This window comes from Momordica charantia (genome assembly GCF_013281855.1).
Source record: "Momordica charantia cultivar OHB3-1 chromosome 7 unlocalized genomic scaffold, Mcharantia_2.0 BLBB01000007.1, whole genome shotgun sequence".
NCBI lineage: Eukaryota > Viridiplantae > Streptophyta > Magnoliopsida > Cucurbitales > Cucurbitaceae > Momordica > Momordica charantia.
Window position 1 is genome coordinate 15,605,127 of NW_028275165.1, and position 120,746 is coordinate 15,725,872.

At 34.4% G+C, this 120,746-nt stretch overlaps 8 protein-coding genes across 22 annotated transcripts; 4 read left to right on the forward strand and 4 right to left on the reverse strand.

Annotated features, from left to right (window-relative positions):
• Positions 1-10,026: 10,026 nt before the first annotated feature.
• LOC111024347 (uncharacterized) lies at positions 10,027-12,783 on the reverse strand. Its single transcript, XM_022301998.2, is given in 3 exon segments — positions 10,027-10,844; positions 10,846-12,103; positions 12,184-12,783. Coding segments are annotated over 3 exon segments (2,532 nt in total). The 5' UTR covers positions 12,774-12,783; the 3' UTR covers positions 10,027-10,160.
• A 9,463-nt stretch (positions 12,784-22,246) lies between these two features.
• On the reverse strand, positions 22,247-36,614 carry LOC111024336 (uncharacterized). 9 transcript variants are annotated; one of them, XR_015792372.1, is made up of 6 exons: positions 36,418-36,599; positions 35,797-36,292; positions 35,597-35,661; positions 25,281-26,862; positions 23,171-25,168; positions 22,247-22,747 (listed from the first exon to the last, which is right to left on the reverse strand). XR_015792372.1 is itself a non-coding variant. In XM_088126782.1 (5 exons), the coding sequence occupies exon 3, from the start codon at positions 31,403-31,405 to the stop codon at positions 30,089-30,091; it is 1,317 nt and encodes a 438-aa protein (XP_087982908.1). In that variant the 5' UTR covers positions 31,406-35,661; positions 35,797-36,292; positions 36,418-36,614; the 3' UTR covers positions 22,247-22,747; positions 23,171-25,168; positions 25,281-30,088. The 9 variants fall into 9 exon arrangements, 7 of the variants coding, with proteins under 7 accessions (XP_087982908.1, XP_087982911.1, XP_087982912.1 ...); XR_015792371.1 differs by having other exon boundaries at positions 35,597-36,292; XM_088126782.1 differs by having other exon boundaries at positions 25,281-35,661; positions 36,418-36,614.
• Positions 36,615-38,591: 1,977 nt separating this feature from the next.
• Positions 38,592-40,470, forward strand: EDA8 (Putative membrane lipoprotein). Its single transcript, XM_022301997.2, has 3 exons — positions 38,592-38,972; positions 39,260-39,330; positions 39,590-40,470. Exons 1-3 carry the CDS (start codon positions 38,826-38,828, stop codon positions 40,236-40,238), a joined length of 867 nt encoding a protein of 288 aa, XP_022157689.1. The 5' UTR covers positions 38,592-38,825; the 3' UTR covers positions 40,239-40,470.
• A 12,773-nt stretch (positions 40,471-53,243) lies between these two features.
• On the forward strand, positions 53,244-60,173 carry LOC111024341 (transmembrane protein-like protein). Of its 3 annotated transcripts, XM_088126544.1 has the most exons (15): positions 53,244-53,645; positions 54,195-54,272; positions 54,469-54,527; positions 54,796-54,901; positions 55,294-55,403; positions 55,698-55,766; positions 55,913-56,527; positions 57,172-57,701; positions 57,803-57,867; positions 58,031-58,110; positions 58,196-58,300; positions 58,505-58,644; positions 58,733-58,861; positions 59,542-59,694; positions 59,771-60,173. In XM_088126544.1, exons 1-15 carry the CDS (start codon positions 53,483-53,485, stop codon positions 59,931-59,933), a joined length of 2,565 nt encoding a protein of 854 aa, XP_087982670.1. In that variant the 5' UTR covers positions 53,244-53,482; the 3' UTR covers positions 59,934-60,173. The 3 variants fall into 3 exon arrangements, with proteins under 3 accessions (XP_087982670.1, XP_087982671.1, XP_087982672.1); XM_088126545.1 differs by lacking the exon at positions 54,195-54,272; XM_088126546.1 differs by lacking the exons at positions 54,195-54,272; positions 54,469-54,527.
• A 64-nt stretch (positions 60,174-60,237) lies between these two features.
• On the reverse strand, positions 60,238-63,370 carry LOC111024342 (Pentatricopeptide repeat (PPR-like) superfamily protein). 4 transcript variants are annotated; one of them, XM_088126549.1, is made up of 3 exons: positions 62,936-63,051; positions 61,307-62,579; positions 60,238-60,603 (listed from the first exon to the last, which is right to left on the reverse strand). In XM_088126549.1, exons 1-2 carry the CDS (start codon positions 62,939-62,941, stop codon positions 61,380-61,382), a joined length of 1,206 nt encoding a protein of 401 aa, XP_087982675.1. In that variant the 5' UTR covers positions 62,942-63,051; the 3' UTR covers positions 60,238-60,603; positions 61,307-61,379. The 4 variants fall into 4 exon arrangements, with proteins under 4 accessions (XP_087982675.1, XP_087982674.1, XP_022157684.1 ...); XM_088126548.1 differs by having other exon boundaries at positions 62,804-62,941; XM_022301992.2 differs by having other exon boundaries at positions 61,307-63,369.
• A 1,102-nt stretch (positions 63,371-64,472) lies between these two features.
• LOC111024348 (MATE efflux family protein) lies at positions 64,473-68,898 on the forward strand. Its single transcript, XM_088126634.1, has 7 exons — positions 64,473-64,723; positions 64,809-65,434; positions 66,685-66,741; positions 66,813-67,051; positions 67,218-67,336; positions 67,991-68,077; positions 68,688-68,898. Exons 1-7 carry the CDS (start codon positions 64,619-64,621, stop codon positions 68,754-68,756), a joined length of 1,302 nt encoding a protein of 433 aa, XP_087982760.1. The 5' UTR covers positions 64,473-64,618; the 3' UTR covers positions 68,757-68,898.
• Positions 68,899-88,792: 19,894 nt separating this feature from the next.
• Positions 88,793-95,147, forward strand: LOC111024359 (ARID/BRIGHT AND ELM2 DNA-binding domain-containing protein). Of its 2 annotated transcripts, XM_022302013.2 has the most exons (3): positions 88,793-89,052; positions 89,586-90,590; positions 93,845-95,147. In XM_022302013.2, exons 2-3 carry the CDS (start codon positions 90,162-90,164, stop codon positions 94,598-94,600), a joined length of 1,185 nt encoding a protein of 394 aa, XP_022157705.1. In that variant the 5' UTR covers positions 88,793-89,052; positions 89,586-90,161; the 3' UTR covers positions 94,601-95,147. The 2 variants fall into 2 exon arrangements, with proteins under 2 accessions (XP_022157705.1, XP_022157706.1); XM_022302014.2 differs by lacking the exon at positions 88,793-89,052 and having other exon boundaries at positions 89,067-90,590.
• A 12,468-nt stretch (positions 95,148-107,615) lies between these two features.
• CYSC1 (cysteine synthase C1) lies at positions 107,616-113,276 on the reverse strand. Its single transcript, XM_022302003.2, has 10 exons — positions 112,929-113,276; positions 111,191-111,300; positions 110,945-111,002; positions 110,574-110,837; positions 109,790-109,927; positions 109,650-109,701; positions 109,133-109,212; positions 108,374-108,433; positions 108,156-108,236; positions 107,616-107,978 (listed from the first exon to the last, which is right to left on the reverse strand). The coding sequence occupies exons 1-10, from the start codon at positions 113,106-113,108 to the stop codon at positions 107,880-107,882; spliced, it is 1,122 nt and encodes a 373-aa protein (XP_022157695.1). The 5' UTR covers positions 113,109-113,276; the 3' UTR covers positions 107,616-107,879.
• Positions 113,277-120,746: the final 7,470 nt, after the last annotated feature.

The window sequence follows — 120,746 nt, forward strand, 5'->3', positions numbered from 1 at the left end:
CGGGAGAAATCATCCACTCCCGACGCTGTTTAGGAAAGCGTCGGGAAAAGTGGACTTCTTTCTGTGGTGTATTTATATGACATATTTGTGTGTTGTCATTGGGCTCTTCTCTGCCCTTCTTTTTTTCTCCTATGTGTCAATGAAATGGGAGAATAATAATATTATATTTTGACCATGATATGCATTCAAGAAAATGAATAGCTGCCTAATATTATATTTGGATCATGATCAAATGCACTCAAGAAAATGAACAGTTGCCTAATATAGTATTTTGGATGTATGATTTAAACACAGTGGTTATGCATTAAATGTTGGTGTAATTAAATGGACTCACATCTATTTTTTGTTATGCTAAAAGAACTTCGAAGTTGTATGCCGTGTATAGTCTATTATGGAATTCTATATACTTGTTAGGAAGTTGTCTTATAACCTACGTGTTATCGAGCTATCCATATATAATTCCGAAGTTGACTCTAAATTTAGTATGTTTACAATCCACCTACATGTATTGTGGGATTTTTTGTCCCTAAGTTGTGTGTGTATTGTAATTGTATAACATATTTGGTTGGAGTATTATTATGGCTTGAGTTGTGTGTTGTATTTACACAACATATTTGTGCCTTGTTGTTAAGGCTCATATTTGGTTCTTAGGTACTTTAGGGAAGGATTTTGAGGTGGGATTGGTGTGGGCATCTATCTTGGATGTGGAGGAGCAATTGAATCACTACAAGAAATTTGAGCTCTCACGATGCATAAAATCGTCGCAATAGATACATATATTTTGTCGGTAAAAGGTATTATCGACGATTTTTTTTCGTCGCAACGATCGTCGTCATAGCCTCGTCACAAAAGGTCAAAAAGACCTGTAGCGACGAAATCTAAATTTCATCGCCAAAGGTCTTTTGCAACTAAATCTGGTTTTCGTTGCCAAAAGTTTTTCGCGACGAAATTAAAATTTCATTGCCAAATGTTCAATTTTTTAAAAAATTATCTGCACATTGCATATATATATATATATATATATATATATATATATATATATTTTTTACAATCTTGTTACCTAAACATTTCTTCAAATTTAAATCGAGGTCCATAAACACACATTCAAAATTATCATATAAACTTAGATTTATATTAAACAAAAGATAATTTTACAATAGTCTACTACATAAATTCAAATACTATATAAGCTAAATTTGACTAAAACGTACCTCTAAACCTAATATAGAAATCCCCATCTTCGTTTGGCTTCATGAAACCTTCTACAATTCCCAAAGCTTCCGTGAGAAAAAGAAAAAGAACCTAAAAAAAACAAATGAAATATAAACCAATGTGAAGAAAGAGTTGTATGCTTAATTCATTTCCACTACATTGTTCAAGTACTGCTTAAACGCTAGATAGTTATACAAGCTAATAATTAAGCGTAAAATACGATACAAATACAACCAAACATGCAAAATACAATATGTTTCAATATAGTTTTATAATATTAAAAAAAAAAACTAGCGCACAAACCTACCTAAATCACTAGCTTCACTACCTTGAAGAATTGAAAACGATTCTAAAAGGACAAACCTACTAAGTAACTCCTAAATAATTTATCCAAACAAAAAACTAGGCACAAACAACAAATAATCAATTTCTTAACTCTCTACAATACTTCAACAATCAAATTCAGAAACTTCAAAAATCTACCATTAAAAAACAACAGTAATTTGATTTCAAGTTCGTAACATCATAGAGGTGAAGCCAAAAAAAAAAAAAAAAAAAAGAGTTTGAAATTATACCTACGAAGAACAGTAGGGAGATGCGGTGGAGAGAGGCCGCAGTGACCACGACAGCAACGAATGAGCATTGGCAGCCTGTAATTTCGAGATACTTAGATTGTATTACTTAGAAAAAATAACAACAAAACAATTAGAAATTGTTGAGGGTAAAATCCGAGTAGGACACGTGCCCACCCCTTAGTGGAAGCAGGACCACATGTGATTGCTGCCTGTCTTCCATTGCTGTCGAACAAGACACGTGTCTGGTTGAGCGAAGCGAAGGACCACATGCGGTTATGCCCCGCACATAACCATAGTAGGGGGAGATGCACATTGTCGGTACCAAAGGACACACCCTACAATCGTAAGGAAAGAGTCCTTGGGTCACAGGAGGCGTTACCACCCTGCGATTGTCGGAAGCCTGTCCCCATACGCTCCCCAGACAACACGTCACACCTCTGCCACCTCTAATCGTCGTCCTCCCGGTCAGCTACCCGAGGCTATAAAAGGAAGAATCCTCATTTTTCCCAAGTAAGTAAAAAATCTATCAAAGTGAAAAATCTGTCATTAATACTTAAGGTGTTTGTTTCTATCGTTTATATGGTGACTAACTTGATGATCAGAGCATTTTAGGGAGGACTGTTCGACGAGAAATTCAATGAAGAGAAAACTCGAGTTAATGAACTTGTAGTTGTATTTATGTATGGGGTAATTGACATAAATGGCCTCCCAAGAAAAATTTTTTGCTCAAATGACCCACCTCTAAAAAAATGTTTTTAATGGCCAATTAGTACTTTTTCTGACTCGTCTGTGGGAGTAAATGTACCCAACTACCCCTGAAAAAACGATTGAATTCTTGGGCGAGGTCGAAAATTTCACGGGCGAGAAATGTAGAGAATTTGTTAACCTACATTAATTTCACGTCCGTGAAATGCATCTGTCTTGACCGAAAATTGAAGTTTTTCAATTAAGAAAAACACCTAACTCGCATATTCAACAAAAATTCCCACGAAGGACTTTAATTTTCATCAGTTCATCTTGTACTAAGCTCTGAGAGAACAAAAAGAACTACGTACCTGCAAATTATCTCTGACTTTTCCATCTGAAAGTGATATTTTTGTACATCAACAAGGTAGGTGATATTTATTTTTTAGAATATGTTTGTTTTCACCTATGAACTTGCACATTTACACTTTTAGCTTTTGTATAATTTTTTTTTCATTTGTAATTTTAATTATGAACAAACTATTGCATCGATTTATAAAATTAATGTAGGTAAAAAAATACACCGGTTCGCCCATACTTTAATGACGAGTTTCTCCCTAAAAAATGGGATCCTCTCTTGAGTTAGAGTCGCGAGATTGGAACCCGTTACATTGTACTCAAAAAACTTAACACAGAAAATACCACAATCACCTGAACCAATCTGCTGTGGAGCCCCGGTTACTCGACGGATGCGCCATGGTATAGTGGGTATGGTAGGCCTCAAAACCCTAACTCCGGATCTACACATCAACACTGGGAGAATGACGCTCATCGGCTTCAACTCCTCCTCCAGAGTAGCCGGTGTTGTGATTGCCATCATAGAATCTCATACGATGATCTCACCCTCTTGCATGTCGATGCAAACCATGATCCAATGATTTCCACCGATGTTGTACGGCAAGTATACAGATTCGAGGTCCAGCCACCGTGTCCCATAGTCTGTGTGAGTGCCGTCGACATAGCTCATGATCGTTTTGTATCAACTCTCCCAGTCATATTCGGCCGACACTATTACTGGAACGGCATTGGGGGCGATCAATCTCTGGTATAAACCATCGGTCCAACGAAAGAAGTTCTACAGTTGACAATAGAACATGATTAGATCATGGTCAAAACCTATAATACCACGCAAAACTTATAATACTACATAAAAGCATACCGCAAGCAATATGTCACCAGTCGTGAACCTTCTAGAGCACAAGTCGGGACGCTGCTCCAGCTTGTTCCGTGTGAACATGACCAACGAATCGATTACCTGTGCGTACCGATATTGTTACGCACATGAAAACAACGCTATAAATTAATAGTATAATTTTGATTCCGTACCTCGCTGGTCAGCCACTTGTCCGACGTTAAAAGGTCACGAAACCACATCTTGTCCTTCTTACCATAGCACGATTTCCTCTTCGCATGCTTCGTGATAGGGCTACTCATCCAATTGTGGAACTTGGTGACCTACTCAGGAGGGATCAGTACTAGACCGAAAAATCTCCCAGTCGAGCACATGCCATGCAGTCGAATGGCCACACCTCCACCGGAGGATACGTGGCACTGCATTCTCGAAAACTTTATTTGCGACCCGGCTAGATAGGGAAGATATCACCTCGTACGCCCACACCTGTTTAAAAAAGAGAGTCACATTATAAACCATAACCGATGACAAACAATCCATAAATATTGGAAATGTATTTATGTCCATACCTGGAACACCCAGGGGAAACCATACAGGCTATATGATTTCTTCAACCCTCCATCCTTTGCCATCTTGGCTGGGCCACGACGAAGACTACCTATCGTCTTCTCGAACGATAGGGACGCCCAGTCGTAGTTGCAGCAGACCTCCCAGTCATCCACTATTCTTAATAGCGTCTGGTCAAACTTCACAGTTCTCTCCCTCCCTAGCAAGACCATTTCGACCATGTAAACAATGGATACCTTAAACAATAGGTCTTCTAAATCACTCAAGACAAGGTCAGACCTATCGTTAAAGTACAGAGCCCTAAGTCTATGAACATGAGTATCTTTCCTAACTAGACTCCCGTCATACTTAAGGCCACTAATAAGGTCAAACTCCCTCCGTCCGAACGACACCTTCCTCCCAAACAGGTTGAAACTAATACTGTCCGTCGTACATATCCTCAACCTCCCTAAGTAATATATTGTGAATGGCCCGTTAAAAACGAGGTCCACGTCCAGCAAATGACCGAATATGGTTTTCCTAAACATGGATAGCTGTCTAGGGGCCAATGTTCCCTTAATAGCAGTCACTGTCTTCGCTAGATGCGATAAACAGGACACGTTTGAAGATGCATAGATTGCAGGGTCAATTTTCGGTCTCAATTCCATACTTTAAACCTGAATATAAGTAAAAACACAATTCAATATCATAGCCATACAAAACATATGCAAATTTAAAATGACAAAGGAAAACAAAAAAAGGTCATGCAATGTTTTGTTAAAATTCTGAAAGAATTCTCGGTCGAGATCTCGCCCCGAGAAATTATATAGCTTCACAATTCTCTCGGGTGCTTTCTCATTGTACCTCGAGCGTAATTTATGTTCAATTTCTCGTGCCAATCCAGGGCGAGATACCACCGAGAAATAACATATCATACTTAGCGCGCGAGATAAAACGTGAAAGCAGTCGACAGAAATGTGAAGCTGTATAATATCTCGGGGCGATATCTCGCCCGAGAGAACCCCGAGAAATTTAACAGACGCAAACCACCCCAACCTTCATTTCTCGTGGTACCTCGAACGAGATGCCTCAGATGAATTTTTCTCGTTCGTATCTCGCCCGAGAGAACCCCGAGAAATTTAACAGACGCAAAGCACCCCAACCTTCATTTCTCGTGGTACCTCGAACGAGATTCTTCGAAGCTCTTTTTCTCATTGAATCTCGCCCGGGATACCCGGAGAAATTACACCAAGAAATTAACCCCAGATCCCCAATTTGCCCGTACTTTCCAACGAATTCTAAATACTTTCTAAAAACTTATCAATCTCCCCCAAAACCGCAGAAAGTCATAAACCCAATTCAAGAGGTTTTCAAAACACACGACAATTTCTACCTAATTCGCCTGAAAGACATAAATATTTCACATAATTGTTCAAACTAAAACCCTAAACCCACAACGTCAAAGAAGAACTCCACAGCGAAATTAAACATGACCCATGGCTATTAAGTGTAGGTTTAGTGAGATGAGATCCTAACCTTGGTTTCGCGGGCGAGGCGCAGGCGAAGGCGTTCAACGGGAACAACCCGCGAGACGTTGAAAAGCACGCACGGTAACAGAAAAATGGGCGAAATGAATAGGAAGAAATACACCAGAAAGATTAAGAGAGGAAGAAGGAAGAAGAAGTGACTTGAATAACTTCAGTGGTTCGAGTGAGAAAGATCAAGAGAGGAAGAAGGGGAAGAAGTTGAAACGCATGAGAAAGATGAAAAGAGGGAAATGAGCGTTCAACGGTTGTTTTTTAATTGAGGGTATAAACGTAATTCCAACATTTTTTAGATTCATTATTTTAATATGGTGGTCCATTGAAAACAATTTTTCGATTGTGGGCCATTTGAGCAAATAGTTTTTTTCAGTGGGCCATTTATGTCAATTTCCCTTATGTACGTGGGTGTTACAATCCCTAATATATAATCCTCTGATTAATTCTCTCAAATGTAAACTTTAATTCAAGGGCTCGTGAACTTGTTCTTGAATCAATGGTTGATGCCTTCAGCTTCTTGCTTGTCGAATGATCTTTGAAGTCTTCAGCTTTGAGCTTGTTGAAGACTTTAACTTGTTGATGAAGTTCTTTGGCTTGTAGCTTGATGAAGAGTTTGTGAAATTTTCGGCTTTAATGTTATTGGAGAATCTTTGAAATCTTCGGCTTTACGCTCGTGAAGTTCTTCGGTTTTGCAGCTTGTGAAGTGCTTCGGCTTTGCAGCTTGTTGAAGTTCTTCAGCTTTGCAGCTTGTGAAGTGCTTCCGCTTTGTCGCTTGTTGCAGTTCTTCGACTTCGACTTTGCAGCTTGGGAAGTGCTTTGGCTTTGTGGCGCGTTGAAGTTCTTCGGCTTTGCAGCTTGTGAAATTCTTCGGCTTTGCAGCTTGTTGAAGTGCTTCGGCTTTGTAGCTTATGAAGTGCTTCAGCTTTGCTTGGGAAGAGAAGATTCAATGTTCTTTGAAGTCTCGTACTCTTCAAGTCTCGAATGCTTCAAGTCTTGTTGGCTTTGGATGCTTTGCTTGACTGTAGACGATTCTGAGTGCCCTGTTTCTAGCTTCTTCTTCCCTTTTCAAAATGAGAGGTGACCCCTCTATTTATAGAGTTTCGGTGGGTCTTAAATGGGTCATGGGCTTAAGGGGCCATGGGCTTGGGCCCAGTCTCTTCATGAGTTTTGATCCAATTAGTGGATTTCATCGGACGACCATAAGAGAGACACATGACACAATTTGATTTGTTGATTTAAAAATTAATTTAGGACACGTGTAAATTTGTGATTGGTCATAAATATAATTTTAATTTTGTGATGCGGCATTTAGCGATTAGTCGAAATTTCTCTGTCAACAAGGACACTTGACTGGCGTCGAATAACTTCGGTTTCAGGTTCACTCATCCCCAAGTCGGACTGTTTGTTCGAGTGACACGTAACCTGTGACCGGAATTCGCCGCCAACTGAAATTTACCTCAAAGGAAGAAGAATGGCAACAGACGGACGAACACGACGGACCAATAAAATGAGGGGGAGAGGAGAAAGAGCATAGGTGGGGAGAAAGAGCGGAGGGAAGGGAGAGGGAGCAGTGAATGAAATAAGGGCCGGGAGAAAGTAAAAAAATGCAGAAATGGAAGGGAAAGGGAGAGAGTTGGGTTTAATGGTGACCGACAAAGTAAAATTTCGTCGTGAAACCACTAGTTTTGTCGCCTTAATTTTCATTAAACAATTTGGCGGTAAAATTCCCGCTCTTTTCTCAAAACTTTTGTCAACGAAAATTAAATTTCGTCACCAAAAGTACTAGCTTTCGTCGCGATAATTTTTGTTGTCTTAATTTTTTTTCTCGAAACCAAAATATCCTATGACAACGAAATCTGATTTCGTCACCATAAGTTTTGAAAAACATCCCATATTATGCCGAACTTTTTTGCGACAACTTTATTTTCACCGCTGTAGGGTACTTTTGGCGACGAAATGCAAATTTTCATCGTCAAAAGTACGAAACTTGTGGCGACGAATTGCAAATTCCTTGTTATAGGATACTTATGGCGAAGATCGTTACATTTTCTCCCCAAAAGTATCCCCTGACGACGAAAATAAAATCGTTGTCAAAAATTTCGTGGGTAAAAAGGAAAATTCTTGGGGTGAATGGTCGCTTCAATTGGGAGAGTTTTGACTTTTAAATTTAGTTTTGGTGAGTTATAGATCTATAAGTAACCAAAACTGGTAGGAAATACAAGTGGTTTGTTTTTGGTGTATTGGCTAGTTTAGGAGTGGGCTACTTGTTTTAAGTTCATGCATGTTCGGTACTCTATTTGATAATTTGAACATTTGTTTAATGTATAAATTTCATATTATTTGATAATTTGAACATATAAATTAGTTTGAATTGAAATTTCTCTAAATAAGTTTGGGATTCAAATTAGCATATGAATTATATTTAAGAAAAAAATACGGGCGAAATTTTAGAAAACAGTGTGAAGGAGCTTTTCAGCGACGTATAGAAATAGTCGGGTAAAAGGATTTATACCGACGAAAAGAGAAAAAATGCCAGGAGAAGCTTTTTTCTCGACGTTTTTCTTGACGAAAAATTTAGTCGGGATAATTCCCTCCCAACGTTTTTTGAAAAGTCTTAATCCTTGTAGTGTTACTGGTACTAATAAATAGGAAGAAAAATTATTTGTAAAATAAATAACAAAGAAACAGCAAAAGTGTAAAACAGTTAATTGAAAAAGTTACGAGTCTGGTTAGATAAGAGAGCTAAATGGTAAAAGTAATCACATATAAAGAATGTGAATATAATTATGAGATATTCAAAGAAATGGAATTAGCTTTCTAGAGACAGTGATCTCCAAAAATGTTAAAAAAACATTTTTAGTTCCTATACTTTCGCTAAATTGACAATTTAGTCCCTAAATTTTAGTTTGTAATGATTTTGTCCCTGTACTTTCAAATTGGTAACAATTTAGTTCTTCAATTTTAATATGTAACAATTTAGTCATTGTATTTTAAAGTTGGGGTAACGATTTAGTTATTTTCTGAAATTTTTTTTGTTAAGTTTCTTGCATGTATAGATTGATAAACTAAGGAGAGACCAAATATGTTTATGAATTAGAAATATTAAATTGTTATACCATAAAATTTGACACTTAATTTTAATAAAACTTTTTACGATAGGGACTAAATTATTACAAATTTTAAAGTTAAAGTTCATGGACCAAATGTGTTTTTTAACTTTCCCAAAAATTAGTAGAATGCCCAAGAACAGCTAAATTAAGCAATTTATGGCCCAAAGCACTCGCAAGTCTAAGATAGATCCTAAGATTTTTTTTTTTTGTCATTGTCATGCTTTATTAAATCTGTTAAAAGCCAAAACGAGCATACCTTAGTAATTGACATATTATATCTTATTGTCAAAAAAAAAATTTGTTGACATATATCTCCAATCTGTGAGTTTGATCCCCCATCCCGACATGTGTATTAAAAAAAGAGCTAGGTTAAAGAAAAGGAAGGAAAAAACATTAATAGATACGATGGTTTAATTCTAACCCTTGGAAAACTTATGAAAATGTTGAGCACATGTATAGATTTTTCTTTTTATTTGATAGCATGATTAATATTTTATCTTTTGAACTTCTTCAATTTGCACCACACTCATATAGGCCCTTAGAATGAATGGATTCTCATTTACTTTTATTTTAAATAACGATAATTCGAAACGACCTATTACGCTTCATTTAAGAGATAGCTTAGACAAATTTTCATTAACAATTTAGGAAGTTCGTATCATTTTATAAAAAAAAAAGAAATCAATAATATTAAAAGATTGGGGCGTGAAATTTGAACCTCTAATTTTTGGAGAGGTTTGGCTTTAAGTTGAGCTATTCCAATATTATTATTTGGTTTAAAAATTTTTAATTTTCCACATTATTTCATTTTCTATTATTATTTTCTTCGTTGAATTAGTCATAATGTTATAAACATAAAGAGACTCTAGGTTAACCAAGTATTTGATAATTATTCAATCATTCACATTGTGAAAATATTTTATTTACTATAATGATAAAGAAATATTTTATCATACTAAATATTATAATAGGAATAGTAGAATTAATCAAAATATATATGACAGTACAATGTTGGTTTCCTATTGCCTAGATCTTGAAGCATCTGTTAGGTTTTTTTTTTTTTAATAATTTGAGAATTATAACTAATTATTCATGAGAACATTAAATAGGTACTTTATTCGAGGTAAAAATTCTCTTTTGAAGGGGAAAAAAAAGAGGGTAGATGATAAGAGTAATTAATATTTTTGAATTTCATCAATGAGTAAAAATGGTTACAAATTGATGAACATGTTATGATCCTACATTAATGAAAGTAATGGGTGTGAATAAAATTGGGGAATATTATTAGAGATGGTGTCGTTTAGTATCCAGGGAACTGTGGTGGCGGCGGCGATGCGTACTGGAAGCCAATATTTGGTGGCAGGATCACGTCCTCGAATTCTGGTGTCTCCGGTGGTGGTGGAGAGCCTGGAGGAGGAGGAGAGGCGGTTGGAGGTGGCGGAGAGTGGACTGGAGGTGGTGGGGAGTGGACCGGTGGGGGTGGAGAGAAGACGGGTGGCGGTGGGGAATGTACCGGTGGTGGAGGGGAGTGAACCGGTGGTGGTGGGGAGTGAACCGGTGGTGGTGGAGAATAGATTGGTGGTGGTGGGGAGTGCACCGGTGGTGGAGGTGAATGGACCGGAGGTGGTGGGGAATGCACCGGTGGTGGAGGTGAATGGACCGGAGGTGGTGGGGAGTGCACCGGTGGTGGGGGAGAGTGGACCGGGGGAGGGGGTGAGTGGACCGGAGGTGGGGGTGAGTGGACCGGAGGTGGGGGAGAGTGGACCGGAGGTGGGGGAGAGTGGACCGGAGGTGGGGGAGAATGGACCGGGGGTGGGGGAGAGTGGACCGGTGGAGGGGGTGAATGGACCGGGGGTGGGGGAGAGTGGACGGGGGGTGGGGGAGAGTGGACCGGGGGGGGGGGCGACTGGACCGGGGGTGGGGGTGAGTGGACGGGGGGTGGTGGCGAGTGGACGGGGGGTGGTGGCGAGTGGACCGGGGGTGTGTGGCGAGTGGACCGGGGGTGGTGGGGAGTGGACGGGGGGTGGTGGCGAGTGGACCGGGGGTGGTGGCGAGTGGACGGGGGGTGGTGGCGAGTGGACTGGGGTCGGAGGTGGTGCCCTCGCATCGATAGTTTGCTCCGGTGGTGGTGTCCTCGCATCGATAGTTTGCTCCGGTGGTGGTGCCCTCGCATCGATAGTTTGCTCCGGTGGTGGTGCCCTCGCATCGATAGTTTGCTCCGGTGGTGGTGCCCTCGCATCGATAGTTTGCTCCGGTGGTGGTGCCCCCGCTTCGATAGTTTGCTCCGGTGGCGGTGCCCCCGCTTCGATAGTTTGCTCCGGTGGAGGTGCCCCCGCTTCGATAGTTTGCTCCGGTGGAGGTGCCCCAGTATCGATAGTTTGCTCCGGTGGAGGTGCCCCAGCATCGATAGTTTGCTCCGGTGGAGGTGCCCCAGCATCGATCGTTTGCTGCGGTGGCGGCGCCCCCGCATCTATCGTTTGTTCCGGCGGCGGCGCCCCAGCCTCGATCGTTTGCTCCGGCGGCGGCGCCCCAGCCTCGATCGTTTGCTCCGGTGGCGGCGCCCCAGCCTCGATCGTTTGCTCCGGTGGTGGTGCCCTCGTCCTTGGTGATGGAGACTGATCAAAAGAATCATCTTGAGTGGGTGGAGAACCAGACCCACAACTTCCACAATCCACTGTCTTCTTCACCACAGACGCACACTTCTCGGCATCCCTCTGGTCGGGCTGATTCGGTAAACAATTCTGATCATAATCAAAAATCTTGTTCACATTCTTATCCTCCATGCACGTCGGATCCGCCGAGTCAAAATAGTTGTACGAGAAAGTAAAATTGTCCAATTTCGGTAGCTTACAAATTCCTACCGGAACAGACCCTGTCAACTCGTTGTTGCTTACATCCAAGATCTCCAATTTCGTCGTCTCAGACAAACTTTCAGGCAATTTTCCGACAAACCCATTGTTGCTAACATCCAACACAGTGAGATTTGCTATGTTCCCCAACTCCAACGGGAAGCAGCCGCTCATATTGTTGCCGATGAACAACATCTCATTGACGTTCGGCATGTTCCCGACGGTGCTTGGAATACATCCGTGGAACTCATTGTACGCGAACGATACAACAGAGACAGTTGAATTTCCGATTGTGTCTGGGATGGTCGACGTGAACCGATTGTTGTTCAAGAAAATGGCGTCGAATTCCAGAGTGAACAGCTTCGGTGGAAGCTCCCCTTCAAAGTCATTGAACCTATAAAAAAAACAAGGGATTGAATGATTGAAATTCTTCCTTCAGACATTTCCATAGACATCAGCGTTTAAAATATCTACCTGAGATCGAGGTACTTCGCCTCGGGCCACTCAAGGACTACCTCCGGGAACTCTCCAACGAAGCGATTGTTACTGATATCAAACTCAAACATGAGAATAAGCTTGATGAAGCTGGTGGGGATGATCCCGCAAAAGCGATTGGAGTTGATATGGAAGAGAGCCAAATCAGTGAGCAGGCCTAGCTCCGGGGGGAGATACCCAGCAATGTCGTAGTGATTCAAGTCGATCCCAGCGACGACATTGATGTTGGCATCATCGAGCGCCGGGGCGCAAAAGACGCCGGTGTAAGAGCAAACGTCGGCACCCTGCCAGGTGGCGGTGATGTTTTCGGGGTCGGAATAAATAGCGACCTTCCAAGCCTGGAGGGCAACGTAGGCCTTCTTCAACCTCTCATTGGGGAAGGTATCGGGAATGTCGATCTCGAGCTTGAAATCGGCGGGGAGCTCGTCGTGTTCTTTGAGATGGAGGAGTTGGCGACGGCCGATGTAGGCGGTTTCGGTGTCGGTGAGGGAGAGGGATGGAGAGAGGAGGGAGAGGAAGAGGAGGAGAAAGCAAGCTATCAATGGTTGCTTTCTTAGAAGAGAGGCCATTGTTGATTGCTGGGTGAGGATGGAGGAGGGGGAGGGGGCTTTTAAAGGAGGGGGAAGTTTTTTGTTGCTGGTTTGGGATTGATTTTAGGCTTTTGTTACAATTCAATGGCTTTTTAAAGGTAACGTTGAAATGGTTCTGGGTTTTGATTTGTTGGGGCTCTTCGATTGGTCAAATGTGTTAAAATTAGGGAGAGAGAAAAGTTAATTGTGGTGTTAATTATGGTTTGTGTAAGTTTTTATTTTTCTTTTTAATAAGGTGTAAGTATTGTTTTGATATATATAAATATAGAGTTTAAAATTAATCTATATATATACATATATAGTACAAGATTTATCTAAATATTACTACTTACAAGTGCGATCGAGAAATTATTTAATATGGTAGACATTACGATGTAAACTGATGCTTTAACTACTTAGAAGTGTGGTCGAGAAATTATTTAATATGGTAGACATGATCACGATGTAAACTAATATTTTAACTTTTAATTTTTCAATAAAAAATGTACTCCAAATGGTTGTATTCAAAACATGAAAAAAAAATAGAGGAATTTTCATTATTAATTCTATTTTTAAAGTTATTTCAATAATTTGAGGTAATAACAATAGTACAACAGATTATATTATGTTGAAGTACCATTACATGACAATTTAATAATACGGAACTTTTTAATTTAAAGTATAAAATAGAGTGAAACTATATTTGCGCCTCAATTTTAAACTATTTTTAATTCTTCCTAAAGTGATAGTATTATTATTATATAAGTTTAAATTTTAAAATAAACAAAATTAAAAAAAAATGTCAAAAGAGGGAAAGATTAGAAAAGTGATGCTTTGGTTTGGTACCATAAAACTTGTTTTAGTACAACAACACAAGTTTTTTTTGTAGTACACCATGATCTGAACATAAAAGATCGGGATATATGTCTCAACCAGTTGAACTATGTTCAAATTTGTTGATAAGTGCTCTCTTATTCCGACTTCTCTAGAGCCTCCGATAGCATAGTCGAGACAACGACGTTTGATAGGAATTTGTTGAGAATTTAGAGAAAAACACTATTAGATTTGTTATTATTATTATTATTTATTTATTATTTTTTTTTTTTTTTGAAATTTTTTAGTTTTTGAATAGTTATTGGGCAAAACTTAATTTTCATTAAAACTAATGTTTTGGGAGATTTTTACCTTATGAGTTTTGGAGATTTTTACCTTAGCTTCTTTTGTTGAAATTAGTGGGTGAATTAGAAGCAAATTAGCGTAAGATAAATGTACTATTTGTTTAAGTCTAGGCCAATTTGATGAAATTGAAAGTTTATCGTGAAAATTGATAGATCTTACTAAGTTCAAGAATGGAAGTAAAAGTTAATTTTTTTCGATATATATAAAATTTATTTATTTGTTTATTATTTAGTGAACCTTTCCACAAATAAATAAAACAAAATAAAAAAAAAAAACTTCTCAAGAATATTACAATAAGGGATGGAAATGGTAATATCATGGAATTCTTGGTCTTTTGGATGTTGAAAAAGTCTCTCATTTAGATCCAAGAGTAATTATTTTCACTGATTCTTCCTTCTTTCTTTCCTTTTTTTTTTTAAGTTAAAAAATATTTTGATCCTTGTAATTTCACTAAAAGTAACAATTCAGTCTCTAAACTTTAGTTTATAACGATTTAATCCTTGTACTTTCAAACTGATAATAATTTAATCTTTGTAATTTAAGGTAGGTATCGATTTAGTTCTTATTGTAAAAAAAAAATTTTTGTTAAGTTTCTTATATATATAGATTGACAAACTGAAAAGGGACAAAATATGTTTATAAATTAGAAATATTAAATTGTTATATGATAAAATTTGATGTTTAATTTTAATAAAATTTCTGACCATAGGGACTAAAATGTTACCAACTTTAAACTACATGGACTAACTGTAAAAATCAGTATTTATTTTTCATACCAATATTAATTTGTTTACTGTTACCAAATAATTTTCCCGATAAAAAATTTGTTAAGAAAAATTGTTTGTAAATTAGTTTTCAAAACTAGTTTCTTCTTTTAGTTTCAAACATATATTTTATCCTCAAATTTTCATTTATCCTTATATAACAACCTCAACAATACAAAGTTTTTTATTTTATTTTGAATATTTTATTTTAGTCGGTGAATTTTTAAAATGTATATTTTCATCATTTAAACTTTTAATCCTATTTCATTTTTGTTCTCTAAACTTCTAAAATGTCTATTTTAGATTATAAATTTTCAATTAGTAATATTTTAGTATCAAAGCAAACATAAGTAAGCAGTAATTGACATATAAAAAATTAGTAATATTTTCATTCTCACCACTATCTTATCGTTAGTTGTTTAATAAATGGATTGTGCAACCAATAAAAAGGCAAATATATATATATATTTTTGTTAATAAAAATTTTCTAAAAACAAATTTGTCTCTCCAAATAAGTTTAATGACATTTTTTTTTATTTTTTTGGAGGAATATTTTTTTTATCTTTAAAAATGAAAAAGGCTTTCCAATATAACTCCTAACAAGTCTCATGCATTGTTTGTACTTTTTTAGTACAACATGAATCTCACATTTTTCTAATTGGAGATAGGTGTTTTATTTATTTATTATTATTTTTTTGGACTAAAGGAGATAGGTGCTTTAACCATAGTCAAGTGTATTTGTTACATCCAATCGTGATCGATGTTTTCAATAATATTTTAACCTTCTTGGATTATCCTTATAAATGGAAATAGTTTATCATGTTCAAAATAGAAATATATATATATTCGTTAAAATATTTGTCAAATTAAGGTTTTTATGGGTATTTGATTGTATTTTTTTAATTTGTTTTTAAAACTATTATTTTAATAACTTTTGTTTTTTTATTATAAAAATAAAACATATTTAAATCAAGTTATACTTCAAAAGATTAATCAATTTAACAACTTTGATAATTATTTTTCTGTTTTTATTTATTAAAAAAAAAAAGAGAGAAATGTACTTGGTGGCTACTTCTGACTTTTTGTTTTTTAGATTTTAAATTCTCAAAATACAAAAATGAACTTTACTTTTAAAACGAATCAAAAATAAAATATTCAGAAGTCTTATCCATTATTTTGTTAACATAGGACTTCTGTCAAGTACGAAAAAAAATGAAACAACAAAAATAATAAAGAACAAACATTTTTATTGTTTTTAAAAGTTGTATACAACTTTTGAAACATATATATTGTTTATGCAAGATTTGGTCGAGGTATGGAAAACGACTTCGGAGGTCGGCCGAATACACTTAGGCGATTTCTCGAGGTACCTGCAAAGATCTCAATAGGTAGGGCATCAGACAGATTTTTTCATAACTAGGCCATGAGGGAGTGGCGTATTTGTAGTGGTAGGTAACCAGATATACATTTCATTGGGATAATTCCCTATTCGGTGAGGGGCCTGACGAGTGATCGTTGGTCCCTAACAGTGACCAGTCCGATCCCTACTCTACCACATGCGATCGTACAGTTACCTCATTTGTTTGCCACCAAGACCGACCTGATAGGTCGTTCTTTCTGGTCTCGTCACACCCAAGTCGGCCGCGCACAGTCCCCAACATATATTTTTTTAAAATGAAAAAGGAGAAATTTAAAAACATTTAGATGTTTAATAAAAGCAAGAAATAAGACATCACTACATTATCAAACCACCGTACAAAATAAGAACCTTGATTCTGAATGCTTCCTTTTCGTTTTTTTTCTCTCTGTTTTTTTTTTAAATAATTTCTAGCTAATTGTTCTTTTTGTAACTAATTCTAACTTATTGTTCTTTAAAACTGTTTATGCAAAGGTTTGCACAACGATACTTTACGAACCAAGCTCGAACCCGGTCCCCGGCTCGACCTGAACACAAGAGTGGACCTGCATAAGAGGGTAAACATTCTGACGCTCAAGTCAGTATAGGTCGGACTCCGTATTTAGTTCGAGGTGAGATTCTCTACCTGAGCGTGAAATAAGGCCCTCTATTTATAGGTGGGGGACCCGACAGTACTCACGACCGGCGGTTACATGTTTTTTTTTTCATGTCGGACCTGTCGGGTTCCGTGTAGGTCGAACCTCCTTCAGATCGGACTTCGACATGTACACAGCCTTTTCCCCATGAGCGAACCCGACCTCTTCGGCAGGTCCGAGGTGGAGCTGGGATATTTTAATCCTTAGACACCAATAAGCGTCCTCCACGTGTCCAAGGTATTTTTACCCCCAAACATTGGCCCCCTCTTTGTCAGATTTGATCTCGACCTGGCAGAGAAGTTGATCCGAATCGATTTTGGACACGTGGCGACTTCTAATTTGTAGAGAGAATATAACCGTTGTGGAAGACGTTTCGATCTGCCAGGCTGTCGGATTACTCAAGTATTCCGTCATTACGGATCTCGAGATGATCCTAGCCGCTCGTTCATTACACGTGTACGGTGCAGAGATTTTTCTGATTAGCTATAAATAGTTCCGAGACTTCAGGTCAAACCTTACGTTCCCTGAATTCCTGCAGTTCGATCTGAAACCAGTTCAAACACTTTCGTAGGTCAGTCACTTTTCCTTGTTTTTACTCTTTCTTTCAAATATGGTGGTTTTCTTATCTTCCCCTTCCAGTAGCGATAGCCTAGGTAGCGCAGGTCGGACCATAAGTAGTTCTCCCCCTAAACCAAGTGATTCTGGGGAGGACTTAGCTCTTAGGTTAGAGTCTGAGCTGAAAGAGATAGAGAACTTTAGGTTTTCGGACGATGGGGAGGATAGCAACACTTCTACCTCGGGCCAGGGTTTGGAATACCCTTCTAAAATGCCCGAGCACTATCTTGGACCCCTCCGTAGGGGGTTTAAAATTTCAAACAACATCTTCCTTAGGATTCCGGAGGAAGGGGAAAGAGCTGACAATCCTCTAGAGGGATGGGTCACTCTTTACTTAAAAATGTTTGAGTACGGCCTCAGACTTCCTCTTCACCCCTTTGCCCAGGAGTTCCTAAATCGAACTGGTCTGGCCTCTGCTCAAGTGGCCCCCAATGGATGGGGTGTCATTTTTGCCTTTGCCATTCTTTTTTGGTTGCAAGCTCGGGATGAGGACGAAGCCGAGCTACTAAATGTTGACCAGCTTCTTGGGTGCTTTGAGGCCAAGAGGATAGCCAAGAAGCCAGGTCGGTATTATATGTGCGTAAGGAAAGGCGCAGGTGGTATAGTCAAGGGGCCGACCTCCATCAAAGGATGGGTAGGGAAGTGGTTCTTTGCCTCTGGGGAATGGCTGACAAAGGACGAATCAGGTCGTCCCATTTTTTACGTGCCTGTTAGGTTTGGGAGCCCAGGTATGAGGTCGTTATGTTTACTTCTTGCATCTTTAAATCTTTCCGTTCCAACTTTATCGTATATAACTTGAATTCTTCTCGGCCTTGTGCAGTATCAATCAAACCGATTCCTGAGCTCGCTCAAGCCACCTTCGACACCCTTAAGCACTATAAGGATCACTTCCCAAGGGGACGGAAAATTGGGACCTTGGTAACTGACAAACTGCTCCTTGAATCAGGGTTGTTAGACTATAACCCCTTGGTGCGTCCGGTTGAAGCTTCAATGCCAAATTCCGAACTCGGTAAGTCGAACTCGACCCTACCTCAATTTATTTTAATTTTCATTTTTGACTTTTTGTTTTACTTGCCTTGCAGCAATGCTGTGTGGATTCTCCAGCAGCGTAAAACGCAAATCCAAGGGTCGTGCGTACGCCCTCAAGGCTGTTCGGAGCACGGAGCCAACGACCCCCGTTGGGGCTCAGCCTGCGGCTCAAGACACTAATGGGCCATCTTCCGAAGTCCCAACTCTGGTGGTCGAGTTGGAGTCTGCTGGGGAGCATCCCAGAGAGAAGCGCCCAAGGGATGAGTTGGAGGCGCTGGACGTGTCTCATCTGAACGAGGTGAGGGGAGAGTCCCCTTTGAAGAAGAGAAAGAAAAGGAAGAAGACTACCTCCTCCTCGGAGACTAGACCTCGTGGGCCCCTGCCCGCAAGTCATGTCGAATTGGTGGACGACCCCGTAGCTCGGATGGGGGGGACGTCTGATGTAAAGATGCGGTTAAGAATTGAACCGTCAAGCTCCGGGGTGAAGGACCAGGTGTCCCGCATCTCGGCTGCATGCTTGGACCGCTGTCTCAGGAGAGCGTCCAAGTTTGTAAGCGATCCAGGGTCCGTGCTGCAAAGGACCATTGACCACGCCGTCGAGGTAAGACCTACTCCTACACTTTATTTTTCCCAACCCGTGGCATAGTCTAACTTTTGTTTGCTCTCTGTGTATTGCAGGCGTTCACCGCTTCCATCCATTCAGCGGTTATGATCAAGGCCGAACTAGATGGAAGAGAAGCTTTGGCAGCAAAGGAGAGGGAGAACTCCTCTGCTGCCTTAGAGGCTGCCACCATGCTGAAGGGCGAACTGCTGAAGGCTCGGAACGAGGTGGATATCTTGAAGGCTGAGGTGGAAGCCAAAGCCGAGCTACTGAAAAGAGAGGATGAGAGGCATAAGACCCACCTCCGAGCTGCCCACGCTATCACTAAAGGGCTGGAGAAGGAGAAGTTCCAACTCCTAAAGGAGAAGGACGAAATGCTTCAGGCCCTCGAGGCGAATGACGCTGTGATAGGGCGCCTCACTGCCGACCTCAAGGTGGAGAAAGAACGCCTCACCAACGGAGTTCTTCTGGAGGAAGCTTTCAGACAGCACCCTGACTTTGATGGGTTTGCCAAGCACTTCAGCGATGCAGGCTTCAAATTTCTGATAAAAGGCATTGCTACTGACATGCCCCACTCCAGATCGACCTCGACGATCTGAAAAAGAGGTATGCTGAGAAATGGGCCTCCGGTCCTGACAGTACTCCTGGCCCCCAATCGTTGGTGGAAAAGTACGCCAGGGAGTTGGACTCTGACTACTCCGACATGGAGGTTGAAGACGCTCCAAGTCAAGAGCCTGCTGATGTCGGGACCACACAAGAGGAAGTCCCCTCACAACAGGGCGGAACTCAGGAGATGAATCTTCTGGGCTCCCAGGGCGAGCTGTCCTCCCACCTTGGAAGTAGCTGAGGCTTCCTCTTCTCTTTTTTTTCTATTTTTTGTAAGTTTTTGGGCAGAGCTGCAAGATATACAAGCCTCGGCTTTGTCCTCCAATCAATGAAACCTTCATTCCTTCACCTTTGCGCATCAAACTCTGTCTATTACTTTTTCCTTACGTTTTTGAACCTGCTTTTGCAATTTTGAACTGGTACATGAATAATTTCATCTCGCACCTCTAACTCGTAGGTCTAAAGGATTGAGTGTGGGATGAACTCTTTTTACATCGCACCTTTTTCTTAAGGTTTGAATTTGAGAGTTTCTTTTACTGGTCTTTAATATTTCTCCTCGAACTCGGAAGTCTAATAGGCAATATTACACCAATTTGAACTTTCTACATCGCACCTTTAACTTAGACGTTCAAAGGATTGAATTTTAGTTCATAACTATCTTTGCCATCATACCTCGAACCCGTGGGTTACGAGGTTTGATTTTTAATCAATTTTCACACTTACCTTACCGATCTGCAAGTCTTATGGGAGTCCGTGGCCCCCATTTAATTTCTGATCAAACTCAGAGTCATGAAATTAAATAACTCTGTTTATTCACCATTCAGTTCCTTCCCTTGAAAAATTTTTTACAAGTCCATTCTAGGACCATTTTAACATTTCAAGGGTAATAGCGCTTTAGGTGCTCTGCAGTCCATGGATGTGCAAGCACATTTCCTTCCAGATCGGCCAGCATGTACGCTTCAGGTCGGATTATGGCTTTAACCTCGAACGGTCCTTCCCAACTTGGGTCAAGAGTGACCACATGACTCTGAATCTTCCTTAAGACCAGATGCCCAACTTGAAAGCTTCGAGGTCGAGCTCGGGTGTTGTAATGTCTGGTCATTCTGTTCTGATATTCTGCTAGGCGCAGCTGCGTCATTTCCCTTTTTTCTTCTAATAAATCAAGGTTAAGGAGTAGCTCGTCCTCATTCGTTGTTGGCTCGTACTGCTATACCCTGTTTGTTGGCATGCCGATCTCAACTGGAACAACAGCTTCAGAGCCGAAAGCCAGTGAGAACGGGGTTTCGCCAGTTGACTCTCTCGAGGTGGTCTGATACGACCACAATACTTCTGGTAACTCCTCGGCCCATCTTCCCTTTCTAAAGTCCAATCTCAGTTTGAGTCCACGTTTTATAATTTTGTTTATTGCCTCAACCTGCCCATTTTCTTTCGGATGTGCAGGGGACGAGCTGAGATGACTTATGCCTAGCTTCGTGCAGAAGTCCTTAAACTTTGCATTGTCAAATTGTTTTCCATTGTCTGTCACAATAGCATTTGGTGTACCGAAACGACATACAATGTTCGTCCATACGAACGATGTGACTCTAGGCTCTGTAATATGAGTGAGCGCATCGGCCTCGGCCCACTTGGTGAAGTAGTCCATAGTAACAACTGCGAACTTGGTTTGTCCCTTGCCCAGGGGAAAATGACCTATGATGTCAATTTTCCATTGTGCAAATGGCCATGGGGCCAAGATGGGGGTGAGCAGCTCGGGAAGCTGACGGATAATATTTGCAAAGCGCTGGCAATTGTCGCAGGTTTTCACAAACTGCTTTGCATCCTGCTCGATGGTGGGCCAATAATACCCCTGTCGAACCACTTTGGCCGATAACGACTGTTGGGATTTTCTCTACCTTTAAAAAGATTAGAGACTCGTGCAAGCGCACACGGTCACAAGTAATACTCGGAAGTAATCCAAGGTCGAATCCTCAGGGACTTGTTGCTTTTCAAAATCAAGTAATGCAGTGAAATAGTTCAAATATGCAATTGTGATTTAGGAAGAAAATAATGGTGAAATGTTGTTGTTTGGGGTTTTAACTATCAAGCCATTTAATGAAACTCAACCTCCTTGTCTCCTACCTTAGTTTTGATGCAAAACATGGAAAACACATTATGTTGGGAAAATGCACCAGGCGCAATTCCTGACTTTTCTTGGGATTTAAGTTCTACTCTTTCACTACCGCTTTTGGTTGCTGCAGAGGCTAGGGTAACCTACAATCATATTCCTATGTGTGATTACAATCCTAGAGAATATCTACCAACTCATTTGCATTATGGGTCAGAGGGCCTATTCATAGGACCATATTTTATGCGCTTATTCCTAAGTCACATCCCATATTTGTTTCCTATTATTTTACCTAACTCATCTTTCCCAAGGTTGGGCTTTAGTGTATAAATCAAGTTCCCACTGGCCAAATGGAAAAAAGATGTAAAGAGAAGTTTTTAGAAACCAACCCAAAAAAGTGTCAGCCGCAATCTGGCCAAAATCCCAAGCGTGTTGAAAATCAAATCATTTGACTAATGCATTCCACAAGGAGGTTGATAACTAATTTAGAACATAATTAAATGAAAGTAAATGCACGAAAACATAAAGAAAGTATTTTTCATTGAATTTAAATGAATAAACGAGCCGTACAAGGAGTTCTAGCTTAACCCTCTTCTCTCTCGAGCGTGAGGGGAGTTGAAACTCGCTAAAGAACTTTAAAATAACAGAATGAACAAAGAACGGAACTAAGAAACTGATTTAAAAGCACTACGAAAGGTAAAAGCGTGAAAAACAAATAAATGAACAACTAGAACATGAACATAAACCCTAAAAACGTGTTCTACAACTAGAGAGCATCTAGAAGAAGATGAAATGAAGCTTGGAAGGGATGATTTGCTGAGGGATGGATGGCTTCCTTTTATAGCACCATAGGTTGGTTGAAACTCCCCTCCATTTTAGGTGGAAAAGGCTTGAGATTCACCTAACCACCTCACTTGGACTTGAACTCACGGTTTTGAACATGTGAGAAATGTCCTACTTGCCCTTCATTAATCAAAATGTGCGTTTTGACAAATTGCCCTCCAAAAATGCGCCAGGCGCAATTCTGCAAAAAAACAGAATTCTGTTATTTTCTTCCAACTTTGACCGTATTTATCTCATATTTTTCCTAAAATACTATAGTTTGACTTTTATGTAGAAATAATCTATGTATGTTCTTTAAGAATATGTGGTCCTTTTTGGCAAATAATAATGGGAAATGGGTCAAAAACATGGTCAAACAGGGCTACCGACACATGTTTCTGCAGTAAAAAGTCAACAACACCTCCTAATCTCTTTTCACTAGAACCTTCTTTATTAACCCTAGCATCATGAGATTCCATATTGATTTTTTCAGAATTTGAACCAACAATGGATAGGTTTCTCCTAGGGTTCATTCTTATAGCTTCCTCATATTTTCTTATTTGTTCCCTAGGATCAAAAACTAACTTTTCATGATAAATCCTAGGAGGTTCAAGAGGAATCATACCCGGTTTGGTTGGTGGAGGCAACAACACTCTCTTCTTTTCCTTCTCTTTGTCATGTGGCTTGGAGGAAGATGAACCTTTCATGGTTCTTGATCGTGCTTAATGATCAACAAAGAAAAACCCCCCAATAAACCCTAAGTGTATTGAAAAAGAGAGAGATGAGAGATAATTTGAGATTCTTTGAGATTTCTTGAGAGAAGATTTGAAAACAAGTGAGAAAATCTTGGTGAAAAATCGTGAATGGGGTGTTTTCAAATTCTAGGGCTTTTTGTTTTATGTTTTAAAACATATTAAAAACATAATTGGGTTTAAAATTAGGCCTCCTTTTGATTGAAAAACAACCCAAAGCCCATTTAAACATAACCCACATAAAGCCCACGAAAGCCCTAATCCATAACTCAAAAACCGAATTTGTTTTCTTAAATTGCGCCAGGCGCAATTTTGACGAGGGTGGGATCTTGATCCTGCAAAATTCAAATGCAAAAACAAAAATTAGATTTGGAATCTACACAAAAAAGCCTTAAAGAAAGTGTAAAAATTTCGCAAGAAGAAGACAAAAAAATATTTTACACAAAAATGCCCTCAACCACGACCAATGGACTGTTTTCACTATTTTTTTATGATTAGGCATGCTTAACAAATAGACAGTAGTTTTAGCAGCAGCACACAAGGCATGAAGTATGATAAGGAGTCTGGGGTACATAAAATTTTAAAGCTTATATGACCCTAACTTGTAAGACTAAACATGATATATGTTATCTACGAAACATCTCAGCATGCTATCCAACTTATGCAAATATTTCTACCTAGAAAATATCATGACTGAGCACACATGAATAAAACAACATTATATCAGCAACAAAACAAGGGTTAGAAAACTCCCCCGATTCAGCTAATGAGAAAATAACAGCATGGCGTTTTTTCTTTCTAGGCATTCCATATTTAAATCTTGATTGTTCCTTCTTGTGGAATAATGCTCACTGCTCTTTGCCTTATGTCTTGCTTATTTTCTTGGGAACTCCAATCATGTACTAAAAAAATGAAATTATTAAAACGTTCAGGACATAATAAAAAAAACTGGAAAGTAAACAAACATGACACTAATGTACAAAACTTCCCTCCTGTTGATTTTACTTTCAAGAACGTTGGAGGCTTTCAACTTTCATTCATTTCCTCAAGCACATTTGATCTCTCTTCTGCTACTACCATGTCAAAGTTTCGCTCCTTCAGAGCACAATATGCTTTAAGGTCTAGCTCGAGGGGTAGGTGACTTACTTGTATGCATTGATTTTTGAAAATTGGAATTTGGGATGAAACTTTAACGTAAAACCCTTCATCTGAACCTATCACATCTTCTCCTAGTTCTCCATTTACTTGATCCTCGACAGGTTTGGTCAACTCTTCCTTCTGTATGTATTGGGTTATCTCTAAAGAGCATCGAGGGAAAGGGAAAAGCGGTCCAATATTTAGAGGTGATGGGTTTAGGTCCATTGTAAGCTCATGCTCCATTACCTCTATCGGTTTCTCGGGTTCAACTTCCTTATTCTTCCATACCTCATTTATCACTTCGGGGATTGGTGGATCATCATTGTCTATTGGGAGCTCAAGTTCGTCATCTTCAAGCTCGCTCCTTTCATTGAATGCCTCACCTTGCTCTTCCATATTGGTAGGCAATGCTTCTGATGGACTATTCCTCAACTCATCAACCATCAGCTCCACTTGGATTTGCAGCCTGCGTATTGATTCATCAGTTCTCGCCATAAAGTCTATCATAGTCTGTTCAAGGCTAAAAACTTCCAATAAGTGCGTTTGTTCTGGCATCCATGGTTGATTGTACTCTTGTTGAGGTTGTGACGGGAATTCTGGTGGGAATGCATGCTCATACGGGTGGAATATACTTTCAGGTTGAAGCTCTCCCCACAGGTAATTCGAATGATCCCTCCAATCTTGGTTGTATGGATTTGAATAAGGGTTGAATTCTTGTTGGTTCCCTTGTTGACCTGGATAATAAAAAGATGAAGGATTAGATGGACAATATTCCAATGAATGACAAATATCACCACAATATAAACAACATAATTGATTCACAGGAGCTATGGGAATGTTACTTACCATTGGAAGATTATACATAAATTGAGACTCCATTTCCAACACTCATGTTTGTTGTTGGTTCAATACAATTAAGATCTTCTTTATTTTTTTATTTCCTTCTCTTTTCTTTTTTTTTTTTAGTTTTTTTTTCTTAACCTCTATTCTCGCCTTAACCTCCTCAGGGACTCCTGCAAGAAAGCCTTTATGCAAAAAAAAATTGGCCCGCTAAGGTTAGATATAACAATTAATCTCAAGGAACAGAGGCATGCAACAATCACACTATGAAACAATTCACTTGAAAAAAAATATGATTTTGAAAAATAAGTCCCCGACAACGGCGCCAAAAACTTGTTGGGATTTTCTCTACCTTTAAAAAGATTAGAGACTCGTGCAAGCGCACACGGTCACAATTAATACTCGGAAGTAATCCAAGGTCGAATCCTCAGGGACTTGTTGCTTTTCAAAATCAAGTAATGCAGTGAAATGGCTCAAATATGCAATTGTGATTTAGGAAGAAAATAATGGTGAAATGTTGTTGTTTGGGGTTTTAACTATCAAATCATTTAATGAAACTCAACCTCCTTATCTCCTACCTTAGTTTTCATGCAAAACATGGAAAACACACTATGTTGGGAAAATGCACCAGGCGCAATTCCTGACTTTTCTTGGGATTTAAGTTCTACTCTTTCACTACCGCTTTTGGTTGCTGCAGAGGCTAGGGTAACCTACAATCATATTCCTATGTGTGATTACAATCCTAGAGAATATCTACCAACTCATTTGCATTATGGGTCAGAGGGCCTATTCCTAGGACCATATTTTATGCGCTTATTCCTAAGTCACATCCCATATTGGTTTCCTATTATTTTACCTAACTCACATTTCCCAAGGTTGGGCTTTAGTGTATAAATCAAGTTCCCACTGGCCAAATGGAAAAAAGATGTAAAGAGAAGTTTTTAGAAACCAACCCAAAAAAGTGCGAGGCGCAATCTGGCCAAAATCCCGAGCATGTTGAAAATCAAATCATTTGACTAAGGCATTCCACAAGGAGGTTGATAACTAATTTAGAACATAATTAAATGAAAGTAAATGCACAAAAACATAAAGAAAGTATTTTTCATTGAATTTAAATGAATAAACGAGTCGTACAAGGAGTTCTAGCTTAACCCTCTTCTCTCTAGAGCGTGAGGGGAGTTGAAACTCGCTAAAAAACTTTAAAATAACAGAATGAACAAAGAACGGAACTAAGAAACTGAATTAAAAGCACTACGAAAGGTAAAAGCGTGAAAAACAAATAAATGAACAACTAGAACATGAACATAAACCCTAAAAACGTGTTCTACAACTAGAGAGCATCTAGAAGAAGATGAAATGAAGCTTGGAAGGGATGATTTGCTGAGGGATGGATGGCTTCCTTTTATAGCACCATAGGTTGGTTGAAACTCCCCTCCATTTTAGGTGGAAAAGGGTTGAGATTCACCTAACCACCTCACTTGGACTTGGACTCACGGTTTTGAACATGTGGCAAATGTCCTACTTGCCCTTCATTAATCAAAACGTGCGTTTTGACAAATTGCCCTCCCAAAATGCGTCAGGCGCAATTCTGCAAAAAAACAGAATTCTGTTATTTTCTTCCAACTTTGACCGTATTTATCTCATATTTTTCCTAAAATACCATAGTTTGACTTTTATGCAGAAATAATCTATGTATGTTCTACTTGGAGAATATGTGGTCCTTTTTGGCAAATAATAATGGGAAATGGATCAAAAACGTGGTCAAACAGGGCTACCGACACATGTTTCTGCAGTAAAAAGTCAACCCTAACAACGACTTGGCGCCAGAGTGGTTCCACATACTCCTTCATGGATTTCCCTAAGGATGTAAAGACCTTCTTCAGGAGTTACACACTTAAGCAGAGGCAGAGAGAAGCCACGTCAGTACAATGCTCCACCTTGGAGTATGAACCGAGCTGCTTTTCGCGCCATCTTCTTCTGCTCCTTCGAGTCTTGCGACAGATTTCCTTTGATGACCTCCACGATTGGGTCCATCCATGAGGGTGCTGGAGTGTCAACCTCCATCACATCTGGCTCCAAGATTGAAGGATTGTTCAAGATCTCGACCGGGACTGATCTGGTCAGGTCGGTTTCATATGCTGATGCCACTTTAGCTAAAGCATCTGCATTGGAATTTTCTGATCTTGGAACTTGATTCACCTCGTAAGTCTCGAAATGGGCGAGGTGTGATCTGACTTTGCTTAGATATTTTTCCATTCGGGGGTCTTTTGTTTGATACTTCTCCTTAATCTGATTTACGACCAACTGGGAGTCACTAAAGACCTTGATGTCGATGGCTCCCAGTCCTTTAGCAACGCGTAGGCCTGCCAGAAGTGCTTCGTATTCAACCTCATTATTTGAAGTCCGAAAGTTGAACCGCAGAGCATACTTGAATCGCTCGCCTCCTGGTGCGAGCAAGAGGATTCATGCTCCGCACCCCCTCTCATTGGAAGATCCATCAACGTAGATCGTCCACGGGAGGTCGGACTCGGCCGACTGAGATGATGGGGTGAGCTCCGCGATGAAGTCTGCCACTGCTTGCCCTTTTAACGCAGTTCGGTGTTCGAATTGGATGTCGTATTCACTCAACTCCATTGCCTACTTCATCAGGCGTCCTAATGTTTCTGGCTTATGGAAGATGTTCTTCAGGGGCAAGTTGGTAAGTACTACGACGGTATGCGCTTGGAAGTACGGCCTAAGTCTCCGTGCCGCAGTGACTAAGGCGAGGGCCAGTTTTTCCATTTGGGGGTACCTAGTCTCTGCCTCGGTCATGGCTTTACTTGTATAATAAATGGGACATTGGCGTACCCCCTCCTGCTTGATTAGGGCCGAGCTGACGGCGTTGTCGGACACTGCCAGGTACAAGTGGAGCTTGTCTCCTGGCAATGGCTTGGCAAGTAGAGGTGCCGAGCAGAGATAGTTTTTCAATTGTTCCAATGCTTGCTCGCACTCTGTCGTCCATTCGAAAGGCCCCTTCTTTCTCAAGACTTTGAAGAAAGGAAGGCATTTATCTGTTGACCTTGAGACAAACCTGTTCAAAGCTGCAATCCTTCCATTGAGGCACTGAAGTTGTTTCAGAGTTTTGGGTGCTTCCATCTCTAGCACGGCCTTTATCTTCTCTGGGTTAGCTTCAATCCCATGGTTGTTTACCATAAAACCAAGGAAATTCCCCGAGGAGACCCCAAAGGCGCACTTGGTCGGATTAAGCTTCATTTGGTACTTTCGCAGCACTCCAAAAGCTTCGGTCAGATCGGAAAGATGCGACTTTGACTGCTTGCTCTTGACAAGCATATCGTCCACATATACTTCCATATTTCGACTGCTCTGCTTGGCGAACATTTTGTTCACCATCCTTTGGTAGGTCGCACCCGCATTCTTCAAGCCAAAAGGCATTACCTTGTAGCAGTACAGACCTTGTCTGTTATGAACGCGGTATGATCTTGGTCTGACACATGCATTTTGATTTGGTTGTATCCGAAGTAGGCATCCATGAAGGTGAGCAGCTCGTGCCCAACCGTTGCATCCACGAGCTGGTCGATCCTCGGCAGGGGGAAGCAGTCCTTTGGGCATGCCTTATTTAAGTTTGTAAAATCTACGCACATTCTCCACTTCCCGTTGGATTTTTTAACTAATACAACATTAGAGAGCCACTCGGGATACAGAATTTCTCTTATATATTCAGCTTTTAATAGTTTGTTAACTTCATCAACAATTACATCACTCATTTCCTTATTTGCAGGTCTTCTTTTATGTTTTACAGGTCGGAATGATGGGTCTATGTTGAGGCGATGCACCATGATCTTTGGGTCAATGCTGGGCATGTCCTCGTGAGACCACGCAAAGACGTCCGAGTTGGACCTGAGGAAGTTGATCAGCTCCTCCCTAGCAATGGCTCCCAGCTTGGTTCCTATGCTTACTCGTTTCTCAAGGCTAAGCAAAGGAACAAGCTCGAGTTCCTCTGTTGGTGATGCGAATTTCCTTTTACCTGGTTTCGGTAGGTCGGCCTCGAGCTTTAGCAACTTGTCCCAGTTGGCTTGTTTTTCCAGGGCGCATACTGATGACCCTTTGAGCGCGGAGGCATACCACTCCCTTGAAGTTTTCTGCTTTCCCCGGACCGTGCCTACTCCATTAGGAGTCAAGTATTTCAAGACTTGATGAAGCATTGAGGGAACGGCCCGGAATGAGTGGATGATGGGTCTCCCGAAGATGGCATTGTAGGCCGATCTGCCATCAATCACTACGAACTCGGCCATCTGAGTTACTTGTGTACTATCTTGCCCGATCGTAACCGGCAAGTCGATACACCCTTTTGGAGAGACCAATTCTCCAGAGAATCCAACCAAGGGTGTTGGGCTCTTCTTCAACTGAGACCTGGTCCATCCCAAGGCCAGATATGTCGGGATGGACAAGATGTTGGCAAACGCGCCTCCATCTACCAATACTCTTCTGACTAGGACATGATCGATAAGGGGGGCGACCAAAAGTGCATCGTTATAGGGCAGATGGACCCCCTCCAGATCGGCATCGTTGAAGGTAACGGAACAAGTTGGTTTCTGCTCCTTGATGATGCATACCTCGCGCTGGCTTCACGAGCTAGCTCTTTCCTTTTGTTTCCAGACTGACCCCCACTAGGGCCCCCGAAAATAGTATTGATGATCGCAGGTCGATCGTCTCGACGAGGTGGCGTCCTTGAACGCTTCCTCTCTTCTTTTTTCTCGGTTTTCCAACAAATTTTTTGAAGTAGCCATCTTGAATGAGGTCTTCAATTTGGCGCTTCAATTCCCAGCAATTTGATGTATTATGGCCGTGATCGCGATGAAAACGACAATATTTATCTTTATTGCGCTTTTTTGGGTCTCCTCGGAGCTTCTCAAGTCGCTTGAGGAGCTTTTCCATCCCACTTTCCTCGATGTTTGTAAGTATCTAAGAGATGGGGATGGTGGTTGGGGTATAACGCTTGTAAGGTCGGCTTCGACTGGGCCGATCTCCGACCTACGATACTCAGCTCGTCTGCCGGAAGAGGACGATCCCTTGTCCTTTGATTTGGAGTCAACCTTCCTCTTCTCTTGGTTTGGCTTCTTCTGGTCGATCTGCTTCTCAAGTCGACCAGTTTTGGTTCGGAGGAGCTCATGGCCATCAATGACCTTCTTCGCCTTTTGTAAGACTTCGGCGAAGGTTGCCGGTGCCTCCTCTCCGAGCTTCACGGTGACGGTCTCATCGGCCAGGCCGGTAAGGAAATAACACATGGCCGAGTCATCGGAGCAGTGCGCAACCTTCAACTGCTCCTCCTGGAACCTTGTGACATACTCTCTCAGCGTCTCACCTTCCTTCTGCCGGATGGTGGCGAGGTGAGTCGTTGTCTTTCTGTCATAATGTCGAGAAGAGAATTGACTGATAAATTCTTTCCTTAGCTGAGAGTAGGTCGAGATCGACCTAGCCGGCAGTCTTCGATACCACAAGCGCGCGCTGCCGGTGAGTGCGATCTGGAAGGCGCGACACTTGATTGCGTCTGTTGCCGCCTGAAAATCCATGAGGCCTTCGAAGACCTCAACGTAATCTTTCGGGTCTTTAGACTCATCATAAGGCTTCATGGTGGGAGTTTTGAACTTCGGAGGAATTGGGACCTCCAAGATGTCCGAGGTGAATGGCGATTCTCCCAGGTCGCCGTCATCGAACAGACTTTCCTTCTTTTCGCACCTAGCCTTCAAGGCTTCAACCTGAGCATTGAACTTGCTCTTCAGCTGGTCAAACTGCTCCCTTATGATCACTACCTCGGGAGTTATTGGATTGTAGGAGGACTCGACCTGCTGGTTGAAGCTCTTGTGCGAGCAGGACGGAGATCGTCCCTTTCGGAGGGACGAGCTTCTCTTTCTGTTGAGATGCTCACGGAGATCACCCCTCTGGTGAGTGTACTCTTCATCCTCACATCCTTCAGAGTGCTCCTCCTCGACTGGACCGAGGTGATGACCCCTTTGCTCGTGCATGTCATCGCGTGCCACCCGGTTTTTAGACCTAGACCCGGCGCCCGCAACTTGCACCATTTCGTTGTTCATCTCTTCCATGGTGCGCATCTGAGTGCGCATTGCCTCCATTTCTTTCTGGAGTGCCTCAAAATTCTCCCTTGTTGGAGCTGGGGCTGGTCCTCGAGGGTTCTCTTCGAAGCCCCACCTCGGCCACGATTGGCTCTGGATGGCTTTGGATGTGCTGGTGGCAGAATGGGCGTGGTGATGCGTGCCAACCTGCGGAGAGGCTCTGTCCCCAGGCCTCTGCCACCTCTACCCCGACCTCCCTCTGGTGGCCATCATTGGCCGCTAGAGCTCTTTGGTCGGCTGTGTTGGTTGAGTTTGCTAGCTGAACCATTTTTGCTCGCGCTTTTAAATCAGGATGACTTAGATCGTCCTTCCCCACAGACGGCACCAAATGTTTATGCAAGGATTAGCACAATGATACTTTACGAACCAAGTTCGAACCCGGTCCTCGGCCCAACCTGAACACAAGAGTGGACCTGCACAAGAGGGTAAACACTCTGATGCTCAAGTCAGTATAAGTCGGACTCCGTATTAGTTCGAGGTGAGATTCTCTACCTGAGCGTGAAATGAGGCCCTCTATTTATAGGTGGGGGACCCGACAGTACTCACGACTGGCGGTTACATGTTTTTTTTCATGTCGGACATGTCGGGTTCCGTGTAGGTCGAACCTCCTTCAGATCGGACTTCGACATGTACACAGCCTTTTCCCCATGAGCGAACCCTACCTCTTCGGCAGGTCCGAGGTGGAGCTGGGATATTTTAGTCCTTAGACACCAATAAGCGTCCTCCACGTGTCCAAGGTATTTTTACCCCCAAACAAAAACCTTAAATTAAAAACAATAAAAGTTCTACTTGGAAATATTTTTTATAAGATAAAGTATTCAAAATTATCACGATTTTTAAATTCTTATATTTATTATGCATTTTTATTCCTTCTTTATTAATAAAAAAAACACAAAATAACAAGAACCCCAACCTTTTCTTTTTCTCTATGATTCGTATACAATTAAAGCAATAATTTTTAAATTAAAAAGAATGTTGAATTACAAATTTGGAAAAGAATGTAATAAGTACTTAGGTTTCGTCTGATAATTTATTATTTCTAATTTTCAATTTTTGGAAAACATTCTTTTGGCAGCTATTCCTATTACTTGCATCTCTCATTTTTAGTAAACGTATCTAAAATTGGATAGAAATTTTGGAAATAGAGAAATTAAAGTTCGTTTGATAATCATTTTGTTTTTTAAAATTATTCTCGTAAGCACTACTTTCAATCATATATTTCTTTATTTTGTTATCTACTCTTTAAAAAAAAATCGAAATCTAAGTCAAATTTTAAAAATTAAGGACCCGTTTGATAACCATTTTAGTTTTTTCTTGTTTATAATTTTTGGTTTTCTGTTTTTAAAAAAACAAAAACCATATATGTTTGCTAACCATTTTTTGTTTTTTGTTTTTAAAAAGTTAGAAAATTGAAAATACATATTAGAGAGAGAAAATTTTATGTAGAGTAAAGATGACAACGACGTGGGTGCGAGAATGCTCTCCCCCATTCTCGTGTTGTGAAAATTTTTATTCTCTGTCTCCACCTCGTTCTTGGGTCCGAGAGATGTTCTCGAGAAACATTATCGGTTTTATAATTGTTTTTAATTATTTTTAGAATTTAAGTATAAAAAATTGTAATAAATATATATTAATTATTTAAAAAATCGGGGATGAGGACGGGGTCGGAACATGCATTTTCTATTTTTAGGACCCGACCCTGCGGAAATTTTTGTCTTCAAAATAAAGTTTAGATAGATGTAAATAAACTTTTACAAGATAAATTTTATAGAGATAGATAAAAAGATTTAGAAAAAATAATAGTGAAAGAAAAGTTAAAAGACAAAAAGAAAAAAATTGTAGAGAAAAAAAAAAACTCGAGAAGAAAAGATAGGTTAAAGAAAAAAAAAGAAATTTTAAAGAAAGAAGAAAAATTACAGTGGAAACAAATTTAAAGATAATAACAAGATTCAAAATATAATTTTTTGGGAAAATAAAAAAATACAAAGATAAATAAAAGTTATAAAAAATGAAATTTTAGAGAGAAAAAAGTTAGGAAAAATATTAAATTTTTAGAGACAGAAATGAAACTGTTTTGTTAGAAAAAAAATAAAAATACAGAAAAAATGGAGAGAAACAAAGAATAATAAATATTCGAAATATGAAAATTTGAGAGAGAGAAATAAAGTTTGTAGAGAGACATTTAAAAATAAAAAAATAAAAAAAAATTTAGGATGAGAAATAAATCTTTTAGAGATCAATGTGAGAGAAAAAAAAAAGTTAAAGATGAGAAGAAAAAATCAGATTTCGAAAAACAAAAATATGTTTTTGAAAACTACTTTTTTTTTCTTGTTTTTAAAAACTACATATAATTTCAAAATGGTTTTTGAAAAACTAAAAACAGAAAATTGAATTGATTATCAAACAACTTTGTTTTTGAAAAACTAAAAATCGAAAATCAAAAATCAAAAACGAAATAGTTATCAAACGGACCATAAAAAATAGTTTCCAAAAAATTTAATTCAAATGCAGTTTTTAAGATAAGTGAAAATATACCACAACCATCGTGTGCAAACAAGCATAATTTTCAAAAATAAAAAATTATAAACAAACTAACTTAAATTTTCAACTTTTTAGATGTTTAATGAGTTTTTTTTTAAGAAAAAAAGCGTACATTTGTTTAAAATTAAATTAAAATATTCTTTTGGTCCTTATACGTTCAAATTAGAGTTCATTTTGGTTCTCATGCTCTAAAAATATTCATTTTGGTCTCCCTTAATTTGTGAGGTGGCATTTGCCAATAAACTGGGTTGGGTCTGATTAAATGTCTAAGTAATGCTCGACATTTTCAGATGGCTTTCTCCCCTTGGGCTCGTATCCATCAAAATCGTCAGTGAAATATCCTCCACTCTGGGTATGGCCCAGACATTGATGGGAAATTGGAGAGATGAGACTGGGGAAATGAGGAAGAAGAAGAGGAGGAAGGTGTGGAAAAAATTGGAAATGTAACTTTGCGAGTTCATTCAAGAGCCATAATTTTCCTACAACAACAGAGAGTGGGTTTTTTGGTAAAAATTTGGGACGAATAGGATTTCAGCTTTGACCTATTAATTTCTGAAAGTAAAATTTATTAGAATAATAGAGAAGAAAAGATGATATTTGTAGCAGAGAAGGAGACTGATGCGAATGGAAGGCCGGGACTGTTTGTTTTTCGGAAATATAGATGACTGGCATCTATAGATGGCTGGAACTTCAGATGTCCGATATCTAGAATGTTCCAAAAATGCCCTTACGAATATTTATATAATTTATAAATTCATTTAATATAATAGATTTATTTGAAATTATTTATTTTTCATATGTTATTTTGTAGAACAAATTAATTCATATGTTATTAGTCCTTGAGTACATTAATTTATTTTAATTATAAATTTAAAATATTAAAATAAAGAAGGGTAAAATATTAAAATTAACAAAAATTATGAAAAAAAATATATGGAGAAAAAAAATGAAGGGCAAAAATGTAAAAAGTGGATGCCCTCAACACGGGAATCTTGGAAACCCGTGATACACATCCAAGGATATCCGGGCATCTCAAGATTCTCAGATATCTTACGTTACCGCAAAACAAATGTGGGAATCCAGATGTCCGTCCAATGGGAATCTCGAATTCTTACGAAACAAACAGTCCTTATTAACCATAGACTAACAACAAGGACCAAAATGCACTTTTTTTCGAAGTATAGAGATCAAAATAAACACCACATAAAAGTACAGGTACCAAAATAGTATTTTAATCTAAAATTTATAGGTTCTAGGTTTAGTAGGACTCTAGTCTATTAGACAAATAGAATGAAAGTATAAAAACCTATAAAGTCCCTTAAAAAGTTCCTTTACCTATAAGACAAAAAAATTGAAACTGTATGATATAGAATCTATTCACTTTAAAAGTTTAAATTGAAATGCGACAAAGCTAAAAACCTAATTAAATAATATCTAGTCATCGGCCTAGAAGTTCTCAGATTCAAATCTCTGAATCAGCTTAATAACAAAAAATAAAAAAATAAACTCTTGATATCTCTAACGTTCGAACTTTAAGTGGGCATGGGTGCCACTAGTTGTAAGAGCCAAAGAACTTCAACTTCGGGTAAAAAAAAAATTATTAAATATATATACTTCTTAAAAAGAAATGAAAATAAAACTTTTTCTAACTTTAATGTTATGTGACAGAGTCGGAAAAAAGCGCCTTGGAGAAGGATCAGTGATCAGTGATCAACCTGCAAAGTAAACCGTAATTCGCTAACTGCTTCACTCAGAAAACTTTTCAAAATTCTCAGAGCTAAAATCTCCTGAAAAAATTTCACCGGTGTGAAGTTCATAATTAAGAAAGCTGCTAAGAGGAGATTACTTACGATTTATGAATTAAATCCCTCCGGTGAAGTGATTGGGATCATGATGATCAAGAAATTGTGAGAGAGAGCGTATACAAAATGTTTAATGAAGGATTAGGAATTTAATGTTCTCGAAGATTAAACAAAAACAATCAATTACTTTCTCGATTCAAACCGGAGGATAAGGAAACTGAAATTTACCTGTCTGTGCTCGATTAGATCAGAAATTGAGTTCGCAAGTAAAACAGATAAGTGGAGAATGAACCTGAGTGCGATTTTCTCGGCAATCAAACAGGCAGAAGAAGTAGAAACAGTACAAAGCCCTCCCAAATTCCTCTCCACAAAATCAAAACAAGAATCGGTAATTTTTCCTCCTCGATTAGAAATCACAAGCGCGAATTCCTCGGATCAGAGCCGATCGTACCTCCACCTCCAGTCATCGACTACCAAAACAGAATTAGATCAAACGCAACTAAAGCTCAGATCAATCGGAAGAAAACGCTCCTCCAGTAATCGACTAACAAAACAAAATCAATTAACAGAACAGAATTAGATCAAACGCAACAAAAGCGTACATCAATCGGAAGAAAACGTTCAAGGACGAAATCGCGAATCGCGGATATTTCAAAACGCGATACCTACAATTTCGAATACGGCGGTGCGAGTAGCTTTTTCCAGATGCTCTTCCGGCCGGCTCCTACGGAGGAATACGGCGGCCGGCATCTTCCCGGTGGACAAAGAACATCGGTGCTCGATTGGCGATATCGAATATATATAGAGAGAGAGTAAAAAACTTTGGAATTTGCGCCTGAAATACGTGTCCAATTTGCAGGCGTTGCCTCCCTTTTGATAAAAAAAAAAAAAGAAAGAAAAAAAAAGAATGTATCTATTTTATATGGCCTTTTACAGTTTTACTATTTACTATACTAATACTATTACCTTTCCAACCTCATATTTGGAGGCATTTCAAAATATCTTAACTGATTTTGAAATTATTTTCAATTCTGGGAAAAAAAGTTATTTTCAAATTTCGTTTTTGGTCAAAATAACTTCCGTTTTAATTTGGATTTGGTAGGATTTTAAATTAAATCAGAATAAATTTAATTTTACCCTAAATAAAAAATAGATATTTTAATTTCTAAAATTTAGGCTTATCACCCTACTTACCTTACACTATATCACCTTAGCTCGTCTGTCATAATCATCCTTCCAAACAGATTATAGAGGTTGGTTATTTATGATCTTTTTTTTTTTATATATTCCTTCATTTTTACAAATAAAAAAATAGCATCGCACGATTCTAACCCTATAAATTTAAGGATCATCAAACAATGTTTATGTTTTACAACAAATTGGAAATAGAAACGAGAGACTAGAAATTTGTTTTGATTGTTTCCAAAATTTCTATACACTTTCGATAATGTTTCAAAAAAATGAGAAATAAGAAACATAATTAATTACAAATTGACGAGGGTTTTTAATAAAATTTGGAAACGAGAAACAAAAAACATGAACGTTATCACAAACAAACTCTTATTTTCTATTTTTGTATTTTTGAGTCCTAGAAAAGTAATATATCAAGCATATCATCATTTATATTAAATATATCAATAATATATCAAATCAATTATATATATTAGGTATATCACGTAAATATCATTGGTTGGGCTCCACGTATATTAACGATGTATCAGATTTTTACTTTCTTCTACATAGGGTAGACCTCAAGATTTTTTGCTATTTTTGCAATCGCTTTTTTAATTTAATAGATTAGTAGTACTATGTCTATTTCAACAAATAAAAAATATAGAATTCTCCCTATTGAAAGAAATAAAATTTATCCTGATATTACATCGTTACTTTGTCAATTAATTTCAATTTTTGGTAAGAATAAGAACTTGGAATCTTGAAAAGGTTTTTTTTCCCCCCTAAATTTGTGGATCATTTCATAGATTCACATTTATATGCCTGCATCTACCCTTCCACAGACGGCAACCAGCAAAGCCCCCGTCATAATATCTCTTAAATTTCGTTCCAACAATTATTTTAATTTCTAAAATATTTTTTCTCCTAATTAAATAAATTTAAAAATTTTAAACCACACTTTTAAAAAATTAAAAAAACTATCTATCATGCCACGTCACTCCCCAGCCGCTTCCAGAAACAGAAACCATGATCCCGATCCTGTGCCCTCTACCTCATGATTGGATCCCATCACAACCGTCAATTTTTGTTCGCTACCTCGTGGGACCCACCGTTCCTTGATCTGGGCCCTCTCCCGTTGTCCGCCACTTCCCCGTTGTTTACCACGCGCCTCGCCAACCCGTGTGTCCCACGCTCCCTTCGTTAGGTTTCACGAATTTAATTACTTCAAAAAAACAAAAACAAAACAAAACAAAATTCCTAAACTACCCCTCCGCTCCCGCTACTTATCTTCGAGTAATTATCCACTGCGGACCACTCGTACCGAATCTGCTGATCTGCGGTTAGGCAGAATTGGGACCGTTCTGATGGACGGGGGTGGAGTAGTATCCGGTGGGATCGGCCACACCGGATTATTCTCTCCAATGCAAGGGAGAAATAATAAGTTTTCTTGGACAACTATCATGACGTGTAATAGCGGCAGCTTTCTTCCCTTACTCCTCTAAGGACCAAAAAAGAAAAAAGAAAAAAAACGGAAATTAAAAATTAAAGATTAAAATTACCATTACCTCCTGTAAATAAAGAGAAAACGCAGGGGTAAAATCGTCCGGTTGAAAATTAACAGATCAAAACATATGAAGGGCCGAGAAAGCAACAGAAAGTTAAACCCTGACTATCGAGTTCTGTGTGAGATCTGCAAAAAAACAAGAGAGAGAAAAGAAGAAAAAAAAAAGCCCGAGAAAATGAGGGAAAATCGCTGAGAAAATTTTCAGACGGTGAGCACTTGATTTTTTTCTTGTTTTCCTCCGAAATTTTATCGTGTTTGGATGTTGTATAGCTGCGGTTTCTGGTGAAGCTGCGTAGATTCTTCGAAGGCTTTTCAATCGTAATTTTCGATTTTCTCCGCCATGAGGATCCGTAAAAACGCGAAGTTATCGCCGCTGTTGTTCTCGCCGTCCATGGCGTCCGTTCCTCAAGCTCTTCCGACGCACGTTTGCCAGCTGAACCAGTCGCCGTGGGATGTGATTCCGCTCCACCAAGACGCCGCGAACCAGGTTTGATAGCGAAAACAAAAAATCTCAAATCTCCAATCTCCAATCTCCAATCTCTAATCTTCGTCTCTAGTTTTTACTTTCTTCCTCATAGATCTACTATTGACCTAAGCTCTAGTTCTCTATTCTTTTCCCGTTCGCATTTCCCTCTCTCTCTAGGGTTCTTCGTTTTCCCCCTCCACTTTTAGGGTTCCTCCAAAAACCCTAAAAATTATCCTCGTTCTTCTCCCGATTAGGTCAATCGATCTCCCTCACCTGCTGCTCTATTTCTCGTTGTTTCGTTCTCGCAGCTCGAGGAGGCCGAAGATAGCTTCGCTGGAAATGCTAGCTTGGGCGATTATTCTATCGGAGCCGTCGAGAGGTGAGTTCGTTTAATTTTCTGTGATTTTGTTCGTTTCTGCTGATTTGTTGCGTTTAATTTGTGCGTTTATTTATTCTTTCCGCCTCGGAAATGGTCGCGGTTGAGTGAATGAGTAAAATGCCCATACGATAATCTGAAATTTTTTTTCGGGGAGGAGAAATGGAGCGCGGTTGTATAATTATTATTACTCTCGTGTCGTCTGTGGCTGTTTCTGGATTTGAAGATTAGTTTGAAATTTGTTTATATATACGAATCACAGCGTCGCGTCGATGATGGAGGAGTCGGCGAAATTATCGAATAATATAGTTATTATCGATGAGAATGAAGTAATGGCGGAGAAGGATGATGATTCCGGAGATGAAAATGGAGTCGGATTCGAGAAATTAGTCGCTGGAGACGACGATAGGAGTTGGAAATGTAAGAAGCAACCTAAAGAGGAAGATTATTCTTCTTCGTTTAGTTCCGACCACCGCCACCACCATCACCACCACCACCGCCGTTCCTTTCTTAGGTCTAGCGAAAACAATAATTACTCTACTCTCAATAATTACTCGATTACTAAGAAAGCTGCGGCCGGAACGCGGCGGACGCGGCCGGCCAGGGCTTCGAAGAAGGCGGCGGCGGCGGGAGGGTCGAATCCGTACGAGTTCTATTATTATTCTGGATTCGGACCGCTGTGGGGGAAGAAACGGCGGGAGAGAGGAGGGGAAGAAGGGGGGAGATCGGTGGAAAATACGGCCGGATTTCGGAGCAATGCGACGACGCCGTCGCCGTCGCCGTCTGAAATCGACGGCGACGAATGGGATTATGTGGACGACGAGGACGACGACGGAGACGGCGACGGCGACGGCGGGAAGAAGCGGATGAGGAAGCCGGTGAAAGCGCGGTCGTTGAAATCGCTGATGTGAAGAAGAAGAAGAAGAAGAAGAAGGGATTTGAATTTTGGATTTGGTTTTTGGTGGTGGGAAAAATTATCGGGAAATTAATTCGCGAGGGTTTTTTTTCCGTCTCTTCTTCGTTCTGCAACAAATTCTTTTTTTTAGGGTTGAAGGATTTTTCATTTCTTTTTCTTTTTCTTTTTTTTTTTAATTGTAACATATTATTATTATTATTTTACAATTTAAAATTTTAAAATTTTAATTTTAATTATTCTCTGCGTAATGCACGATGATGCTGTCTGTCTTGTGGCTTGCGTGGCGGGTGGGTGAGTTTAGCGTAGCTCTTGAACGTGGACAGCAGGAGATTTTATAGGGTGTGTTTTAGGGGGACCGAGACATTGCGTTTAGTCAAGATAAATGGTTACTAGTTATATATATTAGAAAAACAAACTTGATAATAACTCAATTGGTTAGTATAGATTAAAACGTGTGGATTTGAAGCTTCACTCATGTTGTTGTATTTAAAAAAAAAAAATTGAAAGTAGAAAAATATTTAAGACTCTTAAAATATTGTCAAATTTTTATTTGTGGTCTGGTCAATATAAAAATGAATGTTGATTTGTAAGGATTTAAGTAGTGTTATATATATTAGAATAATTTTTAACCGCTTGCTACTGGGTAGGTATTTTCCTATCACATTATAAAATTAAAGCTATTTATTTTTTGAAAAAAAAATCCTATTTTCTCTCTCTTGCTTTATTCATTAATCTCTGGTAGCAATTAGTTATGATTCTACATACTTGGTTAAAGTTCAAAAGAGCCTTCTTCTAATTAGTTATAATTTCTAATTTCTAATTTCTCCTTTTCGTTCGATTCTTTCACATTTCAGGTAGTGTAGTTGAAATTAAAATAAATAAATGGGTAGTTAGGTAATTTCAGAGGCTTCTTTTTCTTTTAATTTAATTTATTTTTTTATGAAGTTTGGCTTACTTTTTTTGGGGCTTGTAGTAGTAGATGACGTGGCAAGTGATGATTTTTCCATATATGAATATTAATAAAAGAATGGGCCTACATTTACTTGTTGGGTCCACTTCGACAGCAAAATCCACCTCTTATGATATATATATTTTTTTTTTTCAATTGTAGAGATTCAGGATTTTATTTCTATTAATATTATATATTTTAGAAAAATAAACTATTTTTGAAGATATTCTGAGAAACGTTGTAGTTTTGGATGAGGTAGCAGGTCAAAATAGAAGTTTGACCGCGAATTGTGAGTTGAAGACCTAATTTTAGGGCATTTTTCTTTGGGGAGTGATTTCATGATTTTTCTTTAAGACAAGTTAAAAGAACGTCATAGAATTAAAAATTGATTTTGTGTTTAATAGGTTCATAACCTCTTTAATATTTTAAAATAAATTTATTAAACATAAAATTAAATTTAATACCTTATAAAATTCTTAAAGTTTCAACTTTGCATCTAATAAGTTTACGGATTTTTTAAAAGGTTGAATAAGTCAAATAATTATAGACACAAAATTGAAAATTCATAATAGTAGGATTGTTAGACCCAAGCTTGTAATTCAACTTAAAAAATTTTAATTTGTGTAATAAATATTTTAAAATTTAATCTTAATTTTTTAGGGGAGAATTAAAAAGGCACATGTGTTGGAGGACACATATTTTCATGAACAGTTGCATGCGTCAAGTGAAAGAGATAGGTGGTTTGAGTATAATTAGTTGGCATTTGGCAACTCAACACATTGATTTGAAAAAAGGGATGCACTATTTTTGTTTTCTTATTTCTAACTACTTTTGTGAAAGAAACTAGTTTTCCACGACTCTTTCTTGGCCTACCGTGAAAACGAAAAAGGTTTAAATACTATTTTGGTCTGTTTATTCTTGATTTTGATTTAATTTGGTATATATATTTTCAAAATATTCATTTCTGTCCCTGTACTATCAATTTTTATTTATTATAGTCTATGTATTTCAAAATGTCTACTTTGGTCATTTAAAAGTGACAAATTCGGTCAATTCATTTTTATTGTTATCTCATTCTTTCGGTCATAATTTTAGCATTGTACTCTACCCACTAAATTTAATGAACTTAGCCATAAATTTTTATTAAAGATATCAAAGTAAGGAAATGAACTAAAGTTGAAAGTAGAGTGACTAAAATGAACATTTTGAAAGTATAAGGACTAAAATTAACAAAAGCTGAAAATACATGAATCAAAATGAACCTTTTGAAAGTAGAACCAAACTCAAAAAGTAGAAGAACTAATTAAATTGTATTAAACCAAATGAAAATTAAGTTTTTTTTTTTTAACTAAATGGAAATTAGGTTTTAGTTTGACATATAATTTGGTTTTCTTGTTTTTGTATTTTTTTCCCCAAAATAAATAGCTGGCGTTAGGTATAAGTTTTTACTTTCCATCCAAATCTTTTATTGGAAATTGTTTGATAAATTTTTTTTGTAGCTCTTGAATGTTGACACCAAGAGATTTATAGGGAATGATGATCTAGGGGCTTGAAGTTTTTCCTATTTCTCTTGTTTCCTAATATATGTATTTTATTTTTTAAGATATTAATGTGATTCCTATCTTTGCTATTCTTGGTTCATGAATTGGATAAACAATATTTAGAAATAACATAAATTTTTTAACTTATTTTATTTTTAAAATTTATTTTTCAATGGAGACTTCTATTTTGATTTAAGAAAAAAAAACCTAAGAATCGAGAAACAAGAATATGTATTAAATGTATTTATTTAATTTTAAAGTATATATAGAAAAGTGAGAATAAGAAATAAGAAATAACGGTTGAATAACATTTTTTTTACCTCTAAATCATGAAATCTAAATGTTGTAAATGATCCCAAACTTTTAAACCCTATAAAATTATGAAAAAAAGAACACAACTACAGACAAAGAAAAGCAACACTTTAAAATGGAAAAAAGTTTAAAAAAGAAAAACCCAAAAAAAAACAACAAAAATGGCTAAAAAATAGAGAGAAGTTGAAATTATAAAAGAATCATATCTTTAAAAAACTAGAATAAAAAATAGGCATCTACATAAATAGTATAAAATAAATATGTAATTTCAAATATAGTAGAAATTTTTAAGTTTTATCAACATAACATAAAAACTCATATGTGTGACTCAAATCCCATGACCCATATGACGTAATATTATTTATAAAAAAAATAAATAAGATTTTTGGAGATAGAGTTAAAAAAAAGTTTTTATAAATAAAAAGAAGAAAATATAATAAATTAAATAAATTTTAATCCTAACAATTACAACCTTTACAAAATTGTTAGTACCTAAAAAAATACATAAAATTCAAGAATAAAAAAATATTAATATCTCAATCAATATTTATATATCTACATGATTCTTATTTAAACTACAAAATAAATAAAAAAATCGCATCAACCATATTAAATTAAACTTTTTATAGCTAGCTATAAGGTTAAATCTCAAAAAATTCTTAAAATGTTACCCTTGTATTTTTCTTTTTTTAATGTTATCACTCTCGTACTCACTTTTTTTTTTATCTATAATTGAAAAAAAAAACTTACGTACTTTATATAATGACTAAATATATATAAAAGTTATCTATGAATAATAAAGTTATTTCTCTTCTTATAAATTTTTATTTAAAAGAAGTTATTAAAAATATGGTTTAAATCCTACTTTGAGTCGTCAACTTGAACATGACTTTACTGGTTATCATTTCTTTTCTCTTACAATTACAACATAATGCTGCATTCTATCAATATTTTAAAATATTGTTATGGTCTTGTATCAAAAGGTTTTTTATTTGTTGCATATAAAATTTGTGTTGAGATTTTACAAATAGAGACCAAAATGAACTCTTTAATTACAAAGATCAAAATAGGCATTTTGATAGTTCAATGGCCAAAATAGATAAAAGTAAAAAGTACAAGGGCCAAAATAAGAATTAAGTCTACAAGTAAAAATAATATAAATTTAATCAACTAAATAATTTTTTGGTTCATATACTTTCAACTTTAGTTAATTTTGGTCCAATTTATTTTAAATTTTTTTTCATTTTAGTCCTTGTAATTTCACAACGTTCATTTTGACTCTTGTACTTTTAAAAAAGTGACCATTGATCTCTTTATTTTCATTTTATCACATATATTTATCAAACTTTCAACATGAGACTCAATTCATTAACTTTCTTGAAATGCAAGCATAAATTTGTCTTCAAGGGTTTCCATTATGTAATAAAAATTGTGTAAAAATTTTACAAATAAGTATGTGTAGAACCATAAATTTTGGGTCAATCATAAATGGCCACGTCATTATTGACAAAACTATATTTTATTTGGGGATTATAAATTCTCCCTAAATTAAAATTAAATGACGAAAATGCCAAGTGTCTTTCATTGGGTCATTTGGATTGGTTTTAATTAGTCGAATTTGGCCATATAAAATTAGGCCCTGTTCGATTCAGTTCACAAATCCTTTGGATGGTATTTTGGCCCAAAACCTAGATTACAATAAGACCATTACTAGGTATGTTTGCCATATATCAGGAAGATGGTGGATTGATATTTAAAAAAGTTTAAATCCACTTAAAGAATTGGGCCGGATCCAAAATCACCAAAGCTCAAACTATGGGTTGGATCCAAAATCATCCAAGTCCATACCTTTTGAAGTTAAATTGGGCCCATGACCCAATTCATTGGTTTTGTACAAAATAACCCAAGCTCAATCTCATTAAGCCTATGGAAACCTCTATAAATAGAGGGGACCTCCTTAATTTTCAGGATTCAGAATTTCAGAATGGAGAGGATTCACACCAATTGAAGACTCTTTAAAACTTAAGATTCGAAGACCAACTTGAAAACTTTCAAAGAATCAACTTCACAAAATATAATTTCTAATGAAATTTAAGGAAATTTCGTGTGAAAACAGTACTAAAATGGTCACTTTTTAAAAGTACAATGATTAATTTAGTCATTTTGAAAGTACATTGACAAAAATAAATAAAAATTGAAATTACATAGATAAAAAATAAACCAAAGTCCGAAATTTCCAGACCAAAAAAAGTATTTAAACCTTATATTCTTATTTTATGTTAAGTTGGAGCTCTAGCCCGATTCATACCTTAAGGCTATGTTTGGTAACATTCATTTTTCTTGTTTCTAGTTTTCAATTTTATTTAAAATCAAAACATTTAACAACTATTTAGGTTGCTCGTTCCTCATTTTTCAGAAACATTCTCAAAATTGTATAGATATTTTGGAAACAACGAAAAACAAGTTTCGGGTTCCAATTTTCCAATTTGTTCCAACGTAAATAAAAATATTATTTTATCATTATTGAATCCATGAGTGTTGGATCATGCACTTCAATTTTTATTTATTAAAAAAAGAAACACAAACAAGAGAAAGAAACATTACCAAACGGACCTTAAGGTGTCCGAGTCTGATCTTTTTTTTTTTTGCCTAGGGGAGATTTAAAACAAAAAAAATGTTAGAAATTTTAATTTTTTTAAGATTATAGAGTACTCAAAATAAAAAATAAAAAAATAATTGTTAACGAACCCGCTCAACTTTAAATGATGACATATAATCCTTTTCAAAAAAACAAAAAAGGAAAAAAAATAAAAGTATTTTTCATATGTAGAAAAATACTTAGATACTTACCGATCGGATGATATTTTCATATCCATTGAATGAAGAAAAAAACTTAGGTGCTCACGGGTTAGATTCCATTTTTGGTGACCATTAATTTTTTTACAAGTAGGAGCGAAAAATGAAGAAAAAAAAATTATTCTTTCTATTTTTCAAAACTACCAAATTTTTCTTAGTAATCAATGATTAGAAAATAGGTGTTAATCGATAAACATTTAAAATTTGTTCCAAGTCAAACATTATAATATTAGAAGTAGATTTTTGTAGAAATTTTTTGAGTTTCGAGACATTTATATATTTAAAAGTAGATGTTGTGCATTAATATGTTTAATTTTTTGGGGCATGAAATTGATGAGATATTAAGGAAAAAAAAAATCTACCCTGATTTTTTGTTAAAATTAGGGAGAAATGCGAAAATTTCAACTAGAAGTAAAAATTACAATATTTATTTAAATTCAGAGTTTAAACTCATTTTATCAAGTTGAAAGGTAAAGTTTTTTTCATCAAATATTGATGTGAAATGTATAAATTTTTTAAAAGTTAAATAACTTTGAAAAAAATATAAACTTCAAACATTTTTTTTCTATGAACGCTAACGTTTTAAATATTTGTTATGAATTTTTTACTTTATACTTTTTAGAAATATCATCAATATTGGCATTTAATTGATATTTTAATCCATATATATTTCCATAAAATTGAGATTTCCACATTTCTATCGACATTAACAATTAAAATCTTGCCTCAAATTTATTTGAATTGAATCAAACCCCGAGCTTATAATAAATTTTGAAAAAAATATTTATTTTACTTATGATACAATTATATAGGTAGACATTTATTTTATTTTATTTTTTCATTCAATATTATATTTTGATTATTTGTTCTCTAACCTTTTTTTCTTTTTAGTTTTTGAAGTATAATTTATCATAACATAAATTTAAATTGAGTTATCAATTCTAATTCAAAGTTTGGAAATAAGTAAATAGGTGTCCAAGAGATTAATATTTTATCTTTTGAAAACAAAAATTTGAATAAGTGACCTGCATAATCCAACTAACACAATCTAAATATATTATAATTTGGTTGAGTTCATTATTCATTGAGGGTTATTTGAGTTGAGTATAATTGGAACATGAACCATTAGATTGGATCTGAAAGGTATCTCTCAACTCAACCCCACAAAACACCCTTATAAATAAATGAAAGAATTATCACTTAATCAAGGAGAGATTTGACTACTAAAATATAAGTATTGGTTTCTTTGTGATTCTTCCTATTGGGATTGGTTGAGTCAAATCGATGTTAGAGCAAGTCAGGGACTAGTCGAGATGGGTTGGGAGGAAGAAGGATAGAAAAAGGTAATTGGGCGCTGCTAGGGACAAGGCTGCGGCGCTGCAATGAAATTTCAGAAAAAAAACGGTGCGTGTTATGAATAACGCTGACATGTTCGCAGCGTTGAGACGCTATGTTGCGGGTAACATCTCAATAAAAGCGTTGCTTTACTTTTGCTTTAGGGTAGCCATGTGAACAAAACATTGCAGCGGACAGAGACATGTTTTGTGTGACAATTCAGAGACAACAGCTTGAGTATTGGTGGCATAGAAATGGTCAGATTCGAGATTGTCATCTTAGGGTAATTTAGATCTTGATTATTGTGTGAGTATTTTTCATTCATGTACCTAGGTATATTGTGTTTAAATACTTAGAAGCTAGGGAGCTTGTTTTGGAACTTCTAGACAGTGAATATAGGGATATAAATTATAGTGCTGGTATCCAATCTAATTTTAGTGGAACTCGAGCGGAAAACTCGACGTAGCCCACTGTTGTGGTGAACCAGTATAAATTTTTGTATCGTTTCTGCTCTCCCTTAACTTCTCATATATTGTTGTGTGATTGGCTTTGTATATCTGGATAACTGCGGAAAGGAAAATTGTCGGAGCGCCTTAATTTCCCTAACACTTGTTTTCTTCAAATGTAACAAACAGTGATAAAATTAGATAAATTTCCTAAATGCTTTTGATCCAGACATTTCTCACTGTCTCAACTATTCATGGAACATAGATAAGTAGATGAATAATATCCTCCACTTCCGAAAGAAATCAAAGAATTTCGTCTACCTGGCTCGAGCCAGGTTATCACCTCGATCAAAATCTTGCAGCAAATTGAATTGTTTTAGGGTTGTATAAAATTCTTTTAATCGTGTTTCTTCTATTTCATTTATTATAATATTGTCAAATATATATTGTTATATATATTTTTCAATTAATATATTTTTGATAATGAGTATGACTCCACTGATTAAGACAAATATTTCTAATTAAAAGATTCCATTTTTGTACCTCCAGCCCGCATATTATTTTTGTTGATGGGTGATTATGCTCTCTTGGTTCCTCCCGAGGTTCGCACCAAGCTTGATTATCAGAGACTCGAAAACCTGCAAAACCGAACAAGACTAGACCGATGTGACACTTGTCACACGGGATCTGATGCCTAAGTCAGCAAGGGGGAATAGTAGAGTCATAGAATTCAAGGGTCGAATTCGACTTACCTTAGGGTTAGGTGAGTCTAGATGCCTAAGGCATCGTAGGCAACAAAAGAGCGAGGATGTCAGGCTCGGCAATGGGCCGAGCTTGGGTTGGCTCGGCGGCTCGGGTCGACTCGACGGTTGGGCCCGACTCGATTTGGTCGGCCATCTCGTCGATTCTCTTTTGTTTCTTGATTGGTTTGTTTGTCATTTTCCTTCCTACAACAGTTTTAATTAAAAAAGAAATTCCTATGATACAAAATGAGTCTAAGTTAGCTCTCATTTCACAATCAACCAAGGCAATTGCTTACCTAACCCCCAAAATAATAATAATAATCAAAACAAAAGTCAAACTACCTTTAGTACATTTATGCCACTATTATTTTTAAGTATTTACTTCTAAATTTATCTGTTTTCAAAATAAAATTTTGCTTAATGAAAATGAATAGTAAATACAATTAAACAGTAAATTGTAATGAAGTAGATATTTATTAATTTTTGTTTTTAGTATTGGGTTTTTTGTATAGGTCCCATCATTTTTTCTTTTTTGGGATTTAACAATTTTTCGATTTTTCTTGTTTCAATGTTACTTAAAGTTTGATGTTTAAATCTTAAAATTTGATTTAAATCCTCTTGATCTTCAAACTTTTGAATATTATATCTTAATTATAAAAAAGTATATTAATTTTTATAACTTATTTTTTGGTATAGGGCGGCACTTTTTACTTGGTTTATTAGATAAGTACAAAAATATATATATATATATTCAAAAGATAAGTAAAATATTTGAATACTTCAAATTTTGAGTTTCCTAAGAAATTTAATTTTTGTTAAATAATTAATAAAAATTAATACCAAAATCTATTTAAATTTTATCTTTCTAATATTTTTATTTTTGTACATTTGTGTCAGTATAATATCACATCAAAATAAATATAAAAAAAAAAGTGTCTGTTTTTAAATGGGAATTGAATTAAAATTTTCCATCCATGATGATCATTTTATTTTTTAGAGGTGGTTATCAAAAATCTATTTTTATTTTTAAAATTTAGTTAAGATTTTAGAATATTTTTTTTAGTACATTTCAAAAATAATAATAGACACTAGAGATAATACTCTCATGGGAGGCGCCACCAAATTTTCTATCCACCACCAAATTTTTTATGCCTAATTTAAATTTTACGTCCAATTTTATCTATTATGCTTGAAATAGTGATGTCAACGTGGATATCTCAATTTACGGAAATATTGATGAAAATATCGGTAAAATATTCGTGTAAATGGATATTTCTATAAAGGTTATAAAAATATTTTTTTTACAATTTCTAAATAAGTTAAAAATGATTAATATTACTGTTATGTCTATATTATTGATATTTTGTTGGAATTTTCCATATTTTGTCGATCTTTTTGCAATATTATAGAAATGTCTATTTACCCATCATTTTAATGTCGAACCCATCAATATAGAGAAATGTTGTTGGATATGTCGACATGTTGACGAATATTTAATATAATGATGCCAAAATGCTTAGCAGTAATTGACATCTATTCTTTTATTTGAATTTGGAAGTTTGAACCTTCGTACCTCTAATTTATTATCTAAAAAAAATTTAATGGTAGGCAACATGAGTTTTATCCCATTGATATATACATACGTACGAGTAACAATTAATTTTTTTTTTTGCCAACTAATCAATAAAGGTGTGTTGGAAACATGATTTTATGATGCGGCTTTATAAATTATCTCTTGAATCATAAATTATTCGCTAATCTAAGTATAGTTAAACTAATTAAGACATGTATCATTGAATTACTCGCTAATCTAAATATACTTAAGCTAATTAAGACATCAAAGAAATGCTATTACTCTCATTTCTTGCTCTCTCCTAAGATTTGCTTCCTTTTTGTTTTTTTTTCCTCTTAGTTCGATATTTCATCGTTCTTTCACAAATTTTCTCTCACCACTTCTCACTCGTTCCTCACAATCCACCACACGGTTTTCTATTTTTATTTATTTATTTTTTTTCTTCCACTTACCATAACTTTTTCATCTTCTTCTTTTCTTTTTTATTTTTAATTTTTTTTATTTAAGACATGTATCAATAAAATACTGTGAGTTTCAATTACAGCCAACGTATTGTTTAACTAAAAAAAAACAATAAATTCAAGAGATAAATTTTATAAAGAAATTGAAAGAGACTACTTGATGTGAAAGGGTAAAAGCAAGCACCAACGAAAACTCTCTTTATCAAATAATTTCTTTTCAAAATGACTTTATCTTTCCTTAATCGCTTTCTCCAAACACTATTTTGATTCTTGTCAAAATAATAATTAATAATAATATTATTACTATTATTGTGAATATTTTATTTATCCCTTTGCAAAAAAAAAAACAAAAAAACAAAATAAGAATATTTTATTTATCATCAAAATATCTTTGGACTTTTCCATACATTTCCTTTTATTGATAATACTTTATTATGTCAATCTCTTAGATTTAAATCTATTTTTGCGTTGAAATAAAAAAAATAAGGAAAAGAAAAGAAAAGACTACTATTTTTTCCAACTGCAGCATAGTTTAACAAATTCAAATAGTATTAATTTTAGGACAAAATATATTTTTCATCTTTAAGATTTCCTGAGTATCTAAAATCAAAGTTTAAAAAGCATATTTTCAATTTTTGAAATTTGATAAATTTAAATGATCGCTAAATTTATAAGAAATTATACTAAATGACATAAAATAAATATGTACTCCCAAAAGTAATTTTTGATTGGTCTCTGTTATAAATTTGCAATTTATGCAATTTTGTAAAATTTTAAAACTAATACTATATATATGAATAAAAATACAATCCTATATATAAAAATACATATTCTTAGATACCAATTTCATTGAAATTGAGCTAAGATCATATTGACACAATTAAAATATTAATTTCGTGTGAACGCACAGCGAAATAACGGTTTCTATCTTTCTAACTATTCTTAAAAAGAATAATGTATGTTTATTTTATTTTAATAATATAGTACTTTCAGTAATATTTTAAGTTGACCATTTCACTTAAAAAGAAGAAAAAAATTGAATAATGTAGTAATATAAAAATGAACTAATCTAAAAATATTTGTTATTAATGATTTAAATAATATTTTTTAGAATTATTGTTAAAAAAATGAAGCGAGCATTTTAGGTCATTAATATTTTAACTACAAAACTATATTCAAACGGTTACTTTTAATAATCCTAAGATTCTCATAAAATTACAAAACCCAATTTCCAAACATTTGATTCTCCTCTAATTTGTCCATAAATAAAAAAGGGAAAAAAAACTTCAGCAGTTTGTTTGTGAATTTTTTATTTTTTATTTTGTAAAGATTGTACTTGCTTAATAGCCTTTTTTAATTTCACATTATACTGCAACCGAAATTTTAAAATAAAAAAAAATTCAAATACATTTTTGTAGACAAATATATATATATATATATATATATATATATATTATTTTTAACTTTGAAAGTTGACCGAGAATTTAAATATATTTTACAATAAAACACATATCCATGGTTATTAAGTTTTTTTTTTAATTTTGTTTTTATAATACAAGTATATATCTCTTTTATAGATTAGAGGTTCAAATATTTTCGATCATTATAATATAATAATATATAGTTTTTTACAAATTTAATTTTAAAAACATAAATATAGAAAATCTAAAGTTTAAATCTCTCATACATTCAATTTTCATTGAATTTTGTCACACCTTAATAATAAAATCTAAAAGTTTTAAATATTGATATCAATAGAAATGTTATTGTCTTGATTTTATGAAAATGTTAAGGAAATATTGATAAGATGGGGATGTCAATGGATATTTATGAAAAAAATTATATATAAAAAATTACAAATATTTAAATCAACAAATAAGCATTTCACGCTTTGAAATATATTACAAATTATTAATATTAACATTATGTCCACATGTATATATTTTTTGAGAAAACATTAGGTCCATATTAGTTATATTTTGTTGATGTTTTTATATTTATCGATTTCTTTGCAATACTATGGAAATATTGATTCACATAGATATTGAACCCAATGAACATATGAAAATGACAAGGAATATCGACATGATGGAAATTTAAAAAAATTCAAAAAATCTCCTCCCCTACAGGTTGGAGGTTGGATTCCCATATCCCCAAATTGTTGTACTAAAAAACGGTCTCCCACAAAATCTTGAAATTTTAGGTGGGTTTGATGGATAATCAGAAAACAAGATTATTTGTTTTTAATGTTTCGTATTTGACAGCAAATTTGAAAATTGAATCTCAATCTAAAATTTTGTTTATATATTCGTAAACAAGCAATTATCACTTATGAACTAAATATTTAGTGTAAAATAATATTATTAATTTATTAACATTTTTGTTAGAAGTTTTGTATAACTATTAGTGTAAAATTAATATTATTAATTTATTAACATTTTTGTTATAAGTTTTGTATAACTATTATTTTAAAATATTGTATATTTTTAGTACAATTTTAAAATATTGTATAATTTAGAATATATATTTTAACAAAATGAAATGGATTTATAGCATGACATAAAATAATTAAAATTTTTGTCTTTCTTTTAACCACGACAGCGAGTATTGACTGAATTCATTTGATACAGTAAAGGTGTTAATCAATTTATCGACAAGAAATGTAATTTAATATTAAAATTAGAGCGCGTGACCACCACGCATCCAGAGCGCGTGGGCTTCAACAAACTCGGTCGTGATCCCAGTCAACTTTAAACTTCGAAGTCTAAACGCCAAAAAGAAGAGGAAAAAAAAAAAAGAAAACCAGAGGCTCTCTCCTTAAGAAGAAGAAGAAGAAGAAGAAGAAGAAGAATTTTCAAAGCAGCAAAAAAAAAAGGAGGGAGCCATTGATCTTTCAGTGCTCCATGATGCGAATAACCCAAAATTTCCATCGTTTCATCTTTTAGAATCCTGCTCCCCCCTTTTCCCCCACAATCGCATAATCCTTCAGCAGCCGAATTATTCAAAGAAGAAGAAGAAGATTGATGGCTTCGAATTCGATTCTCTACACTCTTGTCTGTTTGATTCTATGTCTTTTCATTGGCCGCTCTCATTCGTTCCAATTCCATGATTTTTCTACTTTCACAGTCTCCAGCCTTACGTACCCTGATACCCAGTTGCAGCCATTTCAGCTTCGGTATTTTAGAGGTGCGTGTTTTTATTGTTTTGTAAGGATTTGATTGCGATTCTCTGCTGTTGATTGAGTGATTGGTTGCTTCGTGATGTCAACTTCTTAGACAAATTGTGGAGTTATTTGTTCTTTCTTTGTTTGTTTGCTTGTTGTTTGCCAGTGGAGTAGTTGCTTTGCTTCCGACTTTGGTGTTTTATTTGATCATTTTGTGTGTTTATGCTGTGAAGTGATTACTGGGTCGACGTCAGGTTTTTGAAATTGAGTTGGGGTTTTGTTGAATTCATTAATTACTTTGGAATTTTGTGGAATTTCGTTATCTCGTTTGCTGTTGTTTTCTGGGTACGTGTCGATTTCGTGATTTGGTGTTGAATTCTGCTGCGTTTTTAGTTTATGATTTGGTTTTCTTTGAATACACCACCATTGAGTTTTATGTTGTCCTGAATTTTGAGCTCTACTTGTTTGTGTTGCTGATTTCTGTCTGGAATAAACTATCGATCTTCAACAATATAAATGAAAAATTTGAGTTGATTAAACAATGGAGCTGATGTGCTCTAATAAAAAATCAGGTCTCTTTCTGCGGTTAACAGGGGAGACGAGGATAAAAGGGTCTTGGGAAAGCATTCTGCAAGCCATGTTTAACTGTGGTCTCTTGATTAGGAATTAGGGTTTTGTTTGTAGAAAGTTTTCATTTATTATTTTCCAACCTTTTTAGTTAGCAAATTGATGTTTTGTGCTTTTAGATCTTAGGTATCAAGGAGTTTGGTGTGTTGTTTGAGGTAAGTATACGAAATTTCTTCTTTTCAGCGTTTAATTTTGTTCTTTTTTTTTTCCCTGTTCCAGTTGAGTTGCCGCCATGGTTCTCATCATTGTCTATTTCATTGAACTCAGATGTAGATCTTGTAAGTACGCATACCAAGTTTGAGTTTGAAAATATAACTATTTAAACTCCGATATCTGACGATTGTCCTGTGACTTCAAGTGTCCCGTCTGATTTTTATTTTTTTCACTCTGAATTATTTTGACTCTGCTGCTGCAGTTGTAGTCCAGAATTGTTTTATACTAAAAAACTTTATGCTACATTTGCCCTGGAATGTGATTTAGCTGTTAATAAGCAATCTCTCTTAGTCTCTTGGTTTTCCTGTTTCTTACTGTGCAAATTGTTTTCAGGACATCGCGAGCGTAAGAAAGATACCAAAGCGTGCATTGCCTATAATTTGCTTCAGAGATGGCAGCCCCCCGCTGCCGGATGCTAACACTTCCTTAATAGATTCAGGTTGTTTGAGTTAGCTACAACTTAAAATAAGCTTCATGTAGTTCTAGTTTGTCTGGATTTATTCTTCTTAGCCTTTTGTTTTACGTTGAACATTTTATTTCCTGGATTTATTACTTTTTAAGGTTGTTATTTTTTTCCTTGGGAGGCTTAAAACACATTTTTCTCAAAATCAAATCTGGGACTGGGAAGATAGGTGCTAATCACTTCAAATTCTGCTAACAGTTCTAGGCTATGGGGGCTCTGTCCCCAGTTTTGACGTACATTACTTCCACAATTTGACTTTCAATTGTCTTTGATTTAATGGAAAACGTACATGTCACTTCTCTGATATGTAGACAGTCTTCAGAATGATTTTATTTCAAGTGGTTCTTGAAAGTTCTCTCCTGCAACAGGGTTAGCTCTTTTGACCAACATTTCGATTGAGGGAATACAAGGCCATCAAAATGCGGAGCAATGCTATCCAATGCAGCGATATATCGAAGTAAAGTTGACTAATGAGCAGGTATATCAATAATCTTTTTTTTTTTTTCCAATTAAAAGTGTAGAGTTCCTCTTTTGGAAATGAAAAGTTCAGAGTAAAATTCAAATATAAATTAATGTCTTGATGCCCTTGTTTGGGTTTCTCTGATAACATGTTTCTTCCATTCTCTATTTTGCTCTTTATGACAATGACTGCGACTTCTCTTGGTTATGGAAACTCCCCAGTTTGAGCTGTTGCTTTTTTTTTTTTTTTTTTTTTCCTCATTCTTTTGGTTGTTTGGCTGGTGAAAACTGATATCTTCTTTTAGTTGTTCAGATATCTCCAGGAGTCTGGTATTTTGGTCTCTTCAACGGCATCGGGTCTTCAAGAACACAATCGAAGATGGTATGCATGAGTTGCAATGAATAAAATTTTTTTGGATTGTTAGTTAGTTGAGTGTATGTGTTTTATTTGTTTCAACGAGCAAAATATCATTTTTTTATGGAACCAAAGGAAATGAAATGACAGAAACTAATCTCCTTGAATTGCAGATCATCCGAGGGCCATCATTTTCTTTCACTGCCAATGTTACAGTGGAAGGGTGTTCGCCCTCTACAATGTTCGGGCAATATTGCAATCAAACAGTTGATCCGCTCTCATGTTATTTATCCGAGGGTCATAATCTTGTCGAAAACGTTTCAGATGCTATGTCATACAACAGATCAGCCGAAAATTTGGTTTTATGCAGGAGTACATTTACAACATCTTGTCTTAGAGATGGTGAACAAAAAATGTACTCTTTGGAGTTGGAAGGTGTTGCAGAAGAGCTGACCATTTCAGCAACAAATGTGAGGCTCAACTTAACACAGTCCAATAACTCTAGTAATGTTAGTGGAATTAGTATGATGTGCTTCGTTCGTCATGGCGCAATTCCTTCGGAAGCCCTGCATGATTATTCTGGTAACTTAAACACAGGCCCTTTGGTTATCCGTTTTCCAAAAGTAGGCCACTGGTATATCTCCATCATGCCTCTGAATCTCTCAAAAGAACTTGGAAGGGTTCCGGTCAACAATTCGAGGGTTTGCTACTCCATGGAATCATACGTGCTTCAATGCCCATATGGAAAGACTGGACCTAATTGTACATGGAACCGATATGTCCTCCAGGTAAGACCATATATAGAAATATAGCCTTTCATGGTTTCATTAGTTTCACTTCCAATAGAGCATTAGTTTGGTTACATACTACTTTCTGAATTGATCTTTTATTTTATAGTTCGTAGTTTAAATGATTGAATTTTGATGTTAAATATTAGTTTGTCCAAAAAAGGATTCTCAGAAATATTTTTCAATATTTAGTAACACTAGTATGAAATAAATATTTCATCACAATATTGAGTATTTGAATTTTATATTAGAAATTGAAACTTCAATGTTGGTTAAACAAAGTATTAATGAAGTAAAGTTGTAAAAGCCACCATTGCTAAATTGCAAATTGAAGGAGAAAAATGGTTTAAAATCGAGATTCGGTATGGGATACATCGTGAAACAAGGAAAAACGAAACTGACTTCTACATTCATCTATGGGTTGTTATTGTAGTGATAAATAAACAGTTTCAGATCTAAGTTTGATGTTGTACCAGTGCAAGTAAACGACCATAATATGAATGTACAAGCCTGATTCATGTTGCTTATATACTTTTCCTGCTAGTATATGAGATCTAAATCCATTTCAATTTAGTGTCTTCCATTTTTCTAAATTCTTGAAGAAATTTTATGGATTCATTAACTGATTGACAAGCTGACTGCAGGCGATTGTCAGAAGAGGTTCATCACCATTCGAATCATATTATATGCCAATCAAAGAACAGTACTTTGAATCGGCGAACTTTGCTATTGAACCTCTTCTAAGCAACTCTTCAAATCATGGAGAGCAAAAGTTTGCTTGGACTTATTTTGTTCTTGATGTTCCTCGGGGCGCAGCCGGAGGAAATATTCACTTCCAATTATCAACTTCTATGACAATGGATTGTGAAGTCTATGCTAGATTTGGTGGATTACCATCTCTTGATAACTGGGATTATTGTTATAAAAACCAAACCAGTAACAGTGGTGGCTCAGCATTCCTTTCCCTCTACAATTCAAGCAATGTAAATATAGATTTCCATATTTTATATGCCAGTGAAGGAACTTGGGCTTTCGGGTTAAGGCATCGAGTCAACAGAAGTCTGGCTGAAGATCAAACTATTATGTCAGTCGTGCTTGAGCGTTGCCCAAACAGATGCTCGTCCCATGGAAGATGTGATTTTGCTTTTGATGCTAGTGGAGTCACATCATATAGGTGAGCTTCATTGACCCCCACGCTGTGTACTTTCATGCTCTCTTCTAGCTATTTAATTTCCCAGCTTGGTAAACTGAATGTCGTTATCGTTTTCCTTCCAGCTATTGCTCCTGCGACCGAAATCATGGAGGCTTTGATTGCAGCATTGAGATTGTCAACCATAAAGGTAAAAGTTACTTCAGCTTAATATTGGATTGCCAATGGCATTGGACAGAAATTCTGAAGTTCCAGAAAATTTTGATTGTGGAATTAGTAGGCTGATAGTATCAACTTATGTATAAACTGTATTCCCCTTCAAACCTGAACCTTTAGCTTGGAACCGATGCCAGGGCACGTGCAGCAATCAATAGCGCTAATTGCATCGAACGCTGCTGCTATTTTTCCCGCCTATTGGGCCCTTCGACAAAAGGTAAATCAAACTACGAGTTTCATTGTTCTTTCCTCTAAATTCCAAAAATATTTTCTTTACAAACCATGAAAGTTTGTTCTTGCAGGCTCTAGCAGAGTGGGTGCTGTTCACCTCAAGTGGGATTTCAAGTGGTTTATACCATGCTTGTGATGTGGGCACTTGGTGTCCATTATCATTCAATGTTTTACAGGTAATTTTTTCTTAATTGCTGATCAGCCATTGCCATTATATATATTTTTTTGGATTATCAGAACATTTTATACAACAATTTCGAACCACCATAGAAATCTAATTCGCTGTGCGATTTTCATGAAAAACCTTGACATGAATTTGACTGTTGTGTTTGTTTGCACGCATTCTGTTATAAAACTCTGATGACCTGATTATTTTTCAGTTTATGGACTTCTGGCTCTCTTTCATGGCCGTCGTTAGCACATTCGTGTACCTGGCAACAATTGACGAAGTTTATAAAAGGGCAATTCATACTGTTGTCGCGATCCTAACTGCTCTCATGGCTATAACCAAGGCGACGCGGTGACTAAAATTATAAACGTGGCCTTCCTTTTAGATGAAAAGAGTAATCGGTTATTGTGATTTGTGACCAAATATTGAACTTCTTCAGGTCTTCCAATATCGTTATTGTGTTGGCAATTGGTGCGCTTGGTCTTCTAGTCGGATGGCTGATCGAGTTATCGACGAAGTATCGATCATTCTCCCTTCCAATGGGAATTTCTTTGAATGTGCTTCAAAGGTGAACATCTTCTTTACATGAGTCATTCACTTATAAGTTATAATTATTAGTATTTTGTACCAGAAACAACTAAGACACTAGGTTAAAAAACACTTTTAGTCTCGATATTTTCATTAAAGTAATAATTTAGTCTCTAAACTTTAATTTGTAACAATTTAGTTCTTGTACTTTAAAATTGGTAACAATTTAATCTCTATAGTTTAAAATTTATAGCGATGTAGTCCCTATCGTAAAAAACCTCATCAAAATTAAGTGTCCATGTTTATTATATAACGATTTAGTCTTTGTAATTTATAAACACATTTGGTTCTTCGTCAGTTTATCGATCTACATATACAAGATTAAAAGTTCAAGAACATGGACCGAAGTGTTACAAACTAAAATCAGGAACTAAATCGTTACTTTAAGTGTCTATCTTTATTATATAACGATTTAGTTTTTGTAATTTATAAACACATTTGCTTTTTCGTTAGTTTATCGATCTATATATATAAGATTAAAAGTTCAAGAATATGGATTAAAGTGTTACAAGCTAAAATCAAGAACTAAATCGTTACTTTAATGATGGTGTATCAACCAAAAGTGTTATTTTAATTAATAGAGGCAATTTAAGGTCGCGTGAGTGAAATTATGGTGTTACCCTTTTGGCCTTCTGAAAGTAATTTATATGCTGAGCACAGATGGGAAGCTATTAAAGCATGGGCGCATAATCTCTTCAAGACTCTCTACAGAAGATACAGATGGGGCTTTATGCTTGCAGGTTTCACTGCATTGGCTATTGCTGCCATCAGCTGGAATTTGGAAACCACTGAAACTTACTGGATTTGGCATAGGTACCACATAACCCCTCTCTCTCTCTCGATCTCTCTCAATCTCTCTCTAAGTTTCGGCTTGTCGAATATTTTGCAGCATTTGGCACTTGACTATCTACACATCGTCATTCTTCTTCCTCTGTTCGAAAGCGAGTGTTTCGAATGGCGACAATTTGGTTGCTGCGAATGGGGAAAATGGAATAAGCTCGAACGTAAATTATGAATTGGCTAGGCAGGATTCGTTGCCTAGAAGAGTATAGGAAGAAGCAGAAAATAGAGGCGATGTTGTAAATTTCGGCCCCGATTGGAGACTTACAGGATATAGCTTTTGAATTATTGCTGTAAATTATTATTCTCTCACAGGTTTGATCTTTCCCTTTCATAATTCTTTCTTTCTTTTTTGGTAGGAAAAATAAGACATGAATTGTGAATATTCTTAACTTAGATTAGAGAGAATGATCCCTCTGATTTGGGGTAAATGAGAAGTAAATTTGATCTTAGAGTTTTATAGTCACCAAATTTGGGAAATGGATTTCCATCCAAATACTTCAACTGTTTCCAAAGTAAACTCAGGAATTTCATGTTATATCAGTACTACCAATGTGCAAATCCAAACTATAATTCATATTAATTCAGTGGCCATTGCTATAGTGTTACACTTTCACTCAACTTCAATTGGTTAGGGAAGTCTTCAGAGACTGGGAGTTGTTGAACACTCATTGATGTTTCAAATTGACCGAAACGTAAAGAAAAGCATCAGTTTGGTGCTTGTTTTAAATTAGGCAAGAATCCAGACTGTTTCAAGATTGTAGACATCAAATATTTCAACGTCTCTGGACCTTTTTCTGCATCTTTGCACCCAAATTGACTCATCCTCATTTTGGGGAAAATTTATCGTCGATGATACGAGCTTTTAGAGCTGTCCAATCACTGAAAATCAATGTGAACAATCAAGTTAATTTAAAAGAAGGTGTCTAACAGTAAATGCTACTTTAAATGGAAGAAATCAAATTGTACAAGTAGTTCTTGAGAACAGAAAGCCTGAAAAGTGAAAAGAAACCAGGGCTCCAAATGAGTATTTCTCAAAATTTCCCCAAATATCAATATAAATTTTCAAGCAATCTGAACTGAATAGGTGTATAAAAATGATACTTCAAATGGAATAATCAAATTGTATGGCTGGTTCTTTTAGAATAAAAAAACCCTAGATGTGAGATGAGCCCTACTTGTGCCCTAAATAGTATCATATTCATTTATATGGCCCATATGTTCCTAAACTATTCAGGAAGTTAACACTAAAAATAAACAATTCTACTATTCCCTTTCTTTCTTTTCCACCTATTTCAAGCCAATAACTAAATTTTTGGATATTCTACTTTAGTTATGAAACTTTGCATAAATAATTATTTTAGTCATAGTTACTATACTTTTTTTTTTTTTTTAAACAAAGTTACTAATTTTTTTATTTGATGATGAATTGCCTAGATGTACAGGAGTTGAAGTCAGATATAGTAGATCTGAGTGTTCAGATTTCATAACGTATTCCAATTTATATTAAATAATTCATGTAAAATCAGTCCACACAAAAATGATATTTTATGCAAACTTTAAAGACCAAAAGTGAATATCTAACCGTTAGTTTTGACGAATATCGAACAGGGATGTGCAATTCCAACAGAAACTTGAGATCAATTGAGCTTCGGCATTCATTCGGGAGCAAGATCGACCTTGGACGCTATCGAAATGTAATCTTTCTTTGTCGTGTTTAGTAACAATCCCACCATCACATAAAGATCTAAAGACTGCGGGTGAGATCTATCACTTGATACGAACAAATGGTTAAAACCAGCAATCTCTATCCAACTATAGCCTGGGGATTTCCGTTCACAACTATCCTTCATAAGTTTGCGCATTCTCGCCACGTCTGACCAGCTACCTTCAGAAGCATACATATTCGACATTAGAGAGTAATTCACAGGTTCTTTTGGCTCTGATGAAAATTCCATGGTCCATTTGGCTAACCTTGGGTTACCATGAGTTCTACATGCCCGAATGAATGCCCCGAAAGCATCTGATCCAGCTTCCTTTGGCACCGATTTCAAAAGATCAAAAGCCTCATCTAGAAGACCCGCTCTACCGATCAGGTCAATGAGGCATGTTAAATGCTCTGAATCGGGAACAATTTGGTACCCATTCGTCATTAAGTTGAAGTAGTGAAGCCCCATGTTTACTAATCCCCCATGACTACAGGCAGAGAGAACTCCAAGAAAGGCAATTCTATCTGGTCTAATGCCATAAGATAACATCTTCTCAAACAACTCAACCGCATCCCTTTCAAGGCCACAGAACGCAAGACCACATATTATCGATGTCCATGTTACCAAATCCGGCTCTGCAATTAAGCTAAAGCATCGTAACGCAGCAGCCACACTACCACACTTAGAGTATGCAGTTATCAAACCATTATTAATCGACAAAAATGCTTCGAAACCAAATTTTAGCAAGCAGGAATGAACTTGCTTCAGCTCACTAGCCCCAGATATAAAGCCACATGAACTCAGCACGCTAGCAAAAGTTAACTCATCCGGACAATAATCTTCCCGAAACATTCTCCCAAACAGTCGCACTGCCTCCTTCCCATCTTCTTGCTGCCCATACCCCACAATCATAGTGGTCCAAGACACAGAATTTTTAGTCGGCATTTCATCTAAAACCTTGCGGGCATTATGTAAACTATTGTTTTTAGCATACATATTTACAAGTGAGCTTGCCACAAGAATATCTAAATCAAATGACTGTTTTATAAGAAGACCATGAATCTGCTTACCCAATTCCCCTGATCCTATAAAATTGCATGAACTGAGCAGGCTGCTGAATGTAAAATCATCACCTCTAAAGCCTTCCAACTGCATCAAATAAAAGATTTCAATCGCCCCTCTCCCCAAATAATTGAAAACATAACAATACAACATCACATTCCACAAAACCAGATCTCTATACAGTATGCAGCCAAAAGCTAATCTTGCATCTTCATATAACCCACATTTTGCATAAAAGTCTACCACAGCACTCCCCACAAAACAATCCAAATCAAACCCAACTTTCATCACAAGACCATGCAATTGCCTACCACTTTCAACATCGTTCAACACAACACAAGACCGCAACAACCCATTAAACGTTACACCATCCGGGTCTACCCTCGCCAGCAACATCTCCTTGAAAAACGAAATATTCGGATGCTGCCTCGTTTTAAACTCACCTCCATACCCACAATCGACAAGCCCACAAATCACCGTGTTCCACGACACAACATTTCGCCTAGACATTTCATCGAACAGTTTCCGTGCATCTTTGAATTTCTTGCATCTGACATATAATCCCAAAACTTTGTTCTGGACAGAGAGTTGATTAACCAAACCCAACTTGATCACGAGGCTGTGAGAGGAACCCGCTGCGGCGGAGGCCTTCAGGGCGTTGAAGGAAAGGGAATGAAGCAGACGAGAACGGCCGAAGTGGGTAGACGGGCAAATCAGCATCGAGGGAAAAGATTCGAGAGATGGAGAGAAGTTCGTAGAGACGCCGGCGGGAAGAATAACGGCGGCGACATCCGGAGAGTACCGCGGTGCAGTTTGAGAGGGAATACAGTGAAAATGGAGGGAGGGGAAACGGTATTCATTAAAAACTAGATTAATACATTCAATTTTTATCGCTAGTCTATTATTATTATTTTTGAAACAAAATTCAATTTTTACCCAAAATGATTCACTGAATTTTTAATTAAATCAAATTAATCCTTTAAATAATGTCAATAGACATTTTAATTCATTTTAGTCTTAATACTCTCAACTTTTTCTATTTTAATTTCTGTATTTTTAAAATGTTTATTTTTATCAGTAAACTTTTAAAAGTAGAGCATCCATTTTTAAAAAATTCTAGCACAACTAGATAATCAACTTTGATCTGATTTTAGGTGTCTATACATACATTTTACAAAACAAAAAATGTCCAAGGTCAATTCCTGTAGGTGTATAATTTCTTCACAATAACTATATTGATAGTTATGATGCAGAAAATGTCAACTAAAAAAAAATAATGTTACTCCAAATATTCTCTGTTCCCGTTCCTCGTCCCCGTACTGTCTCACTTATATATATATACGTACATACATGGTTAAAAAACAATTTATTATTCTCTCTATACATACATACTAAACAAACCATATTCTTCTTTTAACCCTCTAATATATATATAGATGAAGATCAGACGTCTAAATAAAATTTTATTATTAGAAATTAAACAATTAATTAGAAATTTTCTTAAAAGCGGTAAACCCAATTCCAGGAATCCCCGTCGCAATCTCCACGAGATTTCATGGGGAATTTCACACGGATGGTGAACTAAACGCGTCCCGTCCCGAGAATATCCTTAGTAAATATACTTGCAACGAACCAATCTATCACCTTCTTTCAACACAGGTCATCCTAAATTCGTTGCACTAAAAAAAGTAATAATGTAAATCATAGGAACTTCCCAATCCCAACACACCTCCTTCGACCTGTCTCCCTCCCAATGGCCATCCTAAATCACAGGAAACAAATATAAACCACAACCCCAAAAAAAAAAGAAAAAAAGAAAAAAACGCTCCACTTTCCAACAAAGAAAAGAAATTACCGCAGAGAGAGAGAGGAAAAAAAAAAAGGGAAAAATCCGAGCAGAAAAAATAGGGACCAGCAAAGAAGAAAATGGGTGTCCTCCGGCGGCCGGGTTCGACGGCGTGTCGGCGGAGCTGCACGAGGCGCCGTCGGCCCTGATCGAGTCGAGCGAGGAAGATTACGAGGCGGTGAGGACATTGGAGGACGTGAAATACGTGTGCTTCGTGGAGTCGACGAAGCTATGGGGGATTGCGGGGCCCATCGCGTTCAATATTCTGTGTAATTACGGGATGAACTCTTTCACCAGTATCTTCGTCGGCCATATTGGGGATTTGGAGCTCTCCGCCATCGCCATTTCTCTCAATGTCATTGCCAATTTCTCCTTCGGCTTCTTGGTTGGTACTTTCGACCCCAACAACTCGAGAGGATGAATAGATATCATTTATTAATAAAAAAACAAAATACTTCTTTTTTTGGCAGCTGGGCATGGGGAGTGCACTAGAGACGCTATGCGGGCAGGCCTTCGGTGCCGGGCAAGTAAGCATGCTGGGAATTTACATGCAGCGGTCATGGATAATCTTATCAGGAACCTGCATCATCCTACTCCCACTCTACATCTTCGCCACTCCAATCCTCAAGCTCCTCGGACAAGAGCCCGAGATCGCAGACCTCGCCGGGAAATTCTCCGTCCAAATAATCCCGCAGATGTTCTCTCTCGCCATCAATTTCCCCACCCAGAAGTTCCTCCAGGCCCAGAGCCGGGTCGGGATCCTGGCCTGGATCGGGTTCGGGGCTCTGGTCTTCCACATCGGCCTTCTCTATCTCTTCATCAGAGTCTTCGACTGGGGGACCGCCGGCGCCGCGGCCGCGTACGACGTGTCGGCGTGGGGGATCTCCATAGCTCAGGTGGTGTATATTGTAGGATGGTGTACTGAGTGCTGGAAGGGGCTGTCTTGGCTGGCGTTTAAGGACTTGTGGGATTTTGTGAAGCTTTCCATTGCTTCGGCCGTTATGCTGTGCTTGGAGATCTGGTACTTTATGACCATTATTGTCCTTACTGGACATCTTGATGACCCCATCATTGCTGTGGGTTCCCTCTCCATATGGTAATTTCCATATTTGATTAATCTCTTTTCTGTCCTTCACTTTTAGGGTTATTTTTCAAAATCTTTAAGACTTTAAATAATCTATAAGGAACTAAATAGATTCATTATCAAAAGTTAGGGACCAAATAGTAATTTAAGTAATTTTAAATTATGTGTTTAATAAATTTATAAACTTTAAAGGTTAAATTATATATCTTTGAACTTTAAAAACTATCTAACAAGTAATTAAACTTTCAATTTTGTGTTTAACGGGTCCCTAAATTTTTAATTTTGTGTTAAATTTTCAATTTTGTATGATCTAATAGATGCATGACATAGTTGACATTTTATAAAATTCATAGATGTATTGGACACAAAATTGGAAGTTGAAGGTCCTATTAGACAAAAAATTTCAATTTTATGTCAAATAGATCAATTATTTTTAAAAAATATAGTGTCATGGACCTATTAGACACAAAATTGAAAGTTAAAAATATATATATTAGATATTTTTAAAGTTGAGGAATCTATTAAACACAAACTAGAAAATTTAGGAATTAAATTTATAATTTAACCAACTTTAAAAGGTGAGATCTTTAAATTCTTAATGTTATGTCTAATAAGTTCCTAAAACTTTGAAAAAATATTTAATATGTGTTCGAACTTCAATTTTGTGTTTGATAAATTCTTTCAACTTTAAAAAAATAAGTCAATGATCTTTTAAACACAAAATTGAGAGTTTCAAAACTTAATTAGATACAAAACTAAAAATTCATCGATCTATTATATATATTATATATTTTTTATAATTCAGAAATTTATTACACGTCATATTAGTTTTTTTGTTTGTTTGTTTTTTAATTTAATTTATTATTGTTTTTAGTAAGATAAAGAAAAAAAGGCATTTAATAATTATCTTTTTTTTTAATTTAAAATCATAAATGCATTTAATGTCTATTTCTTCTTTCTTGTTTACTCAATTTGAGGTTAAAAAAATTAAAATTTTGCATGAAAAATAATTCATTATGCAACAAGTGATAATTCAAAATCATAAAATAAGGTCTTCTATTTATGTTTGCTAAAAACATGGAGATGACATTTAACTTTGTTTTCCAAAATTTGTATGTAACTGCATCATTTTAGAATTATTTCCTTAGAAATAATAAACAATTAGCAAAGGCAATATACTTGTCAAAATTAAATTTTAAAAGGTAGAAATGAAAAATGCTACAAAAAAACTTTCTAACTTTGTGATATTTAAATCTTTTTAGCATGAATCTAAATGGATGGGAAGGCATGTTGTTTATAGGAATCAATGCAGCCATAAGGTTAGAACTTCAAAAACCCTAACAAAATTCTCCCTAGCCTTCTTGGATTTTTTTTCACTCTCTTTGTTCAGTGTTCGTGTGTCGAACGAACTTGGATTGGGGCATCCAAGAGCTGCAAAGTACTCCGTCATTATCACCATTGTCCAATCGCTATGCATTGGGCTTTTTTTCGGAGCAATTATCCTGGTGACAAAAAACTACTTTGCGGTCATCTTTACCGACAGCAAAGAAATGCAAGAGGCTGTTTCTCGCTTAGCTTTCCTGTTGTGTATAACAATGGTGCTCAACAGCGTTCAACCAGTGATATCAGGTAAGAATATAATATATGTGAAAGAGTGGAGAGGGAAATGCTAAGATATATATAAAACATTAAATTTGTCATAACCTATAAACTTAACACGATCTCATAGCTGGATGTCCTGTGTTGGTACCGTGTAATCTGTCCTAATTATTTTTTTGATGGCCAAAATTTTCAGGTGTGGCTGTTGGAGGAGGTTGGCAAGCTTTGGTGGCTTACATTAACTTGTTTTCTTATTATGTTGTTGGCCTTCCTTTTGGGTTTCTTCTTGGATACAAAACAAGTTTAAGAGTGGAGGTAAAGCCACCATTTCCTAGATCTCATAGATTAAATTTAATCGTTTTGGAGTGTTCGGGTCATGAATTACGCTTTTATAATCAAAGATTAAAAGAAGTCGAACCTATATTTAGTAGGTAGGTTTGCATATTCTAATCAACAATCTGTTAATCTCATGAACTACATGAAAACTCATGTTATAATATGAATTTAGGCTTATAAAGCCCACCTTTCGTATCAATTACCGCAAGGTCCATGTTTCTATAATTTATTCCTCCTACAATTCAACCATAGGTTATACAACATCACCCAAAATATTTTAAAATCACTAGGCAAACATTTCTTTTGAGTCTAGTGATGATTTAACATGATATAAGAACGAAAATTTAAATTCAAATTTAAATATCATTCTCTCCATTTCATATTATTAATGGTTTAATTACCGAACCCTAAATCGTCGTGAAAGTTGTAAATATATTGAATTGACCGTTTATTTGGAAAAAATAAAATTCAATTCCTAGTAAGAAAAAGAGGGGTAATTAGTTAAACATGTTTATATTTTCTCAAAAACCAAAAGCTTCATATAATAAAAGGTTATTCAATTGTAATTTTGTATTTTCCCCCATTTAATGATGTGATCATATTTGGACATTTTTTTCTTTTCTTTTCTTGCAGGGAATTTGGATTGGTATGATATGTGGGACATTCTTGCAGACAATGATTCTCTTGTTTATTGTTTATAAAACCAATTGGAACAAGGAGGTGAGTTTTGCTTTTATTTGTTGGGTAAAATAGTTACTAGCTAACCATTTTTTTAACGATCTCACGTTTGGAAAGATAAAAAATCTAACAAAAGTTTATAAATAAATTATTCATTTAATTGTAAATTGATTTTTGAGATGCACATAAATATCGATATAGTAACAGAATCCAAAAGCTCAAACGAGAATTTGGTCCAACAAAGAAATTGAAAAAAGTTTCATGAATGGTTTTGAAAAATTGTAATTGATGAGAAAATTTTCAAAATAGTTTGATTGACCTCATTATTTTTTTTAACGGAAATTGACATACACAACGCTTATCCTATGTGTACCATGTATATAATTTCTGAAAAAACTAGTTAGATATACAATTTACAACCAAAAGATCAAGTATTTCGAATTAGTTTTATAACATAAAAATATGATTTATAAGATAGGAAAAAAAAAGTTAATCATAATATACTAATTTGAACATAATTCTACTAATGGAGACATATATATCATATTTTTATGGTACAATAAAAAATCACTTTTCTTTTTTATTATTAGAATTTTTTGACATCTAAAGAAAAAAGATGATTGTAATGATTAAAATATATCTATTTTTTCAGGTAGAACAGACCTCAGAAAGAATGAAAAGGTGGATGGGGAAGGATGCACTACCATCTGATCCAACATGAAGATATTGGCTCTTTAACCTTTGGAAGAGCCAATTTAAATTCAGACATTTTTTTTAGTTTAATAATTATAGGAACGAGAGATTCGATCATTGATATTAATATCAGTAATAGATGTCTATTTAAACTAGGTTTCCAATTGAAATTCGACTTTATTTATTTATTTATTATCTTAAAATTGTAAACTTCTATATATTTATAATTTATATTTCTTTACCTTTTTTAAGATATGAAAAAGTTAGGCTCTTTTCATTTTTATTTTTTAAAATAAAAAAGTTAGTTCAAACATTGATTGAAAAATCGAACCATGTTACCCATTCTAATATTTAATTTTAACGATGTTATTAAAGATTTGTGAAACGACCTAATTATCCAAGATATTTAATGACTTGATGGATGATAACGATAAATGTCAAATTTACTTTTCTATTGTATAAATAAAAATTAATTTCACTTGTAAAAATACTAAAAATATGGAAAGCTAAAAAGGTAGATGAGCACACGACATTTTTAACGTGGTTCGGTTTCACAACCTACTCCACGAGGTCACGCCCAGATATTTAAAATAGATTATCAAAAGATTAGTACACAATACATATTATCTTACGCATAAATTTAAAAGAACTCCCTTCTTTATTTTTATGCCGCAATCCCTTGCTCCAATCCCTTTGACGATCTATGTTCATAAGCTCCCCTTGTGTCAGATTCAGTGTGTTCGACAACCGTTTGTGAGCTCGTCGTCTTCAATCAAAGTACGTTCTCAATGTATATAACTAAAAGAGAACAAATAATCTGTTTTCGGTTTTCACCAACAAAAGATCAAGCAAGAAAGACACAATTGGATCAATCGATAAGTAAGAAAAATACTGTTGTATCAATGCCTTTGTGGTAAACCATCTTTCAATATTTAAAGAATAAAACCACTCACCATATTATAGAAAATATTCAATTTATCAATCAGAATTAAGACTAGCCAAATCAAAGGCAATGAGATAAGGAAAACAATCAATCCATAAATCTCTCAAACAAATATATCATGAATTTCAAATAAATCTATTAGACAAAAATACCAAAAATGAATATTTAATACTTAAGGAGATTATGAAAGAAATCCAAAAATAATGCCAATAAATAAAACATTTTCAATTTGATTGAAAAGAATTTGAAAAATTAGATACGAAAGTGGAACTTTTAAAATATTAATAACAGAAAATAGTAATATTTTTTAAATATAAATGAGATAATAATTTCATTTTATATTAATTTGATTGACATATCAGTTTAGCCCATTTCAATTTTATACATGAATTCCTTCATAATAATAATAATAATAATAATAATAATAATAATAATAATTTATACATGAATTTAGTCGAAGTAATTTTTTAATCTAAATTATATATAACATGTCACAACATTCCAATATAAACTTAGTTCAACAGTGAAAACCTATAACAAAAAAACATTTAAGGTATTTTACTTCTTAATTCATTTCCCCTCTCCATGTAGTTAAAAAATGTCATAATTGAAATATCCTGCAATAGAGTTGAAGTTTTTTTTTTAACAATTAGTTGCATATAGCCATTTATGTTAATTAATAATTAATTAAAAATATACACTAATTTCATTCTAATCATTTTTAAATATAGAATTAAGAAGAGAAAAAGAGAGTTGACGGACAAAAGTAATTTAAATTAGAATAATAAGTGGAAAAGTCATGAAATTTCGTCAAAGCGAGTATAACTCAATAGTAATTTGAATATATCTCCATGAAGAGATTGTAAGTTCGATCTCTACCTCATATATTATACTAAAATAGAGATGCATGCAATTTCTTTTAATATTGTAAAAAGGTTTAATTATTTTCAAACCAATTTTTAAAATATTGTAGTTTTATTTTGAAGAGACGATTTTGCCCCAGCAACAAAAGGCTTTCTTCGACCTTGCCCAAATAGCAATATGTGAGATGACTTTAGCATATTGTACAATAAAGTCGTGTCTTTAAGAGACGATTTTGCCAACCAACCAAATCCCCCATTTACTTTACGAGACGAGAATGTGAATGAATCAATGATGTTTACTAAGGACTCGTTTGATAACCATTTTAGTTTTTGGTTTTTGATTTTTTTTTTGTTTTTAGTTTTTTGGTTTTTGGTTTTCTGTTTTTAAAAAACAAAAGCCATATATGTTTAATAACAATTTATTGTTTTTTTAAACCAAAACATGTTTGGTAAACATTTTTAGTTTTTAGTTTTTAAAAAGTTAGAAAATTTAAAATACATATTAGAGATAGAAAATTTAGAGTGCGAGTAAGGATGCTCTCCCCAACTCTCGTGCTTGTGAAAATTTTTAGTATCTGTCTCCACCTTGAGGTTCGGTGAGCCTAAGTCCAAATCAAGCCCGTGAAATACCCTATAAAGGGAGGGGTTCATTCACCATCTAATTCATCATGGAAAGGATTAAAATCCTGCATAGGATAAAATTCTCTCCATACATAGGATCAAAATATCTCTGCTCTCTAAAGATAAGGAAAAGCCAAAGAAGATCAAGATCAACAAGTCCAGAAGGCCGATCAAGATCAACAAGTCCCAAGGCCGATCAAGATAAACAAGAAGGCCGATCAAGATCTGTTAATCTCGCAGCGAAAACGACGAACGTGTTCTTGAATTTTTAGGATAAAAATACAGCACATTCAAGGAGAAAAATAAAAGGGATGAGAACTCACTTTTGAAGACCTAATTCTTTAATGAATCTCTAACAAACACCACCACCGAATCTTCCCGACTATCCTCACGGAATGAAGAACTTGCTTGTGTGAGCACTTGTTTGGAAACCAAGGGAATTTTCTTAAAACTTTTTGAGAGAACCACACCTAACGAACAATGCAGGGGAAGCCTAAAATTATAGAGCAGAGCAGTTCTGTAATTAACTAACGATGATGTAAGGGTTACCCCACGTCAAAAATAACTTCCCACCCCCTCCAATTTTGCAGAGGAGTTTTAATTAAATTAATATTAATATTAACAAAATTAATATTGATAATTAATAATAATTAATATATAATAATAATTAATTAATCTTATTAATCAAATAAATAATTAACAATTAATTATTTATTTTAAAAAATAGAATCATATTCTAAAGCACTTCTTTCATATACCTATAGTTGTAATGTACATCTTATGCACATTACTTTTAACCTATAGTTTTAATATGAATCATATTCATATTAATTTTTATTTGAATCTCATTCAAATAATTTTTCTCATAATATATAGTTTTAATTTAGAATTAACTACATATATATATATATATAATCCCTTGAGTAATTTAAACATTTCAAATTCTTCTAAGAAACTTGATCCTCGTTTTACCTGTTGTTAGCTAGTAAGGGGACTTAATGGACCTACAGATCAAAAGCTCCAATGATACGAGATTAATTGGTCAAACTCATTAACTGAGTTAATCAACATTCGTTAACTTTGGGTCACTCCACTAAAGACCCTCAACTGCACTCTTCTCACTACAGAATATTTCTGTGTCCATGGATATCGACTATTAACGGCAAGTCAATCCCTCATGAGTGCTTGTTGTGTCCACACAAAAATGTTGACAGCACGTGCAAGTATACACAAACTTTGTCGATTGTAGCACGAAACGAGGTCGAATCCACAGAGACTTTGGATTATATTTTAAACTATGCTCGCAAATACCAAAAATGTAAAAACAAGAAAATATCGATGGTTTGTATTGAAAGTAAAAGAAATATTATAGACAAACAGTAATGTTGGATTTTATGCCCTTAGCTCATGGTTTGTAAACATAAAACAAATATTCATTCAATAAAGTTGTTATTCATAGAATTGCATTAAGTCAAACCCAATAAACTAACATCTGAGGTTATGTCATGTAACTAGAACAATATATAACAGATATACAATATATATTTAATATTCAACGTATATATTTGATATACAGTGTATATATATATATATATATATATATATATATATATATTCGATATATAGGTGGATAATGTTCCAGTAGTAACCTAAAGGGTCTATAGTATATGGATAAGGTTGGGTACCTTATCTTGGTAACACTATGGATACTACCCACTTTGTAATAGCTACAAATGACTTGATCCAGGTCGTTTGTGTGGAGACATGAAAGTAGGGATATCCTATACAATGAGTTTGTATAAGACCGGGCCGCGAAATAATTAATCTTTAGCTGTAACACCGTTAGCTAATAGATTAATATTTCAATAGGATGATCACATAACTTGATCTCAATCCTGAATGAGTTATGGACTCCTGTCTGTTAGGGCTCGTCCTTTGATTTGTATGGGTGAGAGTGGCCCGAGTCGCCGACTCAATATTCCTACCATTTTGGGGACGAGACTGAATGGGGAGCTAGGAACATAACTACACAAGATGAAATTCACTCATTCCCGACTTTAAGATAAGTAAATGATTGTTCTCTTAAGTGCTAACTCCGGGACTTGAACAAGGGGCCTCACCCTCTCACTGGCCCAAGAGGGACTTCCGGTTATTGGTTGGACCATAACCAGGTTGTTCATTAGAGGATCAACGGTACTTAAAGTACAAAATGTAACATAGGGGTAAAATGATAATTTGACCCAGTTGTGGTTACGAACACTCGTGAAGGATTGACTTACCGTTAATGGTCAAAATCCATGGACGCAAAATATTCTACAGTGAGAAGAATGCAATTGTGTGTCTTTAGTGGAGTGACCGATAGTTAACGAATGTTGATTAATATGGTAAATGAGTTTAATCAATTAATCTTGTATCGTTGGAGCTTCCGATCTGTAAGTCCATTAGGTCTCATTGCTAGCGCGTAAAGGATAGTTAAGAACATTTAGTTTTGAAAAGAATTTGAATTGTACAAATTGGTTAAAGGGAATTAAGGTTAATTGTATGAGATGCAATTAATATTATGTATGTTGATACATTATAATATAAAGTTAATGTTTAATTGGATTCAATATTATGAGAGAGATAGATATTAGAATTTAATTCTAATATAGTTGATTAATTTAAGTTTAATTTAATTAAATATTATTTAATTAAATTAATGAGATATATTATTTGGTTCCACTTCCCACCATTAATGGTGGGAAGTGGGAAAGTGGTGAGTGTGACTTCCTCATCACTCTTCCTCCTTTATAAAAAGGAGGTTCTCCCCTTCCTTTCGTGTCGGTTCCACAGTTGAGTTTTCGAAACTCCAAATAAGAAATCTGTCTCTCGATCTCTCAATCTCCCTTTTAATTATAAAACGATTCCCACAAATCGAGTTCTTAAGATCTAGAGGATAACGAGGAAGACTTTATGGTAGCGTTGGTGTCTACATTGAAGAGGTGTCTTCAAAGGTATGTATCACTAACTTCTTTATTACTAATGCTTACATCTTTTCTTTATTGTAATTCTAAGACAAAATCGAAGCACACGAGACAAACACACTTAGAAATGTTGACAACCAGAAAGAGTTACAACACAGAATAGCAAAAATGGGAGTTAACATATATGGAAAAGCATGAGAGACATAACATGCTTTCACTAAATCCCAACCTACGCTCTAGCACGAAATCATTCATTAATGCTCAACTCGACATGGTTCCCTTCCGAGACACCCAAACATGGATACCCACAACTCCCGTTGTCCAATACCCAAGCAATATACACAAGTTTTAAGTATGATTAGGGGACCCCATTCCTGAGTGTCCACGAACTCATTAAAAAAAATAGCTAATCATAAATAGAGCAAGTCGGCTAACCGTAAGCCCTCACAGGTCATATAGACGCTAGCATACAAAACAGAGTACCCAACAATGTTCAGTAATGATTTAGAAATAAATACAACTTTATTTAATAACGAATAAAATCAGCTAGGGATTTGGTTGTTCATCAGCTACAGCACGTAAATCTCTTCAAAAATTGGATTTAGCTCATGGAGGAAGAAGAAAATACAATGGGTAAAGAGAGGATACAACCCATTTCAAGAAAGGAGAAGAAGATCGAGAATGGAGATGATAGCTTGAAGCAACAGCCGAATATCCTTCTCTATCGTCAGCTCTTCCCCGAAAATTGTGAGAGATTCTTCTTTTTTGTCTTTTCCAACACTCTAAAATGTGTCTCTCTTGGGATCTGTGTGTGTCGGCTATGGTTAAATGTCCCTTTTATATCGGGTCCCGTTTTTTGGGCACTCAGTTGAAGATTGTACGGGCATGGTAAATTCCTGTGTCTTGGCTGTTTACTGCACTGCAAATCCATGCCCTAGCGTTGCTTCACTCCAGCTTTTGCCTGCTCTACCTTGAACCTGCTTCATCTACTCTTCTCTAGGCTTAGCACTTTCTTCATGCTTTTCTTTTTTCCAAACCTGTGCATTTAAGCAAAAAATAAGAGCGTTTAAAGCAATTTTTAGCCAAAGCATTCAAGACCTGAGACTTTAGCTCGAAGTTCGGTTTATAAGATTTTTCATGATGTTTAAGAGCTAAAACCGACAAACTTATACATTTATTTGTATAAAATCACCCAAAAAACACTAGAATAACTCTATTTTGGAGAGTTACAGTGCTCGTAACTCAAGTTGAGTCGATTTACCGTTTTACCTCTAAGTTACATCTTACTCCTCAACCACTGTTTCTCTAATGAACAATCCGGTTATGGTCCGACCAATAACTGGAAGTTCCTCTATGGCTAGTGAATGGGTGGTGCCCCTTGTTCAAGTTCCGGAGTCAGTATTTAAGAGAAAACTCATTTACTACCCTAAAGTCGGGGAGGAGTGAATTTCATCTTGTGGAGTTAAGTTCCCAACTGCCTGCTCAGTCTCGTCCTCAAAATGGTAGGAATGTTGAGTCGGCAACTCGGGCCACTCTCACCCATACAGATCAAAAGACGAGCACTCACGGGCAGGAGTCCATAACTCACTCAAGATTGAGAATGAATTACCTGATCATCCTATGAAATAGTAATCTGTTAGTCAACGGCGTTACATCTAAAGATTGACTATTTCATGGTCTGATCTCATACAAACTCATTGTATAGAATACTCCAACTCATATGTCTCCACACGAACGACTTGGATCGGGTCATTTGTAACATTTACAAAGTCAGTCATATCCATAGTGTTGCCAAGATAAGGTACCCAACCTTATCTATATACTATAGACCCTTTAGGTTATTCTCGAGACATTATCAACTTGTATATCGAGGGAAAATCAAATATATACTCAATATATATACTGTCCCGGTTGCATGATAACAACCTTGGATGTTTAGTTTATTGGATTTGGACAACGCAATGATATAACTTCAACAACAAATTAATTGAATATGAAACCATAACTTTATTGAATATAAATTTATTTTTACATAATTACAAAGTACGAGTTTAGTGCAACACACCCAACAAACTCCCAGTTGAACTAAACTCTTGTGGGGTGTACAAAATCATAAAGCAAAGGAACAAATACAATAAACTAGGGCATACACTATACCATCCATTATATTTCTCCCACTTTTCCTAGACTAATTGTACAATGCTCGTAGACCTTGACATTCTAGATGATCCTCAAACACTTTAGCTGTGAGCGCCTTTGTAAAAGGATCAGCAATGTTGTGCTCCGAAGCGATCTTTGTGACGATCACATCTCCTCGTTGCACTATCTCCCGTATAAGGTGGTACTTCCTTTCGATGTGCTTGCCTCTCTTGTGGCTTCGAGGTTCTTTAGAATTTGTTACAGCATAACTGTTATCACAATAAAATATGATGGACAAGTTCATGTTTGAAATGACTTCCAAATCGGTTAAGAACTTCCTAAGCCAAACCGCTTCTTTTTCTGCTTCACAAGCTGCAATGTACTCAACCTCCATGGTGGAGTCTGCGAAGCATCCTTGTTTGATGTCTCGCCAAACTACTGTTCTTTTGTTAAGAGTGAATACTGATCTCAACGTGGATTTCCTTGAATCTTTGTCTGTTTGGAAGTTAGAGTCAGTGTATCTTGTATGGATCAAATCCTTAAGGCCATACACGAGCTTGTAGTCCCTCGTTCTCCTGAGATACTTGAGGATTCCCTTAACAGTAGTCCAATAATCATATCCTGGGTTGGATTGATACATACTGACCATCTCTACTACATAGCAAATGTCAGGCCTAGTACACAACATAGCGTACATCAGACTACCACTACTGAAGCATAAGGTAAGTGTATCATATCCTTAACTTCTTAAGGTGTCTTAGGACATTATTCCTTAGACATGTGAATTCCATGCCTGAAAGGCAATAAGCCTTTCTTGGAATTCTGCATCGAATATCGAACAAACATCTTGTCGATATAAGTTGCTTGAGACAGGGCTAGAGTTTTGTTCTTGTGATCCCTTAGAATTTTGTTGCCAATAACATACTGAGCTTCTCCCAAATCCTTCATTTGGAACTCAATAGCTAGCCACTTCTTTGTGTCAGTAACGTATTCTACATCATTCCCAATGAATAGGATATCATCCACATACAATACAAATAAGAATACAGTATCGTTGACGATCTTCTTGTATACACAAGACTCGTCAATGTTTTGGTCAAAACCATAAGATTTGATCGCAGTATCAAACCTTATGTTCCAAGATCGAGATGCTTGTTTCAATCCATATATAGACTGTTTAAGCTTGCAAACTTTTTGCTCTTGACTTTGTGCTATGAACCCTTCGAGTTGAGACATATAAATATTTCTTCAAGATTGTCATTCAGAAACGCAGTTTTGACGTCCATTTGCCAAACCTCATAGTAATAATATGTGGCAATATACAAAAGTATTCTTATGGACTTGAGCATAGGGGGAGAATGTTTCTTCATAGTCCACCTTTTCCATTTGTGTGTAGCCTTTCGCTACAAGTCTCGCCTTATAGGTCTGTACCTTTCCTTTGGAGTCTCGTTTTCTCTTATAGATTCATTTGCACCCTATGGGTTTTACCCCTTCGAGTTGATCCACAAGTTCCCAAACGGAATTGAAGTACATAGACTCCATTTCCAGGTCCATGTCTTTGTTGTCATTATCAGCATCTTCCACTGCCTGTTGGTAGGTCAATAGATCCTTGATGCCGTCATCGGGTATGACGACTTGGGTTTCAGTTTAACCCAAGTAGCGGTCAGGTTGTGACACAATCCTCCCACTACATCGAGGCACCCTCAAGTCTTGAGGTGGATGTGACCGACGTGATGTGCTGACTTCATCAACATCTCTTGTTGAAGTGATAGTTTGATAAACAACTCTTGTTGACGTGTTTGTAGCCTCTTCGGAAATCTCATTTATCATTAGCTTACTTCGTAGTTTATGATCTCGAATGTGGTCTTCTTCCAGGAAGGTGGCGTATGTCAACACAAACACTCTGTTTTCTTCAGGATCGAAGAAGAGACCACCTCTCATCTCTTTCGGGTAACCTACGAAAAGACATACTTTTGAATGAGGTTCTAGTTTCTTTGGGTTAGTCACGAGCACGTGCGCCAGACATCCCCCAATTGCGGAAGCGACGTAAACTAGCTTTACGATCTTTCCATAATTCAAATGGTGTTTTAGAAACACTCCTCGATGGAATTACGTTCAAAATATAAACCGCAGTCTTTACTGCGTAATCCCGAGTTAAGCAATTGAACTTAGCTCATCATTGATCGAACCATGCATGTCTAATAGGGTTCTGTTTCTCCTTTATGATATAGCGTTCTGTTGAGGTGAACCAGTGGCTGAGAGTTAGGACGTGATTCCATGTTCTATCATATAGTCCTGGAACCTCAAGTCCATATACTCTCCACGGTGATCAGATCGAAGTGTTTTAATGGTTTTACCTAATTGATTTTCAACTTCGGTCTTGTACTCTTTGAACTTTTCAAAGACTTCAGACTTGTGTTGCATCAGGTATAGATAACCATACCTCGAATAATCATCTATATAAAGGAAAGGAGATGAAGTATTCATACCCTCCTCGAGCTTTAACATTCATCGGACCACAAAGGTCTGAATGTATAAGTTCTAAGGGCTTTTTGGCTCTGTAACCTTTTCCAGTAAAAGGTGTTTTAGTCATCTTGCCTTCAAGACAAAATTCACATGGTGGTAAATAGTCGTCTCCTAACTCGCTTAGAAGGTCATTCTTAACCAACCTCTCAATCCTATTGAGATTAATGTGACCCAATCGTAAGTGCCAAAGATAGGTATATTTTTTGGGAGAAAAACTTTTTGCCTTTTTGTTTGAGTTTTAGCATTTTTAAATAACTCAGTATTTAAAATTGTTTTAGTTACGATTGATCTTAGCACATACAAGTTGTTTTCTAACTTGGAAGAACAAATGGTAACACCATTTCTAGAAATGAACACTTCATTTAATGAGAAAGAAACGTAGTACAATTGTTCTAATAGATAAGAGATTGAAATAAAGTTCCTCTTAATTTTAGGAACAACATATACATTATCTAATAAAATATATGATTTCTTGCCTAAAAACAACTTAAGCTCTCCTACTGCCACAACTGAGATGACTTCTCCTGTTCCGACCTTGAGAGTCATCTCTCCGGCTTCAAATTGCCTTCGAGATCCAATTCCCTGAAATGAAGAACACACATGATTAGTGGTTCATGAATCAAGTATTCAGGCACAGTAATCATTCTCCACTAAACAAGTTTCCAAAACAAGTAAATCATATTTACCTTTGTTGCTTTCTTCTTCTCGGCCAGGTATTTCGGGCAATTTCACTTCCACTGCCCGTCCACGTTGTAGTGGAAACATTTTCTTTTGTCTGCAATTTTGGTCTTGCCTTTCTTGGCAACGTCAATAACAGAGTTAGGTTGAACCTCTATGAAACCTTTTGAAGGTGGCAACATTTGCCTCTCCTTCCTGTCCCTTATTTTTCATAAGTGATTGGTAGGTCTGCAGTTCGTTTAAGAGTGCAGTAAGAGTGTACTCCAGCTTATTCATAATCGCATTGTTGCGGAATTGCAGGAAACTCTTCGGAAGAGATTCCAAAATGAAGATGACCTGACTTTACTCGTCTATGACGGCCTCGTTCAACTCCGTCACATTGAAGTGGACCATCAGGTTGAGAACGTGTTCTCGGACTGATGAGCCCTCCTTCATACAGGAATTGTAAATGAACTTAAGGGCTTCATGTCAAGCCTGCGAGGACGGTTGTCCAAACATGCTCTGCAACGAGTCCATGATCTTCTTGGCGATGACCGTGTCCTCGTGCTTCTGAGTAAGCACATAAGATATGCTCGCCAAGATGTAGTAGACGTTGGTCTTGTCATTGGCCTTAATCTACTTATCATAGGCGTTGCGCACTGCCATAGTGGCATTAGGCATAGGAGCTTGAGGACAATCCTCTTGCAAGACAAACCTAAGATCATCTATCTCAAGTATAGTGTTTAGGTTCGATTTCCATTGTTTATAATTCTCGTCGTTAAGTTTTTTCGCAGCTGAAAGAGCAATAATAGAAGTCGACATGCTGAAAATAAAAACAAACCTATATCAGTTTCATGCATTATTCTTTAAACCCAATCAAATTTTAGCAAAAGTAATTAAGCACCCCAACAAAATTGTTTTGCGACGACGCTTCAGTGATTTAGAACAACAGCCACCGTATGGCAGACAGCTACTCCTTCACTGAATTAAGACGTTCTCAACTAAATCTTACACCAGAATAACTCTTATTCCTATAATCCTTAGTCATCGTTTATTTGGTCAGACCTTAGTCTTACTAAGAGTTTGAAATGCTCTGTAGTCTCGTAGGGAAATTGCTAACTAGCTTAAGAATTCCCCATAGGTGTAACCCACAATTTCCAGACATCAGAGCTCCGCTCTAATAATCCCGCCGTAGAGAAGAAAAATATTGGAGCAAAACCTAAGAAGCTCTTATCTATTTCTGGAGTTTGCCTTGGTTTTGAATCCATACAATGGACCCTTCGTAGCGATGATCGCTCCAAGACAACACACAAGTCATGTATGAAATCTCACGATGCAAACTAATGATGGAGACCGTAGGATGTGTTGTCACACGTTCTTCTCCTACTTACTATGAATACTATCTCCATTTACCTCGATATTGAACCATGCAAACACCTTCCATAGGGAGGCCGCGCCCAGGACGACATGAAGCCGAGCATGGAACTCACAGTGTGAACATTGAGGAGAAACGTGTGAAGAAAAAGATATGTTATATATACCTTGTATATCAAAAATATACGTAATATATTACATATTCTCTTTTGCTTCCACTTAGTATTCTAAGACTATGGTATATTACTTAGGTAAATCCCGGCTATGTGAAATTAACTAAGTGAATTCTTAGTCGGCCTAATATTACTATTTATATTGGTAGTTATACATTAATGTTTTATTTTATCAAACATTTTAATAAACTAATGATATAATTACATGCATATAAAATATTTACTAATTCAATCCTAAGTCGGGGTTCCCAGGTATAGGTGTTCCCTTAAGCTTAAATACCTTAGACAGAACCTTCCTTAGACAGGGTTCCTTTATAAATAATATTTTATATTTAGTGTTTTATTATTTCAATTTAAAACTAGTTAAAACAAAAATAAAAGACTACCTCCTAATCATATTAGAAGATATAACCTAAGGTCTAATTAATTTTAAACCCCTTTAAAATTAATTAATTTAGACCTTAAGTTTGCACGCAACTCTTTATTATAGATTTTAATTTCTATCTACCAAAGCTTCATAAAATTTTAGAAATTAAACCGATAAACATGCATTGACGACATGCATTAATATAGCAATTATATTAACTAAAGTAATGTCATGCTCAATGCAACTTTATTTTCATCTAATTAATATAACTCTTATATTAATCCATTATGAAAATTAAAACAAGCACATATGATGCATGTATCCTAAGGTGGGATTTTAAAACTATATGACATACATTATGCAATATACATTTAATTAAAGTATATATTAAAAATGCATAAAATAATTAAATAGCAAAGTTGGATTGAATTTTAGCATCCTAAGAAAGCAAAAGTAAAAAAAACGAAAAAATGTCAAAAACAGCCATCGAACCGTGAACTGACAGCTCGGAAACACTCGAGACAGCACCGTGGTGCCAAAGGGCAGCGTCGTGGCGCTGCTGCAGAACTAGAGCAGCCAAGACAGCACTGCGGCGCTCTGGTGCAGCGTCGCGGCGCTACTGCCCAGAGTGCCACGACACTGCCTGTGCAGTCTGCTTCATCTTCTTTTCTGCAAAAATTCACCTAATCTGATGCCACGAACACCTTTCGAGTGACCCGGACTTATAGACTCGATACAAAAATAAAATGTCCAAAACAATGGGCCCTTACATGATCGAATCAAAAAGAAAAATGCGATCTATATGCCAAAATCCGAAAACATCCAACCTGCAATACCCACATTCCAACTTTTTTTACACAAAGTTACAAAGTTGTCATTTATATACTCCATATTATTATTTGTCCTCAAACCCTTCACTCTTTTTCCAATTTGGTTTTCTACCATAATTTTCCGATGTCTAAAGGTTTCAAAATCATCACTCTTGTTCTTTAAGGTAAACACCCACAACTTCCTTGAAAAGTCATCAACAATACTCATAAAGTATTTTGCTCCTCCAAGGGTTGGAACCCTCGCTGGTCGCCACAAGTCCGAATGGACATAGTCTAAAATCCCTTTGGATAACTCTCTGCTCTTAGAAAATTTTACCCTAGTAGATTTTCCAAGAGTACAATGCTCACAAAAATGTAATTCTAAAGGCTTGAACTTACCAAACAAACCTTGTTTTTGTAATTCATTTAAACCTCTTTGAGAGACATGAGCTAATCTATTATGTCAAAGGACAGTTTCTTTATCACCTTGTCCTAAAACAGCATTTGCACAATGAAGGATAGTTGAGGTTCCATTTAAAACATACAAGCCATTTGTATGAGTACCTTTCATTTTTAGAAGTGAACCTTTATAGCTTTTGAGTGCACCTCCCTCTGACTTGTAACTAAAACCTCCTTCATCAAGCTGTCCAAGAGAGATCAAATTTCTCTTCAAGTCTGGAACAAATCGAACAGCAAACAAAATTTTCTCCATTTCATCATAGAGTTTCAACTTGACCGATCTTATACCTTTTACAAGACAATGTTGATCATTGCCCATCAAAACCTTGCTACCTTCAAGTTTCTCAAAATCTTGAAAGTAATGTCTATGAGGTGTCATATGATAGGAACATCCGAAATCAAGTATCCACTCATCATTAACTGCATTCTCAGACACTGCTAACACTTCTGTTGACTCATGCTTAGTGTTCTTTACATGATATTTTCTTTTAGATTCTGATCTCCCTATCACCATTAGCTCTTCAACATCTTTTTTATCATGTTTGATTTCAAAGTCTTTGGATCTCAAAGCATCTAAAACAGTGGCTAACGTTAATGAATTTAGGAGAATAATAGCTTGGTTTTCATCATCTAATCTTTCTCATTTGCTAAGTCCACACATATCTTGTTGAAATCATCCAGGTTTTCTTCTAAGGATTTTGATGGTTGTATTCTAAATCCAAAAAACCTTTCTTTTAAGTAAATTTTATTTGACAAACGATAATTTAAATAAAGTGATTCCAACTTGTCCCATGATTGCTTTCTTTTTCAATGTCATTAACCTGTCGAAGCACATCATCAGAAAGGTGTAGAATCATTGTGTTATAGGCTATATCCTCCATCTCAACTTATTTTTCTTTGGTCATCTCTGTCGATCATGTTTTTGGTTTATCTAAAATTTTTGCCACTTTCTGTTGAACTAAAAGAGCTTTAAGTTTTTTTCTCCAAAGGCTAAAATCCCCCTTTCTATCAAACTTATCTAATTCGAATTTTGCTTACATAATTTTAGGATTCTCAACAGCCACACAGAAATTTTAGGCTAACCAAACAAAAAAAAAATTCAGAATGGAACAGCCCAAAATAATTTCGATTCAGCTAAAATAGACAATTCAGAATAGCCGAACCCAACAGAAAAATCCAGAACAGGAAAAAAATAATTTTAATAAGCTAAATAGAAATCTAGAACAGCCAGAAACCTTTAGTATAACCGAAAAATATCTTCTATTTTACCGAACAGAAATTTCAGACCAAACCAACCAGTCAGACAATTTCAGAATAGCCAAGATGCTTGAACGGAAGCTTACAAAATCAAGAAACGGAATAGACTGCAACTGACATAATTTACCTTCTGCACCGATACCATTTATTGTGCAAAATATACCAATAAACACTGCTTCTTTTATTTGAAAACATTAATCAATCATCCAAATAATCCACTAAGCAATATTAAAACTAAATAGTAAGGAAAGAGAAGACAACGACACTAAAAGTTTATAGTGGTTTGACCAATGTGGTCTACATCTACTATGCAAGGTGAGAGCAAACTTATATTAGCTTCAATATCTGAGGACAATATACAAACAGAAGGAGGGAGAATAACAAACTCAAACTCTCAAGCAGAAAAATAATCCAACGAAGAAGATGAAGATAATGGGACGAAAAATGCAAGGAGAAAGAAACAAACTCTTAAGCTCCTTCCTCCGAACGCTTCAAAGAGAAGCTTGCAAAATCCCAAAATTTTTCCTCTCTCACCTTCACCTGCTGTCTCCAAATTGTGTAACAAAATTCTGCTCCTCGTTGTTCTCAATCTCACGACATAAAAACAAGAGTTTTGAAAGTAGTTAAAACTACATGGGCTTCACTCACAATTAAACCCAACCACATGTGGGCTTTACACAAATAATCCCACCCAAGAAACAAAGTAATGTACTTGAGTCACAAACAACATCACTAAGTGGATAGCCATATAAACCAGACACAATTATATCCTAGAAATAAGAATAAACATGCATAGTTTTCGTATCATAAATGGCTACCATTAGGGGTATTCATGGTTCAGCTTGGTTTGGTTTGACTATCAAACCAAAATTTTAAAAATAGAAAAGTGTAAGACCGCACCGAACCAATATTAGAGCGCAAACTACATCGAACCGATGGGTTAATCGCTTCAGTTTGCGATTTCGTAGCCACGAAGAACTAGATTTCGAGGAGGCCGATTTTGAAAGAAAAAAACTAGACGTAGAACAAGAAACCGAAAAGAGGTGCTAGCTACTGGGTGAGGCTGATTTCGAAGAAGAAGTTGAAAAGAGGGTGTTGAGTGAGGTCAGTTTTGAAGAAGAAGAAACTGAAGATGTCTAAGGAGGCAAAAGAGGAAGACGAAGAAGCAAGAAGGGAGAGAAGATGTCAAAAGGAGGCAAAAGAGGAAGAAGAGAAACAAGAAACAAGGGGGAGAGAGACGAATGAGTTTTGAGATAAAAAGAGAAAAACAAAAAGAATAAATGCATGTGGAAATAGGTTTGATGGAGTGGGTGCGTTTCAAGAGGGAAAAAACAATAGGAAAGGAAACTGAATGATAGCAACATAAACTAAACACAATTATACAATTATATCCCTGAAATCCGTGCATATTTTCATAACATAAATAGCTACCATAATTCTAGGATAGCCACATAACATCTTCAACTATCTTCCTACAACGAGATTAAGTAAGCTTATGGAAAGACACTTTAGATTGTCGTACCTATTTTTACGAGCTGGCTCCACTGGAACGACTAATTAATTCTTGCATCATTGATTTCAAGTCTAACACATTTCATCACGTAGACCTATCACCTCAGAATATTTTTGTGCGAGACGCTCCTTTTAACTCAAAAATTTCATAACTCTATTGCTCTATTTGTGAACAAACTGATACAACTTGTTTTCTCAAAGAAGCAATTTATTATGACAACTCTTGCTCCCACTATGAGGAAGCTGAAATAGATGTAGAATCCCTACGTGATTTAGAAATCGTGTCCCAACCGAGGCCGATCATGTGGCCTGATCGAGACCCAAAGACCATTTCACATACTTCCAAGTTTGGAATCAGTTCCGTCGCCTTCTTGAATGAACACAAAAAAAAAAGGTAGGAACCGTGTATTTGAAGGGTAATTGGCAGCAATCGAATTTGAGAGATTTTAGCAGCATTTTGTGATGGCGACTCGAGTGTTGGCAACATAGAAAGGGCAGATCTAGATCAATATTTTTGGGTAATTTGTTCTCGATTATTCTGTGAGTTTTTCTTTCATGTACCTGAATATTATTGGGGTTAAATACTTAGAAGTTAAAGGGACTTTTGATGGGATTTCTATAGAGTGAATATTTGTGGGGAGATATATTTGAGAGTGCTTTGTAATCCAATCTCATATCATAGTGGAACACGCATCTGAGTGGAAGATTGGACATAGTGCATAAATCATTGGGGTGCACTAGTATAAATTTTGTTATGTCGTATTCTTGTGTTTTACAGTTTCTTTCTTATTTGCATATTGTGATGCGTGTTTGGATATTCCTGTGGAAGGTGGAACTTATTATGGGCCATTAATTTTCCAACACTTACATAGTTGTTCTCAGCCTTGTCATTGATCCAACATTTGTTATAAGAGTATCTAATCGTCTTAAATATATCGACTTGACAAAAGTTCTCTCCCACCTCTTGCTCTTTCTGCAATTGAAAACACATGAAGATTAATAATCATAAGTGACAATGACTACAAAAGAAAGATGTGTTATTGCACTCTAACTTCTCTTTTACAACAACAACAAATGACTTTGACCCAGCTTGATGGTTGAACGGGAGTATCGACCTTATTCCGTTTGTTGGTCTCAGTTTTGTCTAATGAAAGAAAAGTTTAGCTATATCGAATATAAAGTATGCAAATTAAATAGAAATAATTATACTTGTAAAGTCATACCTTCTACTCATCCATCTCTCATCTATCACATAACATGTTCTAATCTTCTAACTTTGCCAACAACCTGTCAGATGGATTGACATGACCCGTCTCAGGTGTGGGGAAATTTATGTAGTGTTTGTGCAATACTCTTTGAAAGTTGTTTACATATCAGGATAAACATACTTTTTCATGATTGCGTCTGTCAAGTCGATTATGAAGTGACCCTACAAAAATGCAGATTGAGTCATGAGACTGAGTCGTGTGTTATTATTGTTGCGTGATTCAAAATAGTGAAGGTTCTTAACCAATGATAATCTTACTTTGAGTCAAGTTACATCTCCTTCTCATGTACTCCACGTTTGATTTCTTAAGACATTCGTCTTATGTATGTGCCCCAATTGCGATAGTAAATGTTGTGGCATGCTAGCATGTTGGTTTATTTACCTCGAGGTCACATGTGATAGTTACTAGACCATGTCAACAGACATAAGCGTTCTACCCTACAGTCTCATTCAATCTGTATAGTGTGGAAAATTAACGTAATTAATGAAATAGTAATAACTTAATTATTATATATATTTAAGTCGACATATTTGGAGGAACAGGAGGAATAGGCGGAATAAATAAATTTTTCTTCTTGGTTTGGTATCTCATCTTCCTCATTATTGTTAACATTGGATTCTCTATTTAACTCATTATGCAAAAGAGTTACGTCTCTTGTATATCTACTTGGAGGGGTTGTTCCTACTCTATAGAATACACATTGATTGTACAAAAGAGATATTCCATTTATGAACAAACGTTTCTCTATTTCATCCACTCTGAATGCCACATTGCATTCATATAGTATTTACATGGGCATCTTGTTCTTCCCATATTATTGACATGACATTTTGCCGCTTATAGAAATTGTTTAACTCCTACATACCTGTTGAGAATCTATCTTTAAACTTAATCCAATTATTATTCATCATTAATTATACTGTTCAAACAACCCCTGATTTAGTACAAATGGGCAATGTTGAATCTTGAAGAACCAGACAATGTGGTTTCAATGTGAGATAATGTTTATGAAATATTGTATTAAATGATTATTTGTAATAGTATGAAAAAATTTAGAGTTAGAGTGGAAGAGGATAGGGATAGACATACTTCAACAAGCTACAAGTCAAAGACTTCATCAAACTACAAACACTTCATTAAGCTACAAGCCGAAACTTCACTAGACTACAAATCATAGACTTCAACAAGTTACAAGTCGAAGTCTTCATCAAGCTACAAGTTGAAAACCTTGAAAATCCTTCAACAAGCTTAAAGTCAAAGACCTTGAAGATCCTTTAACAAGTTTGAAGCCGAAGGTCCCAACTTCCTTTATACGAAAACAAACTCGCTAGTCCTCCAATTGAAGTTTACATCCAAGAGAAAACATCAGAAGATTATACGTTAGAGATTGTAATACTTACACACATAAATAGAAAATCAAGTTTATTTATTTTTTCGAATTTCACTTCTATGAAATTCCTCGTGAACACATTCCTTAAAGATAATTATTATAATTTCTATCTGTTTGAATAATTGTTAAAGGCTAAAGCGAGCATAACTCAATGGTAATTAGCATATATCTAGCTCCAACAAAGTCGTTGTGAGTCTGATCCCCACTCCTCATGTTGTACTAAAAAAATTGTTAAAGAAAAAACACACATGCATTTAATGATTGCAAACAAAGGCATAATATGAAGTAGAAGAGATTCAAAGAAAGACAATATCAAGATTAGATTTTTGTTGAAATTTTTGTGTTCGGAAAGATTTATACAATAGTCGACCTTATGCCTAGATTTCCTAAAGCTTAATATCGTACATCAATTCGTTAGGGCTTAATTTAACAATGACTTAACCGAAGATTAAAACCGCAACACATATTCAAGTCTAAATCCTATCAACGAAATTGAAAATTTAAGATAAAAATCGACCCACCACACCACATTCAATAGTAAAATTCAAACTTTCCCCAAAAATATTATTTTATAATTTCCAATATCCCATTCCTCAACCTCAAGATCTTTCTTTTTCCATCCCAAAAGAAAAATTAACCTCATCTAACTCAACCACAAGGTTAACTTCAAACCAAGGTTAGTTTACCAAGTTGATTATAATCAAGGAGAGGGTTTTTTTTTTCCCTTTCTTTCCTCCTCTACCTCTTCCTCAAAACCCTAAAAGCCACCATTTCATTTTTGGGTTTAAATGCTAAAACACTTCCCAATCTTCATCCCTTTTCCCAAGAACCCTATAAAAATGCCCTAAAAAATAGAGAGAAAGAGAGAAATAAACATATAAAGATCCAAATGGACAGAGCAACGAGGGGAGGGACCAGGCCAAACTAGTCAAGCTTTAAAGGCTGTAGTAGTAGACACAGTCGCGTAGAAAACGCTCCCCTCCAAAACAAAAATTATTAACAGGTACGCTTCTCTCTCTATTTCCCCTATTTTTCTTCCAATCAAGATAAAAGAAATGGAGGGTATTTTCAAATTTTTGTGTACAGGCTCTGTATTTGTTCAAAAACTTTGAATTGTAGCCCCTCATGGGCAAACGGGCATTCCGCCATTTGAGCTTCGCTTTTTGTCTCTTTCTAGTATAATGAACCTTTGCATATATCTGCAAGTATGACGCCAATGGCGGGATGGATGGATGGATTGTGGATAATTTTTACTTTTTCATAGATTTCAAAAACCCTAGATCAATCTTGTTTTCCCGCCAAAACTGGGTCACCGAAACTAATCGCACATAGTCAACCAGTGGTAGTCCGAGTGCTCGCTCTTTTTCACGATTCGCTACCGGATTTATTGCCGTGTCTTTTCTTGTTCTCGAAATTTTGGGACCTGGGGTTTTCTTTTTTCTTGTTGGTTTATGGTTTGGTGTAATTTTGTCTGGCGAAAATGGAACCAGGGTGTGGAGCATTTGATTTTAGGGTTTGAATTTCGATTTATGGCAGGATGTTGGGTGATAGCTGATCGGTCTGAGTTATATTACTGAGAAGATTGAGGTTTTAGTGTTGAAGGTCTGTTGTTATACCTTTCGAAAGGCTTGTTTAGGTGGTTCTCTTCTATGTGGCATCTTCACGGCTCGTTCCTTCCTTTTTCGTCAATTTGGCTAAGGACATTGTGATTGTGAAAGATAAAGGGCGAGGCAGTTTCAAATTGATCGTGTAATAATCTTGATTGAATTCGAATGTGCTTCCGTTTTGAAGTTGTGTCAAATTGAGTATTTGGATTCAGAGAGCTGGAGGAAGTTGCAGGGGAAAAGAGACAGAGACAGTGCAGTTTGAATTTTGTTACAAGAATTGAAAGAAGTCTGTCGAGTTCAGAAAACTCAGTTAGAGATACTTGATCAGAAGAAATAAGTTAAGCTGCTTTAACATCTAAGCTTGACGTGCCGGTGCAGTGCTTGAACTTGTGTCGATGGGAATGGAGCTAGAAATTGGGAATTTCTGTGTTCTAATTCATCAAAAGGAGTGGTAACATCTCGTAATGGTTGAAAATTGGCTTGTTACGGAAAGGCAATCACAGTCATGTTGTCAGATGAGTTAATGAACTGTGTTGGCTTTGACGAAAACTCCATTTCAGATTTTTCCAAGAGAATACGTGATATGAAGAGCGATAGGATGAAGAGTGCAGATGCATTGCCTCGCCGAGGCAAGAAACTCAAGGATAATGATCATTGCAACCATGAAAATGAGGATATAAAAATTGTTGATCCACCCTTCGTTAAGGAAGCGTATTTTGTTCCTGAGAGAAAGCAAGAACCAATGTTGGGATTGCTTAATTGGCTTAAAGGTATTGCAAGAAACCCTTGCGATTCTTCAATATGTTCATTACCAGAAAAGTCAAAATGGAAATCATATGGAACTGAAGAGATTTGGAAACAAGTTTTGCTGGTTCGAGAGGCAATGTTTCTGAAAAGACAAGTCGACTCAAGTAGCGAACAATCTTCCTCACAGGTATTTTACATAAATGCTTAAGTCGTTTATATTATATCTTTATCTGTATAAAGTTGTAGATTCACATGACAGGGTAATCGAAAATTATCTATATCGATATCTCATGACATATAAGTTTGTTTTTCAGGCTACTTTAGACTTGCCTTCTCTGTGATTGTACTCTTCATCTTGAGATGATTTTCATACTACGCATTTTGATTAGTATCTCTTTACATATTAATTGATGTTCATTGTGAACTGCAAAGATCTTTAATGTGGAAGCCAATATGAAGCTAAGGACATTCAATTTTAGAATATATCTTTAGATTACGGGAATCATTTGTTTTGGTCTGATTTTTATTATTTATCTTGTTTAGTTGTGATTGTTATGAGCCTCTCTACTTTTTAGGAAATTCTGCAGTGCCCTCTATGTTGTTTTGAATTTTTAATGGTTTAATGGCCGTATATGTATAAATAAAACTAGAGGATCTTTCTTATCAATTCTAAATGTTGTCTATCTTCTTGAGAAGATAATGTGAATCTTAGCTGTTTAAGATTGGGGTGTGGTTCCTATACGAAGAATAAAATAAAACTATCTAACGCCTTACTTTTTTTTTTCTTTTTCTTTTTTTTTGTCTTTGAAAATTAAGTCAAAGAAAAAGGAGTTTTTAAAAACTTGTTTAAATTTTGGCAATTTCTCTCCACAAAAATAGAAAGAATTTTTTAAGGGTCAGTTTGGTAACGTTCTTTTGTTGTTTCTCATTTTTCTGTCTTTTTTTTTCTTTTTTTTGTCTTTTTTTTTCTTTTTTTTGATAGGACTTGTTTCCTTTTTTCAACCAAGAACAATAGAATATTGTTTGATAACTGTTTCTTGTTTTCTTTCATATTTTCTTCTTTTTAAAAGAAGAAAAAGAAACAGAAACATATTTAGTTAATCATTTCTTGTTTCTTGTTCTAAAAAATTTTAAATTAAAAAATGTTAAAGTTTATATGAAAATAATTTTTTTCAAATTCAATATTCAAAACTGTTATATTGTATTTAATTGTTTATATTTATTATACATTTTATAATTAAAAATGATAAAATAATATTATTATCTATGATTTAGAAAAAATTGGGAATTGAAACAAAAAACAAGAAATTTGATTTTGTTATTTCTAAAATTTCTACATAATTTTTGAAACGTTCTTATGAATGAGAAACGAAAAAAAGGAATAGTTACCAAATGCTTTATGTTTCTCAAAAACTAGAAACTAGAAACAAAGAAACAATAAACGAGAATGTTATCCAACGAACCCTTAAAGACTACGTTTCCAATTTTCAAAAAGATAAGTTTTTGGGGTGTTCATTGTAGTGCTTCGTGGTGTAGTTCTAACTACAGAAAATTTTCTGATTATAGTCTTTGGTTGATTTTTAAAAATTGGAAGACTTGGAAGACATTTCTTTTGTAGATTTCTGTGCGAGGGTTCCCCTGCCCTGGCCCGTAGGTTAATTCAAATCTTGGATTTTCAAATTGAGAGAGAATGAGAGATCAAGAATTTTTACTATTTCTTAGATTCACGGACCCAATTCAATTCAGTGGGATCTTTCATTCACATTTTTTTCCATCAAGAACGTTTTATCTTTCTCTTCTCTCTCTCTCTCTTTTTTTTTTTAATATAATTTCCTATTTCTTATAAAATAAATTGTTTTCGTTTTTTAAACTTTGGGGTCTCTAGGTCATATTGGCTTAGAGGTCTCGAGTTTGAACCTTCTAGTGAACTTAATACCAAAAATCTTTTATGTCTCCTAGGTCCAAGCCTTGGTATAAGATTAAGATTTAGATTTCAAATGTGTTATAAGGAAGGTGAAAAAACACAACAAAGAAATTGTGTTCGATCAAGCATAATTTTTAAACACAAACAACAAAAATTGAAATTGTTTTTAGATGGGGCCTAAAATGTTGGTTTAACTATGTCCTGCTCGTCCGGACCAATAACTTGAAGCTTCAGCTACTTTTCAATTCTTTATCTGTTTGTAGTTAGAGCCTGTTTTAAAATGAACATTTTTGAGGTGCAAATTGGTTTGATTGTAGATAGATTAATGTTCTTTTAGTACTTTAGGATGAAGTACTTGGTACATACTATTATTAGAAACACTAAGCAAAATACTTAGAGATTTTATTTGACGGCTTTAACTATATGCATTATTTTTATTTTAAAAGTATGATATGATCTTTGAATTATTTTACATTAGAAAATGTAAGAAAAATGTATTTTCAGACAGTTTTGATTTTATCAACCATAAAAAAGTGTGAAGTTATTTCCGAGGGAAATTCATTATCTACAATAAGTATCAAACTATAATAGCATTTAGGGAAAAAGTCATTTTCCGCCTATATTTAACTCATTGAATTAATTTTAACTTTAAATTTTCAAATTTTAATTTCATCGAAGGAATAAACAGTGAAATTAATACTTGCTCTTTTTAATGATGTTAATTTGAAATAATTTCTTATTGCATTAGTAATAGTATGTTTATATTTTGGTTTAAATACTATTTTGATTTATGTACTTTGAAAACATCTTTTTTGGTCGTTGTACTTTCAACTTTTATTCACTTTAGTCTCTATACTCTCTACATGTCCATCTGGGTCCCTAGACTTTCAAAAAGTGACCATTTTGGTTAATTTCTATTTTTATCTCATTTCTTTCGATCATAATTTTAGCATTGCACTTTACTCATTCAATCTCTTGAAATTTAGCCATAAATTTGTAAAGAATTTTTCTTTCAAAATTTGTGTTAACATTTTGCAAATAGGACCAAATTGGTCACTTTTTAAAAGTACAGAGACCAAATAAACATTTTCAAATTATAAGGACTGGAATAAAAAAAGTTGGATGTATAGCGACCAAAATGAATCAAAATCAAAAGTAGAAGAACCAAAGTGGTAGTTAATCTTTAATTTAATCTTTAATCTTTATTGTATTGTGTATTTTCTTTTTCTAAGTTACTTTATTGTAGTGTATTAAAACAAATTAAATTCATAGGAACGCGGTACAAAAGATTAATATTTCTATATAAGAAAAATTAGTTTTTGGTAAAATTATAAATGTTAAAAATAGGATTCAATCTTACTCTAAACAACATAATGACTAGGTTATTATTCTTCCATTACTTATTCTCCTTCCTGGTTAACCACAGCAAAATTTCTTACTTAAGCTCGAAAGTTTTAGTTACTATCTCTACATTATTAATTTATTATCATGTTCACCTGGTCTTCCCATTTTTGTAGAAAAATCAGAGGATGCATCCTTGCATGTACGACGACGATGCGGTTCCGATTTACAACCTCAGAAAGAGATTATCATTTGAAAAGAAAGTTGTTCCTCAAGAGCCTGTCTCTAAATCTAGTGATTCCTCACCTACAGATTCATCAGATGATTACAAGCACATTCTTTTGGGGCCAGAGTATCAAGCTCAAGTACCAGAATGGAATGGTGTGATATCCGAAAGCGATTTGAAGTGGTTGGGAACCCGAGATTGGCCCTTGAAGAAAGAAAGGAACAGATATATAGTTGAAAGGGATCCCATCGGAAGGGGAAGACGAGATCCTTGTGGGTGCTCAGACTCGGGTTCGGTTGGTTGTGTCAAATTTCACGTTGCTGAGAAAAGGCACAGACTGAAGCTGGAATTGGGCACTGCATTCCTCCAATGGAGATTCGACAATATGGGGGAAGATGTTACATCTGCTTGGACAGTGAGTGATGAGAAAAAGTTCGAGGACATAGTAATGTCGAACCCTCCATCTCTAGGGAAGTGTTTCTGGGATCAGATCATTGAGTCGTTTCCTTCCCGGAGCAGGGCAGATCTTGTCAGCTACTACTACAATGTCTTCCTTTTGCGTCGCAGAGGACACCAAAATCGGGTTACGCCAGACGAAATCGACAGTGACGATGAATCAGAATCTGGACTTGCAACCAACGGATTTGGACATGAAGTGCATAACTCGCCGGGCTCCATCTTCTACTCTCCCAAGAAGCCACGGTAAGCTCGAGGTATCGCTCGAAAACAGATTTTGACGAGTACCAATGTTGATAATGTTGATTCAGATTTGGAAATAGGCATTTTTGATTTATGATTTGTGTAAGGAAAGGGGAAGAAGGGGGAAAGGAAAAAATTCTTTTGTGATGTTACATGGAAAGTTACAGTAATAGCCTGTGAAAAATGGAAGCTAAAGGGGGGATGAAGGCATTGTGATTTACCGACTCATTGTTACGAACACGAGCTGAATTCAGAGGCTCGAGCAATTTTGGTTTTGGGTTATATCTTTCGGTTTCGATCTAATCGAAAGGTTGATGAATTGTTTTGGCTAGATTTTGTCTCCTAGAATTGGAGGATCCTGGTGAAAAGGTCCTCTCAAACAAGGGAAATAGGAATACCTATGATTCTTATGGAAAGGAGGATGACATTTTTCTCATTCCAAAAGTTTCACCATTGTATATTTTTTCCCTAATGTTTTTGCTGATGTTAGCATATCAAATACGTACAAGCATAACCTTTAAATCAAAGGTTTAAATTCTATTTTGGTTTTTAAATCTTGACGTTTATTCTATTTTAGTTTTAGTTTAAATATTATTTTGATTTTTGTATTTTTGGTTTTGATTCATTTTGGTCCATATACTTTCGCAACGTTCTTTTGGCTTCTATACTTTCAACTTTGGTTTATTTTAGTCTATTTATTTCTTAAACATTTGTTTTGGTCTTTATATTTTTAAAAAGTGACTATTTGGGTCTCTTTATTTTCATTTTTATCTCATTTATTTTGATCAAAATTTTGTATTAAAGAGTTGTCGTTGTCTATAAAATTTGTACTAAAATTTTGTAGATATAGATCAAAATGATCACTTTTTAAAAGAATGAAAGTTTTGGAAGTACATAAATTAAAATGAACAAAAATGAAAGTACAGGATTAAAACGAGCAAAAATAGAGATCGCAGAGATCAAAGTATTTGAATCTTTAGTTTTTAAATTTTCAAACAATGTATTTTATTCTTTAAATTTTGCATAAAAAACTAATGTAGTTGTTAACTTTTTATAAATTATTGCGCAGGTGTTATATTTTTAAAATATTTTATTATTTATCTATTTAATAAAAAAAATGGATCAAAATATTGCGTGTGTCGTTCAGGGTTCAAAATGTCGAGAGATATGTCGACGTCTCGAGCATATCGACATCGATATAGGGGGGAAAAGTCGATTTTCCCCCCATATCGTGGACATGTCGAAATGTCGACATGTCTCTTTTTTTCCTCTTCTTCTTTAAGCTTATTTTATTTTCATCCTCTTCTTACTATGTCACTACAGTCTATAATTTCTCACAACCTTGATGATTGTAATCTTAGTCTGTTCAACGAAACATTCGAATTTTAATACTGTATAAAGTATAATTAATAAGATTTGAAATTTGCTTTATTGATAATTTTTAATCCAATCTAGTCCTTACTTACACAATTGAACAATATATGTGAAATATTGACATATATAAAGATTGAAATAATCTTAGAATTTTTTAAAAATAAAATATTATTATATACAAATAGTGGTGAAACATGAAGTAGAATAGGTAACTTAAATTAATACCAAAAAGATATCTCGGAGAATCTAGTGCACTATCTTGATAACTTTGATATAAATTACAATAGTTTTCCTTGATCATCATAGACTGAAAGTTTTGAAGGTAGTTGTTCAAATAAGTAGAATATGAAGCACATATGATCTCATTGGTAAATAATTTGGATGAATGACACAATCACGAGGTTGACGTGTTTGAAAATTATGTAAATTTGATTGAAAAGTTGGATTGATGATTGATTTGAAAATGTGTTTAAAAAATGTATAAATTCAAATTTGAAAAGAGAAGTAGGTAAAAAGTAAATAGGTACGAGTTAATTAGAATTTAGAAATGTGTTTGGAAACCAAGTCGGTAATTATCTCATTTCCAAATGAATCCTATTATGAAAAACACTAAAGAAGTAGTCAAAAGTTTACAATTAAAGTTAAATTTACATATTCAAATAATTTTCATCAATCTTCATTTAAGGGAAAAAATCTTTTTTCGATATTTCCATCGACATCGACATTTTCATAAGTAAAATGGTCATATTCTTACATTTAATGGTTAAAAGTGATCAATTATAGACTAATTAAGTTACGATCCAAGTTTTATTTGCTAATTCAAAAAATTTCCATTATTTTTCCCAAAATATCCATCGACATGTCCGTAAAATCGGGACCTCGATATTTTCATCGACATTGACATTTTGAACACTAGTATCGTTCCTATTCATCGAAAGATTTAAACTCAGCCAAGCAAGTGACGGTGATGTAAAGTTTTTTCTTTTTATTTAAATATTTTTTTCCATAAAGATTATTTTAAATTACCACGCCACAATTTTTTTTTCAAAAGGTGGTTCAACCGACAAATTAATTAATTTTAAATTATTTTTAATCGATATTTTAAACTCTCAATGGAGAGCATTGCAGGAAGAGTGCCAATGATGTGCTAGCAGATTTACGGCGACCAAATCATCAAATGCTACTTGGAACAAAAAAGTATGGAAAAGTGAGATCGAAAGGAATGATAAATGGGACAGGTCGATGGTGGAGATGATGATCGAAGAATTGATAGAAAAGGAAAAGGGAGTGGAAATTGAGAGATACATGAAGAAGCTTTCGAAATTGGCAAATGAGAAGGTTGTCAAAACTAGGAACTTCTCATGGAACACCTCAAAAAATGTCATTTTTTCTAGAATTATATATATCTATATTTCACATATTTTGTTCAATTATGTAACTAAAGACTACGGTTGAATTAGAAATTATCAATAAAACATAAGAAGCAACATTAAACTTTAAATTTACTAATTCAAATAATTTCCACATATGTATACATGATTTTGTTTCGACATTTTCATCGACACTTCCAATGTATATTACTTATATATTTAGATATGATGGTTAAAATTGATCAATTAAGGCTAATTAAGCTACAATTAAAGTTTTATTTACTAATTCAAAAAATTTGCATCAATATCTACAATTTTCCTGATTTTTCTTAAAATATCCATTGACATCGACATATCCGTAAAATCGGGATCTCAACATTTCTATCGATATCGACATTTCGAACCTTGAATTAAAATAGAATATTTTAAAATTTAAAGACTAAAATAAAACACGTATGAAAGAGTACGGATTAAAAATTAGATTTAAACTTAAAATCACTTGCGGATTTTTTTTATAATTATATGTAGGACAAGAGACATTTATATTCTGGATGGCAAAAATAAAAATAAAAATAAATCAGTTAGATTTTTTCAATTGAATTATCACTAAAGAAACTAAGAATATATTTGATTGTGAAATTAATTAAAATAAAAGTTAGGTCTTAAATAATGAAGTTAGCACGGTAAACCAACAATCAATTTTAAAACTAAAAAATATGCTTACAACCTACTTGGGTTGACTTAGTAGTCGATAAAAAAGATAGTTCAAAATAATGGTATTTAGAAAATTCGATGCCCCGAAAAATTCTATCAACTCGATTCAACTCATACGATTTGGATTAGATTATAAAATTGTTTAAGTTGAGTTGAGTTCAAATATATGAAAATTCTCTGAATTGGTTCACTGAAAATTGGCTTTTGGGTCTTAATCTTGATGTCTCCGCTCAAGCACAAATTTCTTAACTCAACGCGTTACCATTCCCGAAAAAAAAATCACTTAAATAAATTTAGGATAAATGAAACCAACTCAACTTATTATTAATTTAAAAACTATTTCTTTTATTTACCATAAAATTACATTTGGATATATTTATTTTAACTTTATTTCATTCAATCATTCTTGATGTATTATTTATTTTCCAACAACTTCTTAAAATAAATTTTTAGGTTTTTGGAGTGTAATTTTTCACAATATAAATAAAGATTGACTTACGTATCAATGATGTTGATTCAATGTTAGAAAATATTAAATAAAATTGTAAGATATTAACATTTACTTATTTTTTTTATGCAATTATTTGAATGAGTGACTCAAGTAAAGTGAACCCAACCCAACCCAAATATTTGATGGTTGGGTTGGATTGAGTTCATTATAATTTAATGAGTGTTGTTTGGGTTGAATAAATTTACTACCTGAACAATTAGATAGGTCTAAAAAATATTTCGACCCTAACCCACGGATACCCTAATTAAAATCATAGTGGACATACCTACCTAGGATTTAATATCCTATCTTATGAGTTATTTCTTGGCAACTTTTACGGTCAGACGGTTGTCAGGTTATCACGTGAGAATAGTCGAGGTGCACTCAAGCTGGCTAGGACACACAAACAGTGGCAGAATCATAACTTTTATGTCAAGGGTTGTATAAAACGTTAATTTTGAATATATAGATATGTATTTAGTTCATATATTTTAATGTTAAATTGCTTAAATTATAACTTGTCTCCTTAAACTTTTAAGGTTGTGTCTAATAGGTCTAACTTTAAAATTTTTTTAATAGATTCTTAAATTTTCAATTTTTTTATTTTTATTTTTGTTTTTTTGTCTAGTAAGTCTCTAAATTTTCAAATTTGTGTCAAATAGATTATTGAACTTTAAAAGAATTCTAATAAGTTAGGGATCTATTAGATATAAAATTGAAAACTAGAGTACCTAGTTAGATACTATTGAGGCGAATTTTGGTTAAGGGCCACGTGGTCTACGGACGAGCAGTTCAGAGATGAATCCACCAGACCTGAAACCAAAGAACTCGACGCCGGTACGGTGCCCCGTCTAATATACTCCGACGCTCAAGTTAGTAATCAGAGTAAAGATAGGAATAAGACACCAAATAGTTGAGTGTCAGGTCTTTCACTTACTTGGTATGGAGGATCACCATTTTTTTATAGTTGTGAAGGGCCGACCAAGAAGGACGACGGTTGAAAGTGGCAGGGACGTCGCGCGCGGTACCATAGGGCAGAGAGGTGCACGTCCCCAACAGTGCAGAGTAGCCCCGCTGTCTGCGTCCCCTTAGCATGTTGTCCAGGGCTGTTGGATGCGTCCATCGTACCGACAACACGCGCCACCAGCTGTGGATACGTACGAGGCGTAACTGTTTGGCGCGTTCGTCCTGTCGTGAGCAGACATGCCTTCTGTCTGGCGACATCCCCACTGAGAATCGGTTCCTAGTGGGTCCGCGTGCACAAAGGGTCGAACATGTCCTATTCGGAAGCTACCCATAACATATACAAATAAAACTTATAATTAACCAATTAAATTTATTGGAGTGGAAGTAAAACTAAATTTTAAGAAAATGAACCTTAAAATAATAAATCATTTTTTTAAAGAATTAATAGATGTTTTATGCAATTAATTGTTTTAAAAATAATTTACTAAAAAATCAAAAATATTTTTTTTATTCATTTCCCTTTATACTTGATGGGAAGAAAATAAATAAATAAAATTTAAAGAATAAGCTAAAAAAATTATAAATTTACCATGGCTTTACAAGTTTTGAACCTGACTTAATAATATTTTCAAAACTATGATATAAGAAAAAGATGTTACTTTTCAATTGAGAACATTTAAAATTTAAACTCCAATTTTTAGTCATCAAACCACTTCATCATACATTGGACTTCAATCAACTCCAATAAGACAGTTTTGGTTTTTTTATTTCTTATTTCCTTTTCAGGAAACCGAAGTCGAGCATACATGGAGATCTTTATTTTTAAATAGCCGAGAGGAAAGAAAGGACCAACAAATAAATTTATCATAGCTTTACAAGTTTTGAATTTTTCAATTTTTTTTTTTTGGTTAAGTCGAGATATTTTTCATAGTACAACAAACAGCGGAAAACCTTCGATCTAAAAAAAATTAATATCTTATCCACTGAGTTTGGATTGAGGAAATTCTTCGATATTTTTTTATCATTCCATTATACTTCGCGGCTAATTTATATGAGAGCTCATTAGACCTTAAAGATTTGGTATTTCATTTTTTTGATACAATTAAATTATAAATTAAACTGTTTATACTTATATTTTCTTCATTTAGTTTCTCTTTTTTAACACACTTTTGATATCCTTAGCCACATTTCTTCAAAAAGGAAAAAAAAAATCAATATTTAAATATAATTTCATAAAATTTAATCACTAGCCAGAGCCATAGAGCAAGTCACTGTAAGTTAACTCAAAAGTAATTTTAAAATTATATTCAAAGATTTTGAAGACTAATGAAATTGAGGATAAATTATAAATGGTTGTAGTACAAAAATTGAGGTTAAATTATAAATTTTGTCCACTATGATTTTAGAATTTTCAATTTAATTCGATCCTATAATTTTCATCATTTTAATTTAGTCTTTATGATTTGGATTTATATATATAAACACGCGCTTTGGTTAAAGCTCACAAGTATATCATATTTATTTTACTTAGTCCTAAATTTTGATATGTTCGACTGATCTAATACAATTAGTCAAATAGAAAAAACATAGCCAACTTAGAGTAGAGCTGAATTTAGTTAAGGCACATGTCAGAACAAAAAGTCCAATGTTTAAATCCCCACCCCATATGTCGAATCCAAAAGAAAAACATAAGTTCATAACCACATAAATATTGTTAAAGTAGTAATATTGATGATTTGTGAAGTTTAACAAAATTATAGAGACCAATATATAAAAACACGTCAAACGAAAAAAATTTAAAACTAAGTCTAAACCTAAGAATTAAATTAAAATTAAAAAACGTACCAAATTGAAACTAATCCAAATTATAGGGACAAGATTTATAATTTAACCTTAAATTAATATAGGGTTGAAAACACGAAACCTATATGAAAAAAAGATTATTAATAATGGATTACAAACTACAAATATCCAAATTATAAGTTTATTTAAAGTATTTTTAAATAGGGTAAAATACTATTTTGATCCCTGAGTTTTTGTTCATTTTAATTATTTTATTTTTAAAATATTTATTTTGGTCCTTGTATTTTTAATTTAGTTCATTTTAATCTTTGTATTTAAAAAAAGGTTCATTTTGATCCATGTGCTTTTCAAACTTGACCATTTTAGTTTTTATTTTAAAAATTTCAACATAAATTCTATATATAATGAAACCTCCTTAATATAAAATCATGGTTACATTTCAATTGAGTATAGTGTCATGTTGAAATTATAATAAAAAAATTGTGGTCATTTTTTTAGAGTATAAAGACTAATGTGAATATTTTAAAAGTACAAAAACTAAAATAAACTAAAGTCTAAAGTACATGAACAAAATAAATAGGGACCAAAATAATATTTTAACTGTTTAAATTCAATACAAACCATGACATATTTTCAAATTCTTAATTTATTGAAAATTTTTCAATCTGACTGCAAAACATATTCCCAAGCAAATAATTACTTTTTTTTTTCATTTTTTTTCTTCTAAATTCTTTAAATTTCAAAAATACATTTTTGAGTCACGCAATGACACATTTATTATTGGAAAAAACTTCGCTCCTTAACATTAATTAGTACTATTCCTTACCATCACATAGCCCTATAGTAAAATGACAAGTGTTGTCCATTTCTTTATTTTGAGTTTTAATAAAATAACTAAAATAAATTACTAGTCAATTCTTGTCATTTTAATATTTGACTATAGGACCACGTGATGGTAAGGAGTACAATGCTCCGAGTGAAGTTTTCTCCTTTATTATTTATATGAAAAATCAAATCAAATCTAACTTTTCTTGATTCAAATGTTATGAAATCCATGGAATCATCAAACTTTTATTTTTTAAATGTTCAATTTTTTTCCAATTCAAATCTTTTAATTATTTTATTTTTTTTATTATTATTATTTTATTTTATTTTTGTTACGCCAACCAACAGCACATAAATTTCAATCTTCATCTTCCCATGTCAACAGCAGACAATAAATTGTTTTGTTTTTGTTTTTCATTTCTCACTTTTCCAAAATCTGCATACAATTTTTATTTTTTTTTAACTAAAACAACAAAAATAAAAATATATATTTTTATTATTTTTTACTTATAGAACACAATATAGTAATTTGAAATGTTTTACCTCTAAAAATTTATTTTCAACTAAGATTTCTAATTTGTTTTAAGATAATGAATCCTAAGAAATATTTACCAAACACGACACTTGGAATCAAAAGTAGAAAAATATAAGACAGAAGAAATGAGAATATATATACCTTAGATAAATTATCCAACTTTTTAATAAAAAGTATTAAAACTTTAAATTTTGAACTTTTCTTGACCATATCCGACTTTCATTCCTTCTGATTAGTTATATCCTTGTCAAAATAACAACCAATTAACATTTCTAAATTGAAATATTAAGAATTAATCCAAGTGAATCAAATCTAAATATTGATTTGAAGAAATTCAAATGTATTATTCCATCAAAGATCCAAATCTCAATCTTCTTTGTTTAATTTTATCACAGCCGAAATTCACTCCAACAAAAAGCTTTCTCTTGTAGCATTAAAAAGACTTTTCATTTGATTTGGTTTGTTCTTAATTGTTCTATTGTTTCTTCTTCTAAAATTCAGTGCTAAAGCTTCACCATGCACTCCATGCATCGTCAAGGTTTTGATCAAAATCTTCCCCTTAGAAATGGCCAAGAGGAAGACGACGGTGGTGGCGGCAACGATAATCCTCCTCTTGATCTCTCACTATCACTCTCACTCTCCGGATACAATCCACCACCGCTCCCGCAGCCGCTGCCACAGTCGTTGACTCCAAATCCTGCCCTGCTGCACACGCAATTACTCTCGTTAGCCGATTACAATCTAATGCATTTCTCATCCCCGTCTTCGTACTCGACTCCAATCCCTATTGCTCCCATGATGTGGGACAGACAATTGTTCTTTGGACACTCTCATCCGCTCCCACCATATCCATCGTCCCTAAGCCCTGCTGCGCCCATGCAGCAGGGCTGGCAATTACTCCAATGGGAGAAAGGTGAGACAGTGTCACTCTCACTCTCGCAAGCTGAGCACTATCCTCCGCCCCCGCCCCCGCCGCCACCTCCACCACCGCGGTTCCCATCGCCAATTCCAAACCCTACCACTCCCATGTGGCGGGGCAGGCCATTACTCGGGCTGGGAAAGAGCGAGACAATCCCGCCACCGTATCCATGGGCGACGGAGCACCGAGCAATCATACGCAGCCTGGACGATCTCACCCGAAACGGGATAGAGAAAATCAGAGGGGAAATGAAGTGCAAGAAGTGCGGAGTAGATAGCAAGATGGAATTCAATCTGACAGAGAAGTTCATGGAAGTAGAGAGTTTCATATCGATGAACAAGTCGGAGATGCACCAGCGAGCCCCGAGGGGTTGGGAGTGCCCTCCGCGGCAGGACTGCGGCTGTTGCAGCGGAGAGGGCTGCACGGAGCCGGTGACGGGGAAGAAGAGGGAGATGAATTGGCTGTTCTTGTTGCTAGGGCAAATGATTGGATTCTCTAGCTTAGAACATCTGAAATACTTGTGTAAGCACACGAGGAACCACAGGACAGGCGCAAAAGACAGGCTTGTGTACATTGCCTACATGTGTTTGTGCAAACAACTTCATCCAACAGGACCTTATGATCTTTGATTGTCTCTTTCAAACATTATTCATTGTCAAACTTTAATTTGTCCTTTTTTTTACCAAATTTAATTACATATATGTGTCTGTCTGTTTTTGTGTTTTTTAAGGATTTGGGTCAATTTTCATTTTGATGTGTTGTTTTGTTGATTTCTGAATGGAAATAATGAGTTCTTTATTTTTCTTTTCCTAATTACCATTGTTGTTTTGTTTATTTTCTTAAGAAAATAGCCCCATTTTGGGGAAAAAGTATACTTGGATTTAGTATTAAGAGGCACATTCTTCTTACCATGTGTAGGGGTGTGTATATATGTGAAATATTGGAAAATTTTGGATTCACACACAAAGTTGGATTTCTGATCCAAGAATTATCCAAATTATGTATCATAAAAAATTATATATTATTGATAAAATGTTGGTATACTTAGGCTTTATTAGTGGGATATTGGTAAGAAGATGACTCGGCCTAATGTACATTGATTTTTTAATATAACAAACAAGCCGGAGAATTGAGACCGGTGCAAATTACCCATTGAGATCATGTTCGTTGCTTCTATCTTGAATTTTAAAGAATGAGCCACATGTCTTATTATTATTTTTTTTTTTTTATATTTGTGAGTGTCTGAATCTACGTGTTCTAAGGTAGTGGTAGATATTGTACCATGAATTTTTTTTTTTTTTATCCTTGGGTATAAATTGCCCCAAGGCAAACTAATCAAATTTAATGACGATATTAATATTCATGAGATTCCAATCTTGATCAAGAATTCCATTTTTGGACAGTTGGCTCGTTTGAACGTTTTGGACTCTGGTACCATATCAATACCCATGGTTCCATCTCAAAACCAGTTGACAATGAGGAGGAGTAGCACATTTACATTATAAAAGAGATTATTTTGAGAGTGTAAAAAGAGAGATTTAGCACAAAAAAACATCTCGAGAGAAAGCGAGTAGAGAAAAACACATATAAAATCATGGTACAAAATGAGTAAAAAAAAAAAATTATTTTACAGTGGTGGAAAATAAAAGAGTTGCAACTCTTAAAATTTCAAAACTTTTAATATTTAAAAATTAAATATAATTAAAGTTATAATTATTCAATTAGTTTGAGTTAAAACAAACTTTCATATTACCTTTTAAGATTTAAATTAACTTAATAGTTGTTGATAATTAATTATGAGGGACATATTTTTAAAATTTAAAATTTTATAAAGAAATAAAATTGTACAAATATATTTTACAAAAAGATAGTAGATGTTTTAATCTATTTTTTATACTTATAAATTTATAATTATTTTTTAAAAATAAATTGATAAAAGATTCTTATATTCAAAACTTTCACATTAGAAGTCTGTCAGTTATGTTTGCAAATATGGTAATATGATGGTTAAAAAATGGCAATATGAATTATCGTCCACTCAAATTTTCATTTTTCATGTTTTTATTTTTTTAATGTGAGACATTGTAATACCTTCTTAATTTACTATACTTTATTTCATTTAAATTCACTTTATAAGATTTTCCCCTCCTTTTGACGGTTTTGGCTAAAGTCTAAAACTTAATTATTATTTTTACTACCAGAAATTAATTACCAAATTTTTTCTACCTTTGTTCTAATAATATGAAACTCAGGGTAAAGGAGGAAATAATTACAACTAATTTTATATTATTGTTTTTACAACTTGGGCTCTATTTACTTACGAGGAATAATTATAACGATAAGGAATGAAAATAAAAATCAGTCAGAGCAAAATAATCAAAATAAGAATATTATTTTTTTTCGATGTTGTTTAATTACTAAAAATTTTGTTGAATCGAAATAAGAAACAAACTTATTAATGTTGTTTACTAAAACTGTCTAGAATTGAAATATGAATCGAATAGAATACATCTTTCTTATTCCTAGCTAATCACAAATATATTAACTAAAAATATATTATTATTATTTTTAATTAAAATAATAATAAATATGATTTTATTTTATTACTATTTTTATTTAAATATTTTTTATTATCAATTTATCGAATAATAAATAAAGTAAAATAAAATTACATCAAATAAAAAATATTTAGTAAAATATATTTTTAGATTTAGGTTAGATTTCAAATATGACAGTTTAGTCCCTAAAATTTTGAAAACAATTCTAAATTGTTTTTGAAGTAAAATTGTTAGTTTTTTTTTTTTTGAAACAACTTAGTTTTTTTAATAGAAAAATGGGGTGACAATTTAGGTGAATATGAGACATATTTTTTTAGTTTTTTTCTTTTTTATTTTAATTGTTGACATGGGAAGAACTATTAAATTAACATATAATTTCCCTTCTCCACTTTCTCTCCCCTCACCTAGTGGGAGAGGAATTTATAAAGCATTATTTTTAAATAAGTTTGAGTTTGATAATATTTGTAAAATAAATTTAAAAAATAGTAATATTAAAAGAAAAAAAAAGAGATCCTTGTCAAATGTCTAATTTAAAATGAAAACGGCACTAGTATCTATCATTGTTGAAATATATTTAGGGAATAAGAATTTTTGAAATAATCAATACACATAGTTAATTTAATAAAACAATGGTAATACAGTAGAGAGATAACAATAGCTTATAAATTTTGGATCGAGAAACATTCCTAAATACTATTCATAGAGAAAATGTGCTCTCAATGCACTGATTTATTTGGCACTTCACCCCGAAGATACAACAATCTTTTAAGAAACTGTGTGTAGTAGTTAAGAGTCCGTTTGGTAACGTTTTTGTTTCTTTTTTTTTTAATGAAGAAAAATGTATTACATGGGTAACATTCAAGAATTCAAATATGATAAAAAATATATTTATTTATGTTTTGGAATAAATTGGAAATGGGAACAAGAAAGAAGAAATTTATTTTGGTTGTTTTCAAAATTCCTATACAATTGTAAGAATGTTTTCAAAAATGAAAAACAAGAAACAAAGTCAATTGAAAAATACTTAGATTTCTTAAGAAAATTTGAAACAAGAAACAAGAAACGAAAACGTTATCAAACAGGTCTTAAATTTTCTTACGAATCCTTGATTGTCTCAAAATCATCCTCATACTCTTAGTTTGTTTCCGATAGGTATATGTTAGGAACTTCTATGATCTAATTTTACCATCAGTAGTTATTTTTTATAATTATTTTATTTATTATTTTAGATATTCATAATTTTTCAATTCTTAAGTGCATATTTTTGCAAGTCTCTCTTTTCAACTTATACATGGGTATCCCATCGTTAACCTTACTTTTTTACTTCACCCGCGATTATTCGGAAAATTTGAATCTTCAACTTTTTTTTTGTCAATAATATATACTTTAATTAATTAAACCATTCTTGCATTTTTTTTTTTTACTTTTGACTTTTATTTCATTCATTTGAGAGGTTGAATTTTAAAAATTAAGATCATAAAACATCACATTGCATTTCATCTACGTAAAAAAAGAGAATTTTTTTTTTCTTTTTCCTTTTTTTCTCTTGATATTGTAAACTTTCTTACAACATGGATTTTCAAGCAATACAATGAACTACAAACCTTCCCCAATCAAACGGCTGCATAAATTTTTATTCTCCCGTAATCGAAACGAGTCGATCGACAGCCATAGTTGTTCTTGCTGTGTTTCGTTTTCTGCATAAGTATCACAAGCAGATTCTTTGCAGGATTCAGTCAACTGAGACCGGTTGCATGTTCTCAGCTTCATTCCTCAGTTCTTGGAACAGAACAGATGACAAGTATCTCTCCCCAAAACTTGGATGAATTGTCTGAAAAAATGCAGCCAAATAACAACTTATACCGACTTCTTATCTTGACATCGAAGATGAACCATCTTCGTAAAATGACTTAAGACATTCACAACTAGTAATGATCTTCATCTTATGTAATATGGATTTGGATCTAGAGATTGTTTAAGAATGTAGGAGAGTAAAGCTTTTGCTTACCACAATAAGTTTGCCTTTGTTTTCGGGTAATCTGGCAAGCCTTAGCGCCGCGACAGTATTGGCCCCTGACGATATTCCTACCTGCATGATTAAGATCAAGAAAAGAGAAACTATGATCTTAGACAAAAGGGGGGAAGTTGCAAAAATGTTGTTTCAATCAAGTTTTATGAGATGGTTTTGAAGGAAAAAGAGAGTTTTCTTTTCATTTTTGTTTTTACCATTAGTCCCTCCTTCACTGCCAATTCTCTGGCCATATTTACAGCATCTTCACTGCTTACCTGCCAAGTTTATTGATAACAGGTAAACACGAATAGAATCCACAAGACGAAAAATGCAATTTGTTTTTCATTCTCTGCTTTTGAAAAGTAAGCTTTTAAATACTACTTAAGCTTTTAAATACTACTTTCACCCATCTATTTTTCATTATCTACTTTTTAAAGATGTTTTCAAAATCTAAGTCAATTTTTAAAACTAAAAAAAAAAAAGGTGTTTTCAAAAACTTTATTTCTTTTTCGAAAGGTATTTTTCTAGAATCGCGATAGGCATGTTAAATAAATTGCGAGAAAATTAAAGATGAAATTGTTATCTAACGGAGCCTTAGAGCCCTTCGATAACGCAACTTTATCTTTAAGAAACTAAATTTGATTACTAGCTGTTTTCAAATCTAGTTTTTAGGGAGAAAAAATAGAACAGCACTTCTGGTCATTATAATATTCTACTAAACTGACTTTTTGACAATGACGTCTTTTTATTGGTCTATTTTTATTTTTATTGTCTCAAAATTTTTATTCAAATCACTTAATTGATCTATTAAACACAATAGAAATAGACTAATAAAAATACATCACATCAAAAAGTCAGTAAAACACCTGCTCATCGATGCATAGAGAAGAACTTTCTTAAAAGAAAAAATATCAATAATGTAAAAAGTAAAGAATAAAATTGTAGCCAAATGGGCTTTTTTAGCAGCAACTTACTTCAAGAACTTTATCCATTACATCCATATCCAATATGTCTGGCTTGAATCCAACCCCATTGCCAGTAATATGATGAGGACCTAATCCAATTGACAAAACCAGTCCCCATTAGTTGTATCTTTACCACAAAGGTAGCTGTCAAAGTAGACTGATCAGTCCATTAGTTATCCCCAAACCAGCACGACACGACACAACACGGCACAGTGATGTTAAGTATACTTTTTTTCTATATCAGAAAGAAATTTAAAGTATATGCCATATATTTCATTCTCAAAATTTATTATTTTTGTCAGCAGTATTACTATTTATGTCTATCCATGGTATTCCACACGAGCCTACCTGTTATTATTCAATTTTTTCCATTTAATGTTTGAGACATGGACAAGTTACCTAAACTAAATCGTCTATACTTCATAGGCGATCAGTTTTCCTCGATTAGAGTCAGAGTTATCGTAACTAATGACATTTTCAGGAGGAGAAGATGAGAATTTTCGTCGAAGGAGCGATAAAATGATACCTGGTTTACCACCATTCAATACATTGCTTTCAGCTGGCTCAACTCCATAAATCTTCAGTAAAGAAGAAAAAAACTCAGCCATTGGCAATGAATTCTAATATGTGTTCTATGGTAACAAAAGTTTATAGTCAATCACATACCTTAACATTGGGATTTCGAGATTTCAGATACTGTCCCACCCCAGAGACAGTCCCTCCACTGCCAATTCCCATCACAAAGATGTCAACTTGTCCATTTGTATCCTCCCATATCTCTGGGCCAGTCGTTTCAAAATGTACCTGTTTTTTTCCGTTTTGTAATAATCGTCTTAGGATCGAGCTAGACGAATATAATTTGGAAAAATAGACATAGAAACTAAGGGCATGTTTTTTTTAAAAATAATGATGTCTGATAACAATGTAGTCCAAAATCACTTCAAAATGATTCTATTCCAAATCAATCACTTGTTGGTTGAGTGATAGACCAAGAATCACGGCCCGTTTGGTAACATTTCTGTTTTCTGTTTCTGTTTTCTCATTTTTAATATTAAACAAATCAAACTATTTTATATTTATATTTTATAACAAATTAGAAACGGAAGCCAGAAACAAGAAACTTGTTTTTATTGTTTCCAAAATTTCTATACAATTTTGATAACGTTTCTAAAAAATGAGAAACAAGAAACATAATTAGTTACAAAAGACTTAGGTTTCATAATAAAAGTGTAAACAATAAACTATAAACAAGAACGTTCCAAATGGGCTCTTAGAAAATAGTTACTATTTGAGAGGTGGGTTTTAGTAATTTGATAGTTCTATGATCACTTTTGAAATCAAACATTTTGTGAACCAAACACCACTTCCTACAAAATCATTAGACCACTTCAGCTAAATTCACTTATCCAAAAATCTAACAGTCCCCAAGAAAAATGGATTAGATTATTACCTGGGTATTGGCAGGGTTTGAGAATTGTTGGAGCATGAAACCATTGGGTGTGGATTCCAAAAGATCATAAGCCTTCTTGACAGTTCCTCCCATCCCTTTAGTTGGATCAGTGAGGATCAAGTCAGCTCCAAATGCTCTCATTGTAACTCTCCTCTCCAAGCTTGTATAAGAAGGCATGGTTAGAACCATTTTGTAGCCCTTCATGGTAGCCATAAAGGCCATACTGATCCCCATATTTCCCGACGTTGGTTCGATCAATGTCGTCTACATTGTAAAACAGAGTGAACTTCAGAAAAAACAAGTTTTGTTGAAAAGTATCCCAAGTATAAAATACAGCAAAATGTTGCAATCTAAGTGCTGATAGAGCTGACCTTTCCTGGAGTAATCAAACCTTTCTTTTCGGCATCGGTGATCATCGCGAAAGCCGGTCTGATGATGAAATGAAAGTGATCAAAGATACAGAGTCAGGAGCAACAAAGGAAAGGCAGGGCAATTTCCCCTCTTAATTTGTTGTAATTCAAAAAGTATAGATATAGTATTTAAAATTGTGTAGTTTTTCTCTAATTTTTGCTCCTTCCTTAGAAAATCTTTAGCTCAATCATGAATAGAGTGGGAACCTGTCTTTAATGCTGGAAGTAGGCTGCATGATCTCTTGCTTCACAGCAACATAAGCTCCACAGTCTTCAGTGACTTTGTTAAGATATACTATTGGAGTTTTGCCAATGAGCTGAAAAAATGAAAATGAAAATGAAGATTTGGAAGAACATTAGATTCGTATTAACATAAATAGCCAGAAAAAAAATATATATGTATTTTCAAATATAGCAGAAAGTTCGAAAATTTACAAAAATAACATTAATATAAATCGAACCCAAACCCAATGTAAACACTAAAAAAAGCTTATGCTATATTAGAAAATTGAAAAGTTGTGAAATACATATATATAATATGGAGTGAAATTTCTTTTTTTCCCTCAGGGTTAGTTTTATTTTAAATTTTTTCATTACAGGATGTGGTTTGTGAAATTGTGATTTTTCTTTTCTTTTTACTTGTTGAATGTCCCCTGACCATCTCAAAATATTGTTAAAAATATATTAAAATTACTAAATAGATCTACGTAATATTAAAATAAATCTACATGAGAGATTTTCTTTTTCCTTTTTGTTTGAGAAACAGAACAGAAAGTTTTACTACGAATATCATTTAATAGTTTTTTTGAAAAATTATTGGAAGAGTTCGTCCCAACGTCGCCGGTAGTTTTATATAGTTTTGTATGTGTGAGATAGAAACTACAAAATAAATCGAATTTATATCTAATGATTATCAGGGGTATAGAAATTTACAGATCTACATTCAATGATCAGGAGTCAAACACATTATAAAGATCTCATTCAACATTATAAAAGTATCATTCAATAATTTGTCTAAATTTGATAATATTTCAATTGGTTAAGATATATATTATCGATTCAAAATATTAGAGGTTCGAATTCATGCAGAAACTAAAAATAACATAAATAACAGAATTATTTAGAAATATTAATATTTTAAAGGCGTACAAGTAAAGTATAGTAGCTGTTTTATCGATTGACTAAATAAACAATGGTTTAAATACACGCATATATATACCTTATGTAATTTTAAATTTTATCAATAATTTTTTAAAATTCTCAATCTTAGCCTTAATAAAGAAAAAAAGATTAATCATTAGAATCTTTAATTAAGTCATTCCATAAAAACTTTGATTAAAAAAAATTGATGTATTAACATATTTGGATACATTAACATATCACCTACACGCTACTCATACGAATAAAAATTCAACCCATTTGTTAACAAAATCTTTTTTTATATATATACAGTTAAAGCAGACATCAATTTTTTTAAATCAGACGTCATCTGTTAAATTTTAACTTTTCTTTTTAAGAAATTACCAAAAGTATTAGAGAACTATTTGGTACATTTGTAAAAAAAAATAAAAATAAAAATAATCATAAATAATAATAACTCTTTTTTCCATTCATTTTGAACGGCGTTTTCTCATGATTAAGAACTGTGTCAACGGCCAGAAAATAAAAAAGTAATATCCCTTGGACCAGCCCGTCAAATTAATTAAAAAAAAAAAGAAAATCATTAAAAAAATAATAAAACTAATCTCTCTCGTGACTCGTGAGCTCGATGGTAAAACTTCCATAGAAATCCGAAGAAAAAGAAAATCAAAATCGAAGGAAGAAGAAGAAGTTGAGGAAGCGTAATTTCGTAGCTCATCGGGAGGCATCAGAGAAACCAGAAATTTGGAAAGGAAAAAGCAAGAACGGATCAGAGAATGAAACGGAAAGGGATTGAGAAATTTACATGAGCAGCATCTCGTCTGATACTGGTTCCAGGAAGATCCTTGGGCAGATCTCTGAGCCGCTGAGCGAAAGAAGGAGAATCGAGAACCGTTTGAGTGGAGAACAATTTCCTCACCGTGGAACTGCCGGACCAAATCGCGGCTCTCTGCTTCAGCAAAATTCTCGAAGCAGCGGCGGCCATTGGCGTCGATTAGGGGAAGCTTCTCGTCTCTGCAACACTGAAAATTGGGGAGAAGAAAAAGCCCTTAGAGCGAGAGAGAGGAGGAATTTGCAGAGAGGAGAAAATGGAGTGATGGAAGGCAATGGCTGCCGCGGGCTTTTGTAGTGGAGTTCGTTGGCTCTGCTTGCCCCCTCGTCCTCTGCCTTTTTCTTTTTTTTTTTATTCGATATATATATATATATATATTTTAAGGAAAAAAATTTGTCATAAACTTCCAATAGCAATAGTTTTAAATACCCCTTTTATATTTATTTTTAATTTAGATTAAATTACAAATTTATATATGTATACGTATATTGAAGTTCAAAATATTATTTTTAGGTTAATTTTACCCTTTAAAATACTCCTATCTTTTTTCAAAAAAACTCAATGCTACCATTTACTTTTTATGAATGTTTAAAAATATCAATATCTGTTAATATTTTGAACATAAATTTGATGTTTGGAACGATGTGACAATTAACATGAAAATTTGACTGAGAGGAAATGTGGAAGAAGCTATTGTTTTTGAAAGGGCAAAATTGAGTAGACAATCTGTGGAGCAAGCTCTTTTGACAATCAAGGAGAAGACTTTGTAAAATTGGGATGTTAATTTGGCACGTTGTTCATATTCTGACACGTCAATTTTTTGTTCAGAATATTTTATAGATTTTTGCTCAAAAAATATTATTTGAAATGTTTATGGAGTGTCAAATGTAGTATTAAACTTTTGAAAGGATAGAAGTATGTTTTAAAACAAAATGCGAAATTTCAGGAGTATTTTTTATAATTTAACCTTATTTTTAAATTATTTTTGTCATGGTTTGAAAAACGAAATTAGTTAATAAATTAGAGTATGTTTAAGAGACTTTTACCATAATAGTGTGAAAACCTTAGTCAAAATGTAATGGAGTTTGCAAATTGCTCGGGACAAAATGATTTTTATACGTGTACTAAATCATTAATCGATATTTCATGTTGATAAGATTTTTCATGGTAAGAATCAATTAAATCCTTGTAAATTTTAGACTATCTTAAATTAATTAAATTGTTATACACTAAAATCTAGAAACTAAATTGTTGCAAGTTTTAAATTACATCGAAACTAAATACTTATGTATGAAAGTTTAAAACTAATACCACCAGAAATTAAATTTAGAATCAATCAAAATGAAAATCAATCGGTATCAAATCAATGAATGAGAATGTTATTTCTTTGATGTTGTTTACCATAATTTTTTCTAGAATTGGAATCAAAATTCTGTAGATGTTGTTTATTAAAATTGTCTAGATTTTGAATCAGAATCAGATATATAACACTTACTACTATCTCTATTTCTTCTTTCTAACTAATTACAAATACATTACTTTGATAATCACTTTTTAATCAAAATTTGTTTATTATTATATTATTGATGGTATATAGTTTAATAACAATTTTTTATTCACATTCCCTCTAAGATAAATATGGCATAAATTATCAATATCATGAAAGTACAAATGAATCTAAGTATAACTGAGTAGATAAGATACTTATTATATCATCTCACGTTTATTGAATTAAAAAAAGCTTAGCGATCAAGACATCTACCTGAGAGAAATTAAATTACCATCCTCGTTATATTAAAAAAATGGAAAACAAAATCTAATTAAAGTATGGGTAGAGATTGATTGTAATTTGGATTTGAAATTTTAGTGGAAGGAATCTTCAGCTGGGAGATGCATGAACCCTAAGAGTGGGCCCACCGGGGAATTACAAGGGGATTCCAATTGGCGATTGTGGCGGCTTTCTTGGTTTTTTCTTTTTCTTTTTTTTTTTTTTTTTTTTTCCGTCTTCTTTTGTTCTTTCTTTTCGTGTTGGTATCTAAGTTTGTTTCCAGGGAATCTCACATTTGGTTTGAAGTTTGGTACTCGATATTCAAAATTAGATGTTTTTGGGAATTTAGATGAAATAATTCCTTAAATGATTGGACTTAGCCGATAACTGCATTTATTTTATTCTCATGTGATCTAATTTCTTCAATCGTTGGAATCATGCGATAATGCAGTACCAAATAGCTTCGTCAAACCAGTTATATGGCCTTAAAAAGATTGGACACCCGTCTGTAACTATGAAACAAACTCCACAAATGGTCTATTTGGGGATGAAAATCACATTGCCACATGAAAGACAAGGAGAGGTCCACCTGGATACGTCGGAAATCTATGGTCATCTCGGACGGTTTCGAGGTGCCATACTGAGTCATAAATTCGTTGTGGGAACCATCCTACGGTGCAACCAGCATTCAGGTCCAACTCACGACTTGAGACATGTCTGACCTACTATTCGACATCGATAACCGCCTGTCAGATCCCCAACCTATTGTTGGGTTTTGGCAAAATATTATAATCGAAGTTTGTCCCACATCGGAAACAAGAAGGAAGTGTGTTCTAACTACTATAAAAAGAGCTCGTGAGCTTGAGTTTTAATAATCCCAATTGAGCAGTATTTGCATTGGGGTTGAGGAGAGAAATCTGTGTGATTGTAATAATTTTCACGTAGTAAATTTTTTCTTGCGGGTCGTGGTTTTTTCTTCGGTTTTGAATTTTGACATATTAATTCTTGTGTTTCTTTATTTTATTGTCATCACTACTGCAGACAGGTATCAAATTCTATCTCGAACTTAATATTGAGTCCAAACTAATAGTGACTTGAGCGTCGGAGTGTTTGCCTATCTTGTGCAAGTCATTTTTTGATTGAGCGAGTCAGCTAGCCCACGTGTCCGACCTTAATCAGGTCTGATCTTATTTTATTTTATACATAAACACGGTCTAACAAAACGGATACGTGAGACCCATTTCATTTCACTAAGCTCATTTTTGTTAGGTCAACTAATTGTCGAGAGCTTAGAACCAATTTTCAAGCTCAGGACCAAACTATTCCTTTTTAAGTCAAAAGAATTAATAGATACTACTCCAACCAACTTGACCATAGCTCAACTCAACCAATTAAATACTTATCTATAATAAAAATATTACCTCAAATATTATACTTTAAAAAAAGAACTCCAAATTTTAGGAACAAAAATGGTATTTTACCCTTAGAAAAAGGGACAAAAATATTAGGAATAAATCCCTCAGCCTCAGTCCAACTTCACTTACCTCCACTTTATAATTTCTTTAGAAAATAATAATAATAACTTACGCCCACCGAGAGAATTATAAATGTCTAATTATTTTGATTTTGTTTGGATTTACATTGTAAATTATATATCTTCTGAGAAATTTTTTATTTTCACCTTAAATTTTCAATTTCATCATTTTTTTCTTATAATGGAACAATTCCACTACATTGAACTTCCAAATCCACTAATTTTAATAAAAAGAAACATAAAAATAAAACTCACTATTTCCGATGAAAATAAAGCATTGCACGAAATTAGGTCTAATACAAACTCAACCATTAAATAAAATTTTCAAAACTCACAAATTTCAATGAAAGACAAATTCTAATCATTGTTTTTCTATGAAATTCTATCAATATGGTGTACCAAACATATTTTTAAAAAATGTATTGAATGCAGGTAAGAATACTCTTTTTTATATATAAAGACAAATAGAAAACCGTAAGAATCAATTGGATTCCCTCACTTGCCAATTTGAGCGTAGTTCACTTGTTAAAGTATATAAATTTTTTTTTAACTACCAAACTCACAACTTTTTAGTTGTAGATATATGTCAATTACTGCTGAGCTATATTCGCTTTGACAGTTAAAGTATATAGTTTCGGTTAGATCATGAATTCGAATCGTCCCAATACGTAGTAATAAAATAAATAAATAAATAAAAATGGATTCCCTCACTTCAACAATAAAAAATGACTTACCCAATCTCTTTAAACGTTTTTTTTTTTTGGACGGAATCGCTTTAAACGTTTTAAAATTAAATATTAAACCACAAATAGTTCTTATTCAATGTATGTTTGAGGGTGGCTGATGGTGGGAGACCAACGGTCAAAAAGAGTCTAAGGGCGGCTTGACTTGCAATTTTATTTAGATTTATTAAATTTGAATTTTGTTAAATACAAATTTTGAGTTTGTTAAGTCCATTTAGATACTACAAAATAATGGATTAGAAAATTATGAATGTAATATTTTTCAGATGAAGAAAATATTCTTAATATTATTATGGGTAAAATCTTTAAGAATAATTATCTAATAAAAAAATCATATATGAACGTGTAGGATTAAATAGTTTTACATAAATTTACTTGAGAATTAATTTGGGTATCCGAGTTTTGATGGTGAGTTATTTTATTTATCATATCATATATTTTATAACTTTAAATACAATTTTGGTCGGTATACTTTTGAGCTGAGTTTATTTTAGTCAATATACTTTCAAAATATTCATTAGTCTTTCTACTTTAAAATTTTGTTTATTTTAGTTCTTATACTTTCAAAACATTAATTTTTTGTCCATGTATTTTAAAAAAGTTACTAAGTTAATTTCTATTTGCAAAAATTTAACACAAATTTTATATTTAATGGAAATTTTTTAATAGAAATTTATGACTACACTATCATGACAAATTATGATCGAAAAATAAAATAAAACTTAATAAGTGGGCTGCGATGATAAATTTACATTTATAAAATTTTAGTGGGTTGATTGTCATGATTATTTTATGAAAAAAAAGTAAAAAGTAAAAAATATTTTTTAGAAAATGAATTCAAAGTCTATACTGTACTAATAACTTATTTAGGATATATATATATATATATATATATATATATATATATATATATATATATATTTTATTTAGTTTTCAAAATTAACGTCGTGTGACTTGTCGAAATCTAAGATCCTATGGTAGCTGATAGCATAAGCCCCATGACATTTGCCATTACACCATTTTCAAGAGACAACTTACTTCGATATTTTTAAATCGTACGAGTTTTTTCAACATATTAAATACTGCGAGACTAGTTAATGCGTTTGTAGGTTGGCCTTTCAAGTTATGTTAGCGTCACTTTTAGATTTTTTTTTTCTTTTGAGAAAGATAAAATAAAAGAAATAGCAAACTAATGGCTAGTTTCAAGACAACCTCCTGGGTCAAAAAGCAAACCCATTCTAAAAATAGCAAAATCTTGTCTAGATGTTGCTCAATCTTGTTGAGGAGATGAATCACTCCATAGATAAGATTAGATACTAGAAACGACAGACAAGAAAAGCTAGTTTGGTAACATTTTCGTTTCTTAATTCTCGTTTCTAATTTTCTTAAGAAATCTAAGCATTTCTTCAACTAATTATGTTTTTTGTTTCTCCTTTTTTTTTGGGGAACATCTCCAAAATTGTATCAAAATTTTTGGAACCAACCAAAATAAGTTTTTCTTTCTTGTTCCAATTTCCAATTTGTTCTGTTAAGAATCCCACGTTAAAAGAAAAGATACCTTACATAGATTTATAATAGACGTGGACTACTCCTCTCATTATCAATTAGTTTTGAAATGGAACTCGATGAATATCAATATTATATTATACTTCTATTCATATAGATGTTATGGTCATGCAATTATTAAAAAATGAAATAAACAAAAATAAAAAACAGGAAAGGTACCAAATAGTCCAAAAAGAAAACGACTTATATGTGCTCTTTGAAGCCTCTCTATTTTAGTTGGGTTTTTTTTTAATATTATTATATATTAAACTTATTTTAAAAATATTGTTATTTAATTAAAAATATTCGAAATAGGGTAGTTTTTGAATTTTTTTTAAAAATATGGTTGTTTTAAAAAACCAAAGGAGACGACCATCCCATGTGATCGTCTCTTGAAGAGATGACCATGCGACATGGCACCACGCCGGACGCCACGTTGCATGTTATTTAAATTTGACCAATTTTTGAACGTCTTTTCAAGAGACGACCACGTCTAAAAATTGGCCACGTGGTAGATGATCGTCTCTCCAAACCCACCCCAAACCCTTTTTATAAAAGCCTACCCCACCACCAATATTTTATTCCCCCGCGGCCGCCACTTCGCTGCTCTGCCGCCGACTCCTGTCTGCCCCGCCGTCGGCGTGCCGCCTCCTCCGCTCTTCAAGTAGATCAAGATGCTCCAGTAGAGCTTGACGATCCCGTACCTGAAGTTATCTATCATAGGGTTGAAGACATTCCACCATTTACACAGACACAGGATGATGCTGGTCCGTCCACGCCTATGGTCATGATACCGACTCCTGGTTCTAGTCAGTATCACACACCATCCTTGCCGCCGCAGTATAACTATGGAGGGGGCCATGGACGTGGACGTGGAGAGCATGGACAATACTTCAACCCTACGGAAGATCGAGACCCTACAGAGAGTCAAGAGACACCAGCGGCACCACTAGTTCGTCGTCAGCCACATCGTAAGCGGCGACGTCCCCATTGTGGAACGGATTAGATCGATAGACTGTAACTTGACGGACTACAAACATTGTTCTCTTATTTATAAAAATAAATAAATGAGATGACTACGATTAATAAAAATAAATAAATGAGATGGTCTCTTAGAGACAACCATGTTGGATGGACGACCACCCTTCACTTTTTTAAAATTACTATATTTTTAAAAAAAAATTCAAAACATACCATATTTTAAACAATTTTAATTAAAATATTATATTTTTAAAATAACTTTATTATTAGCATTATTAATAAAAAAACACCCTATTTTAGTTGGAAATTGTAAAAAAGAACAAAGAAATTCACATTCTGATATATATGAGAGAGAGATTGGGTTGGCCTTTGAGTTGCAGAATGGGCAAGAAAGTGAATTGAGAAAAGAGAACCAAACTTGACTTGCTCCAATTTTGTACTATTTTTGGCTCTTTCTTCTGTCTTCTTTCTGCAATTTTGTGGCTGTCCCTCTACTTTCCTCCATCCCACAAAATTTTATTGAATACGAACACGTGGAAGTTGAAATTCGAACCAATGAATTTTTATCAGACATGAGTAGATGTATATAATCAATTTGAATTTAGTAAATTGATTTTGACATTTATTTTTAATCAAAATGCCACATGTTCAACCTTCCAATTTACATATTGCTATTTTTTTAAATTATGTTTTTCCATTTTCAAAATTGACATAATTTATATTTATTCAAAGAAAATGTTCGAAAAAATATTTTAAAATAATAAAAATTATTATATATTTTTTAGTACAGTATTATATATATAATTAATAGAAATTTTAAACTAAAGAATACTTGATATGAGACTTGAACTCCAACCACCTCCGCTGTGCCAACTTGTATTATTGATAAATTATGTATACTATTTATTAATAATAGTAAACATTTGAAAGTCGAGGCTCAACCGTATATACATCCGTCTTTAGTCATAATGTTTTAAAATATTGAGTTATGCTGCTGTTGGCAGATCCTATTTGTATGACTATTTTTTCCTTATTTTTGTTTATGGCTAGAAATTTTATGGTGCGTCTTAGTGTGTCAATAAAAATACTTGAAATAATAATATTAACTATGTATATATTCATCTTTACCGTTATCTCCTCTAGTGGTAACCCTTAACATATCATACATTATTATTCATATTAATCGCTTCCATGGTAGATAATTAATAGTATTTCTTTAT

Bases quoted from the DNA above. Each gene is read 5' to 3' on its own strand.
- LOC111024359 (XM_022302013.2), top strand. From the start codon at position 90,162: ATGTTGTCAGATGAGTTAATGAACTGTGTTGGCTTTGACGAAAACTCC. The intron at 90,591-93,844 runs GTATTTTACATA...CCATTTTTGTAG, and splicing joins GCGAACAATCTTCCTCACAG to AAAAATCAGAGGATGCATCC.
- LOC111024348 (XM_088126634.1), top strand. From the start codon at position 64,619: ATGAACTCTTTCACCAGTATCTTCGTCGGCCATATTGGGGATTTGGAG. The intron at 64,724-64,808 runs GTTGGTACTTTC...TTTTTTTGGCAG, and splicing joins ATTTCTCCTTCGGCTTCTTG to CTGGGCATGGGGAGTGCACT. The intron at 68,078-68,687 runs GTGAGTTTTGCT...CTATTTTTTCAG, and splicing joins AAACCAATTGGAACAAGGAG to GTAGAACAGACCTCAGAAAG.
- LOC111024342 (XM_022301992.2), bottom strand. From the start codon at position 63,212: ATGCTGATTTGCCCGTCTACCCACTTCGGCCGTTCTCGTCTGCTTCAT.
- LOC111024336 (XM_088126785.1), bottom strand. From the start codon at position 31,405: ATGGAGGCAATGCGCACTCAGATGCGCACCATGGAAGAGATGAACAAC.
- LOC111024341 (XM_088126544.1), top strand. From the start codon at position 53,483: ATGGCTTCGAATTCGATTCTCTACACTCTTGTCTGTTTGATTCTATGT. The intron at 54,273-54,468 runs GTCTCTTGATTA...TCCCTGTTCCAG, and splicing joins GCAAGCCATGTTTAACTGTG to TTGAGTTGCCGCCATGGTTC. The intron at 57,702-57,802 runs GTGAGCTTCATT...TTTTCCTTCCAG, and splicing joins AGTGGAGTCACATCATATAG to CTATTGCTCCTGCGACCGAA.
- CYSC1 (XM_022302003.2), bottom strand. From the start codon at position 113,108: ATGGCCGCCGCTGCTTCGAGAATTTTGCTGAAGCAGAGAGCCGCGATT. The intron at 110,838-110,944 runs GTCAGCTCTATC...TTTACAATGTAG, and splicing joins GTTTGATTACTCCAGGAAAG to ACGACATTGATCGAACCAAC. The intron at 109,213-109,649 runs GTATCATTTTAT...CAATTGGATTAG, and splicing joins ATTGAATGGTGGTAAACCAG to GTCCTCATCATATTACTGGC.
- EDA8 (XM_022301997.2), top strand. From the start codon at position 38,826: ATGAGGATCCGTAAAAACGCGAAGTTATCGCCGCTGTTGTTCTCGCCG. The intron at 38,973-39,259 runs GTTTGATAGCGA...TCGTTCTCGCAG, and splicing joins ACCAAGACGCCGCGAACCAG to CTCGAGGAGGCCGAAGATAG. The intron at 39,331-39,589 runs GTGAGTTCGTTT...TACGAATCACAG, and splicing joins TCTATCGGAGCCGTCGAGAG to CGTCGCGTCGATGATGGAGG.